At 40.4% G+C, this 144,179-nt stretch overlaps 1 protein-coding gene across 6 annotated transcripts; it reads left to right on the top strand.

Moving 5' to 3' along the window:
* Positions 1 to 43,174: 43,174 nt before the first annotated feature.
* On the top strand, positions 43,175 to 136,783 carry LOC126100634 (uncharacterized). Of its 6 annotated transcripts, XR_007522192.1 has the most exons (12): positions 43,175 to 43,845; positions 68,999 to 70,628; positions 70,734 to 70,899; positions 72,366 to 72,590; positions 77,132 to 77,237; positions 83,597 to 83,713; positions 100,292 to 102,107; positions 114,470 to 114,647; positions 120,292 to 120,443; positions 125,017 to 125,111; positions 131,480 to 131,635; positions 136,542 to 136,783. XR_007522192.1 is itself a non-coding variant. In XM_049911262.1 (11 exons), the coding sequence occupies exons 1-10, from the start codon at positions 43,457 to 43,459 to the stop codon at positions 125,089 to 125,091; spliced, it is 4,818 nt and encodes a 1,605-aa protein (XP_049767219.1). In that variant the 5' UTR covers positions 43,175 to 43,456; the 3' UTR covers positions 125,092 to 125,111; positions 136,542 to 136,783. The 6 variants fall into 6 exon arrangements, 4 of the variants coding, with proteins under 4 accessions (XP_049767219.1, XP_049767218.1, XP_049767221.1 ...); XM_049911262.1 differs by lacking the exon at positions 131,480 to 131,635 and having other exon boundaries at positions 114,506 to 114,647; XM_049911261.1 differs by lacking the exon at positions 131,480 to 131,635.
* Positions 136,784 to 144,179: the final 7,396 nt, after the last annotated feature.

Below are 144,179 nucleotides of genomic sequence, written 5' to 3'. Positions count from 1 at the left end.
CTTGGTTTTCGATAACTGTGCGCAAGGTGAGTACCAAACAAGCTCTCAGATCAACACAAAGTGAACAGAGTCACGTCTTAATAGGAATTTCTTAGGCGTTTTGATATGGCAGGTGACTCTTGTGACTGGTGATCAAATTTGGATGACTCACTACAATCCAGAAACGAGACAACAGTCAATGCAATGGCAAAATCCCTCCTTACTGTCACTGAAAATATTAAAAACCATTGTTTTATCCTGAAAACTCATTGCCTCTGCCTTTTGGGACAGTACAGGGATTCTTCTAACTAAATTTTTGCTCTACAGTTAACGCTATTTAGAACTGTGAAACCCTAAAAAAATCTGTGGAGAGTGATGTAGAATGAAATAAGGGGAATGTTAATATAAGCAGTATGCTTGCTGCACAAAATGCACATCTCCACATGGCCAACACCACATTCCTTTGGTTGAGAGAATTTCAACTGCCTTACTCACAATGCTGAGCTGGAAACTTCAAATTTTCATCGTTTCACCACTCTGAAGTTTTTTAAGGGGAAAAATGGTTTTCTAATGACAGTGAGGTCCAGAATATTGGCAAACAAAGCAGCAGCAGGAGACCTTTTCAAAGAAGGTATCAAGACGCTCATCCCTTCGCTCACAAACAGCACTGAAAATTAAGGCAACTATGTTGCAAAATTTTTACTAACTGGGATCATTTAGTTTAAGGATATGCCTAATATAAACCCGTACTCATCTGACCAGAAGGTCTGTGCTTCCTGTGCTTCCACTTCACTAATTCCCACTACACCCAACTTCAACTTACGTATTTCCCATGTAGTCTTTGCCTATAGATCCAAATGGAGCATTGTAGGCGCCCCAGACGAGCGGTGACCTCTCCAGTTGTCAGGATGCTAGGAAATGACTGTGGACATGTCAGAAATGCCAAAGAAACATTATTAATTCATAACACCTTTATTCCTGTCAAGTACAATGTGGCCCGCGTAACACAGGCTGGCTGAGCTTGGTGATATCAACGACCTTCCCCGACTCCTCGCTGACTCGTAGCGATGACTCCAGCTCTGGGCCGCACCAGTCTTGGTAGCGCAGCACCGCATGCTGTGACGTAGTGGAGGAATGCCCTTACTTCGTACTTTGGCCACACGTGGCAGGTGGCGCCTGGCTGGCCGGCCAGCTCGGCGGAGGACAGGAGGCTCCGGGCTGGAGTCCCAGCGCCGTCAGCACGAGAGGCGTTCTCGTGGTGTGGAGTGTACTCTATACCACCCTGTCTTCTTCCCTGCTCCTCCTGGTGGCTCGTCCGCGGTGGATGGGCGGAACGGGCTGCAGTCCCCCAGTGTCGTCAGCTCACCCGGTTGTGATGGTGGATGCACAGGGCCTAGGCCCCGCACGATCTCGACGACGGTTCATTGATGTGGTCAGCATTGGCGGCGAGTGAGTCTGCCACAATGTCTGCTAATCCTGGTTTGATGATTGACAGTGGCAACAGAGAGGACCAGAGCTGGTACTGTCCCCTTATGTCTGCTGCTGGGTGGGCCACCCTTACTGCAACATCTCCTTAATAAAGATTAACATGTTGATCCGTGAGATGAGCGCTATGCAGCGACCCAGTACAAATCTAACTGTAAGTCTAACTACGAGTGCCTTGTTGCTATCAAAGCTGGTGTATTTAAAGGAAGCACGAGCGGCGTCCTGATGTCATGCTCGTTTGTAATGACCGCATTCGTTTCACTTATACCGCTGATTCATCTGTCGTACTCGCCCCTTAGGTGTTCTTGTGACAGAGTTACGTGTTGTTATGACAGACTTACATGAAGTTGTGAAATGCAGTACAGCTGACGCTATACCTCTGTCTTACACTCTACAAAAGTCTCCGTCTAACACAAACCCGCATACTAAACAATTCTCTCCCGCCTGTTCTGTGTAACCAGGCCTCTGCCCCCAGCGATACAACACACTCCGACACATGTGCAATCTTACCTCTTGGCTAACCTACTGCCTCTGGCTCTCGGCATAGGCAATGAAACTTTGACAATATTCCACATTTCCAACTCTTTACTATTCCGCGACACTACTGCACTATTTCACCCAAGTAAATGCCATCAATTTTAAGTCATACAGCACAGCTGCATACTCTCAAGAGAAATAATGACTGTAATTTCTCCCTTAACTGTTTACAGTACCAACATAGAAAGATCATGTTGATTAAATGTTACACAGCCATATAAGTCAACTACCCAGACTATTGCCCCAACAACCACCGATTCTCAGCCATTCTCTTGATCTATTCTTTAGATCTACCAATAAAATTTAAAAAGGACGACTGATAGCTGAAATCCATTATTTACAAGTCAATATAACAGCTGCTGAGTGCAACAGCCTTCTGAATAGAAGGTAACCTGATGATTTTCAGCATGTTTCATATCCTATATTTAGTAATATTACAGTTAAAATCAGTTGTAGTGGTGCAGCTCAAGTCATCTGTATTAACAAGGCGAATATTAAACTCATATGATTTTGCTATTGTCCAGCTGAGTCTCCATGACTTTTCATGCAACCTTATGTTTATTGTGGGAGTTTCTGAAGAAATAATCTTTAGCCTTACATATGACAAATGTAAATTCTTTGTTGTTAGTTATTCAGTTAGTTGCATGATCCATGGATCATTTGCACAATAAATCGTAAAAATGTGAACTGAATCATTTTACATTCACACCACAAATTAATTTGAAAATGAGACTACCTGCTGACTATTTACAGTTCCTTTCTCATTTTTTATTTCCTTTTTTAAAAAGGTTTCTCCTTGACAACTCCTTCTTTTCCATAGATTAATTTCTATTATTTTAATTTTGCAAGGCAGTGGAGAATTACTAACTCACACATGTAAATATTCTTAGAAAATTACACCAATGTGGGTTATTCTTTCCTACACAATACGTTTTACGCATTAGACTAGGCATAATCTGTATCACTTCAGGCAAGAGGGGAGTGGTGGGGGGTGGGGGGTGGAGGTTTACCTTCACAGTCTCAGAAGTTATTGAATTTAGCATATGTTAAAATTCAGAAGTAAGTAAGAAACACGTATTTTTTTGTTTCCTCCAAAAAAATTCCTGCCCCAAGATACAGGCCTCAAAAGATGACATTGCAAACACCATTTTGAAGATGTGAATTTTGGAAAATTTTTAAAATGCTTTATTTCTGTAACAGTTCTAGATATTTTGTTAGATTCTTTTTATTTGAAAGATAATTGCTTTATGATTAAAATGGTATACTCCATTTGGACATATCAGTCAAAGTTCTTTTACTGTCACCTTTTGAATTTTTTTTATAATTTACAGACAAATTTTTTTTACACAAATGCCTATCCAGAAAAGTTAGATTTTTTTCTGTTGATTAGTACCATGCAGTACTATATTCTCTGTAAAGGAGAGCTTCCACTTTTAAGTTGGACAGGTTTTATTTTTAAAAAAATGATTATTTTTAACTTTCAAGGGTAATGTATGTCTTCACTGAAGTTGTTTCTCGCTAATTTCTTTGTTACAATGTTTATTTCTATTGTCTTTGTTGCAGTTATTTCTTATCACTTTCTTTGTTGCAGTTATTTGTTTTCACTTTCATTGTTGCAGATATTTCTTACACTTTGTTGTCATTTCTTGTCAGTCTCTTTGTCACAGTTGTTCATTGCATGTACCTGTATTGTAGTTGTTCAGTGCTAATTTTTTTACTGAAGAGGCTTCTAAGAAATCTGACACCAGTCAGTGTGTTTTGTGAAAAGGACTGTTTGAAATGTCTTCTGACTGGGGCCACACGAGAGCAAAGTGTGCTGACTATTTACATACCCATAAAAGAGTGATATATAAGACAAACAAACAAACAAAAAACAAAAAAAAGAAACAGAATTTGTTCAGGTTGAAAATAAGTGTTCCCATTTGAAGACACTGTATCAAAGTGAAGATGCTTCCAGTGACAACTATTTGTGTTCTACATGTTTTGACAGAATAACAACAATGATGGTATATGAACAAGGTGAAGCCACCCACAGTGCTCTATTAGTGCCATTACCCTGTGTTAGCCCAAAGCACACAAATAAGAAAATCAGAAATTTTAGACAAGAAAATATAGAAATGTTTGTCAATAAAATCAGCCTCAACTCATGGCTGTTTGCTGCTAAGTCCTCAATAAATGAAACTTTCAGTAACTTTCTGGAGGCCTTCTTGATGGTGTTCAATGAATGCTTTCCTTTTATAACTATAAAAACTGACACACCTAAGAAGGGTTCATGGATAACAAGGGGTATTCCGATTTCAAGCACAAAGAAAAGAGAACTTCATATGGAGGTGAAAGTCAATCAACACCCAGAATTCTTAAATTATGTAAGGCACTATAAGAAAATCTTTGATAAAGTCGTCAGACAAGCCAAAAAATTGATGAATAATAATTACATTTCAAACACTAAACATAAGTCTAAAGCATTGTGGTCCTTTGTAAAGAATGAAATAGATATCAAAAAAGGCAAACAATGGAAACTTGATCTGGCGGTTGAAGGTGAGACTGTTCAGGACCCTACACAAATCTGTGAATTGTTTTAACAGTCACTTCATAAATCCGTGTAAAACTAATGAACTTTCACCGCCAAATATGTACCCTGCTTCCAGTCATAAAGACCTGGAAGAATTTAAATTCTGTAGGCTTGGATGAAGTTCCTATAAAAATAATAAAGGCAGTCACCCACAGTATGTTCTCCGTCCCTTATAATGAATCAATCTTTCAGGGAAGGATGTTTTCCTGATAGACTGAAGTATGCTGAAATATGACCCATTTACAAAAGAGGCAGACACGATGAAGTGAGTAATTATGGACCATTCTCATTGTTATCAATATTTTCCAAAATATTTGAAAGAGCTGCACGTAACCAGATAGTTAACTATAACAATCTGCATAATATTATCCAGAACAATCAGCATGATTTCCAAAGAAGACACTGCACTGTGCAAGCCATTAATAAACTTATTACAAAAATTAGTAGCAGTCTAGACAAAAATATGAATGTATCAGGCATCTTTTGTGACCTAAGTAAAGCCTTTGTCTTTCTAGGTGGTGTTGCTATGACACAGATCACAAACTACTATCTTGCAAAGCTACAAGCATATGGTTTTAGTAAAAATTCGCTGAGACAGATGTCATATTACCTATTAAACAGGAAACAAAGAACAGTAATAGAAGAAACTGGTAAGAGATTCTTCTCAAGTTGGAAAAGGACAGAACAAGGTGTGCCACAAGGATCTATCCTTGGGCCAATATTGTTCTTGTATTATATAAATGACCTGCTGACTAACAATATTCAGACAATATTCTTTATGCGGATGACTCTACAGCAATAGTCTGTTGCAAGAAAAGTGAAAATTTAATTAGTCATCTTCAGTAGTCTTTGGCTGAAATTGAGGCCTGGGTGAGAAATAATGGTCTGGAATTAAATCTAACAAAGACACAAATCATTCACCTTAGCACAAAACCAGCTGTACAGGATATACTAGAAATACCATATGAGGACAATCACCTAGCCATCACAAACTGTACCAAATTTCTAGGTATAATTCTGAACAAGAATTTATCATGGACAGGCCCTATATAAGCCATGTGTCACCATCTAAATAGTCTAATATTTGCAATGAATGTTATAAGCAGTGTAATAGAAACACCAGTCAAAAAAGTTGTATAGCATACATATTTTGTATCTGAGATTAGATCTAGTATAGTTTTCTCTGGTAAACAAACTTACAAAAAGTCTTTAGGCTACAGAAAAAAAAATCATTAGAGCCATGGCAGGTGCAGAAAAAAGACAATTGTGCAGACCTCTGTTCAAGGGTCTTGACCTTATGACTGTTCCTGGCCTCTATATCTATGCGACAATTAAGTTTACTAAACAAAATCCACAGCTTTTTGAGGATAACCTGTTTAAACATGATTACGAAACAAGAAACAACTATCAGTATAAGTTACCAACACATAGGGTAAAACTGCTGGAGAAGACACCTTACTATATGGATATGAGGCTGGGAAATAAAGTCTGTTTAAAATTTAAAAATTATGAACCAGACGAATTTGGACATCATTTAAAAAATACCTAGCAAGTAAGTATTATTACAGTGTAGAAGAATTTATGACTGACTGTCACAAATAACTGTGCCTGATGTAACTACATTTTATTCTGTCATGCTAAAAAAATATTTGATGTAAATACTTATTCTTAATTTTACTTTATTTTCAACATTATTATTTTAAATTATTTTGTGGTACTTAAAATTACAAAATACCTGTAATTATTCTGTATACTTACAATTAGAAGTAGCATTAAACTGACGAGTCACCTAGGTCCCAATCATCTGATTGTATATAACGTGTTATATGACAATAAAGCTCCTATTCTTTGCTGTTCTGGTACAGATGATGCAGATTTTTCAACAATAGAGGAAGAATTAAATACAGAGATACATGTTAGTCCTGTTAAGAAACCGTGGTCAGTGAAGTCGAGTCACAAGCTCTATGCATCAAGAAAGTGCAGAGCAATTACTAAAGCTATGGATGAATACACTATAGCAAAACTGACCACACTCTTCAAAGTAGAAATTCCATCTTCAGAAGAAAATGAACCAAAGCACTCTTGCACCTCTTGCCAGGAATTTTTCACAAATATCAATTCAGCTGTTAAATATTGTGCATCCTACAGTGAAAAGGTGCAAGCTTTAAATATTATTCCAGAGACATTTTCAAAGAAAACAATTTTGAACCACATTCCATCAGTATCAAAGTACATGCTAGACAAATCAAGCAATGTGAGGTCTGTAAAAGGAGTCTTTGGAAGACCAGATACCTATTATGGTCATCCTCAAGTTCAAATAGCGCAGTCTTTTTATCTGGAAGATAAATGGGCCTGTTCTCACCAGAGTGCCAGCAAAAAAGTCACTATAAATGTAACAGTTGAAGGCAAAAAAGTGGTGAAAGTGAAGAGGTACATGACTTGCAGTAATAAGGAAACTTTTTCAATTTATAAGAGCAACTATACAACTTCACATAGTGGAAGATCAAAATTTTATGCACTACAACCAATGTGGGTAGTTTCACACCCATCTAGAGATGTCTTTTTATGTGTGTACTGCACGAATTTTGGACTTTGTGTGGTACCTTTGAAGAACTTACTGGAGCATGTGACATATGACACCTTGGTTGGGTGTGTGAAGTCCTTAGTAATCTGTGACATACAGCTAGAGACTTGTTTGTTTGAAGAATGTGGTGACATCCCTGGAAAGGGAGGACCTGTCTTTACAGACACTTGGCCTAGAATACATAGTAGATAACTCTGCAGAAATTATATATGCGAGATGGAAGGAAAATAAACTAATTAAGAGTTGCCTTAGGAAGATATAGCAGATAACTCTGCAGAAATTACATATGCAACATGGGAGGAAAATAAACTAATCAAGTTTCATTGATGAACTAGGTAAATGGTCAGTGAAAGCAGTACTACATCAGCAGTTGAAGAAATTGCAACAACACACTACAGAAGTGAAAGGGTGTGTACAGGAGGAAGAACTATGTTTAGTGCTTCAATGTGATTTTGCTGAGAACTGGTCTGTAATTCTCCCACTAGAAGTAGATGGGTATCATTGGAGTAATGACCAGGTTTCAATTTTTACAGGAGTGATATATTTCCAAAACAAGAACACAAGTTTTGCAGTTATAAGTGATGACACAGGACATAACTCAGCACATGCTTTGCTAGCAATGTGCAAAATTCTTCAACTGCAGACAGAAGCAGAGATATCATTATTTCCGATGGTGCTCCAGGTCATTTTCAAAATCGTTACATGCTGTTTCAACTCCATAAGTTGTTTGTGCCAACTAACTGGGTATACAGTGCAACTGATCACAGGAAGGGACCTTGTGATGGTTTAGGAGGCCTGCTGAAGCACAAAACATAAACTTTCCAGGCCAAATACAGCTACAATTCAGAATGCTGAGGATTTTACAAGAGTCGTGAAATCTTACACATCCACAGCCCTCATTCTTTTAGCCAAAAAGGAAATCAAAGAATTCCGTGAGCAGAAAAAAAGAAAAATGGTCCAAACAAACTACTCCTGTGAAAGGAATTAAGAAGACACAGTTTTGGACCCAAAGTGATGGGCGAACTCATATTGCTTGCACTTTAAAGAGCAAGAAATTTTGTTCATTCGGCCAACACCTCAGAAACAGCAGGATAATATTCAAATTCACAACCTTAGAAAGAGGATGTTTGTGGCATGCGTGTATGACTGTAACTGGTGGATTGCAGAGATTTTAGACACCAGTTATGAGTTAAATGAAATAGTAGTGAACTTGATGCTACCACATGGACCAGCTGCTGGATATACACTCCTGAAAATGGAAAAAAGAACACATTGACACCGGTGTGTCAGACCCACCATACTTGCTCCGGACACTGTGAGAGGGCTGTACAAGCAATGATCACACGCACGGCACAGCGGACACACCAGGAACCGCGGTGTTGGCCGTCGAATGGTGCTAGCTGCGCAGCATTTGTGCACCGCCGCCGTCAGTGTCAGCCAGTTTGCCGTGGCATACGGAGCTCCATCGCAGTCTTTAACACTGGTAGCATGCCGCGACAGCGTGGACGTGAACCGTATGTGCAGTTGACGGACTTTGAGCGAGGGCGTATAGTGGGCATGCGGGAGGCCGGGTGGACGTACCGCCGAATTGCTCAACACGTGGGGCGTGAGGTCTCCACAGAACATCGATGTTGTCGCCAGTGGTCGGCGGAAGGTGCACATGCCCGTCGACCTGGAACCGGACCGCAGCGACGCACGGATGCACGCCAAGACCGTAGGATCCTACGCAGTGCCGTAGGGGACCGCACCGCCACTTCCCAGCAAATTAGGGACACTGTTGCTCCTGGGGTATCGGCGAGGACCATTCGCAACCGTCTCCATGAAGCTGGGCTACGGTCCCGCACACTGTTAGGCCGTCTTCCGCTCACGCCCCAACATCGTGCAGCCCGCCTCCAGTGGTGTCGCGACAGGCGTGAATGGAGGGACGAATGGAGACGTGTCGTCTTCAGCAATGAGAGTCGCTTCTGCCTTGGTGCCAATGATGGTCGTATGTGTGTTTGGCGCCGTGCAGGTGAGCGCCACAATCAGGACTGCATACGACCAAGGCACACTGGGCCAACACCCGGCATCATGGTGTGGGGAGCGATCTCCTACACTGGCCGTACACCACTGGTGATCGTCAAGGGGACACTGAATAGTGCACGGTACATCCAAACCGTCATCGAACCCATCGTTCTACCATTCCTAGACCAGCAAGGGAACTTGCTGTTCCAACAGGACAATGCACGTCCGCACGTATCCCGTGCCACCCAATGTGCTCTAGAAGATGTAAGTCAACTACCCTGGCCAGCAAGATCTCCGGATCTGTCCCCCATTGAGCATGTTTGGGACTGGATGAAGCGTCGTCTCACGCGGTCTGCACGTCCAGCACGAACGCTGGTCCAACTGAGGCGCCAGGTGGAAATGGCATGGCAAGCCGTTCCACAGGACTACATTCAGCATCTCTACGATCGTCTCCATGGGAGAATAGCAGTCTGCATTGCTGCGAAAGGTGGATATACACTGTACTAGTGCCGACATTGTGCATGCTCTGTTGCCTGTGTCTATGTGCCTGTGGTTCTGTCAGTGTGATCATATGATGTATCTGACCCCAGGAATGTGTCAATAAAGTTTCCCCTTCCTGGGACAATGAATTCATGGTGTTCTTATTTCAATTTCCAGGAGTGTAGGTTTCCAGCTGAAGGACAGGAACAACACCATCAGTGCTCACTTCCTGTTCACAATGTTTTGAAGATTGTAAGTGCTCCAGTTCCTATTGGTTCAACAGGAAGACATCACTCTATATCAAAGAAAGATACTGAAGCAGTGGAACACATTCTTAGTTCACTGACTGTCTAATTTCAGTACAAAACAAAGTGCATAGATGTTGTATAAATTGAAACCTTTAAGTCTTTGGACCTCTCATATACATTTTGGAACCATTTAAAATGCTTGAAAAATAAGTATTTTACTCGTCTTTCAGAACTAAAATTATGTTAAATAAGGCTAGGTTTTGATTTTTATGAGGCTGTTATGTGATAATAAAACAGGTCTTATGTATGGCAAAAATTTCAGTTGTTTATAAAACCTGTTCAACCTTAAAGTGGAATCTCTCCTTTTCAGGGAATGTAGAACTATACGGTACTAATCAACAGAAAAAAAAAATCAAAATTTTATGGATTGGCATTTTAAATTTTTTTTTCATAAATTATTAAAAAAAAGTTCAGAATGCTATAGTAAAAGAACTTAGATATATAAGTCCAAATGGAGGATTTTATGGTGATCATAAAGGAATAATCTTTAAATTACAAAGAAACCAACAAAATATCTAGAACAGTTCCAGAGATACAGCATTTTAAAATTTTTTCCAAAATACGTATCTTCAAAATGGTATCCGCAGTGTCATCTTTGGAGGGCTGTTATCTCGGAGCAGAAATTTTTTTTGGAGAAAACAAAAAAAATGTTCGTTCCTTACTCAGTCCTTCATTTTAACATATGCTAAATTCAATAACATCTGATATTCTGAAGGTAAGATCTTTTCTTAACCTGCCTGAATTGATATGGACTATGCCAATAACAGAAATTCTTCTAAGGAAAGTAAGGAGTTATCAATGTGAAACTTCCCAAATGTGTTTTCAAATTTTACTTAGCTGTCTATCAGAGATTTTATATCACTGGGTAAATGATTTTCTTTTAACTGCATGGGCTATCAGTCAGGATAATTTATCAGGATTTGTGTGTGTGTGTGTGTGTGTGTGTTTGTGTGTGTGTGTGTGTGTGTAACAAATAATGGTTTTAAATTTTTCTAGAGAAAGTAAAACAAACCACTGAAATTGCATGGATCTTGAATAACATACTTTTGGCCTAACTGAAATTTTAAGTGATTAAACTTATAAAAGAAACATTTCAATCAAGAGTATGTTTAAAAAAATGAGTACCAGGCAAACATCCTCCAGTCCTCTCATTTGGGCCACTGTAATGATGTCAGAGGTCTGAGAGATGCATAAGTTACATGGAATCATCATGTTCTGTGGTATTTAATTAAGTGATTCCACTGAAGTAGACCATACAACAGAATGGTATATTAACAAGCTATGTATCTTGACAGGATCACATTTTCTCCTCTCCCAAAAGATGTCAGTTTAAGTTCCCTAAAAAAGCAAATTGTTTAAAGTTATGGAAACTTCTGATTTGTGAAGTATTCTGCAAGGTCAGCATGTGTCTTACTTACAAACTTTTCAAAAATAAAATAAAATTTATCTTTGTGAAGTTAAAATCACAAAAATGAAATACAAATGATGTACATAGCATCTGATTTCCTAAAGAGTAGTTTGTAAAATTTGCTTTTATACATATCTGTTAACTGTCATTTCTATGCCATCTCAGTTTTTCCATCGCTAGTTGCAAAGAATGACGACTTGCCAATGTTATTCAAATTACCTTGATGAAGACATAGGTAAAACATAGAGGTAAAGTCTCCAGCACAAGCCCCTAACCATACTACCGCTGCGGCTGCAGGTAAAGTGCCGTCCTATCCAACGCAATGCTATGAGGAGAATTGGCCGGACCCTCACCCCAGCTATCCTTTTCCTTGTTTTGACAGCAGACTAAGAGGATCTGGGGCTGTCCTGGATGGACTGGAATAAGGAAAAATCTCTGTATCCGGAATCCAACTCAGGACCTCAAGGACTGGAGACTGATGCTCTACTTACTAGTCCACCTGGGCCTTCATGAAGATAATGGTTTGTAAAATTAACTTTACTTTTTATTGGCTGCAAACTAAATTTATTTATTTGTTTGCCTGCACAGCAATCATTAACTTGGGTCTTTTTTAACATTTGGTTGTATTTCCTCGATGAAATTAGTCACAGTTTCTTGCATCCTGTGGATCATGCAGACATTGTCTTTCATTCCATTGGATGTAACAAAGATGTTTAATTAATCCTTCACCATTAGTATTTTTATATTAATTATAGCATGATATACAGGCAAGAGTCTGATGTCAAATGGTATCACTGAGCTTCATCCTGCATGGTTAAAGAATGATTTCCACTAAAGCGCATTGATAATGTTGCAATGTTTACAACAGATGATTCTTCAAGTGCCTAATAATATCTTGATTGAGACTTGGCAATGCAAGAATGTGGAACAAGTTTTTCCAATCAAGATGAAAGACCCTCAATAAAGTCAGGGATGTTAGTAGTGTATGAGATCGTATGTGTTACTTTCTGACAATTGAAATCTATTGATGAATATCAGTAGTTCCACCTGCAGTGCAGGTTTCAATTTCTTTTTTTCTCAGGGAACACAGTAGCATTCCTTTGGGAATGTAGAAATTGCATCGCTGTAACATGCGTGCAGAGGTCAGGTTTGCACATGCAATTATTTTTGTGAGAACTTTATAGTTTTCTTTAAATGCCGGTGTGTTTGCGAGAAAAAATATGTTCTGTCGAGTAGTGCAGATACATACTGACGGTATTATTAATATCTGCTAAAACACACCATATGGAGCAAAGTGAACCTACTTTAATTCCTTGATATTCACTTTGAAATTTTAAGTAAACTGCCTAAAATCAATTATTTTTATCTACATTCTTTTAGCTTGTGCTTTCAACATATTTTATAGCTAGTAAAACTCCAGACTGTTCATTACTTTGGTAAAAATTTGTCATTAAATGAATTAATTCAAGTTTCATACTCTCTCTTCTTTTTAGGCTTGATTTTATTAGGAAAGTTTTTTCTTTGAATTAATTCTGTGCTTGCCATGCTGAGTATTCAGAAACTTTGAAAGGTAGTCAGCAACTAAATTTGTATCAACTTTGTGGTGTGGTGTAAATTGTTCCTTGTGTTATCACCTGTCAAGTTGATATCCCATTACAATATGTAGCTTGCAGATATTCAGATACGTGGTACTTTGGGATAGGCCTAATCACTGAATTAAATACAACAGAAAATGTTGTTACCATATAATCTCATTTATACATTCTTCAGGACCTTAGTCATTTGTTTACTTGTGTTGAATGTCCTATAACACCATCTGGAAGAATTTACCAGTTTTCGGAGGTGTGTATTTCCTCTATTCAGAAAAAAATGCTACTGTTATAAATTGCATCTATTGTATTTAATGCTGTTTAAAAATTGAATTAACTAGAGCTTTTCATATACTGCTGGTTGAGCATGTTTCTTTTATATGTTATCATTTAAAGTTTCATTTATGTCAATGGTCTGTTATCCAGGAACCTTGCAATTCAATGGTTTCTTACAGGTTCTCATGACAAAATTTAAAATTATTATCTGGTACTAAGACAACAAAAGACCAAAAAACATTAATTTTATTTGTCCAAGTGACAGCCCATGTTTTAAGGTTTATTTTGGAAAAAAAGCTACAGATTATTCTTTCTCTTAAAGTGACATTCAATGTAATGTAGAACCATGTTCTTTGCAAAATAAAACGTAAAAATATAACTATAAGTTTTTCCTATTTTGGTGGTTTTACTCGAGGATATAAAGTATTTTTTCTGTGGCCCTTAAACTATAGAATATGCCACCTAGCTATGGATGAGAGAGAAAAAAATTTAAGTCATTTTGAAAATATTTGCAAGTGTAGTTTTGTGCCATCAAAATTTAAAAAACAACAAAAGTTCTATTCTATGATCTGTCACAAAATGAAAACAAAGTGACAAATGCTAAAATCCGAAATGGTTCCTTACTCCCATAGGGAGAACAAATAAGCAAAGTTTCATCCAAATCTGAGATTGTGGGTGAGATGACCTGCACGATTTGATGTGAACTGACAGCAGAATTATGCAAAAAACAAACAGAAACTTATGATAATAACCCACATTTCATCAATGGATAACAGATAGCATAATAACTAACAAGAGAAACAAATTTTTTCAAGCATTCCAAGTTTCAAGGATGTACCCAGTAACGGCTAGAGGAGTGCAGTTCCCGCCCACCATCTTTCTCCAGAACAATGGAAATATGCTCTTCATAAACTGAATCCAAATCCTGCCATGCCACACAGACAAACATATTAACTTGGTATGAGCCAAGATAGCCATTTATGGCTAATGATCATTACGAAGTGTAACAGTAGCAGTTTGTCATAAAACCTCAAAACTATGTCACCATTCACTGTCATTCTCCTTACAATTGAAAAGGTCAGATTGCTCAGAGTAAGAGTCCACTAGTGTAGCTTCAGTCTCTAATGATTTTTCTTATGATAATCAACAATTTAAAAAATACTAAAACTGTAAATATAGAAAAGCCGTCGACTGGCAGTGAAGTATTATGGCATGTAAAAATTCATATAAACTATACTCACTTAGCTAAACACATTGGAAGTTGAGGTCCATATTATAAATTAGTAGTGTTACTGTGATTGGTGGTTAATAAACAGTTTTTAAATTATTCTGAGTTTTATTTAGTAAGAAATTATGATTCACTTTCTTCTCCATTCAACTTTCCCAACGAATCTCCCAATGTCAGATCCCATGTACACACCTGCCTAGATGTCTTTTAACTATATATTCAAGAGATGTATTGGAAATACAGGTAACTGACAATCCAAATAAATACATTCTGAAAATAATACCAATTTATGTGTAAAAGACATTCGAGATATGAAGAAAGAAAAGGCCACTGGAGGTAATGGTGTTTCAATGGAAAGGGTTAAACTTGAAAAATTGTTCAAAGAATGTTTGTGAAAGAATTCAGTACTCAAAAAGAGCCACATTCCACAATGTATTATGTTCACTAAAGCAATTAATCAGGAAGAGAAGTGTGCTGGCTTTATAAATGGATATGAGAACAACAGACCATGTGAAAATTATGAAAGAAGTCAAGGAGTGAAGCAATGAATTTGAATTACCAGTACTATCAGTATTAAGATTCAAAGGTTTTGAGAAAGCTTATGAAATTCATACTAACAGCCCTTGAGAAATAGGGCATTTATTCAAAATGTGTTAGTATAGTAAATACGTCAATGCTAAAGCTTCCATGGGACATCATCAGAATGGAGGGCGATTCTGTGTGTCAGGAGTGGAGCCCATATTTTGAAAACTTATTCTTAGCAGTCTTAAACAACGTTTCTAGATTCTTAAACTGGGAAAATGAAGACAAAACATGTGTTAATGGGATACACCTGACCACCTTCATTTTTCCAGAATGAGAATTTCACTCTGCAGCAGAGTGTGCGCTGATATGAAACTTCCTGGCAGATTAAAACTGTGTGCCCGACAGAGACTCAAACTCGGGACCTTTGCCTTTCGTGGGCAAGTGCTCTACCATCTGAGCTACCGAAGCACGACTCACGCCCGGTACTCACAGCTTTACTTCTGCCAGTATCTCGTCTCCTACCTTCCAAACTTTACAGAAGCTCTCCTGCGAACCTTGCAGAACTAGCACTCCTGAAAGCAAGGATATAGCGGAGACATGGCTTAGCCACAGCCTGGGGGATGTTTCCAGAATGAGATTTTCACTCTGCAGCGGAGTGTGCGCTGATATGAAACTTCCTGGCAGATTAAAACTGTGTGCCCGGCCGAGACTCGAACTCGGGACCTTTGCCTTTTGCGGGCAAGTGCTCTACCATCTGAGCTACCGAAGCACGACTCACGCCCGGTACTCACAGTTTTACTTCTGCCAGTATCTCGTCTCCTACCTTCCAAACTTTACAGAAGCTCTCCTGCGAACCTTGCAGAACTAGCACTCCTGAAAGAAAGGATATAGCGGAGACATGGCTTAGCCACAGCCTGGGGGATGTTTCCAGAATGAGATTTTCATTCTGCAGCGGAGTGTGCACTGATACGAAACTTCCTGGCGGATTAAAACTGTGTGCCCGACCGAGACTCGAACTCGGGACCTTTGCCTTTCGCGGGCAAGTGCTCTACCATCTGAGCTACCGAAGCACGACTCACACCCGGTACTCACAGCTTTACTTCTGCCAGTATCTCGTCTCCTACCTTCCAAACTATACAGAAGCCATGTCTCCGCTACATCCTTTCTTTCAGGAGTGCTATTTCTGCAAGGTTCGCAGGAGAGCTTCTGTACAGTTTGGAAGGTAGGAGACGAGATACTGGCAGAAGTAAAGCTGTGAATACCGGGCGTGAGTCATGCTTCTGTAGCTCAGATGGTAGAGCACTTGCCCGGGAAAGGCAAATGTCCCGAGTTCGAGTCTCGGTCGGGCACACAGTTTTAATCTGCCAGGAAGTTTCACCTTCATTTTGCTAATGACGTTGTACTGTGGGTCTCTACGGCAGATAAACTTCAGCAAGGAATATACGAACTTGCATGTTCGAAAATAGGCCTGAAAGTCAGTTATAACAAGACTAACATAATCTACAAGTACTGTTACAGAGCCACTTAATGAGTTTTTATATTTAGGTCAGTTAAAGATAATGGACTGGATGGACAACAAAAGAAAGGCCTAAGCATAAAGAGTAAAAATGGTGTGGTATTATTTGGATAATGTAATAGTGTTTTCAAAACTAGACTTCCAATCTGATAAAATAAATATAAACATAGTATATTACCACGATTTTGACCTGTTACATTGACACACAGGTTAATGTAAAAACCATTCAACAACTGTTTTCGTCAATATGCATTAGAGAGATATTCATTGGGCATTACTAATAGATAAAAACAATTGTCAGGGAACAGACTGGGGTACAAGGGGAAATTTTGACAATAATGGAAATGAAATGCATTTAACCAGGCAAACGCACTGGTCGCTGCACGCTAAATATTTGACATTAACATGAGGAACCTTTTAATCATTTGTTGTCCAAATCATTAAAAGGTTTGACATTGGCATGAAGGAGCAATATGACTGCATATTTCTTAAGAACATAACGCGTGGAAAAGTCCAGAAGCGCGGATATCGGATGACTAATGATTAATGTTTTCTCCGCTTTACTTTGTCCCTTATGATCCAAAAACATGTTTCTTTTTGCGTTTCTCAATTCATCGGCCTTACATCTCGGACATTATTAATGTGAAGTGCCAACGCGCGAAACGGATACTTCTGTGTCACTTTTGGACGAACGAGCACCCAGTAGTCGAGCAAGTTGGTACGGTATATATGTGCAACTTTTAATAACACATTATTAGTAGGGCCTAAAGACCCATCCAGCCCACTTCAACCTCATGCCTAAAAGTGACAGTTGTTGTCCGCCATCAATATCGTTAATTGAACACGTCATAATTTGCCAATGAGAAATGTTACGTCGCATGGTCGATCTGCTAAGGAACGAAATCGTTTCACATTGAAGAAATTTGAAATGTAGTCATGCAAAGTTACTTACGCCATGGTGTGAGGTAAGATAGCTGGCAAGTCTTCGACAGTTTAAAGTAAATTGTAAAATTAAACTAAATGTTTGTTTTTCCCGTTGTTACGGTGACAGTCGAATAAATGAAAGCCGATAACGTTCAGAAAATACAACACAATTCGAATAGGGTACGGTACCCTTGTTTGATGTAAGACACGACCTTACTTTGATGCCATATGCGTCAGAAGCCTCAAATTCCGTTCATACGAAAAATAAGGGCTTTTAGCAGGCTTTTATAACCTTTAAACGGCGCCAATGCTGCTAGAGATCGGCATTGTCTCCGAGTACAGCATTTATGAATGGCTAGGCTTTTTACTGGTACGAGGTACGTATATCACAATACTAATTCTATCCGCTCCTTTTACTATGCTTTTTTTAAATTCATAGATCGTCAGTAAATAAGCAAAACCATGATACAATTTACGCTAGTCTGAAATATGTACGAATACGTACTTGTCTCTTCATCTGCGTAACTATTTATGTCTCCAGAACGACAGGTCGTATGTCAAATGGTCAATTTTTAGTTTTTCGAGCAATTTCACTTGCACTGTCCTTGTTCAAAATGAAAAGCCGTCACCACAAACCAAGGAGCTCTACCTACGCTCCGACAATGCTATCGTTACAATACACAACAATGATACGCTTAAGTAACAATATCAACGTGTAGGTTAAACCCTGTAGAGGGTTCTTCCACTCATTAGGGTTCTTCTCATGCCACTCTAGAGATGGGTCGAACTCATTCATTCCCGTGAACTACTTCATTCATTTAACTCTTTGCCGTGAAGCGTTCAAATGAAGTAGTTCATTCATGAAATACGGAAGCCTGGCGAATTTGCCCTGTTCGCCGCTTAGCCGCGGCTACGCTCTCTTCGCCTCGCCCGTACAATAAAGCTTTGCAATACTTCATAATTTTACCAACAGATGGCCGAACTATGCAGTAACGTGCACGCAACGTTTTACACGGCGTCTGAGTTAACTTAAAATAAAGCATTGTCGAAGGGGGCAAAGGAAAGATAAACAGAGAAGTCTGTCACATGTAAAGAAAGTATTACATTTAATTTTGCTCGACATTTTCTCATGAAGCGCCCAAAAAAAGTCTTTATCTGCCAAGTGAAACCTTATTTGTTGTATTCATGGACTAAAAACTAGGGCTACCAACGAAGTGCAGTCCAATTTTATGTTCCTTTTAAAGTTTAATCCAAAATAGAATGAGTATATTTACCACTGCCACAAAGTCTATATACCTACGTTAAGTAATTATTCAGAAGTTTTTCTGTAGATTTTATTTTTGTTGAGAATAATTCAAAACGTAAACTGTCACCTGTAGTCACTCTTACGATTTCAGGTAAAATCCCTCTTTATTTTATTCGGAAAGCAGTTTTTGTGTCTGTTCACCCTTATACAATGGCTAGCAACCCGCGATCGCGTAAAAGTAGGGAAATTTGGGGTTTCTTCGCCGATTTAGGTGATGTGAAAGCAAAGTGCAACTGTTGTTCTAAGTGTATTTTATATAAAGGAGGAAATACGTTTAATCTAGCCCGTCATGTTCGAGTGCTGCATCCATCAGTGTCATTGTCAGTCACGCGCTTAGCGCCCCCTGCTCCTGCATCTTCCGATATTTCTTGGACAAATAACCCGCACAATCCGGAACCAACATAAGAAATTGCCAGAAGCGAGCAGCAGGCGGTGCCAGAAAACAACAGTATCACTTCATTACCAGACAACAGACATAAATATCACGGAATCATTACCTATGTATTTTTCGAAACCTCATCGAACAAAAGAAATCAGGAGACAGATTTCGCACTTCTGGAAACTGTTGTAAAGCATTATTTGCCCTTCATCATAGTGGAAAGCAAACATTTCCAAAGTTTTGTAGGCAAACTGAATGGTGCTTACAGAAGGCCAGCTCGGAAGACCATTTCCAATACACTGCTACAACAACAATACACCATGAAAGAAATTGTGAGAGTCAAAATTAATTCTGCGGAAGCGGTTGTGCTGACAATGGATGGGTGGACCTCAACCTCAAATGAGAGTTATTTGTCGGTGACAGCACACTACGTTAAAGCCTGGAGCAGGCGTCTTCCCTCCTAGAGTGCTTTAAATACGACGAAAGGCACACGTCAGAAAAACCATGGAGGTAAGAAAACCTCCATGAGAAAAATTCTCCGAAGAACTGTGACGTGTCACAAGGGAATGGGGCATTCAAGAAAAAGTCGTGTGTGTTGTTAGCGACAATGCTGCTAATATTGTGGCAGCTATAACACCTACAGCCTGGAAACACATCCCCTGCTTTGCACACACACTCAATTTAATCGTTCAGAATGGGCTTCCGCACATTCAACCCATTCTGAGTAAAGCAAAAAAAAATAGTTGATTTTTTTAAAAGAAGTTCGCAGGCCTGCACGAAACTGAAAAAGATGCAGGAACAGTTAAAAGAGCCAGTTCTGACACTAAAACAGGACACTTACAAGATGGAATTCAACCTATGATATGCTGCGAAGAATAATCGAGGTTAAGAATTCCCTAATGACAGTTATCACTCTGAATTATCCAGATCTTCCAAATCTGACTGCAGAGGACATTTCAAGTGTAACACAAGCCTGTGACCTCGTTGAAAGTTTTCAAAGACTGCACTGAGGAAATGTCAAGTGAAACTGTTGTCACTGCTTCTAAAGTTATAATCCCTAGTCGCTCGTTGAAAAAATGGTGTTGCATGTTTGTTAATAACACTGAAATTCATGTACACGTGCAACAGATGGCCGAAAAGTTAGCTGAAGACCTAAAACGACGATTTCGAAATATAGAGGAAAATTCCATTTTCTCAGAAGCAGCTTCATTGGATCCCCAATTCAAATTACATGGTTTTTCTGATAAAAATGCTGCTGAGAAGGTGAAATTAAACCTCATCAGGCACTGTAGAAATTTTTGACGAACAAATTCACTGCTACTGCAACAATCTCAGTTCCAAACACTGAATCTACTTCTAGTCTCTGGCTCGAATTTGATGAAGTGCTTTCCAGGCTGCAGAGTAATCCACACCCGAGAGTTGCTGCAATAGTGGAAGTGGACAAATATTTACTAGAGCCCCTGCTACAGGGACAAGGCAGTCCACTTCAGTGGTGGTCTGAACGGCTGTCAGGTATACCCCTCGCTCTTTGAACTTGCAAAAATACGACTTTGTTTTGTTGCAACCCCCAAGCTGTTCGAAAGAGTGTTCTCGAAGGCAGGACATCTTATAACTGACAGAAGAAATCACCTGACAGGAAAAAAGTGGAACAAATCATGTTTGTAAACGGAAATCTCTGAACATTCGCCAAATCCGTTGATGTTTATTCATAAATATATATGTATTTTTTTTATTTAATTGGGACAATCCTCAAATTGACATTTAGTGTAATTATTTCAATAACGTGTACGAGATAAACATTCCTACATGAACGATTATCTTTCAAGAGTGGATTCCACGCATGCTTCAGTTACAGACTCAGAAGGTAATCATTTTATTTTCATGTTGGCTGTGCGTGCTTGCACAGCCAGCCTCTTCGTTTGTATCTCTAATATTCATTTGTCTGCAAGCGCTGCCAATGGTAGGCTAACCGTAGACGCGAAGTATAACTGCACAAATAGTCACGGGTAATGATGTCAACACTGCAGGAAGCAGCTAACGTTGCCTTCCTCTCGCCCCTCACCGCCCAGTCACACCTAAACCTATCGTTCCCCACAAACACCGCGCGATTCGTCGACAGGCAGTAGAGGGAGGACTGAAGTGAATGGAGAATGAGTGACGTAGTGCCGATGTAGTGGGAGAGGGAGAGGGGAAGGGAGTGAGTGAACTAGAAAAAAGTGTGGAGTGAGCTATCTGTGAAGAAGAGTTTGAAGTACCAGTTCATTGAAACTGAGTGGTTAGTTCACACTTGAACAACTCATTCACGAGCTCCCCATCACTATGCCACTCGCATATGGAGCATGGGAAGAATAACTACCCAAATGCCTCTGCACACGTTGTAATTTTGTCTTAGCAGACGCTATAGGAGCAAGCTATAGGAATATGCCTAGATTGCTTACTTTGTACAGGTCTTTGAGATACACTCATGTCCAGAAAAAACGTAAAACCTTGCACGACTAGAGATAAGACATTCACATTTACAGAATATATACATTAGCATGTTCCACTGAAATGATTTGCATTTCAGTCACCTCAGTTCAGCATGTGCCCTGTTGCCTAGTAGGCACAGTGTCCACTATGAGCCCTGGTAAGTTGTTCCATGTATGATGGAATCGACAGGTATGAGGTGCGAATGGCGTTATGTGTTATAGCCACCCATTCTGCATTCACCTGCTTCCAAAGTACATCCAAGACCACCTACAATACATGGTGGTCTTGGTTCATCGGTGATGGCTGGCATTGGGTCAGGTCACAGCACTGCACCTGTCATTTCACCATATCCCACATATTTTCGATTGGTGACATGTCTGGTGATCTCAAGGGGGCAGCGCAAAAGGCTAACATCCTGTGACACCAATAAGGAACATGTTCATACAGCAACATGTAGTTGTGCATTGCCTTGCTGAAAAATGGCATCTAGGGTGTTGTGCAGAAAGGATATGGCTATGGGTCACAAGATGTCATTCATGTAGGTCACACTGGTCACTGTGTCATGGAAATGCGCCAACTGTGATCTGTGGTTGTAGTCAATAGCACTCTTCACCATAAGGCCTTGAGATGGTGCTGTATGTCTTATGCAAATGCAGTCACTGTGGCGCAACTCTCAATGTCTGTGGCGAACCAAAATGCGGCCGTCATTTTCAAACAAACAGAGCCTGGATTCGCCTGAAAACAATCTCTGATGCCAATACTGTCCCTTGTGATGTTGCGTACACCATTGCCATCGAACATGTTTCTGCATATTCATCGAAGGTACGGTATGCGGACAAGTGGACAATGTGCATGTAACCCATGCTATAATAAAAGGTGACAGACTGTTGCCACTGATAGTGTGCGATGTGTTCCACTGTTTCGCTAGAATCGAGGAGCATGCAGATCTGTTCTGCATTGCCATTAGAATCAAGTGTCGATCTTTTTGGGGAGGGGGAAGGGTGCAATCTCAGGCTTCTCATTGTGTACTACAGCCTTCTATGAATCATTCTGCACACACCTGTTGCAATGTCTAAACACTTCATCCCAGATGAGCAGCAATTTCCCAGATGGATGCATCACCTTCTCTCATGTCAATAATGCTCCCTCTTTCAGACTCACTGATTTGACGATACAGTTCACACATACGACTGCGACGATTCCTGCACATCTGCTCAAGTCGCACTGATCCATTACCTTTGATTTACAGCAACAACAAGAGCAGCGATGTCGATGTTGACATTGAAATTGAGGCCCAACTTGGTTCATTTGCTAATCTTTCCGCAGAACATACTAATGTACATGTCTTGGAAGTATGAACGTCCTCTTTCTAATCATGCAAGGTGTTCTGGTTTTTCTGAACATGAGTGTAAGCAGGCCTACGCTTTCGTGCAACAGTTATCTGTCTTCAAGTGCCTGCCAGTTCAACTTTTTTATTAGATTTGTGGCGTTCACTGCCATTTTTTGTTATCACTCAGTATCCTCTGTTAGTCAGTTTTGGTATCGATGCCAAACATTTCTGATCCGTCACACTAGTGACGGATGAGAAATCTCCTTCTTAAACTGGTTGCATTTACCCAATATCCCCACCACCCCACCCCAATGAACTGATGTCTCCCATCTCCATTGCATATGACTGAACCTATGTAATCACTCCATTTCATATGCTCACAAATTCTTACACATAGGTCTAAGTATTAGATGTCATGGCAAGTGGCAACGAAACGAAAACTACCAAAGTAGTACCAGATCCAGTGAAATACGAACTGTGATTGTTTTGACTTTAATTATTGCAAGATAACAGTTTTCAGTGGTGTGTCGTGCTGTTTGTGGCGAAATAACGATTTAATAAACTTTTGGATATGTTCGCTTGCTGTATGTTTTAGAGTGTTCTGTGTGTTGAAATTGTTTAGTAAATTTCGTGCTTTAGTTGTCAGCTGACACTTCTTATTGTTTCTAGTGAAACATTTCAGTAAAATTTTCATTCAGTGTTTTAACTTCGTTGAGTGTTCCAGTAACCACTTGAATTTTTTGGTTTTAGCTAATAATTTTGTGAAGTTTTGTTGGTATTGGTATTAGTGGTGGTGTAGTAGTATTAATACAAGTAGTTGCTTTCTTAGTAGACAGAGAATTACGAGAACGCTATTGTTACTTCTATAAATAGTTCCACTGGTGTAACTAATCTTAAGTAACATAGACATATAGTTCTTTTCAGTAACTGTAAACTTTTGCCATGAGTGAGAAGTGTGGGCTCTGTGACAAGTTTGTGAGTAGTGGGCTACAGTGTGGGCTTTATTCAAAGTATTTTTATTAGGGGGAATGCAGTGGGGAAGCCAGTGGGCATTCTAGCGAGATCCACTCCTGGGAATGCAGAATCTATAGTAGAAATAAGAATAAGAGGAAGAGGAACAGGAGCGTAAGATCTCTGCTCTTCAGGTGCAGCTACAACGTGCAAATGAGGAACTAGGAGAGCTGAGGAGGGTGAGGGGTGGTGGGGAATGGGAACTGGTAGCTGGCAAGAGGGCAGATAGAACGAGGTATTTGGACAGTTACACTTTGCGTATATGCAATAGATTTGACCAACTGTCAGAGTTGACTGGAGAGGAGCCTCTTGTAGCTGTAGATGAAGGGAACATGCAGCAGTCCCCAGCAGATAGGAGGCCTAGGTCAGTTGCAAAGTCTAACAGAAAGAACAAGTTTCTGCTGCAAATTCCCATGGTGAAGGTGTCGGCCAGCAGTTACAGGAAGTGTTGGGGAGTGAGTACCAGGTCACCAGCATTGTGAAGCCTAGTGCAGGGTTCGCTCAGGTGACTGACAGAATAAGGGAGTTATGTAGGAATTTTACGAAGGGGGATCAGGTAGTGACAGTGAGTGGAGGAGGGAACAGTCCTGATATGGACAGGGAATATGATGTAGGTGGTGACCTGGTAAAGGTAGCTACTCAAACTGGTGACACTAATGTGCATTCCATGCAACTTTTTCAGCATCATAATCAGCCTCATCTTAATGCAGCTGTTAGGCGTGTTAATATGAGGCTGGAGAGAGCGCTGATGGCAGAGGCCATGGTTCACATTTCAGTGGTGCCCTTTGGGTCTATCAGTAGATTGGGTTCACTAGGCATGGCCTGCACCTCAATATGTATGGGAAGGGGAGGCTGGCAAAGCTTGTAGTGGGTGGTAGTGGGATTACTCATGGAAAAATTCCTGTAGTAGTTGTTAGAGCTGAACTTTTTTAGACTGAAGTCAGCTGATAGGTACACCTGCTTAAAGGAAGTCCCTCTAACTAAGGGCTCACCTTCAGAGGCCATCATATTTCAAGTAGAGAAGGAATTAGTATATTTCATCAAAATATAAGAGGTATTAGAAAAAAAGTTAGTGAACTGCTTATAGATGTTGACTCAGAGATTATTGGTATAACAGAGCACCACTTAAATAATTTGACAATTCAGAGGCTCCCTTTTCAGGATACAGATTAGTTGACTGTTTTTCAAGGAGTTCCTTATGGGGTGGGGGAGTAGCTATGTACATAAAAAACGGTATTCCATTTGAGTCCATAGACGTATCAGGGCATTGCACTGAACAGATATTTCAATGTTGTGCAGGGGCAGTTGAATTTAGTGAAATTAAACTTCTAATTGTTGTTCTTTACAGATCTTGTAACTTTGACTTCAGAGCATTTTTGCTCAAACTAGAGAGGGTTCTTCATTCACTTTGTAGGAAGTACCAGAAATTAGTTATATGTGGTGACTTCAATATAAATTTTGTATAGCATAGTGCAAGAATGCTGATGTTGGTAGATATCCTAAATTCATATGACCTGATGCAGACTGTGTTTTTTTCAGCTAGGGGGCAGGGGAACAGTAGCACAGCAATAGACAATATTTTTATTCATTCTTCATTACTAGATGGGCATTCTGTTAGTAAAAGGGTCTCAAACAAATGTCACATATACTTACAAATTATATAGGAAAGTTAATCCAACAGCAATATAGAACGTTTTATACCTTGTCAAGGAACAAGAGTGGCTGGACGTTTATAGTGGCGATAACATAGATGATAAATATAAAGCTCTCCTTAACACATTTCTCATGCTCTTTGACAGTTGCTTTCTGTTAGAACGTTCTAAATGGGGTACTAGCAGTAATAGGCAGCCTTGGTGGCTGACTAGTTGGATAAGGATATCATGTAAAACAAAGCAGGAATCATATTAAAATGTTAGAAGTAGTCACAATCAAGCTACAGTATCCCATTACAAACGGTATTGTGGGATGCTTAAAATGTTATTACGAAGGCAATGAGTATGTGGTATGCAAATAGAATAGCTAACTCACAGGATAAAATTAAAATCATATGTTCAATTGTGAAGGAAGTCAGCAGCACAAGGTCGATTATATAAAGACAGTCTGTAGTAAAAATATTTCTGTTACTGATAAATCAGATATATGTGCAGTATTTAACAATCATTTTTTGAGTATTGCTGGTGCATTAAATAAAAATTTAGTTTCTACAGGGAATGATGTGACTTTCTTGGGAAATGCCTTTCTGAGATTCATGTCTGAAATACTCGTCTGTGATACAGACAAGGGGGAGATTGACTCAATAATTAAAATCACTGAAGACTAAGGACTCTCATGGATATGATGGAGTGCCTAGAGAATATTAAAGTACTGTGCTGCACAAGTTAGCTCTGTATTTAGCCATATTTGTAATTTTGTACTCAGCACTAAAGCCTCTTTATAAAAAAGGGAGAAAGAGATAATGTAGACAATTTTAGACCTATTTCTTTGCCATCAGTGGTTGCTAAAATTATCGAAAGGAATAACTGATCATTTGATAACACACGATTTGATATCAAATGTACAGTTCGGGTTTAGAAGTCGTTTAACAACTGAAAATGCTAAATTCTCTTTTCTCTGTGAGGTACTGGATGAGTTTAACAAAAGGTTTCGATCACTAGGCATATTTTTCATTTAACTAAGGCATTTGATTGTGTTGATTACAAAATATTGTTCCAGAAGTTGGACCATTATGGAATACAAGGAGTAGCTCGCAATTGGTTCACCTGTTATTTTAGCAACAGACAGAAAAAGGTCATTATTCACAATGGTGAGAATGGCTGTGATGTGTGGTCTGAGTGGGGTACAGTCAAGTGGAGGGTGCCCCAGGGATCAGTGTTGGGGCCAGTCCTGTTCCTTATTTATATAAATGATATGCCCTCCAGTATTACAGGTGACTCTAAAACATTTCTGTTTGCTGATGACACTAGTCTGGTAAGAAGGGATGTTGTGCGCAACATTGGCTCGGTTTCAAATAGTCAGTTCATGGTTTGTAGAAAATAAACTAAGACTAAAGCACAGTAAAACTCAGTTTTTACAGTTTGTGACACACAATTCAACAAAACCTGACGTTTTAATTTCACAGAATGGGCATATGATTAGCTCATATTTCTAGGTGTTCAGCTAGATAGTAAACTGTCATGGAAACCCCACATTCAGGATCTTGTTCAAAGACTTAATGCTGCCATTTTTGCTATTCGAACAGTATGAGAAGTGAGTGATCATTCGACACGAAAATTAGTCTACTTTGCTTACTTTCGTTCGCTTATGTCATATGGTATCATATTTTGGGGGATCTTTTCCCATTCTAAAAGGATATTTTTGGCTCAGAAGTGGGCAGTTCAGGCAATAAGTGGTGTAAGTTCATGAACCTATTGTCGACTCCTGTTTATGAGTCTGGGTATTTCGACATTGGCCTCTCAATATATATATATTCCTTACTAGTATTTCTTGTTAACAATATTAGCCCATTCCTAAGAATCAGCAGCTTTCACTCAGTTAATACTCGGCAGAAATCAAACCTGCATTTGGATCGGACTTCCTTAACTCTTGTGCAGAAAGGAGTGCAGTGTACTGCTGCATCCATTTTCAATAAGCTACCACTCGAATTCAAACATCTTAACAGTAATCTACGCGCTTTCAAATCGAAACTGAAGAGTCTCCTCGTGGGTCACTCCTTCTATTCTGTCAAGGATTACGTTAAAAAATTTAAGCTGATTCTTGTTGTATTGTTGATTGCTATTACTTAAACTTATGGACTGACTTTTTTCGGATTCATGGACATTTTATTTTTATCTGTAATCACTTCCATGACCTTGCAGAATTGCTCCTCAATTTGGTCCTACGGAACTTGATGTGTAAATAAATAAATAAAATATGCAACATCTAGTAAACTATATAACTTATAAATTTTAGAGTGCAGCAATCAGTTGTCCTTTTTTAGATTATATCACGCAAATCCAGATTTCGGCTAGTAGCTAGCCATTCTCAATGCACTATTTTCTATTCTCATTGCAAGTAAGTCCCTGTTGTATGGGCGTCAGTCAGAGTTCTTTGCATACTACTTAACAGTCGCTGAGTGCATCCACTTTCTGAATTGTAGATAACGTGATCTAGTAAAATGTTTTCCCTATACGTCCAAAGACCGTTGATCAATTTGTAAAGGCGAGTTTTCATACTGATTTGTTATTATATAAATGATATTAAAACACAATGTGAAGAGACAGAACAAATTACATGACATAACACGTTAGTAACATTTTGTATGTTACAGACAGTGTATGTGTATTATTATTACATAAATAACATTTTGTAGATGCCATACACATACATTGTCCCAGTATGTACAAACAGTTGTCATTATGGAAGGGATAAGAGCAACATTGTAGGTTTCCTTTCTCTAGAGATAGAGACACATATAGAACAATTCAGAGAAGAAGCTGAATAATTTCCAAGAGATCCATGGCCTCTGAAAAACGTTTTAAAGAGGACATTAATAACAATTAGTACTTGTCAGGCAAAGGAGCAGAAGTGCCCAAGAACAGTTCCAAGAATTTTTTCTGATCCCCTACATTATTTAATAAAAACCAACAAGAAACAGGGTCTAAAAAAATCATAAAGAAAGAATACAGTAACGACATCAAGATTTTCGTAAGAGAAAAAGGTGGCTTGAAAAAAGTTATAAAAGCTTTATAGACATGTGTGAAAATTAGATTTTAGGAAATGAGGAGCTAAACTATACTGTAAGAAACGATGCATTATGTTTTTACAGGTTATTAGTGGAAGGAATTACATTAAAGTCAAACAACTGTAAATATTGACTATCGTAAAATTATTTCTTCCTTACACAGTTCAGCTGAAAATAAGCCATATAAACCTTCATTCAAATAATCCCATACCTTATTCTTATATTTTTACCTGTTACTTTTTCTGATGAAGAAAGTGAGGCGATAAGTAACCATAAAATGAAGTATATACCAGTTTCAAACAAAGCCATACAAATCATTATCCTACCGCAAAAAGTTTAAAACGCTGAAAATGTGTTTACATTATGCATATTTTCTTGTATTCCATATTTTTTTAGATTTTTCTTTGACCAGTTGCTTTTTGATATACGAGTACCTGGAATGAATCTATCAAAATAGCTCATCACAAGAATGTTCTTTGTCAAACCAGACATCTTACTGTTCACACTGAGGAAACATACTGAAATTTCACTGACTTAAGTGATAGTATAATAACATTACATATTACTTTGTGTGTTTTATGTCTAATACATGATGGTATTAGAGCAAGCAATTGGAAACTCCAGGTTGCTGATCGCAATTTGACATCTTTTAGATTTGTTGCCAGGGAAAAATTGTTTTTAACATGTTATGTTTGTGCATATAATATATTGCGTGCTAAATAAGTTTTACAGCTGCACAATGTTTAGTTTATATACATCATAATTTTATTCATTTTTTAAAATTCTGTTCTTACACATTTGAATGGGAACAGTATTACTGATTCGTAATATGCACATATGTTACTCAAAGTGTTGAATTTATGTATGAGCGTATGTCACGCTCTGTCATATACAGAACTAGATTTTTTGCATTGTGCACTGTGTTCAGTTACCGTTTTTCATAATTTTCAACACTTGTTAAATTTACGTTTGAAGATATTTAAATGGGAAGTTATCATTGATTTGCTCTTGTGTACACGTCTTAAATGCGCAGCTGGATGTGTTAGAGAGTTGTTTTTAATGCACAACGAGACGCCCATATATGCCCAGCCATCTGGTTGTCAGCTACGCGGTATTGTCGCACAAGCAACTTGCAAGCAATTTCAACCAGTATAATGAGAAGTTCTGCTACAGAAAATGAACTGCTAACTTCAGCATCTGTTGCAGTTGATATACAATCCCCATGAATATTTGCAAAAAAAGGAATGGGTATTGTAATTTATTAAACTTGTTTTCACACTTGTTTGGAGCTGCGAATAACTTCACAGAATATATTACATTTTTTACTAGCGCCAAGTAGGTAGTGTTAACCTTGCTAGTATGCTAAAACAATTAGTGTTTCGTTTATTAGTTTTCAATTTTTATTTCATTCGTTTTTCCTATAGTTTAACTTCAAGTAATTACATTACACAATTTGCTCTGGAATGGCGGCGTGTTTCTAGAAATGTTGTCAATAGTAACACTGCTAATTACCATAACTCTTGTTACAAAATGTAAGATGAAGATTTAGACAAGATGAAATGAGAAGGGATTTGAGTGTATATGAGTGTATAGGTGTGATAAATTTCTTTGAATATTTGAATTAAAATATTCACTTATGATACTATTATGGAACATCATTGTGTTCAGAAGTTAAAAACTTTGATAATACATGTAATCCGTAAACGAAATCCATCAAATGGAGCACAGCAGGAATGGCTCATTTATAAGTGCCAGAGGAGCCCGGCCCCTCCAAACCTGATATAACTTTATTCTACATATTTTTCATTATTATATTAAATACTTAGAGTATGATTAGAGTATAACAAGAGTTTGGTGTACTATTGTTGACAGACATTGCAGATATGCACGATTTTATTCTGAGCTGCCAGTTGTGAGGCGAGGTCTTCCTGCTACTCCTCCATCAATCCCTCCTCAGTCCATCCTTCCCCTCCTTTCCCACACCATTCAGATGAGGACTAGTGCCCAGTGGCCCCTACTCTCTCCACACATCCAGCTCTGTAGACTTCTCTCATAGTGACATGACCAAGACATTTCCCTTTCTCCATGTCGCCCCTTGCCGTAGTGATACTTGGGGCCATTTCGACTGGGCCCAGGGGACAGACCAGCTCACAAAACCCCCCTTCTTACCTGCTATCTCTGTTATTTTGTCACTCTTCCATCTATCCACACCTGTACACACTATATGGGGCCAACCAGCTTGGGGCTGTAGTCCATATTTTCACCTATATCACCTTTTTCTATATCAGTAGGAAATGTTGCAAACAGAAAAAATGGTTATATCTAACTAATGGTTCGCATTCTAGAGCTGTGTAGTTGAAACTCAAATATGCATACAGTAATTTTAAAATTAATAAAGCAAATTGTTAGCTAAAAAAATCCCTTTAAGTAGGTTTCTTAATGTCTCACTTGATGGAAAGAAGGTTCCGCAAAACGTCGTGGTTAACAGTGAGTGAAGAGAAACAGAAGTTATTTCGTTTATATTGTGTGTTATTTCCTGGTGAAGGATTTCTTACAATGGTCAGCTCTGAGGATCTAAAGAATTTCAGTAATCAAATTAAAACATATGAGGAAAGTCGACTACACATATAAATGTTAGCAAATACGAAATGTTTGGTTCCATTAATATTGCTGCTCAGAATGATTCAGTATATAAAATGTCAGTCCACATACTCAATAAATTAATTACAAAGAATATACACATGTTCAACAGCATAGTAGACTGCTTAATTTTTTGTGGAACGCATGAGTTAGCATTAAGTGTTCTGTGTACAGAGTATCAGACGAACACTTAAACAGCTGTGTACACCCAACTGTAACTATAAGTGGCACAATTCACAAAATGAACTTTTAGATGGTATGTCTCAAAGTTTATATTGAAGAACTGATTAAAGTTATTACTGCTGCCACTTTTGTTTCTGTGCAGTCAGATGAAACAACAGAGAGGCACAAAACTCAGCTTGTCATTATACTGTGGTACATTAAGGTGAAGAAAGCTGTTGAAACATTCCTTTCCTCTGGTATGAATGACAAAAACAAATGTTAAATAACAACAGTTCAGAACAACTCTGTTCTAATGTTCATTAACTTTATATCTGGGCTCCATTGACAAAAATGAGCATGAAACACCGTGCACAGTGTGTTGTGACTGTTGGTATGAATCTCCAGTCAGTTCTGCTTACGCAGCACAAGCTTCAAAATGCTAATCACTGCAAAAATCAGAGGGCGTTTTTTGTTTTACATCTGAATATAAATCGCAGCTCTGGCCTCCACTTCACTTTTCAGGGTATTTTATGGTCTGCTAAAGTAAAATCTTCCTCAACACAGACAAACCAAAACAAAACAAAACTGTACAACCACATTTAATATATAGAAAAAAGTTGCAGCCAATTGCCACACATCGCTGCTAATCTGCCAGGCAGTCATATTACATGCATGAATTGCATGCAATCCATTAGACTGCTTTCTGTGTGATAAGCGACCAGTCGATATATGAAGTGAGTGCTCAACCTTTGAGAAGGATTGCTGCAAGCTGTCACTCGTGTGTGGAGTCCTTAGAAGTAGTTGCATTTTGAGACTGTCCTGTTATTTTGTTTGTAATATAATGCAAGTGTAAAAGTAATATTATACTGATATTCTCCAGGTTTAATTTTGCAGTTTTTTCCTAGCAGTGATCAGTCAATTCTCTACAACATGGAAATGTCGTTGTTAAAAATTGTAGTTCACAAGTCATGTATAAAATTTTTACAGATATTCAGTGTGCTAGACGAATTTTGTAAATGTCACATATGTGGCATATACATATATATGACTTTGACAAAAGTGTCTTCTGCAAGGTCATCAGATGAACATATGTGGAGATGTAGACAGGAGAACATATGGTGAACTACAGAAGAGGTAGCTGATTCAAAATGTTGAAGCTGAGTTAGCAAATCATAGTTATGCTCACCTATTGTTTTTGTTATGAATATTCTGTTCCATTTGGCAGTAAAACGCAACATACAATTTAATGATTATGTGTGTACTTATATGACTGATAGGTATTGGTGGGCTATAAACTATGGTGTTGGGAGGGGTAAGACAAGATATTCTGTACTGCAGGGGCATGACCATTGTTGGTGGGATAGCTTTTCCAACAAGTTTTTTGGATTTCAACCTTTCATGAAAATATTTGAGATCGCAGTTTGTTAGTTTAGTGTGGGTGGATTTTCTGTTTTTCAGTCTTTCCTTTTCAGCTTTTGTTTTATCTTTTCTTTTATCCACTTGATATGGTGGGGTTTTTGGTAGTTTTTTTGGTTACTTTGGCGGGTATGTTATCGCTAGATTGAGAATGGGAGGATTTCCATTGGTTTTGCTGGCTTCTATTGGAGGGAGAGGTTGCATTGCTTGGTTCAGAGTGTTGGTTGCAGCTATTATGGAAACAGGGGAGGGACTTGTTTTGAGCATAGAATTTAGTTTTTCCATTAATGTGTTTCATCATTTCATTTGTTATATATTGTGTTAATATTTGAATCGTTTTCATTCTCATTATATTTTCTGTGATTTTTCTGTTCCTGTTGGCAGCCTTGACCATTCACTCCTTTGGAATTACATGTCTTGTAGGTTGTTGTAATGTGTATATATATATATATATATATATATATACACTCCTGGAAATTGAAATAAGAACACCGTGAATTCATTGTCCCAGGAAGGGGAAACTTTATTGACACATTCCTGGGGTCAGATACATCACATGATCACACTGACAGAACCACAGGCACATAGACACAGGCAACAGAGCATGCACAATGTCGGCACTAGTACAGTGTATATCCACCTTTCGCAGCAATGCAGGCTGCTATTCTCTCATGGAGACGATCGTAGAGATGCTGGATGTAGTCCTGTGGAACGGCTTGCCATGCCATTTCCACCTGGCGCCTCAGTTGGACCAGCGTTCGCGCTGGACGTGCAGACCTCGTGAGACGACGCTTCATCCAGTCCCAAACACGCTCAATGGGGGACAGATCCGGAGATCTTGCTGGCCAGGGTAGTTGACTTACACCTTCTAGAGCACGTTGGGTGGCATGGGATACATGCGGACGTGGATTGTCCTGTTGGAACAGCAAGTTCCCTTGCCGGTCTAGGAATGGTAGAACGATGGGTTCGATGACGGTTTGGATGTACCGTGCACTATTCAGTGTCCCCTCGACGATCACCAGTGGTGTACAGCCAGTGTAGGAGATCGCTCCCCACACCATGATGCCGGGTGTTGGCCCTGTGTGCCTTGGTCGTATGCAGTCCTGATTGTGGCGCTCACCTGCACGGCGCCAAACATGCATACGACCATCATTGGCACCAAGGCAGAAGCGACTCTCATCGCTGAAGACGACACGTCTCCATTCGTCCCTCCATTCACGCCTGTCGCGACACCACTGGAGGCGGGCTGCACGATGTTGGGGCGTGAGTGGAAGACGGCCTAACGGTGTGCGGGACCGTAGCCCAGCTTCATAGAGACGGTTGTGAATGGTCCTCGCCGATACCCCAGGAGCAACAGTGTCCCTAATTTGCTGGGAAGTGGCGGTGCGGTCCCCTACGGCACTGCGTAGGATCCTACGGTCTTGGCGTGCATTCGTGCGTTTCTGCGCTCCGGTCCCAGGTCGACGGGCACGTGCACCTTCCGCCGACCACTGGCGACAACATCGATGTACTGTGGAGACCTCACGCCCCACGTGTTGAGCAATTCGGCGGTACGTCCACCCGGCCTCCCACATGCCCACTATACGCCCTCGCTCAAAGTCCGTCAGCTGCACATACGGTTCACGTCCAAGCTGTCACGGCATGCTACCAGTGTTAAAGACTGCGATGGAGCTCCGTATGCCACGGCAAACTGGCTGACACTGACGGCGGCGGTGCACAAATGCTGCGCAGCTAGCGCCATTCGACGGCCAACACCGCGGTTCCTGGTGTGTCCGCTGTGCCGTGCATGTGATCATTGCTTGTACAGCCCTCTCGCAGTGTCCGGAGCAAGTATGGTGGGTCTGACACACCGGTGTCAATGTGTTCTTTTTTCCATTTCCAGGAGTGTATTTGCAGTATGTGTGAACTGTTTTCTTTTGTGATACCTACTTATGGTGTTGAACTTCTTTCTATTGCAGAAAATAAAAAACCTTGCAATCGACAACCTGAACTTGTAACAATAACAACGCTGTACTATGGTACATATAAATAATATTATTTTTCTTCTGATTTTCGATAAATTAGTGTAATCAATGTTCTGATTTCATTTCTTTTTTGTTTCATGCCATTATGTTAAGGAAACTGTAAACAATTTTCAATGTGAATATTAATGTTTATGTCAAATTTCAAGCAATATTGTAATAGAATTGAAGTGTAACAAATGTTGAGACTGTTGTAAGATGTTAAAGTTGTAATTGTGCGTCTGGTTCATACGTAGGCAATGTGTTAGAATATGTAGAATGTAAAACCTCGGGTGAATACCCTGTCTGTAAGGGAGCGGTAAAAGATGGTAGACTGGCGAGCACGGGAAAATGCACACGGGCGCTGCACAGCATAACGGGCTCAGCAGTCATAGTCAGAGTTGGGCATTGGTCTGAGCAACACGTTTTGGATCGAGGAGGCTCTCCTGGAAGATGTAGTTTCATTGAGCCTCGGATATGCCGTTCCGATGCCTATACAGCATGGCAAAATTCTATAGGCACTAAATGGAAAAGTATTTCGACGCTAAGAAGAAGTAAAGTGCCGATACATCAAGAGCCATAGCTGTGGTTGTATGTGTGCTCTGTGCCTCGCCATCTCGCCGCCTGCCAACCGCCACATCGATACAAACAGGTTGAAACTTTTAGTACTGTATTCGTATGGACCAGTGTTACTTTTGTTCCATACTGTTCAATAACAACTTAAATTTTACCAGAACTGTCCTATCATTTAATTATCCTCACAACTAACCTAGACAGGGTCCTTTCCAAATGTTGTGCAATCCGAGTGTCCCGAAATGAAGAATTAAAGTTTGTGTTAATAATAATTACCTGCAGACCTAGCTATGTTAGAATGATGTTTAAGGAACTGTCTTGTTAATGAACTAGTTAAAGAATAACAAAGGTCTGACAAAGTTGGAAGATAATTTTGATATTGATTTAGTAATGAAGTTTAATTATTTCAAGACAGATATAATGGTATTTAAATGAGCAGGAAATAAGATGAAAAGAGTAGTAACTCATATATTGGAAATCTTGAGCACATAATGATTTCAGTAATCAAATTTTTTAATACAGTGATCATAACAGTTTCAGAGTTCCCCCCCCCCCCCTTTTTTTATTCATTTGAATTCTGAAGTGTTCTAAACTGATTTGACCAGCAAAGTTAGTCAATATAAAAACCAAAATTTATCAGTGTTTTATCTTTATCAAAATTGACATTGTGTGTGTGATTCGAAAGTGCTATTTCTAGGGTAACCTATGCCCGATTTTAATCAGATCAATAGACAGTACGAAGTTTTGGTAGTAAACATTATAGTGTAGTGTTATGTAATTATGGTTTATCCATATCAGTAGAGAAAGTGAAATTATCAGTTCAATAGATTTTCTGGTTCTAAAATTTACCATATTATGCAGTGTTACTACGTGTTGTTTTGCACGAACGTACATCAACTTGTACAGGGAAGAAACTTAGTTAATGCCTAATTAGGCTGGCGACCATATTGTTAACAAATTGGTAGCATCTGCTATGTTGCTTTTTGTCTGTCCCGACATGTAGTTGCATTTCGGACTTGCTTGACGTATCATTGATATTACAGAGTAGGTGTAAGTCTGATTTGTCTACATTCAGGTACACGCGGTCAATATCTATACGAAAATCCTTGCTCATAAGGTGAAGCCCGTTAACTTACCATAGTACAGGCTTCAATGAGTATCGTGTGCCCAACGCCAGCATTGCAAGTGGTTCCCGGTGACAGGACATCCAGTTGTTGTCGGTCACAAATTAACGTGAATACCGAACAGTGGATGTTCAGTGGCATGAATTGCAAAAATATTTAGTAAAGTAAATAGTAGTGAACGTCAAGTACGGTGGAGAGGTGTAATTTGCATTCAATATGGACAGGAACGTAGACACAGTAGATGTGCCAAGTGTAATGGAAAGTGTGGCTGGCAATAACAGGAGTTTACGCGGCCAGATAACAGATGGCGTTAGCGGAAGACAATTGGTGTACATACAATATCACGAACATGTTAACGAACAGATTGAAATGTCGAGATTGCCTCGAACACAGCGAGGAATAAAACAGGAAGTAGAGAATGACTTTGTAGATGATAGTGGATACGTGAACAGATCCACTGACATGTTTGATTCTCCACAGATAAAGAAAGAATCGAAAGAAATTTTTGAGGTAGGATCGGAACGCACCGATACGGTAGAACGAAACAGTGTGAAAATTTTAAGCATGAACGACTTATTTGAACGATTAACCAAACAAATTGCAGGACAGAATGACCAGCTTAAAACACAGTTGACGAGCTCAAAACACAGAATGATCAGCTTAAAACACTCGTTGATCAGCAACTCAAAACACAAAGCAATCAGCTCAAAACACAGAATGATCAGCTTAAAACACACGTTGGTCAGCTTAAAGCACAGGTCGAAGAACAAGGAATTAAAATTAGTAAACAAATAGAACAGGTAGAACAAAAAGTGGGTAATTTAAGTTCTGTGGTAAATACTATGAAGTTTGAAATTGACATCATTAACAGTAGGTTTGATGTTAAAATTCTCAACATCCAAGAGAAAGTAGAGCCTCTAGCTGAAACAAAAGTAGACGAAAAAGTTTCCGGTCTTAAAACTGAGATCGTAAACGAATGTCAACACGGAATCTCACAGTTGAAAAAGGCAGTTTCAGACACTGAAAGAGATTTAGGCGAGAAAGTTACCGGATGTGTACAAAAGTGTGAACAAAATACATCGAAAATTCAAGGCAAAATTTTCGATCTCGAGAGTAAAATCAAAGATAGGCCTGGTGTTGTCTATAATGGCACACCACTTACGAAGCTGTTGGAAGGTGAGGAACGCTTCGATCCCGCCAAGAAACATAATGGATGGCATCCGTTAGATTTCATCAAAAATTGCGAGAGGATGTTTCCTGAACACTTGTCTGGTCAGGAGAAGATAAACGTAATAATTAGCGCCTTAGCAGGTGACGCTAAGCGCTGGGGAATTAACTTGAATACCGAACTAATGACGTTCGAAGAGTTTAAACAAAAATTTACGGAAGAATATTGGTCCGAACAAAAACAGGATCATTTGTGGCGCGAGTTTATCATGGCCAAACTTCATGATAACAGGGGCAGTAATTCTTTGAAAGATTTCTGCGAATATTGGTACAGAAAGTTGACGCATTTAAGAGGAAGAAGGTCCGATTCAGAAATCATATGGGAGCTATATAAAAAGCTTCCAGAAGATTCGAAGAGATACGTGGGAAGCAATCATCGCAGCTTCCAAGCGTTTCTCGAAAGGGTCGAAGACTAAGAACACTGGCGCGAAAGTCGTGCCAATTATCAGAATGTTAGTAACAGAAATAATCGTAATAATGACGAGAGAAATGACGGCGATGGGTTTCGCGTCAATATGATACAGAGAAGTAGAGACAGAGGAAGAGAAAGAGGGAGTTATCTAGGTCGCGGTAGAGGGTACACCGCGCAAAATAATAACGACGCGGGAAATTGATTTCCGCGAACGTTGCGGGCCAAACGGAAGCGGAGAGTATATACCGGCCCCGATTTAAGAAATGTTACCGGACTGACAGTAAAGTTATGAGACAGGTTAGAGACAGGCGTGGAATGACGCAACGTGTTGTTGCGGAACAAGCGGCAGGTGCGAGTGCAGATGAGTCATCTTTGCCGCGCAGAGCGATACATGTGAACAGGCGAGTGGAGCAACGGAGGGCAACAGCCCAGCCTAGCAGAACAGCTGTTCAGAGAGAAGCCACTAGCAAGGCGGCAGCATTAGGTACGAACATTGCCATAAGAGCTGGTGAATACATTACGTGTGGTAATTCCGTGGCGAAGGAAATAGTAGATGAAACAGTGGATACACAGAGAGGTGCGGTTAGCAGTGTTAGCAATAAAGCAAATGGCGAGAATGAATTAGCAGAAGTAAGTGATTGGCGTGTGCAGATCAACGATCTGTACAAGGGCCTCAAGCAATGTGAGTGGGAGGATTTTAAGAAGGAGTATGAGGCAAGGAGGTTAATTAGTGAAAAAGGAGAGAGTAGGGACGTCGATAAGGTGATGTGGCCCGATTAAAGAAGAGAGAGTAAATAGCGCCACGCAAAGTACGCGTGCTGCCGATAGGACGAAGGTTAAAGATAGAAAGGAATTGGAGGATGAAATCCTAAGCATTGACGAGGAAGTAACTTCTGTTAACGATCCGTCAACAGTACAAGCTGCTACCGAAAGGCACCGTGGGGAAGGGGTAGGTAATTACCTAAAAGTAATTGAAGTCCACGAGGATTACACTAAATATGATGTAACAGTGGATGTGAGTAAAGCTGATAATGAGGCCGTTTTGTCAAAAGAGAATACTGAGTTAAAATCAAAGCCTAACGAAAATGCAGAGGGAGAACTTAGTGCCTGTCTCAGAAAAGTTTTTATGTTAGAACCTGAAAGTGATCCAGAATGGTCGGATTCTGACGATAGTTCAGATGACGAATATTTCGGTACTAGTAAAAATAATGGTAATACAGCTAATTGCGATATTGTACCTACTGATGATGAAATTTCAAAACAAGACCCAGATGTTGAAATTGAACACAGAAAGAAAGAGCCACCTGACGACTCATTGTCTATTTTACAAAGAGTTCAAGTGATTAATGACTTTGAGCTCCGGGAATCATTGAAACCGCCAGATATAGGTGATGTGCAGGTCAAAAGCATATCTTGGGACGATGTTATCGTCGACCTGGATTTGCTTAGGGAAGAACACAACTATGAAAGGCATTTGACGGTTAAACAAACTATAATACCAGTTGAAATTTATAATGTGAAATTGCAAGTACTTCTTGATACTGGATCTCCGATAAGTGCAATCTCCCAGTCGTTTTTCGAACACATTTGTGATAAGCCTGGACTAGTAATTATGTCAGTGACAGGTGTAAAAATTGTTGGTGCTACTGGCAAGACTAGCAAGCCGGTAAAGAACCAGATTTTGGTTGAATTCAGTATAAAAGGACAAAAGTTTGAACACGATTTTTTGGTTGTGCCAGACTTGAGTACTGAAATGATTCTGGGTATAGATTGGTTAGATAAAGAAAAGGTTATTATTGATTGTAGCCAGGAAGTGATCAAAATTAATAATGCATCTATGAATTTGGAATTAAAATTTGAGGAAAATGGGAAGGTGTTTGATTCAGAAATTGATTCTTTATTGTTGAAGATCGACCAAGGGAATGATGGTTTGACAAACATGTATGAAATATACCATGTCCAGAGGTTAATAGATGAGAGTGACAAGCAGGGGCATGATTTAAAAGAAATTGTGGAAAATTTGAAGGAGATATCTCCTGATCAGAAAACAGAATTGCTTGATATTTTAGAAAGTAATAGCACCGTATTTTCGGACAAACCTGGCCTAGTTAAGAACTTTGAATACCAGATTGAGACAATAGAGCATAAACTTTTCTTTGTAAGACCGTTTTCGGTACCCATATCAAGGAGGCAGGCTGTTCAAGTGGAAATAGATAAAATGATAGAATGGGGTGTAATCGAACGGAGTAGCAGCGAATATAATAGTCCCCTTATCATCGTGAATAAAAGGGATGGGGGAGTAAGAGTAGTCATTGATGCCAGGACTTTAAACAAATTTGTAAAGAAGGAAATAGACAGACCTGAAAATCTGGACGAAATGCTCCAAAAATTTTATAATGTGACGTATTTAACCAGTCTGGACATGACCGCCGGATACTGGCAAATCCCATTGAGCAAAGAATCCCGTAAATATACCGCTTTTCTATTCATCGGCTCCAGGGGATTTGTTCCTAGGGCTTCCTTTCAATGCTTCGTACAATTCTTCTGTAGTGATAAGAGCTTCCATTTCTGCGTTTTCTGAATCCGTCACAGTCGGGTCAACGCAGTTTAAAAAGGCCTCACACTTGGCATTGTCGCCAGTGTCCCCTTCAGCATACAGACTCGTGAGAGAATCATGGTCAAACTTTCTGATGCCCTGCTGGTGGATAATTTGGATTCCATCACCATTTCGGAGAGAACTTACGTGCCGCCGGCGTCCTCTTTTGAATTCGGCCTGATTGTGGAAAAGTACAGCTTTTTCATTCTCAATGCTGCTGTTGTCTCTCGATCTTATTTTAACTCCCTCTATTTGCTGGCTTTTCAGAGCGATTATTTTGGCCTTTTATTCTCATGGTGTGATGTGATACATTGGCGGTATCTGCGTATAGTTCGCTGAGGCATTGGAAGTAGAATTCCACTGTGTGTCTTTCCCACTTTTTCTTTTCAAAAGTGTAGCGTTTGAATGAAGTTCGTATTTTAGGTTTTTCATGTGTTACCCACCATTCCATTTTAGTTCTGTAGCGCAGTATATTCCTTAAGCACATTTGCCAACCTTGAGTGAACTCGTGCTCAAGTCCAGTGTCCATCAGGTGTGAGATATTGAATTTCCCCTAAATGTCCTTTGCCTGGGCATATTAATCGTAGCCCCAACTGCCAAGTGGTCAGAAAAACTCACTGGAGAAGTTTCAACGCTGAGAACATTATTTTTTAGGCGATGAGAGGCGTAGATGTCCTACTCATCAAATGGCTAGTAATATAAGTGAACCCTGGGTTCGCTCTTGATTGACTTTGCCAGGTGTCGATAAGGTGCAGCATGTTCACAAAGTCTCCCAGTTCCAGGCATATGTTAGGATTGGGCGTTTGGTCGGGGGCGGAAGGAACACAGTTAACGTCACCAGCAAGGATAATGTTCTCGTTCGCGGGAGTGATTAACTCAACTGTACTTTCCTGAAAGAAGATAGAGCGATCCAGTCTGGCTTGCCAACCGGACGTAGCGTAAATATTAATAAGCTGAGCTGTGCCTGTTTCGACAGAAATTCCTCTTCCACTTGCTAACTTTTTAACCCCTCTAGGAATAATCCCGTCCTTGAATAACGTGGCAGAGACGCTTTCAGGCCCTCTGTTGAGGATAGCATTGTATCCTGTGATATATTCCGCTCTGTCCGTACACACTTCTTGCAACATGACTACATCTATATCGAAAGCGTATATAAAAACACGTAGGCATTCAATTTTTGTCAAACTAGTGATTCTGTTAATGTTAACTGTAGCTATACTATACGATTGTAGACCAGTGCTACTACACATTTCTGTCAGATTCACATTTGTGTGTTAATAGAAGTTATCTTCCTTGTCTGCATCAGTTCCACAGAGCTTCAACGGATCGCGTCCGCCACCATGTGTTGCCAGTGGATTACACTCCTCCGTACCCTCATGCCAAGTTGAATTGCCCTGTGGTGTTGCAGACACGTACATACTGTTAGGAGCGAGACTGCCAGTGCGGCGATCACTATGTTCTGTGCCAAAAGTTGCGGTTTCGCTGCTTTGCGATGTGTTTTCGAAACGTTTCTCCAGAGACGGTAGATTCAGAGTCTGCTGCTTGCGATGGGGTATCTCGTTAGTTTTTTATTGCCTCGGTGTTGAATGTTTTGGTAAAGGGTTTTAACGTTATTTTTCTTTATTGGAAATCTGCTCATATTCTCTGACAGTCCTCAGCCTTCATTGGTTTCGTTTCTGTTTATCCACCTTTTTTGTTTGATGTTGCTGAGTGTAGATTATTTGTACTTCGACATATTTCACTTTCTTCTAAAGATGGTGTGCGAGCGCCTGATGGTTTATTTACCTCATTTAATGCGGCAAACACTGGTTCTGGCGTTGAAATGATATGATCGTCCTGTTGATTTACAGCGCGATCTTTCTAATGCTACAGTTACTTCTGCACCAGTATAGCGATGTGCAGTATTCGAATCAGTCGAGCTGGAAGCTTCATTATTCCTCGTATTTGTCCAAAGTTGACAACATCTGTTTTATAATGAGAATGAAAACGGTGTTTTTTGACTGACACTTTCTACGTCACATTGAAACCTCTCATTGGCAGTTTTCATTTGACCTGTCTTCAGCTTCCTGTCAGAAAAACAAGGCTAAAAATGTCTATTGAATCAAAGGGCTACGCAGTAACTTAAATGACTGAAAATGCAACTATGTGTGATATTCTTAAGGTATTGCTGTTTAAGGCCTATATAGGTATTGCTATATGCATATATTTCCCATCCGGTAACTAAACAATAACCACTCATGCTACTTGTCCAGCGGATTTCACAAAACTGTGAAATGTTAGTTAAAATTCATAACTTTTTTGTGCTTTTTAACTGAAAGGTATCGACTAATGATGGTTATGTAGACACTATCTTAGATGTTATGAGGTTTGGCCAATCGACGCGATTGTTTCCACTTTTCGAATTTATGTTGACAACAGACACTTTGCGTGTGTTTTTAAGAGGCAAGGAAAGTGATGTTCCGTTTATTTTTGTAGTTGAAACATTTAATATAATTTTAGTGTCGTATGATGTTAGTCTGAGGGTACCACAGACGTATTAATCTATGGGAAGAAGAAAAATTATTATGTCTAGGCAAAATGTCGAATGTTTTATGGTGGTGATTCAGGGTCTGACGTGACGTTTGTGTAGAAATTAATCTACCTGATGCGGTAATTTATTAAAATCAATAATACAGAATGTCCCACTTACCAGAGAGACGTTATAAAAGCAAAAATTCCGGTAGAGGAAGACGAAATTCAAATGCACTGTCAGGTTCTTCTAGCAGTTATGAGAAAGAGTCTTCGGAGAACGATGGCCCTGTCACTGTATCAATCCATTCTGGACATAGATCAAGTGACAAAGGAACAATAACTGATACAAAAGGTGAAACGACAGGAAGTAAATTCAGCAGTTATTTCCCTGTTACTAGTGGAGAGCCAGTGAAAGAGGTTCTAGGGTCACAAGATACGCAAGAAGTTTTTTTGACGAGTTCAGATGGTGGCGTCGGTAGAGTACCGTCACCGTCGTCAGCATCGAGCGTTGCTTCTGCTCGACGCCTAGAATGGGATAGCGGCGCTGATGTTGGGTAAGTGACCAGTTGCTGTTATTTACGTAGGCTACTTGTATTATGTTGTGTAAAGCGCTGTAAACCAGATCTGCGATAATGAGCCCACCATTAAAGGGTATTAGACACTGAAATGCTTTTGGTAATACCGGTCACGATTTAGTGTTTCCCGTAGATGGTTGTTAGGTAGAGACAATATTTTTCTAAATGCATCGGAAAACTTATATGTTACCATGACGTACAAATTTTCATATGGAATTAATAGGGAGACACTCACCAGGAATTACTTTTTCCAAATTCATTAAATAACCTGCTTTTCTCATGTCCCAGTGACTTTGAAAAGTAAGTGCTGTTTTGCGACTTTTGCAACTTGGGTGCCATAGATTGATTATAAAGAAATTGATCACACGCACATGAGCAGTAGTTTAGGATGGACTGCATGACCATTTAGCAAGCAGTGTCTCTTGTGAACTCAGTGCATTTTTCCGACTGAAGTTTGCCACCTGTTGTACTTGTGCTGTGTAATGATTCCATTTTATATTGACAAGGATTGTTGTATACAGGTATTTTTCAGTTGATTAATTACAGTAGTGCTTATTCACACTGAAATCACTGGATATCATGTTGATTCGTTTTATGATGTACATATGCTATACATTTCTGTACATTTAAAGCAAGTTGTCTGTCTTTTATCTCATTGAAACCTTATCAGGATATTTGTCATTCTTTTTTCAGATAGGCTAGTAGTTTTTTTAGATAACTGGAACATATGTAAAATGTCACAGGTTGCTATTAATATTGTCTACTAAGTCATTACTACATAATATGAATACAAGTGTCTCAGCACACTTTCTTGCCCCCCCCCCCCATAAGTCATTTCTTCATTTGTTAATGAGTCATAATGCAAGATAATTTGCTGCCTCCTCCCAACCAAGAAATCCTCAGTTCCATCACAAATTTTGATTGGTACCCCATATAATTATACTTTCATTAATAAACACTGATGTGGCAGTGAGTCAAATGCTGTTTGATAGTAAAGGAATACTGCATCCATTTGATTGTCTTGGTACCAGGCTTTCATGACTATCTGTGAGAAAAGCTCAAGTAGGGTTTCACATGAACTGTTTTTTCAGAATGCATCCTGCTTCTATTCACAATAGCTCATTACACCTGAGCTTAGCATATGTTTTAAGTTACAACAGATAGATGTTGATGACATTAAGACAGTAGTTTTGAGGATAACTTCTACTACACATGTAGTAGACAGGTGTGTGCTTTGGTGACTTTGCGTTTTAGTGCTTTGGTCATACTGGTGTTATGTTGTTGTTGATGATGATGAGGTCCCATACTCCGAGGAGGGTAGGGGACAATTCGGGAGACCCGCACCATCGTACTAGGCAAGGTCCTAGTGGAAATGATTTGCCATTGCCTTCCTCCAACCATAATGGGGATGATGATGCAGATGACAAAACAACACCCAGTCATCTCGAGGCAGGAAAAAGCCCTGACCCCGCCGGGAATCGAATCCGGAACCCTGTGTGCTGGAAGTGAGAACGCTACCGCAAGACCATGAGCTTATGTTGTGTCTGTAGCTGAATTATTTGTATTTATTGTTAATTAGTGTATCTTTATCAGAGTGCTTATTACTGCTGGAGAAACAAGTAGCTTTCCTTAACTTCTAGTGTGTTGAAACTGCGTGGACAAGATTTACATGTGTGTGACTATTAGAATTCAAGTCCTCGGGTCACTGTAAGTGTCCGATTCCAACCGTCTGCTTTGTCACATGACGTAAGGGTGTTGTGTACGGTGTCGTGGCGCAGAGTTTGAGTTGGTTGTGTTTGTAGGTGTCGTCTCGTGTCTGTTGGTGATAAGTAACTTTTTTGAGACTGTTTGTTGTAATTTTCTGTGTATTTATTGTGTATTGAATGTCTTTTAATTTATGTAGGAATGTTTGACTTTTGAATTTTTGAGATGATGTGGTTTTGGTTTTCTTTTGGGTCAATCCATACCAAGTGGTCCAAGAAAAAAATAATTTGTTGCTTGACCATCTCGGAAAAATTTTATATTTGCTGGGTGAATCCCCCAATGTTAAGTAGTCACAAAACTATTTTTTTAAAGAGTTTATTATTTCGAAATGGCGGCCATATATGTTCCTGGCCACATGCGTTTTTCCGTATTTGCAGGCATCTACATTTTTTACAATTATTCATTAGTGGATTGTCCTAAGCCTTTCAGATAAAATGCGTTTAGTTCAACACACTCTGTGTTACAAATAAACATAATTATCACTTAGCTGAATGTATTCTTTAATATAAGTTTAATAGTTCAAAGTTATCAGCCACAAATTAAAAAAACTCAATTTTTGAACAGTAGTTTTCCAAAGAAAGATTAATTTCTCAGCTTTAATATTTTTTCTGCTATTACACTGTATAGTATAGTTACTTTTTATAGAGTATCAATGGTGAGCAGCTTACATTTAAAAAAATACACTAGGCTATTTAAAAAAAATGGATTTTTTTAAAAAAAAAATTCATTTTTGTGGCCTGCAATATCTTAGTTGGGGACCAGATAAAAATCTGAAAATTTGACAGTTAATAGACCTTTATGATATCAAACTTAAATATAAATTTCAACTTTGAGATTCAATTGGAAGTTATGGAAAAAAATTACAAACACAAGTCAAAACCACGTTGTTTAACATCTGTTGTATTTAGGCTTATGGAATAAAGTATATCAGTTACAGTATATAATTTAATCATATCAATGATTACTTACTTTGTTAATTGAAAATAATCCTACTAATTACATTATATTGCTCTCATGTTATTGGTTTTTAGTGCATCGCTCATTGAACATTTGAGAAATTTGTTCACTCAATTTGGGTGTTAGATTATAAGTTCGCCCGGTCACAGTTGTAAATTCCATGGGAGACAGCTTCCTCAGTACATTTTTAAGTGGCATCCAAACTTTATCTTTCTCAAATTTTTTAAAGGATGTACTTGGTCCTGGAGGGTGATAAAATACAACATGTAAATATTGGTTTTGACAGTCAATATTATCAACTTTGCCAACCCACCACTGTTCATCGTAAACACAAGCCACTATGTCTTTATCTTGAAGAACCAGTTGTACAAGTTTTCCGCACTGATGAAGTTCACTATCAGGTGAAGTTGATGTGATCTTACACTTCAGTAAGTTGTGTGAATGGAGTACAAAACATTGAAAAGATTGAGTGCCTTTCATCTTCTGGTAAGTGTTGTACCTTTCCTTCAAGACACTGTCATGGACTTACTGTATTTTCTCACATTGTATAAAAACATAGGTAAATCCTTTGGTATGTTTCTACATCAAGCCCAAAATCTTCTTTATGAAAGGAGATGTTAATAAATTTTATTTTGTTTTTATATTGACTTGCTGCTTCATCCGAAAAGTAAATCAGTTTATGGAAGGGTGGTGCTGTTTAATGTAGTTTGTTAATTTTAGTTGAAAAATGTGCACTGCTGTAGTGTTGTGTTCATGGTAGTGTTGTGTTCATGGTAAAAGCTGTGACTCATTAGTTTATCTTCATCTTTATAATAGAATTTGAATGGATGAACTGTAGCCTGTTTGTTTACCCAGTGGTGCCCTTGTACTTACCTTGAACAACAAAGGAATAATTTTCTGAAAAGTCAGCAAGAACTAAGCATTCATCAGCTGCCAAAGTTTGCTTTTTGTCTTTCAAAAATTTACTTTGAGCTTTTGCAATAAAATGATGCATTTTCAGATTTTCAGGGTTACTCACCAACACTTCAAAAAACGGTTCTCGTGATTTTATGACTGTTGCCTTTTCAGTTCTGTCATCTACATCTACATACAAGTCCACAATCCACCATACGGTACGTGGCAGAGGGTACCTCATACCACAACTAGCATCTTCTCTTCCTGTTCCACTCCCAAACAGAATGAGGGAAAAATGACTGCCTATATGCCTCTGTATGAGCCCTAATCTCTCTTATCTTATCTTTTTGGTCTTTCCATGAAATATAAGTTGGCAGCAGTAAAATTGTAGTGCAGTCAGCCTCAAATGCTGGTTCTCTGAATTTCCTCAGTAGCGACTCACGAAAAGAATGCCTCCGTTCCTCTAGACACTCCCACTCCAGTTCCTGAAGCATTTCCGTAACACTCGCATGATGATCAAACCTACCAGTAACAAATCTAGCAGCCCCCCTCTGAATTGCTTCTATGTCCTCCCTCAATCCGATCTGATAGGGATCCCAAACGCTCGAGCAGTACTCAAGAATAGGTCGTATTAGTGTTTTATAAGGGGTCTCCTTTACAGATGAACCACATCTTCCCAAGTTTCTACCAATGAACCGAAGACAACTATCCGCCTTCCCCACAACTGCCATTACATGCTTGTCCCACTTCATATCGTTCTGCAATGTTATGCCCAAATATTTAATCGACGTGACAGTGTCAAGCGCTACACTACTAATGGAGTATTCAAACATTACGGGATTCTTTTTCCTATTCATCTGCATTAATTTACATTTATCTATATTTAGAGTTAGCTGCCATTCTTTACACCAATCACAAATCCTGTCCAAGTCATCTTGTATCCTCCGACAGTCACTCAACGATGACGCCTTCCCGTACACCACAGCATCATCAGCAAACAGCCGCACATCCAAAAGATCATTTGTTGTTGTTGTTGTTGTTGTTGTGGTCTTCAGTCCTGAGACTGGTTTGATGCAGCTCTCCATGCTACCCTATCCTGTGCAAGCTTCTTCATCTCCCAGTACCTACTGCAACCTACATCCTTCAGAATCTGCTTAGTGTATTCATCTCTTGGTCTCCCCCTACGATTTTTACCCTCCACGCTGCCCTCCAATACTAAATTGGCGATCCCTTGATGCCTCAGAACATGTCCTACCAACCGATCCCTTCTTCTGGTCAAGTTGTGCCACAAACTTCTCTTCTCCCCAATCCTATTCAATACTTCCTCATTAGTTATGTGATCTACCCATCTAATCTTCAGCATTCTTCTGTAGCACCACATTTCAAAAGCTTCTATTCTCTTCTTGTCCAAACTATTTACCGTCCATGTTTCACTTCCATACATGGCTACACTCCATACAAATACTTTCAGAAATGACTTCCTGACACTTAAATCTATACTCGATGTTAACAAATTTCTCTTCTTCAGAAACGCTTTCCTTGCCATTGCCCGTCTACATTTTATATCCTCTCTACTTCGACCATCGTCAGTTATTTTGCTCCCCAAATAGCAAAACTCCTTTACTACTTTAAGTGTCTCATTTCCTAATCTAATTCCCTCAGCATCACCCGACTTAATTTTGCTACATTCCATTATCCTCGTTTTGCTTTTATTGATGTTCATCTTATATCCTCCCTTCAAGATACCATCCATTCCATTCAACTGCTCTTCCAAGTCCTTTGCTGTCTCTGACAGAATTACAATGTCATCGGCAAACCTCAAAGTTTTTATTTCTTCTCCATGGATTTTAATATCTACTCCAAAATTATCTTTTGTTTCCTTTACTGCTTGCTCAGTATACAGATTGAATAACATCGGGGAGAGGCTACAACCCTGTCTTACTCCCTTCCCCACCGCTGCTTCCCTTTCATGTCCCTCGACTCTTATAACAGCCATCTGGTTTCTGTACAAATTGTAAATAGCCTTTCGCTCCCTGTATTTTACCCCTGCCACCTTTAGAATTTGAAAGAGAGTATTCCAGTCAGCATTGTCAAAAGCTTTCTCTAAGTCTACAAATGCTAGAAACGTAGGTTTGCCTTTCCTTAATCTTTCTTCTAAGATAAGTCTTAAGGTCAGTATTGCCTCATGTGTTCCAGTATTTCTACGGAATCCAAACTGATCTTCCCCGAGGTTGGCTTCTACTAGTTTTTCCATTCGTCTGTAAAGAATTCGTGTTAGTATTTTGCAGCTGTGGCTTATTAACCTGATTGTTCAGTAATTTTCACATCTGTCAACACCTGCTTTCTTTGGGATTGGAATGATTATATTCTTCTTGAAGTCTGAGGGTATTTCGCCTGTCTCATACATCTTGCTCACCAGATGGTAGAGTTTTGTCAGGACTGGCTCTCCCAAGGCCGTTAGTAGTTCCAATGGAATGTTGTCTACTCCGGGGGCCTTGTTTCGACTCAGGTCTTTCAGTGCTCTGTCAAACTCTTCACGCAGTATCGTATCTCCCATTTCATCTTCATCTACATCCTCTTCCATTTCCATAATATTGTCCTCAAGTACATCACCCTTGTATAGACCCTCTATATACTCCTTCCACCTTTCTGCTTTCCCTTCTTTGCTTAGAACTGGGTTTCCATCTGAGCTCTTGATGTTCATACAAGTGGTTCTCTTATCTCCAAAGGTCTCTTTAATTTTCCTGTAGGCAGTATCTATCTTACCCCTAGTGAGATAAGCCTCTACATCCTTACATTTGTCCTCTAGCCATCCCTGCTTAGCCATTTTGCACTTCCTGTCGATCTCATTTTTGAGACGTTTGTATTCCTTTTTGCCTGCTTCATTTACTGCATTTTTATATTTTCCCCTTTCATCAATTAAATTCAATATTTCTTCTGTTACCCAAGGATTTCTACTAGCCCTCATCTTTTTACTTACTTGATCCTCTGCTGCCTTCAGTACTTCATCCCTCAAAGCTACCCATTTCTCTTCTACTGTATTTCTTTCCCCCATTCCTGTCAATTGTTCCCTTATGCTCTCCCTGAAACTCTGTACAGCCTCTGGTTCTTTCAGTTTATCCAGGTCCCATCTCCTTAAATTCCCACCTTTTTGCAGTTTCTTCAGTTTTAATCTACAGGTCATAACCAATAGATTGCGGTCAGAGTCTACATCTGCCCCTGGAAATGTCTTACAATTTAAAACCTGGTTCCTAAATCTCTGTCTTACCATTATATAATCTATCTGATACCTTTTAGTATCTCCAGGGTTCTTCCATGTATACAACCTTCTATCATGATTCTTAAACCAAGTGTTAGCTATGATTAAGTTGTGCTCTGTGCAGAATTCTACCAGGCGGCTTCCTCTTTCATTTCTTAGCCCCAATCCATATTCACCTACTACGTTTCCTTCTCTCCCTTTTCCTACACTCGCATTCCAGTCACCCATGACTATTAAATTTTTGTCTCCCTTCACAATCTGAATAATTTCTTTTATTTCATCATACATTTCTTCAATTTCTTCGTCATCTGCAGAGCTAGTTGGCATATAAACTTGTACTACTGTAGTAGGTGTGGGCTTCGTATCTATCTTGGCCACAATAATGCGTTCACTATGCTGTTTGTAGTAGCTTACCCACATTTCTATTTTCCTATTCATTATTAAACCTACTCCTGCATTACCCCTATTTGACTTTGTGTTTATAACCCTGTAGTCACCTGACCAGAAGTCTTGTTCCTCCTGCCACCGACTTTCACTAATTCCCACTATATCTAACTTTAATCTATCCATTCCCCTTTTTAAATTTTCTAACCTACCTGCCCGATTAAGGGATCTGACATTCCACGCTCCGATCATTAGAACGCCAGTTTTCTTTCTCCTGATAACGACATCCTCTTGAGTAGTCCCCGCCCGTAGATCCGAATGGGGGACTATTTTACCTCCGGAATATTTTACCCAAGAGGACGCCATCATCATTTAATCATACAGTAAAGCTGCATGCCCTCGGGAAAAATTGCGGCCGTAGTTTCCCCTTGCTTTCAGCCGTTCGCAGTACCAGCACAGTAAGGCCGTTTTGGTTATTGTTACAAGGCCAGATCAGTCAATCATCCAGACTGTTGCCCTTGCAACTACTGAAAAGGCTGCTGCCCCTCTTCAGGAACCACACGTTTGTCTGGCCTCTCAACAGATACCCCTCCGTTGTGGTTGTACCTACGGTACGGCTATCTGTATCGCTGAGGCACGCAAGCCTCCCCACCAGCGGCAAGGTCCATGGTTCATCATTTATGTAGATAGGAAACAACAGCGGACCTACCACACTTCCTTGGGGCACTCCAGATGATACCCTCACCTCCGATGAACACTCACCATCGAGGACACCGTATTGGGGTCTATTACTTAAGAAGTCTTCGAGCCACTCACATATTTGGGAACCAATCCCATATGCTCGTACCTTAGTTAGGAGTCTGCAGTAGGGCACCGAGTCAAACGCTTTCCGGAAGTCAAGGAATATGGCATCTGCCTGATACCCTTCATCCTTCTGTTTTGTGTTACCCATTGTTTGTATTTTATATTGTCAGGCATCAAGTCATCTCCTTCGGATTCTTCAAACATGTCAAGTTAGTCTTTTTTTGCCTGGACAATCTTCACATTTTCACTTGATTATACAATTGTAACTCAATATTGCATACCATAATTTCCAAAAGGTCTTTATAGTCAACTCTAAGATTAGCCCCACCTATCATCAACTTTACGTTCTGATGATACAAACAAACACAAACATTATGGGTGCCAGATGCCCCTGCAACAATTCACCATCTTGGTCTTAACTCGCAAAACTTTGATCTTCCAATTTTAATGTCAGAATTTTCTTTTTTAAATTCAGTGAATAGGCCTAGTTCATTTAAATTACACAATATTAACCTTTTTTGTCTTTGAATCTTATAACCATTTTCTTTCAAAGAAACACAGTGTTTTTTGCCAGACATCAAATGGCTGTTAATGTCATCATCATAATACGTGATAAATTTATTGATTGTGTTTTCATCTACCAAATTAGATGCACTTTTATTTATTTATGCATTTATTTTACCTGGCAAGATTAGGGCCTTCAGGCCCTCTCTTACACCTAACCAGGCATACTCAGATTCAACAAATTTCAGTTTCTACAGAACATTAAGGAAGTATAACATGTTATACAGTATTAATGTTAAAGAAAAAAAATAGAGATTATAAAAGTAGTACAATGATAATTATAACAATCAAAAAATAGTTATAACAATCAATAATAATAATAATAATAATAATAATAATAATAATAATGAGTATGTATATGAAAGTAAACATATTTTTCTTTTATGATTGTCAGTCCTATTGCTAGTTGGGAATTTTCTCGTTATATTCTTGCAGCTTGTGAGTAATTCCCATCAAGCAGAGACATAAGACGATAGAATGGGGTGAAAGAGATGTAGAAGAGGTAGATAGGTTAGAGGAAGAGAAGTAGAATGGTAAAATTCGAAGCTATGATGGAGAGGAGAAAGAAAAAGATGAGAGGGGCACAACAATGGTGGCTATACCGTCCCTAATATGTAAGTCTTGAGTTCCCTCTTGGATGTTGAGTGGTTCTGGATAAGACGCAGATCACAGGGGAGCGCGTTCCATAGTTGATGGCTGAGATGGAGAATGACACGGAGAAAGATTTTGTGTAATGTAAAGGTACAGCCAAGATGCTAGACGTATCCGATCTGGTATTGCGGTTGTGGAATGATGATAGGTGTTTAATGTGAGAAGATAAGTTTTGGGGGCACCAGTGGCTAAGAAATCGATGAAGTAAGCACATCGTGTGGAGATCGCATGCCTTATGTGGGCATATCCAACCTAGCTGGGAGTATGAAGGACTGATATGATCATACAACTGTATATTGCATACGTATCTAACACAAGCACTTTTCTTTTGTAATGCTGGTAAAAATCCCTGTTCTTTTACTAATTGCTTTGTTAACTTAACAAGATGATCTGACACATTAAATTCATCACTAACTTTTGCTCGACTCCAAGAATTCAGCAGTCAACTGATAGTCATAATTTTATCCTCTTCATTTGAAATAATACATTTAGTTTTTCTATCAAATCATCATATTCATTTGGTGAAGTTTTAGAACGTCCATGTGTTTTAGTACAAATTGTATTTTGAAATGAAACTTCCAAATTCTTTTTGAATGTAGCTGCCACTTTCTCAATGTTTGTATTCAAGGCACTTAGTCTTTTATCTTATTTTTCTAATTTTACTAGCAGGTGATATACCGAGGATTTCATAAGCTGTATGTACTTATTTAATGGTTGCTGATAAGTCACAAAATTCTGTATCTGAGGTTTCACTATCCTTTCTCTTGTGAATTACAAATATCTTAGAATAACATGTTGGACACAGTGATTTTACTGGTATGAGGTTGACAAAAGGGCTTTCATTTTTAGAATAATGATCAAGTGTTATTTCTTGCAGACCTTTTTTTACATGTTTCTTATGTTTCTCAAAAGGGTCCATGCAAGACTGACCAAAAAGGTGATGAAATTTTTTTAAGTATTTAATTTTATGGTATTGCATGTTGATATGACCTCTGGGCTGACTTGTAAGTAAAACAACACTTTTTTTTCTTCGCTGTAATCTTTGATTAAAATAATGTCTTTAGGATACACTCCATACACACTTTTATGACATGCTTCATTAATAATAACACCAACAGAACACTGAGACACCATTTTTCAACTGCACGCTTCAAGAACTTCTAGCTAAATAAGTGTGAGTAGACAATTGTTGGTGTAAGGTGGAAGACAACAATCAGACTTGCATAGGATTGCAGATGCAAGACAACAATCAGACTTGCATAGGATTGCAGATGCAAGACAACAATCAGACTTGCATAGGATTGCAGATGCAATTATTAGCCTGCTGAAACAATTTTGACAGCATTGTTTTGACAAATAATCATTAGCTAGTGTAATGTGGTGTGTTATATTATGCAATTGGTATACTTTATTTGATTAGCCTACCAGATATCGCAGATGTTAAAAAACGTATTTTTGACTCGTGTTTGTAATCTTTTTTCCATAACTTCCAATTGAATCTCAAAGCTGAAATTTATACTGAAGTTTGATATCATAAAGTTCTATTAATTGTGAAATTTTCAGGTTTTTATCTGGTCCCCCAACAAAGATATTGCAGGCCACAAAATGGAAAAATTAAAAAAAAAATCAATTTTTAAAATAGTGTATCTTTTAAAGTGTAAGCTGCTCACCATTGATACTCTATAAAAAGTAACTATACTATACAGTGTAATAGCAGAAAAAATATTAAAGCTGAGAAAGTAACCTTTCTTTCGAAAACTACTGTTCAAAAACTGAGGTTTTTTAATTTGTGGCTGATAACTTTGAACTATTAAAAATATATTAAAGAATACGTTCAGCTAAGTGATAATGATGTTAATTTGTAGCCCAGAGTGTGTTGAACTAAATGCATTTCATCTGAAAGGCTTAGGACAATCCACTACTGAATAATTGTAAAAAATGTAGATGCTTGCAAATAAGAAAAAACGCATGTAGCCGGAACAAATATGGCCGCCATTTCAAAATAATAAACAATAAATATTTTTGTAACTACTAAACATTGGGGAATTCACCCAGCAAATATAAAACTTTTCTGAGGTGGTCAAGCAACCAGTGCTGGACTACTTGGTACGGATTGCCCCCTTTTTCGTAGTTGTAGGTGTTGGTTTTTTCATATCAGTAGTTTTTATTGACCTATAAAGGTCAAGGAAAATGACCTATTCCAATTTTCGTAGATTTATATGTAGGTATTGGTGTTTTGGTATCGTCAGCAGTGGTCAAGGGAAATGTCTGATTCCAATTTCCGTAGTTTTTGCTGTAGGTGTTGGTGTTTTGGTATAGTCAGCTGAAGTTGACCTATATAGGTCAAGGGAAGTGTCTGATTCCTACAGATTTTGTAATTATTTTTTGTTCATCTTTTTGTGTGTTTTGGGATCATGGTGGTTTTTCCCCCCCCTTTTATATTTAGCTTGTCCCCACCCAAAAAAAAAACCAATTTTCCACGGTTGTCCTGTTAGTTTGATTGTATTTTAGGAGGAAGATATTATTGTCTTATTTATACATATCTTTGTGTTTGTTGCCGTGTGTATGTAGTGACATCATAGGTGCCATATTGGAGACGCTTAGAGTTGCCATTTCTGCCATATTGATGACGTCATGCATCAAAGCAGACGGGTGGAATCAGACACTTCCGTAATCCCAAGTCCTCCAATTCTTTTCTTCAGTTGGAACTTTTCCGCATGAGTTGTGTGGTTTTGACGTGGCCTCAAAGAACACAAAGTTGATACATATCTTAGACATTACAAGAAAAACAGTTCACTTGCACTACCATTGGGATGCTTTGAGATATGCTGTTTTCCAAACAAGAAACCAGACTTACTGAGTAAGGCTGTCACTACTTATTTATTTAGCTGAACATCTTTATCACATTTGTAACATGTTAGGACATGTAGGCCTACCTCACATAACTTACTGTAATAAAACAAAATATTTTAAAGAAACATGGAACAGTGAAATATCAGAATGAAAGTAACACAGAATAATAGACAAACATTACAACAGATTCCTCAATTTTCACCTCTTGTTAATGTTCAAGGAACGAGAAGATATTGGATGCGGTCTATTAACTGACACACCCATAAATACGAGGGTTGGATCTTAAATAGTGGCAACTATTTATTCACAACCAATACAAAAGAGTTATATGTTTGCACCTGTTACTGTCCTTCAAAGTAGTCACCTGCGTTGTGTAGAAACCGTTGCCAGCGACGTGGAAGGTGTAGTATACCATTAGCAGAGCCTGTTCTGTTGATGGTGTGAATGGAGCGGTCTACTGCTTGTTGAATCTCTGGAACAGTTCTGAAGCAAATGCCACAAAGTGGTTCCTTCATCTTCGGAATCAAAATCAGTCATAAGGACTTAAGTCTGAGGAGTATGGTGGATGGTACAGTACTACCCAGTCCCATCAGCCGAACAGAGCAGCCACAGCTTGCGCTGTATGCGCCCACGCATCGTCTTGCAGAATGGTTGGTGGGTTGCACAGAAAGTGTCGTTGCTTCTTTCGCAAAGCTGGTCGCAGGTGATGCTCCTAAAACAAATCGTATGGCATCAAGCACTGTCCACTAATGCAGTAACAGCAGTTCTTCTTCAGAAATGGTGGGCCGACCTGCCCGATGCATGTGTGCCACAGTTTGCCAACTTTCGTTACAGGCTTTTACCCAATGTGTGACTGTTCTGTACGGCAATGCCGATTCCCGGCAAGCCTCTTGAAGACCTTGACGACACTGTCATGCTGTATGACCTCTGGCACATTCAATCTTGATCCAACTCTATTGTTCCTGTGTCGAAAACATAGTGTCACCATTACGTTAGACCACTCACTCACAAGTGACTGTGTTTCCCTCGATTGTGGGCATGCCGGTGATGTGGGACGGGCAAGTCCATTTGCTCAGAGGTAAGGTAGGTATGTCAACAACGTGTGCTATCAGCGACAGTAGTATATTCCATTGCATAGTGCCTCCACAGCGGTGTTGCCATTATTTAAATTCCAACCTACGTATTTATGGAAATTGATAGTAAAGAAAGTATAACATCTGAAGCACCTATTTAACACAAGGGATGATTTAATCAGATAATATGCCAAGTGTACACTGTGTATGAGTGTAATTGCAAGATAAGACTCCCATGGACAGATACTAAATGAGGTGGTGCAATGTTTAGCTCACTGGGCTTATGTTCAGGAGGAGTACGGCATGAAGTGCTGTCTAACCAATCAGCTTTGATTTTCTGTGATTTCTTTAAATTGATTAAGCTGAATGTCAGGATGCTTCCTTTAAAAAGGATGCAGCCAATTACATCTCATATTCTTGTTTTAAGATACCTTGTAGTCTGCCTGTCATGGCCTCATCATTGACAAGAGGTTAGTTGAATTGTGATCCTTCTCCTTTCCCATCCTGTTCACTCGAACAACAGGCAAGCAGACCGAAAGTACACCCCCCCCCCTCCCTTTTTTTTTTTTACTAGTTGGACGCAGTCTGCCACAAATTTCTCTCTTGTGTCAACTTCTTCATCACACAGTAGCATGTGTACCATACATACTCAATTATTTACCAGTGAAAATAATCAATTTTGTGAAAATGTAAGTAACTGGATAGGTAAAACAATCTACTCATCAAGCGGCAACAGGCCCCTTACAGGGACTGAGACTTCAGTTCACAGAACTTCATATGCATCCCAACCTTTTACCTTCTTCTTAAGATCCACAAACCCAGTCACCCTGTCCATCCCATGGTTGCTGGCTTCAAAGCACCCACCTAACATACACTCCTGGAAATTGAAATAAGAACACCGTGAATTCATTGTCCCAGGAAGGGGAAATTTTATTGACACATTTCTGGGGTCAGATACATCACATGATCACACTGACAGAACCACAGGCACATAGACACAGGCAACAGAGCATGCACAATGTCGGCACTAGTACAGCGTATATCCACCTTTCTCAGCAATGCAGGCTGCTATTCTCCCATGGAGACGATCGTAGAGATGCTGGATGTAGTCCTGTGGAACGGCTTGCCATGCCATTTCCACCTGGCGCCTCAGTTGGACCAGCGTTCGTGCTGGATGTGCAGACCACGTGAGACGATGCTTCATCCAGTCCCAAACATGCTCAATGGGGGACAGATCCGGAGATCTTGCTGGCCAGGGTAGTTGACTTACACCTTCTAGAGCACGTTGGGTGGCACGGGATACATGCGGACGTGCATTGTCCTGTTGGAACAGCAAGGTCCCTTGCCGGTCTAGGAATGGTAGAACGATGGGTTCGATGACGGTTTGGATGTACCGTGCACTATTCAGTGTCCCCTCGACGATCACCAGTGGTGTACAGCCAGTGTAGGAGATCGCTCCCCACACCATGATGCCGGGTGTTGGCCCTGTGTGCCTCGGTCGTATGCAGTCCTGATTGTGGCGCTCACCTGCACGGCGCCAAACACGCATACGACCATCATTGGCACCAAGGCAGAAGCGACTCTCATCGCTGAAGACGACATGTCTCCATTCGTCCCTCCATTCACGCCTGTCGTGACACCACTGGAGGCGGGCTGCACGATGTTGGGGCGTGAGCGGAAGACGGCCTAACGGTGTGCGGGACCGTAGCCCAGCTTCATAGAGACGGTTGCGAATGGTCCTCGCCGATACCCCAGGAGCAACAGTGTCCCTAATTTGCTGGGAAGTGGCGGTGCGGTCCCCTACGGCACTGCGTAGGATCCTACGGTCTTGGCGTGCATCCGTGCGTCGCTGCGGTCCGGTTCCAGGTCGACGGGCATGTGCACCTTCCGCCGACCACTGGCGACAACATCGATGTACTGTGGAGACCTCACGCCCCACGTGTTGAGCAATTCGGCGGTACGTCCACCCGGCCTCCTGCATGCCCACTATACGCCCTCGCTCAAAGTCCGTCAACTGCACATACGGTTCACGTCCACGCTGTCGTGGCATGCTACCAGTGTTAAAGACTGCGATGGAGTTTCGTATGCCACGGCAAACTGGCTGACACTGACGGCGGCGGTGCACAAATGCTGCACAGCTAGCGCCATTCGACGGCCAACACCGCGGTTCCTGGTGTGTCCGCTGTGCCGTGCGTGTGATCATTGCTTGTACAGCCCTCTCGCAGTGTCTGGAGCAAGTATGGTGGGTCTGACACACCGGTGTCAATGTGTTCTTTTTTCCATTTCCAGGAGTGTATATCTGCCTTAGTTGATCAACACCTGCAACCCACAGTACAAAGATGTCCCTCTTGTATTAAAGACACCAGCCATTGCCCAGATCATCTGAAATCTGTGCACGTATCACTCCCACCTCACACTTTGCTTGTCACCATTGATGCCACCTCCCTCTATACCAACATCCCCTAAGTACGTGATCTGACTGCTGCTGAACATTTCCTTTGACAATGCCCATCTGATTCCAAACCTACAATATCCTTCCTGTTGCCCTTAACCATCCTTATACTTATAAACAACTACTTCACTTTTGAGGGGCAAACATACCAATAGATCAGGAATGCAGCAATGAGAATCGGAATGGCTCCTTCCTATGCCAACCATTTCATGGGTTTGTTGGAGAGGGCTTTCCTGGGATCCATAAGCCTTTAGGCCCTAGTTTGGTTTATATACATTGATGACATCTTTACCATGCATGGACTGTTGGTGAGGCTGACCTGTTAAAATTCCTGAAATCTCTAAATATTCTTCCAATTAAATTTCACACGCACTTTATTCTGAATCACTGCCACTTTCCTTAACATTGGTCTCATCCTCACCATAGGTCAGCTACACACTTATGTTCACATTAAATCTACTGACAAAGAACAATACATCCATTTTGACAGTTGCTATACTTTCCATTTCAAACATTCCTTCCCATACCCCAGTCTTATCCTTCAAGGCAAAGATACTTGTTAAGGTGCAGATTGTTTACAGCAATACACACCATTCTCACCTCCGCCTTCACTGGATGTAGGTACCCCGCCAGCTTAGTTCAAAAGCAAATTTCACGAGTCATCTCATACAACCCATGTACTACTGATTCATCCATAAAGCAGCTTTGGAGTACATCAGTTGTCACTTAGTATTATCCTGGTCTTGAATGTATTAATCAGCTACTTCGACAAGGCTGTAACTTTCTGAAATCATGTCCTCTGTTATGTAAAAACTATTTGGTCTCTCTGTTAAGATGAATAGGCATAGGCAGAGAGTGTATACTGCCAACACACGATATCCTGTTGTAGAGCACAGTTGTGACCTCTTGTGGTTGTTTCACCACACATGCCATCTGGATTATTCCCCTCTCGGAACTCCTCTGGTGGGAAATGATGCTGTGTCCTTGGTTCTTGCCACCCACCTGGCTTAATTTACATTAATTTCTTTGGTATCAACATTTCTTCACAGTAACTAGGCCTGTTCCTTTCTTCACTCCCTTTTGGTTTTCTGCAGATTTCTTTTCGTGACCTATTTTTCGCCATCCCCCTCCCACCTCTATCACATATGATGCAATTAGCTTTTCACTCTTATTAACTCATGCACAGTGTTCTAGCAGTAATCTCTGTCTTGTATATTACCCTATCTTCCACCTTTAAACTCTTAGGTTTTCAAATCTCATCTGGTGCAGTTCCCAACAACCAGTCTTTCCTTCTCATCCCCTCTGGTAAGACTTCTTGACCCAGGGTTCTGGGTGGCTTTTACAAACTGTACTACTTTTCTTAAACCTCACCAGTCCTTTTCCTTCACCCTTCCTCCTTCCCCTTCAACACGTCTGCCAGAAGCAGCAGTCACTGCCTCCAGAAGCTAGCAACCTTTTATTTACGTGTTCTCCTGCTGTCGCTTGGTGAGTAGAATTTTTTACCTATTCTATTATTTATAGTCAGTTATTTGTTAGATGTAGGCCCTATTCCAGTTGTCTTACCTTCCACGTTTTACCTGTCTCAGCTCCTACTAGTAACATGGATGTTATTTTCTGATCTTTATGTGTGTTGTATCATCCTGTTTCTTCTTCTTCTCTGTGTTTTCCATATGTTCCTTTCTTTGTCAGTTCTGCAGAGAACCTCCTAATTCTTTATATTCCATGTAGTTTTCAGTATACTTCTCTAGCACCATAGCTCAGACTTGTTTTTCTCTTCTTTCCTGTTTTCTCACAGTTTGTGATTCACTAACTGTACAATGCTGTTCTCCAGATGTACATTCTCAGGAGTTTTTTTCCTCAGATTAAGGTGGAGCTTTGATACTAGCAGACTTCTCTTTGCCAAGAGTGCTCTCATTGCCTGTGCTAATCTGCTTTTTAGGTCCCTTCTGCTTCATCCGTCATATTATTTTACTTCCAATGTAAGAGAATTCTTTAACTTCATGGTCCCATATTTTGATGATAAGTTGATTGCTGTCATTTCTGCTACTTTTAATATCATTCACCTTTTTTTTTGTTTGCTCTAAATCTCTATTGTTTACTCATTACACTGTTCATTCCACTCAATGTGTAGGCCTACCGTAATTCTTCTTCACTTTCCCTGTGGATAGCAGTGTCACCAACAGATCTGTTTTTTTTTTTTTTTCAATGTATAGATTGGACAGTAGGACAAAAGACTAACCAGAGCACTGCAGTCTTAGTCTACCATTCATATTTTTCCACCTTTATTCTGGCACATCTTGTGTATTATCCATCTTTCCCTAGATCTTACTCTTATTTATCAGAATTTGAAACTTCTTGCCCCATGTAGCATTGTTGGATGCTCTTTCCAAGCCGACAAATCCTGTTAATGTGGGTCTTAAGTTTTTTTAAGTCTTCCTTTCATTATCAATCTCATTGCCAGAAGTGCCTCTCTTGTGCCTTTACCTTTCCTGAAGCCAGACTTTTCATCATTTAACAGATCCTTAGCTCTGTTTCCCATTCAGCAGCTTGAATGCACGAGCTGTTAAACTGATTGTGCGATAATTCTTGCATTTATCTGCCCTTGGTTTCTTCAGGATTGTGTGAATGTGTAGTCTGTGGATGATATTTTTTCAGTCTGATGGCATGTCTCCAGACTAATAGTCTACACAACAACTAGAACAGTCACTTGATTGCCATTTCCCCCAATGATTTCAGAAATTCCAAAGAAATGTCATCCATCTCTTTTGCCTTACATGATCACAAGTCTTCCAAAGCTCTATTACACTCTGACTTTAACCCTGGATCCCATATGTCTTCCATATCAGCTTTCATTCCTTCAAGTGTCACATCATCAGACAAGTGCTCCTCCTCATAGTGACCTCCAGTGTAGTCTTTCCTGCACTATGCTCCCACCCAGCTGCACTTAACAGTGAAGTTACCATTACACTCTTAATGTTGACACCCATGCTTTTAATTTTACTGAAAGTCTTTTTGACTCTTGTAAGCTGACTCAGCCCATCAGACAGACATTTCTTTTTTGATCTCTTCACATTTTTCCTGGAGCCCTGTTGCCTTAGGTACTGATGTTTGAATGTTGCTGACTACTATTTAATTTGTTTGAATGATTTACATCCACATTAAAGATTGAAAAGGACCTAAAATATTACATTACATTACATGACATTTATCATTTTCCATGGATCCCTTGCAGAGGAGTCTCTGGAATGTGGAAAGAGTCAAAGATTTTTTTAGCCAGATACATAGATATTGTACAATTCTAATGCAGACAGAGTTATGAGCTATAATCCTTGTGAAGATATTCATCGATGGAGTGGAAGGAGTTGGCCAACAGGAAGTTCTTTAATTCACTCTGAAACCAATCTTTATCACTTACATGACCTTTGATATCCTCTAATAAGTTATTGAATATATGGGTACCCATGTATTTGACTCGGATTTGTGCTAATGTTAAGCTTTTATAGTCCTTATACAGATGTTTCTGGTTCTGGTAATATAATCATGTTTTGCACTATTTTGTGTAAAAAGAGAAATGTTGGAAATGACAAAGGGCATCAATGAGTATATGTACTGAGAAGTAGTAGTTAGAGTACCAAGTTTCTTAAAGAGGTCTCTGCATGATTTAGGACTGACACCAGATCTAATTCTAATGACTCGTTTCTGAATTTTGAAAATATTCTCTTTGTGAGAGGAGTTTCACCAAAAGATGATTCCATAACTCAATAGTGAATGGAGTAGGTCGAATAAACTAACTTCTTCATTTTTAAATCACCTGTTTCTGCTATCATGCGTACTGCAAATGTAGCTGAACTAAGGCGTTTCATTAAGTCTAGAGTGTGAGTTTTCCAATTTAGGTTGTGGTCAATTTGTAGTCCTAAAAATTTGACACTGTCTACAGCTTTAATTTCATCGTTTGAATACATTATACTTAAAGGGTCAGGTATTCTTTGTGAGGTACTAAACTGTATGTACTGGGTATTGTCAAAATTCAGTGACACTCCCATTGATACTTACAAATATTTCATTAGCTGATTGCTCACTGAGATCACGGGTACTGTTTTTTATACCAATACTTGTATCATCTGCAAATAAGACAAAATTTGCATTTTGTGACACTGCATATGGACAGTCATTAATATATAAAAGGAACACCAAGGGACCTAAAATAGAGCCCTGGGGCACCCCTTGTCTGATGGTTTCGTATTTTGAATGACTATTGCTATGTGGTAAGCCTGTTACAGACAACACACTGTTTTCTATTAAAAAGATAAGATGAGAACCATGAGCCTGCTACTCCTGTTATCCCATAATATTTTAACTTCTGTATAAGGATATCATGCTTAACACAATCAAAAGCTTTAGCCAGATCACAGAATATTCCAAGTAATAACTTTTGATTTATTGATTATAGTATATCACCTGTAAAAGTGAATACAGCTTGATCAGTTGACAATCCAAACTGATTGTGAATGAGAATATTTTTTCTGTACTAAGTGTTTATAAAGTCTATTGTACATAACGCATTCAGACACTTTTGAAAGTATTGCCAATAATGAAATGGGATGGAAGTTTTCCACTGATGATTTGTCACCTTTTTTTGTGTAATGGTTTGACGATAGCATGTTTAAGCTTATCTGGAAAAGTACCACTGTGGAGTGATTCATTACATAAGTAACTCAGTATGTCACAAAGTTCTGAGGAGCAACATTTAATTATGGTAGTGCTGATTTATTCATAACTACTGGAACATTTGTTTGTTGTTGTTTTTTTAATCATCTAGCTACAAAATAGCAGGTCAGCAACTGGAAGCAGTTAATACCATAAATTATCTGGGAGTACGCATTAGGAGTGATTTAAATTGGAATGATCATATAATGTTGATCGTCGGTAAAGCAGATGCCAGACTGAGATTCATTGGAAGAATCCTAAGGAAATGCAATCCGAAACCAAAGGAAGTAGGTTACAGTACGCTTGTTCTCCCACTGCTTGAATACTGCTCAGCAGTGTGGGATCAGTACCAGATAGGGTTGATAGAAGATATAGAGAAGATCCAACAGAGAGCAGCGCGCTTCGTTACAGGATCATTTAGTAATCGTGAAAGCGTTACGGAGATGACAGATAAACTCCAGTGGAAGACTCTGCAGGAGAGACGCTCAGTAGCTCGGTACGGGCTTTTGTCAAAGTTTCGAGAACATACCTTCACCGAAGAGTCGAGCAGTATATTGCTCCCTCCTACGTATATCTCACAAAGAGACCATGAGATTAAAATCAGAGAGATTAGAGCCCACACAGAGGCATACCGACAATCCTTCTTTCCACGAACAATACGAGACTGGAATAGAAGAGAGAACCGATAGAGGTATTCAAGGTACCCTCCGCCACACACCGTCAGGTGGCTTGCGGAGTATGGATGTAGATGTAGATGTAAGAGAGCTAATAACATTGGAAATCTCTTTCGTTGAGGTAGGATATAGTTGAATTTTGCCAAACTTCTGCGGAAATGCATTTTTTAAATATTTTAAGCTGTCTTCTGAAGAACTGTGCAAACCTAAGTTGTCTGCTACTGAAAGGAAAAAGTTGTTGAAAGTGTCTGCAATTTTGGAGGTATCTCTAAATCAACTCATTATTTACATTTAACATAATTTCCTCATTTGTGTGATCAGTTTTTCCTGTCTCAATTTTTACTATGTTCCATATAGTTTTTATCTTGTTATTAGAGGCATTTATTTTTTCTTGAAAATAAAAATATTTGAGGTTCTCATTGCTTTGTTTAGAATTTTACAATATAATTTGTAATGTGATTTGGCTCTGTATTCATCTTTCCCCTTGACATTAAGTACAGTCTTCTTTTTGTTTTGCAAGATACTTTTATTCCATTTGTAGTCCAAGGTTTTGAAACTTTTAATCTATTTGCTTTGATTCCTTTCTTAGGGCAGCAGTTTTCAGTGTGACCTGTGACCATATTAGAGAAACAGTTATATTTTTCATTTATCCCAGGTGAATTGTATACATCTTTCCAGTTTGTATTCCTCAAACAGTTTTTTATACCTTCAATTCCTGTTTCATTTATTATTCGTATAGTTTCCCACTTTCTGTTATTAGTTAAATCAGACCCCACTATATTAAATGTAAGCAACTGGGCATCATGATCTGAAAGACTATTAAATATTGGATTTACACTATGATTTGCTGGTGTGGTAGTATCTATGAAAATGAAAATGTTATAAAAAACCTGGTTGGGAACTGTACTAAGGGAATGAGATTATAAGAAGTGGTAAGAGACTTTGGTAAGGATCATGAGTAACAATCCTCAAAAAACTTTAAATTAAAATCTCCACTTAGTATGAGTTCATTATTTTTAGAACTTAAGAAATTCAGTACTGCATCAAGCTGTTTAGAGAATAGCTGGAAATTACAAGTTGGAGCCCTGTATATTGTGACTATAATTATTTTTCTTTTGTGTGTTTCTACTTGTGTGGCACGTGCTTCAAAATGCTGATCACTACAGTAGTTAAGAATGTCAGTGTTTATATAATTGTGACCCTTTCTAATGTAAGTGGCAACTCCTCCTTTCTCCATCTCCTTTCTCCATCTCTTTTCTACAATAATTTGAAGCTAAGCTATACCCTTCCATATTAAGCATTTCAATTTCACTACTTAAATGATGTTCAGAAATACAAATAATATCAACAGGATTTGTAGACTGTAGCTCATCTAAACAGATCTGAAATTCATTAGGCCTACTTTTGTTTTTTAAACCTCTGATATTTTGATGTAGTAAATTTACCGTTACTTTTTCTTGTCTTCACAAGTATTATACTTAACATTTTCAGATACATCCTGTTTCAGTATTTTTAGAGTGAATGTAGAGTGTTAAAATTAAAGAACAAGAATGTAATTTATATTGTGACTTGTTACAAATTTAGGACATCCTATTGATAATGTACACTTTAGGTCACAAGTATCCTCAAACTATTAAGAGTATGGGTCTGTGTTTTACCACAGAAAATGCATAGTAGTTTGGCATTCAGATGACACAGTTACAGAGTTCTAAAAAATACCTGTACCTTGTAGAATATTGTATTATATTGAAAAAAGGCGCATGACTCAATGTTACGTGACTCATGTTACTTGCCACTTATTGTTGGAAAAACTTTTTCCTGCGAGCAGAGAAATGAAAATATGACATTATTTACCAAATAAGACAAACTTAACAGTAACATTTCATATTTTAAACACTACAAAAAATTATAAGAATGTGACATCTGGGAAAATAAACTGTAAATTCAATTAAAAGTCAGAGAACTGAAAATACCATTTTGCATTGATGACATCAGGTGGATTAATTTTCTTTACAATTTTGTCGCGTGTACAGAATTCCAATACATATTGCAGACCATTTCCAGTATCGACCAGCACCCTTCATTGCACTGATTGGGTAAGAATTTCCAAAAATTGCATGTACTTTTTGAGTGTAGAATTTATCATCATATCCTACTTTGTACCATTCTCCAATTTCCACACTTTCTATAGATTCTTCAGTATGATGATCTGCAACAGGGAAGTTCTATATGTGTGTACTAATCCTTTCTTGTAGTAAAAGCAGTGGCTGCTTTTTAAGTTTGGTAGTGTTGATGCTAAAGAAAATATTGGAACCAGATTAAGTTTCAAATTGATTCCTTGAATTTCATCAGTAGGCATATGACAAATCTGCATAATTGTGGTAGGCCTACTTGCAGCTGCCTGAGGAAAAGTTGATGCATCACCTACAATGAACTTTCACTTTTTTACTGCATTCCACACTTGGCATTTCACAACTGCACCTATTCCATCTATGGCTCCCTTACTGTGAGATTGTAGCAATAAAGTTCCAATAGATTTCCATTTTGTGGAACGATTGAAGTTGAGGTACAACAGCAGTAATATATTAGTTTTTAAATCGTGATGCAGGTCCATCTGATTAGATTGAAACTACCTTTTTATTTTCAGGTGTAGTTGACAGTACCTTGGTGATTTATGCAGTCAGTGTCTCCTCTTTGAGATAGTTGTAAGCTGCTGAATTTACTTTCCATATTTATGAAATTGTCCGGAAAATTGTGATCATAATACATCATGAAGAATCCAAATGCTGATTTGCAGAAAGTAAGGGAACTGGTGTCGTAAAGTTACTGTCCTCCACAAGACATTAAAACAAGATCTGTCTTCATAAAGGTACACCTTCAGACAATGGAAAAACCAGGATGAAATTTAGCAATAGTATGAAAAGGAGAGTTGCTACTCATCATATAGTCTAGATGCCAAGCTGCAGATAGGCACAACAAAAAGACTGTCACAAAATAAGCTTTTCGCCAACAGACACACACACACTCATGCAAATGCAACTCACACTCACATGACCACAGTCTCTGGCTGCTGAAGCCAGACTCTAGCTTCAGAGTCTGGCTTCAGCTGCCAGAGATGGTGGTGTGTGGTCTATTTTGTGGCAGAGGCCTTGTTGGTCAAAAGCTTATTTTGTGACAGTCTTTCTGTTGTGCCTATCTGCGACTCACCATCTCTGCTATATGGTGAGCAGCAACTAACCTTTTCATAATAAAGATACTCCTTCATAAATCTAACACTTCAAGTTCTTTTGAATGTATACCTGTGTTACAGAAATGCCACACCAGTGTGCCAGGGCTGTAGCAACTCTGTAATCCTGCGTTGACAACTCTGGCAGACGCTCTGTGTGGAACTGAGGTTGCCTTTACATGTAGAAGGGAAAATGATGTAGGACGTTGAAACTCTGAAGTATTTATAATGTAACAATGCTGTAACTATTCTCCCTCACAAGAAAGCGGACAGACAAGATGAAAAAGCTGTAGATCTATCAGCATCCTCCCTGCAGTCTTCAAGATATATGCTAAAATTAACACCAACCACATAAACATTTTTAAAAGCAGAAAAAATCTTTCAGAAATCAATGTTGGTTCGGCTTTGTCTCTACAATTTTCTGCCATTCATTAAGAAATAGAAGACCACCATCACACCTTACTTCCATCTTCTGGTGAAATTATCTATTTAACATGGTGATAAGTATGTCAATTGGTTACAGATGACTCATTCTGGGAATGTGTTAGACTGTGTCAAATTCTAGGGCTTGTTACTGTTTACCTGCAATATGTTCCAAAAGGTCTTTGTGAATTACAAATTGAAGTTCTTGGCAAGAATTTTCTTAGTTCAGTGTAGGTATGGTATTTGTTACATGTATTTTTAAATTGATATTTTAATGACTGAATAATGAATAGTTACAATGAAAGTATTGTTTTATTCTGTGTGCAAAGAATATAATTTTATGCAAGTTAAATCTACTATTTATTGTTTCCAGTTTTCATCTAACATTGTCTGCTAGACTTACCTCTCCAACAGTTTTCTGTTTAAGGTGATATTGAATTGTTACAGGTACAACATACATTATACAGATGATACCAGGAATGATGAGAAGCGCCTGAGCACAATTGAAAGGCTGGCCCTTGCACAAGGCCATTTAGCAGTGTTTCCAGAGAGGTCTGAGCCAGAAGGGAAATCTGGACCCACTGCAGTAATAAATACCACAACACCAGGGACAAGTGTTAAATCTACTGCATCAAGAACTGCTGCTGCACACTCTACACCAATTGACACATCACAGATTAGAAGTGCTACTCTGTGTACAACTAAAAGTGAAAATGATATTACACCAATTATGCGACTTAATAATAAAGTGCTTCTGCAGAATGTAAACCAAAGCTGTAGTCCTTCTGATGCATCAATTGGAGAAAACAAAAGTGAAGGAAGGAAAACGGAAATGTCAGAAGTCAAGGAGACAGTACAAACAACCCCAGAAAAGGAGGACAATAGACGTGCTGAGAACTGTAATCTGGAAAGGACAGGAAGCTGCTCATTGGTAGATTTAAGACCAAATCAGTTGTCAGATGAAAAAGTAAGTCCTAACCTCCATAGAAGCCAGAGTGACCTAAATCTCTTGCTGAAACCTTCAGATTGCAATACACAGAAACCAGAGGTACAACTTGGAATTCATAATCCTCATGCCAACAATCTAGCTATGGCTGCAGTCCACTCAGCTTCATCATCTTCTATAGCAACAGTTGTGAATAACAGACCACCACAAAGAAAACCTGGCAGTTTAAAAAATCTAGGAAAAGTATCAGTGTTCGTTCAGACAGATCACAATGCATCTCACAGTGGTAGCTCGTCTCAGGTTAGTGATACCCCTGTAAGCAGTAGGAGTTGTAAAGAAAGAGTAATGGCCTCCAACAATGTTGACAGAGTCTTGATTGGTGCAGAAAGTATTGAATTTGTGAAAGGAAGGAAGTATGTTGCTGACAAGACTGTTAACGATTTTGGAATACAAACTGAGGTATCTAGCAGCAGTGTTCAAGTGCAAAAGGAGGGGAGAAAGTATGAAGATGATAAATGCAGTCACTGTCCAGGTAGAACTTGCAAAGGAGCTCACAAGAAAGTTCGTGGAGAACGGAGGCCGGATACAGACACTCTTGTAAAAGAACGAGACAGAAATCCATGCCTCGGTGATGTAATTCAAACTATACAGTCACAAACTTCAAGGTGTGCCACAAATGGATCAGAACAATCACATGAAACAACAGTGAATGCTTCTAATATCAATCAAGCAATTTCTTCGGGAATGACAGTTGAGGTGAGTGGAGCAATTGACAGTGCCAACAGCTTTGAATATGTGCCAGGAGAAATTTATCAAAGGCATATAAACAACAGAGCTGATACTGTCAAAAATTTTAGCCCAGGAGAGGAGAGACCACATTCTGCTCCATCTGACGTGACATCAGCATGTACAAAATCTGATGTCACTGATAGTGGTGAAGTACAGGCATCTGGTGCTAGTACACTAGCTCGTGATTTGGAAAAGAGTGTACAGATGTTGCAAAAACTGGTGGAAAATCACAAATCAGATGCTGCACTGCGGAAGAAGCTAGTACGATCCGTTGTAGACAAGCTTGTTAGCAGCAATTATGATGATGATCAAGATGATGATCGTGAGAGACCAAGTAAGCAGGTGAGTGGATAAAAATTAATTTGTACATTAGTTTAATGATCAGTTTCTTTTGAAACCTTTATGTAAATGTAATTAGCTATAATGTGGCTTCTCTGGTATTTTCAGGAGGTGTTGAGACAGAAAAGTGATACGATTTACATGGGAAATGTGCAGGAACAATTCCAGAGGTCATCTCGAAGTGTGGGTGTTGGTTGCTCGAGCAAGTCCTTGTCATCATCAAATCAGTCAACACAGTCACAGACACCTAGTACAAGTAGATGCGTTGGGCAAGGTTGGTACAGTGCACATTCAATTTGAGTTACAGACTGTGGTTGTTCTTCAGAAGGGTATGGATGACTAGCACTTTAGTAATAGTAAATATTTCACTTTGTGAAATTTTAAGTTTAATTGTATCAGTGGAATTATTTTGTCCAGGTAATGAGGATAGTAGGAATGGATGAAATAAGTGAGAGAGGAGAAGTCAGGTGAGAGTGCTTAGTGTGAAGAAAGGGCAGGGAAAAAGAGATTTGAATATGTTTCTACTGAGAAGGTTTCTTTGAACTGGTTAGAAAATTTGGAATTGTTATCTCTCTGCTTTATGCAGCATTTAATTTGACATGTGTACCATGACTTATAACTGCCCCAAATAGTTGCCTTCCCGTCTTTTTCTTTTGTTTTACTTGCCTTCCTCGTGACCTGTCTGACTTCGGTACTAAGCAGTCTAATGCATATAACTGAAATATTCATATTACAGATAAATGTCACACATTAAAAATATGAAAAAAATTGGACACAGTGTGGGTATTTAATTATAAATCACATTATGTGACAACATGTGGTCTGCATCTCACAACATTCTACAGTTTCAGTACTTAAAAGCAACTACAAAATTTAAAACATACCTCTTTTTACAACTTATTTCATTCAAGTTTTCTGTATTTTCTTCCATTCTCTTTCCATCCCATCCCTATCCTGTGCTTGGGAAGCTAAAAGGTTGTGTACAGTGCTCAAAATAAAATTTCTACCTGATTTGTGGATAATACCTGTTATATTTTTTCTGTATACATTTTCGAAGGTAAGTGCTTTTTAGGCATAGTAAGAAAATGACGGCAGTTTTGATGATATAATCGGAAATTACTGATGTGTATGTTGTTATATTGTAGCTCTTTTGGTTGTGAACTAAGTACCATATTTTAAAATGCAGTGTGGCATTTCAGCAAAATTTCTCATTTGTGATGCTCAAGAACCATCTGCAGTTGTTGAGGATTTTTTTCCATGAGGTTAAAACTTGACTTTCAGAACTGTGAGATACATTAAATGTACTGTGAATTTTTGACACAATTTGCTATTCACAGGCTGTGTTCATAATTGTTTGAATGTCATCATCTATATCTACATACATACCCCACAAACCACGTTATAGTACATGGCAGATAATATTTTGTATCACTGCTATTATAGTCATTATCTCTCCTGCTCCACTTGCAAATAGAGTGAGGGAAAATGATTGCTTGTATGCCTTTGTATAAGCCTTCTGTTTCATTATTTTGTCCTTTAGGTGCTTACATAAGGTGGACATTTGACACAGTAGAATTGTTGTGCAGTCTGTTGGAAAAGCTGGTTTTCTAAACCAGAACTTCTCCGAAAGTTTAGCCATTTTCAAATAATGCTTTCTAAAAATAGAGAAACCATTTAAAATATGTTTTTAAAATTTAATTTAACCTTCTACTATCTTTTATTGATTTTGTACACTTTTAGGACGTTCCTCTCTGAAGAAAGTGCACCCAATGGTGTCCCTCTCCACCACAAGTGGCAGTGTGTCGTTACCTGTTCCTGCGGATAGTTGCACTGATGCAACACCTGGTGATGAGTATTACAGTTCCTCTCTTACAAATTCTTCAGCGAGTAACAGGAACCGGATGCACTGGAGACAGATGAAAACAGTATCAGAACAAGAATTTGACAAGCAGCATTCAAAGTCCGGTATCAGCAAATCTACAATTTATGATTTATTAATAACTTCATTAAGAATTGTGATCATTCTAACGAAGAGCAGCTCTCTCTCTCTCTCTCTCTCTCTCTCTCTCTCTCTCTCTGCAATTACATTTATAAGGAACTTGGCAGTATGGACCCACTTATCAGTGGGATGCATGCACTGATTTGGTTGTGAAACATAGGGCAAGTGTATCCATACCTGAGGCAAACTGGGTCACAGTTGTTATAACTGGCCCTTGATATCGTAGATACTGAAAGTGGGACAGTTGATGTCTCAGTTGGTCCCACACATGTTTTATCACTAACAGATCTAGAGATCTTGTTGGCCATGGGAGTAGAACAACATGCTGACAGTCCCTAGAGACATGGACCCTGTGTAGATGAACACTGACCTCTTGAAAAATGGCACCTCGATACTATCGCATATGAGGAAGCACATGGGGATGTAGGATATCCGTGACATATCATTGTGCCATGAGAGTTCCCTCAATCACTACCAGCTGTGATCTGAAGCCATACCCAAGGGCTCCCATGATGCCAGGAGTAAGACCCCTGTACTCTCCAGAACGTCGGATAAGCGTTCTATGCTGTCCAGTCACAGCACCTCTCCAAACACTTTTGTGTTGCCTACACATGGGATGGTAGTTTCCTAGTCCAATTGCTACTAATCTCTGGCCTGTGGTGTGGGGCTACACAGAATGTTGCAGGGAATCCATTACTTGTTCTCAGAGGGCAGGCACAGATGTGAAGGGGCTACAACATGCTTGGTGCACAATACAGCAGTCCTCCCTTATGATGGTCGAGTGGAACCCTGACAAGTATGCCTGTTCTCACAGTCCAACATTGTACCACTGTCATGTTCAGGTGCCCCACAAATCTGGCTATTGCACTATCCGACCAGCTGGACAAATGAAGACCCACAGTAGATTCCTTTCAGACTCTGTCAGTTGCAAATAACCCTGTCTCAAACAAATACAAGGCACCTCCATGTCCTTCACAACAGTGATCGCTCAACATCTCATGCTATTATTTTCATTTATATACTCTACTAGGCCTAGTAACAGCTCTAAACACGAACAACATTAATGAGATTTGGTGGTCATTCTACTTGTCGTACAGAATGACAAGCCTATCATTTATGCATCCGTCGATTGTGTGTACGTGTACGAATTTTAGTGTCTACGAGGGCATGCGAAAGTGTGCACGTGTGTGTGTGTGTGTGTGTGTGTGAAATAATTGCTGAGTTTTCCGGTGGCTTCTGTAATTATCTGCTCTCAGATTCCATAATTATTCTTTAAAAAGTTACAGTACATAGATCTCAGCATATTTATTTGTTTTTACCACCAAGGGAACAAGATCACATGATATTAAAAGTGTGACTTTATTACTGCTGAAAGATGAACTTTGATTTAATGTGGCTTCCTTATGTAGTTTTCTCATAGTTGCAATAAATTAGTTGAGTGTTAGGGTGGTTACTTTATAATTTTTTGCTTCATGATCTAAACTAACACAGTGACCTTCATTTGCTGATGGTGTTCTCTAGGAGACAGACAACCATTAGATTAATAGGAAAATTAAGTATCTCGAAAATTAAGATTGATAGACAAGTTTATTATGAAAACTGTAAGAATTATATGCAAGAATTATACAGAAGTTTAGAAATAGTTCGAAAAGCTGTTAACAAGTGGTGCTGTAATCACAATACGTAATGCCTATAAATAGCGTATCACATCTCAGAGTGATTAGTTCCGCTGTTGAAATGTAAAAGGAGGATAGCGTACCATTGACATTGAACAACAAGTTTTTCCGGTTTAAGGACACAATGCAAAAGTCATTTGCCAGCTCTTTGCCAAAATCCAGCAGACAGGCAGCATGTCTGATCTAGCACAGAATGTTGGCCCCAAGCAAACTGTAGTTACTCCTGAAAATGTTAACACAGTTTCTGGGATTATTCAGAAAAATCTGTGGAAAGAATTGAACTTAGGAGCTACCAACAGTGTCTCTTGAATGACCTTTCAGTGAATGTTGCTGTGGAGGCCCACACACAGCACCTGGTTCATGCACCTGTGCCGACTGCTGTTCATTGGTGATGAAGACTGGAATTTGCATGCCAGTACAACAACTGGATGTCCACTGAGTGGGAACAGGTAGCCTTTTCGGTTGAATTACGTTCGTGCTTTATCAGACAGATAGCATGTACATGCAGTTAGTTTTTCCTTGATACAGTGGCATTTACCAACTGGAGAATGCAACATGCCACCAGCTCACAGTGTAGGCGTATGGTTCGGAGAGCACCAGGATGAGTTTACCGTACTCTCCTGGCCTCCAAACTCACTGAATTTAAACACAATCGAGAATCTGTGAGGCCACCTTGATTGGGCTGTTCGCATCATGGCTTCTCAGCTTATAAATCTAGTGCAGCCGGCTATGGCACTGGAGTGACCATGGCTCCACATCCCTGTTGATACCTTCCAGATCCTCATTGACACTTTTTCTGCACATCTCGCAGTGGTTTGTGCAGCAAAAGGTAGTTATTCAGGCATTTGAAAGATAGTGACATTAATGTGTCTGGACAGTGTATAAGGTTAACAGAAAATCACTTGATTCACATTTTTATGGATGTTTTGCTGATTGACTGCAATTCATTGCAAATGCCCTGCTCATGATTTATGTCTTAAAAGAATACAAATGTTATTAGAAATTTTTTACTGAATTTTGCAGTTTTCCCAGTTTTACATCATTTTCACCAAAAACAAATTGAGTGCCGCCAGGTGGCATTTTCAATAATTTCCAGGTCAAGACAGGCTGTAAATGTGTGAAGTGCCCATTATACAGAGAAAGTGTGTCATAAAATTTCATTGGTGAAAAACTGGTGATGAAAAACATAATTTGATGACCTCAGAACCCTTGCGATGAACCCAGAACCATTGCCACATGTTCACTATATTAGTTAAAACTGCATTTATGCCTCAGACTGGGTATTACATACACATTTTGTGTGCATAGGAATGGTAACTTTGACCCTCTGGATCTTTGTAATGGATCGCGATATCGAAAAGAGTTTCAAGGTTCTCATAAAACATCATCTTAAGAACAAATGGTAAATATTTCAACGATCTGCCACCAATAAAAATTATAGAAGTGAGCATCTGTACAAGTGGTATTTTTTGTACCCCAAAAAAACTTTTTTTGGACGGGGTGGGGGGGGGGGGGGGGTGGGGTGGGGGTCTCAGGAACGGAATGTAGAAACTGTCTAAGGTCACCACAGACCACAAGTAATGCAAAAGAACCAACTGATTTGCTCAGTTTGCCTGGGTTGGAGGAACTGTCTAATGTTTAAATTTTGACCCTGTTCTGTAGGATATCTACAATATGCATATTCTTTAGATAGGTATACAAATGCTTGCTAGGTCAAGGGCTGTTCAAAACACTTAACCCCTTATCTCTCTGGTCAGTGTGACTCCCTGAAAACTTGACATTTTGCATGCAGGTTTTTTTAATGTATTGTTATCATGCTCTCTTGTGCATGAACTGATGAGGTATGATAGTGAATATGTTAAGACACTGGCCTCAGATTCGAAGAATGGAGGTTCATGTTCTGTCTGGCCAATCTCAGTAAAATTTTCCATGATGTTCCTAAATTATTTCAGTCAAATTTTGGAATGGTTCCTTGCAGCTAGGTCAGGGCCAACTACCTGTAAAACATATCTGTATATATTTGTGTATCTGCATCCATGTCTTTTATCCTCATGTTAAGTTGGCAGATTGTATATTGTTGGAAAAATGATCCCTGAATGAATGAATGAATGAATGAATGAATGAATAGACTAGACTAGACTAGAATAAAGAGTCCAATCCATTCTATTCATTAAGGGATAATTTTTACAGTGATTAGGGAAAAGGAAAAGGTAAAGTAATTATTGATGCAGACATTCAAAAACATATGAATGTGTATCACAAGTGGTTGACCCTGACCTGTTTGAAGGAACTATCTTGGAGTTTTCCTGAAATTGTTTAGGAATATCAGAGTAAATCTAAAACAGGGTGGCTGGACAGGGTGTGAACCTCCATCCTTTCAAATTTGAAACAAGTGTTTTAACAAATGCACTGAAGTAACTATTTCAGCTTATACCTATTGTCAATACTCTTTTGTTTATACATACATGGAAAAACCTAGTTTAGCAAATAATTGTGCACTGTGCTTTGGGTCCCACAACACTGATCAGCACACACACAATACACACAAACATGCACACCTGCAAATTCTTTTAGGGTTATCGTGTTGCCCCACCTTTGAAGATATATAAATGTTTATCATAACAAAATTTGTAGAATACTATTTAAAAATGTTTTATGGTCATACATTTGTGTTCATAAGTTTAATGTAATGTCTGGTGTAAGTCTAGTCAGTTGTTATTAGATTTAATTTAAATTATTGGTATTGATTTGCTAATCAGATTGACTCTTGCTTGATAGCTTGATTTTATGTTACTTGCATATCTCTGTCATGTTATATTAATATTTTACAGATGAATCTGCTTTGAAATCACAGCTACTCAAATTTTGTGAAACAGAACGAGGGAATCAACTGTCATGGATTCAGTTTGAAATCGAACATCTCTCTAATTTGAAACAGTTGAGTATGTTAGTCCTCTGTGATAGTATGACATTCACAGGTTATATCATTTTTCTATTGTCTGGTGATAATGTCAAGGCTTCTTTCTGTTTCAAACATTGACTCATTCATTGAAGTTCTAAATTTCTGGCATTATGAAAAGAATGGATTGCTGGTCACCTTAAAACCGGATATGCTGAGTCTCAAGTAGGCACAACAAAAAGACTGTCAAACAAGTAAGCTTTCGGCCACAATGGCATCCATTGGAACTAGACTATACACACACACACACACACACACACACACACACACACACACACACACGTGACCACAGTCCAACATTCTGTGTGTGTGTGTGTGTGTGTGTGTGTGTGTGTGTGTTGGTGTTGTCTAATTCCACTGAAGGCCTTTCAGGTGCTGTGCTCATCCAGGATCAGCATTCTCATTCTTAGTGTACAGTTTTATCCTTAGCAGTGGTAATAGTGACAGTATCAATATTCTGTATTTGAAGATTCGCTAGTGTGTTCCATCCTTACTTAATACCTGCAGACAGGCATTTACACTAAAGTGAACAGAAGAGAGCCCAGGTAACCGAATGACGGACATGTTGATTTCAATGTCTGTGAAACTAATGTCCCATATTTGGTGGTTTTTGTATTTATACTTGCATATTAGAAAAATACACACATCAAAAAAAGTTTTGCATCACCTCGGTTCCGAGATTCCAGAACCTGTACAGGAAATTGGAATAGAGATCAACATAAATGTCATTTCCGCCCGTTTTATTGGTAATGAAAACCACACATTCCATGTTCTACCACCATACATCAAGACATTCAGAGGTGGTGGTCCAGATTGCTGTACAGACCGATACCTCTAATACCTAGTAGCACGTCCTCTTGCATTGATGCATGCCTGTATTCTTTGTAGCATACTATCCACAAGTTCATCAAGGCACTGTGGGTCCAGATTGTCCCATTCCTCAATGGCGATTTGATGTAGATTCCTCAGAGTGATTGGTGGGTCACGTTGTCAATAAACAGGGCTTTTCTATTCTCCCAGGTATGTTTGATAGGGTTCATGTCTGGAGAACATGCTGGCTACTCTAGTCGAGCGATGTCATTGTACTGAAGGAAGTCATCCGCAAGATGTGCACGATGGGAGCATGAATTGTCTTCCATGAAGATGAATGCCTCGTCAATATGCTGCCGATATGGTTGCACTATCGATCGGAGGATGGCATTGACGTATCACACAGCTGTTACGGCCCCTTCCATGACCAGCAGCAGCATACATTGGCCCCACATAATGCCACCCCAAAACAACAGGGATCCTCCACCTTTTTGCACTTGCTGGACAATATGTCTAAGGCATTCAGCCTGACCAGGTTGCCTCTAAACTCGTCTCCGACGATAGTCTGGTTGAAGGCAAATGCGACACTCATTGGTGAAGAGAACGTGATGCCAATCCTGAGCAGTCCATTCGGCATGTTGTTCGGCCCATCTGTACCGCGCTGCATGGTGGTGTGGTCGCAAAGATGGACCTCGCAATGGACGTCAGGAGTGAAGTTGAGCATCGTGCAACATATTGTGCACAGTGTGTGTTGTAACATGACATCCTATCTCTACACAAAAAGCATTATTCAACATAGTGGTGTTGCTGTCAGGTTTCATCCGAGCCATAATTCATAGGTAGCAGTCATCTACTGCAGTAGTAGCCCTTGGGTGGCCTGAGTGAGGCATGCCATCGACAGTTCCTGTCTCTATGTATCTCCTCCGTGTCTGAACAACATCGCTTTGGTTCACTCTGAGACGCCTGTACACTTCCCTTGTTGAGGGCCCTTCCTGGCACAAAGTAACAATGGGAACATGAACGAATCGTGGTATTGACTGTCTAGACAACTACTGACAACACAAGCCGTGTACCTCCTTCCTGGTGGATTGACTGGAACTGATCGGCAGATGGATCCCCTCCGTCTAATGGGCGCTGCTTATGCATGGTTGTCTACATCTCTGGGCGGGTTTAGTGAGTTCTCTGAACAGTCAAAGGGACTGTGTGTGTGATACAATATCCACAGTCAATGTCTATCTTCAGGAGTTCTGGGAACTGTGTTGATGCAAAACATTTTTTTGATGTGTGTACATAGTTTTAAAGATACACTACATTAACTAGCTCTCCAAAATGAATCATTTGTAGTGTGTCTTGTTCTGCTAATGTCTCAGGAAGTGTGTGTAAGTGTGAAATGTGTGTAGGTGAAAATCAATTGCAGTTCCAGCTTTCTTTAGCACTAGTTCAAAGTGTTGTGCATATAGTCCATTAAATTTTGGGCATGCAGCTGCACAAATAAAATTTCTTCCACTGATATTTCAGCTGCATAGCGTCTGGCCATCCTTAGAGTGAGTCGCAAGACTGACAACAAGGTGCCATGTGTGGCGTTATATGTTCCACTGAGGCGGTTCTGTGCATATGTGTCACAGACACAGGCCAGTGGCAAAGAGATACGCTTACTCATGCACCACCTGTGGTGAAGGTCTACAGACATTCGATTCGCTTATCGATGTATGTTCAGCGGTGGTGAAACCGTGATGACTTCTGTGCAGTTTAATTACCCCAAGAACCAGATTCCATGCTTTGTCTAAATTAAAAACGTTATCTCTATTTATTAAATTATTAGCTAATCTAATCTTCCTTGAAGGCAGGATCCCAAAAGGAAGAGGTGGATGTTAAAATCTTCATATCACTGTAGTTCATGGGAATGCCCTGTATCAATACAATGTTAGCTGCATTGGATCATATAAGGCCATGCTTGGCACCTTGTTGTCAGCCTGTCGACTCAGTCTGTGGGTGGCCAGATGATATGCGACTGAAATATCAGTGGAAGAAATTTTATTTGCGCAGCATCATGCCCGAAATTTAATGAACTATTCATTACGCTGTGAGTAGTTGTTGCACACATTTAGGTTAACATATTTTACTGGCTTTTCATTACAAATGAGGAGCATCAACACTGTGGTTAATTTTTACATTAGTGATTGTTTCACATATTATTAGCTACTATCTATCAGATACCCTGATGTCTGCAGTGACATAAATGAAGCACTTCAAGGATTTTATTAAAGTACATATAAGGGATACAATATCAATGAAATATGTTCAATTGAATGTGAAATATACATACAACCTGTTACGTAGGATACTTGATAAAATTTGATGTATAGTGTGTTATAAACACATTTTACAGTGTTCATAGTTCACAGCACAAACACCAGATGTCAGAAACATGTTGTACAGAGGTGACACAAGATAGTGCGCTTAGAGTGTCTCAATTGTTAAACAAAGTGGTAGTTATGCCACAACATAATATATTGTATGGTATGCAAAATTTTTGAGTGTTGTAGAGACAAAGTGAGCTTTCAGATGTTGTTACTACATTAGATGTGTCCCATCACACTGAGACAACAAACACTGGTAGCAGTTACTTCTGTAAAATATCTGGGAGTATGCGTGCGGAACGATTTAAAGTGGAATGATCATATAAAATTAATTGTTGGTAAGGCGGGTACCAGGTTGAGATTCATTGGGAGAGTCCTTAGAAAATGTAGTCCATCAACAAAGGAGGTGGCTTACAAAACACTCGTTCGACCTATACTTGAGTATTGCTCATCAGTGTGGGATCCGTACCAGATCGGGTTGACGGAGGAGATAGAGAAGATTCAAAGAAGAGCGGCGCGTTTCGTCACAGGGTTATTTGGTAACCGTGATAGCGTTACGGAGATGTTTAACAAACTCAAGTGGCGGACTCTGCAAGAGAGGCGCTCTGCTTCGCGGTGTAGCTTGCTCGCCAGGTTTCGAGAGGGTGCGTTTCTGGATGAGGTATCGAATATATTGCTTCCCCCTACTTATACCTCCCGAGGAGATCACGAATGTAAAATTAGAGAGATTAGAGCGCGCACAGAGGCTTTCAGACAGTCGTTCTTCCCGCGAACCATACGCGACTGGAACAGGAAAGGGAGGTAATGACAGTGGCACGTAAAGTGCCCTCCGCCACACACCGTTGGGTGGCTTGCGGAGTATAAATGTAGATGTAGATGTAGATGTAGATGAGACATTAAGGCAGCATGATAGAAACATGGAGAAAGATAATCGACAAGCCATGACTCAGAGTCAGTAAAAGTCACTCTGCTGCTTATCAGCAGAGCTGAATACATGATTCACAGTGTGTTGGAGGATCATTAGATGGTACTTTAACATGTCTCATTACCATATTCAGTGTATGCAAGCACTGACATGGGTGAATTACAGATCTCAACTCCAGTTTGTTATGATGATATGTGAGTGGCAGAAAGCGAACAACTAGTGATTAAATTGCTGAATGTTCTTGAACAAAGTCACATTTCAAGTGAGCGGCAGAGTCAACATGTATAACTACATCATTTGGGGAACTGAAAAGTCACAAATCTCATACAAGCTCTTAAGAGCCAGCCCTAAAATGACTGTGTGGTGCTCAGTGACTCACTACAGAGTCTTTGTCCCATTGTTTTTTGTGGAGAAAGCCGTTCACGCAGTCAATTCACTTGAAATAATTGAGTAGTTATATAATCCCCCAACTACAGGAAGGTGGGAGACTGGGCATCATTAACCTCCTAACAGTCCTGACCCAATGCCTACAGATTGTTTTGTATGGGGCTACTTCAAGGCAGCAGTGTACTCACATAAACTACAGAATCTAGCCAATCTGCAAATGCAGATTACGATGGCCTTTCTGTCAGTCACTCCAGAAATACTGCGCCCCATGTGGTGCAACATGAATGCTAGGTAGGATATGTGCCACATCCGCAGTGGCAGATATGGAGAGTGCTAATGTGCTGCGACACAAACTTCAGACACAAACTCCAGACTCTCCTACACATGTATGTACCATTAACAAGCCATAAATTTAAATAATTTCTTGTATATAGTGTTTTAATTGTCTGACATCTCGAACAGATCACCATGTACAACTCATTATTTTTGTCTTCAGTAATGATTGTTCATATTTGAGAATGTCAGTGCCACTTTGCAGCACTATAATAATTACATCTTTTGGGTTTACTGCAGATTTTGGACAGGAAATTCCACTATGTAAACAACTGAAACATGATTACTTGAAATTGTCATTGTGCACCTCTCATGCAATGCAAAGTTGCATTCAAAACACGACACTTCTTTCATTACACAGTTTTGAAATTTTTTATGCGATGCTCTGTTTATCCTATTCTTTCTTGGGATATTGTATCACTGCACTGCAGCACGGGCGTGGATTTACTAGGTGTTTTCCTGAACATCACAGCAGAAACCTCTGAATTTCATTGACATGTTTTTTACCAGATCCACCATACAACCCAAAGCTTGTTTCATCAGATTTTCATCTCATTTGCTGGAGCAAGATTTTCAGAATGTAATCATTTGCAGAAAATTGAAACACTGAATTGTGCTCTGGGCAAAACCTTGAGGGAGCAGGAGAACACTTTTTATGTAATGTGTGGTGTGCAGTGAAAAACACTATGCAGAATGACAATGATAATTTTAAGGGTTAATTCATTCAGATTAAATGTTATCAATAAAAATATGTGTAGATTTAGTGTCGTTTTCATATAAAATAGTAGATTAAAAATAGGCGACATTAAATTCTGTGTCTAGTACTCTATCAAGAACTTCTATTACACTTACAATATTAAACATAACAAAGAGCATACTAAAGTCTCAGTATGTATGATTACTTTTAAGAAACCAAATGATTTACTGGAAAAAAAGTCATTAAAAACATGAAGGCCTTGATTCCAATGACGGACCAATACACATCCTTGAACATTAGGTAAGGTTCACGTTTTGCATGTTACACATCTACATACGAGTTCATTGAGGAACATTGCATCGTACTTCGGAACAACACAGGCACTGCCGTATCATATTTATTTACCGACACCGAGCAAATGACTTCCAAACAAAATGATGCCCCTGTACTGGAATATACATAATGGATGTACAGGTGCATTTTGTAGACACATGGTTGAGAACATCTGGAAGTTTAGATGTGGCTGTGAAACAGACTTGGACAGCATATTGGTAAGGTGACCGCTCACAATAAGTGGGAAATCTGGGTTTGAGTCCCATTTTGGCACAAATTTTCGTTGTTGTCTTTCCATGACAGAACTGATGGTTGTCCATGTTCGTTACGGTGAATAAATTTCATGCATTTGTGATGTACATTTAGAATGACTATACATTTCATTGATTCCTGATATATACCATACTTGACTTTAAACAAAGTGAGAAAATTATGTTGAACATTTTTTACAGCGTATTTCATTATTTCACAATACCAAAATGTATTTTATAGGTTTTTAATGGGCCAGAAGAGTTTAACAAGAAGTCTGGAAAGTCTGTATGAAAATAGGCAGAAATTACCAACAAGGCAGTTTACCAAATGTGCTTCTGCTACCCAAACATCATTCAGGTGAGTTTATTCTTCCAGAATTTTTTTAGTGCATGTCATTATCATCGTCATCTGAAGTATGATATTACCACAGGATGTTTCAAAGTGGACTGTAAATATTTTAGGTGGTGGTAATATTGACAATATAAAATTTCTGATTTTGTATGTACGTATGTCCCATTTTTTTGAAAATACTGTTGTTCGAAATCATCTCAGATAGTTCTGAAACAGCCACATAAATCTAAAATACAATTAAAATTTGCACCTCTGTTGTTTGAATCAAAAAAGACTGCAGTTTCAAGCTGGCTGACTGTTATAAGACAAGTACTGAAAACTGTATTACACATCTTCACCCATCTCAGTATCCTGGCATTATATTTGTTTAGGAGGTATGTAATGGCAATGTGCTTGTAGAATATTGTTGACCAATTCATAGCCACAGAATTTCAGATTTGTAATTGCACTGTCATGTTGTCATCAACATTCGCAACTGATAGAATGAAAATCCTCAATAAGAACATTGGATGTCAGCATATATCAGTTTCAGATAGACAAGTATGATTGAACATTATGTCAGCATATCTCATATCCATGACAATATTATGGAAAGGATAGATTAGTACTCACCATACAGCAGAAATGCTGAGTCGCAGATAGGCACAAGAAAAAGACTTTCAAACAACACCTTGGACTACCACTATCCACCACCTCTACAACAACCTTCAAAACTCCCCCACACCCCCTCATAGCTAACAAACCCTGCCTTGCAGACCACTACATTTACCCCACCCTCAAAAACTACTTTCTACCATCATACAGAATCCAGAACCTAAATAGCTTCGAAACACAGTCATGAACTTTTCCTCCATAAACCTTAGCCCCACAGAAGTAAGAGTCCTTTCCAAAGGCCTCACCTGTTGCCCCGCACTAAAATTCACTCATGCAGGACTTGTTAAAGACCTTCTCTCCTTCTCTTAGTCCCCATAGTGGAAACACTTCTTTGCCACAATTCCTACCAATCAGACTCAACCAAAGTCCAATGTTAAACCCTGCCTGACTCAGTTTAATCGTCACTCTCACTGCCCCCAAATCACCCCCTGTTAGCTTTCCAGAATTTCTTAACCTCAAACCTAGCCTCACCATCATTCCACAAATCCCTCAACATGCAAGCTAACCTTACATCCATAGAAAGAACTGCAATCTACCACCAAAATATTGAATGCAACCTTAAAATCCCACCCGCTGTGATAGGCTCCACCACTGTTATTTTGAACCACAAAGATTACCTTGCCAAAGAACTGTACCATCTGTCAGATTCATCCACCTACAAACCCTGCCACAGTGACCCCATCCAGAAATGCAGCAGGATCTCCAGTCTCTCCTCAACTCCTTAGGCTCATCCCAGAACTTCTCTCTAGAGTCCATCTCTCACCTCACCCCTACCACTCTCCACACACCTACCTTGTACATGCTTCCCAAAGTTCATAAACCCAACCATCCAGGCTGCTCTACTGAGGCTGGTTACTAGGCTACCAATGAGAGAACCTCTGCTCTTGTAGACAAACATCTTCAGCCTATTACCTGCAACCCACACTCCTATATAGAAGATACCAACCATTTCCTCCATCGACTCTCTACAGTTCCTGTTTCCTTAACACATGGTGCCCTGCTCTTCGCTATTAATGGCACCTCTATTTGCACTGACACCCCTAATACCCATGACCTTGCTCCTACTGACCACTACCTTTCCCAACACCTGGCAGATTCCAAATCTACAGCTGCTTCCTAGTGGCCATGATCAACTATATCTTAACCCTGTCACTTCTCCTTTGAAGGCATCACCTACAAATGAATCCGAGGTATGGCAGTGGATATCTGCATAACACCATTTTATGCCAACCAACTCATGGGCCATCTAGAGGAAAACCAATTCATGGGCCATCTAGAGGAATCCTCCCTAACTACCGAGAACCATAAAGCCCAACCTGATTCAAATTCATTGATAAGATCTTTGTGATATGGACTGATGGTTAAGACACCCTATCCACATTCCTCCAGAATGTCAGCACCTTCTCCTCCCTCTTCAACCCAACAAGCTACCTTCCTCAATGCGGACCTCCACCTCAAAGACAGCTACATCAGTACCTCATCCATGTCAGTCCTACCAACAACCAGCAATACCCCCACTTCAACAGCTGCCACCCATTCCATACCCAGAAGTCCATTTCATACAGCCCAGGCTCACTTGACTGTCACATCTGTAGGTACGAGCAGTCCTTCCAGAAGAACACCAAGGGTCTCACTGAAGCTTTCACAGATGGTAATTACCCTCTGAACCTTGTACAGAAAAAAAATCTCCCGTGTGTTCTCTCTCCAGTCATCCCCCCCCCTCCCCCCACCTGCCAAAGTGCCACCGTCCGGCCACAGAGGAGCATTCCTGTCGTGAATCAGTACCACCCAGGACTGGAGCAACTGAATTATATTTTCTGCCAGGGTTTCGACTACCTCTCGTCGTGCCCTGAAATGAGGGCTGTCCTACCTATTATCCTTCCCATCCTCCCTCCCACAGTGGTATTGTGCCGCCCCTGAATCTACACAATATTCTCATCCATACCTACACAACCCGTGGTCCTAGCCCTTTGCCTCATGACTCATATCTCTCTAATGGACGTAGACACAAGACCTGTCTGATACATCCTCCCCCCTCCCCCCCCCCCCCTCCAACCTCCAGTCAAGTCACAAGTATCATCTGTCCCCTCAGAGGCAGGGCCACCTATGAAACTAGTCATGTGATCTGCAACTAAGTTGCAACCACTGTGCTGTGTTTTACATGGGCATGACGGCCAACAAGCTGTGTGTCCATATGAATGGCCACCGACAAACTATGACCAGGAAACAGCTGGAAACGCATTTGCTGAATGCGCTGCCCAACATGATATTCTCCATTTTAATGATTGCTTCATATCCTGTGCCATTTGGATCCTTCCTACCAACACCAGCTTTTCTGAACTGCAAAAGTGGAAACTCTCCCTGCAGTATATCCTACATTCCTGTAACCCTCCTGCCTCAGCCGTAGTTAACCATCCTCCTACACCCACTTATCCTCTTCCTTGTTCACACTCTGGCACTCCTCCTCCTCCCCCCACCTGATATAACCTGGAATTAAAAATAATATGAATGCAGTGTAAGTTAAAATGTTAATTCACTTAATTCTGGTGTTTACTGTTGTTGCTTTGGTCATCAACCAAAGGTCGGTGTGAGGAAGCTTTCCATTACTATCACTTTTCACCTGTACTCACCATTTCAGCATAGCTGCTGCATCCCACATCATTGAGTAGCTGCTTTTTGTACTCATTATCTAGGCCTGCCACTGTGATTTTTTCATCCATTATGACTCGTTGTAATATATACCCAACCATCCTCTGTTGTTATTTGATTATTTTCTTTATTAGACATTTTATCTTGTTGATTCATTGGGAGATAATCTTCATTTTTTACTTGATCAGTCCATCTGTTTTCCAAAAGTTTCATGTAACATAACATTCCAAATGCCTCGTACAAGTATAATTTAATTTCAGCCTTCCACAGTATCCATGTTTCACAGCCATGCTTTCAACATAACTTTTCATGAATCTGTTTCTAGTCTCAAAGTTATATTTTGGATAATAGTAGCTGTTTTGTTTTAGAGAAAACCTTTTTGCTTTGTACAATCCTACCAGCTTGTCTTCTTTCGTAATCTATTCTGTTTCTGGAATAGCAGAATTCGTTTACTTTTTCGAGAGTCTCTTGTTAACATTTGACGTTTTATTATCTAGCATATTCACCTGCTGTGCTGCACACATTTTTACCTTAATTTACTGATAATTTAATTAGTTTATGGGTATTTGTTCCTTCAGAGCTCATGTGCAAAGCTTTTTGAAATTCAGAAAAGTGAATTGTATCTCCACAATCATCTGAATGGATGTACTGTGTTGTCATTTTCAATTTAACTAATTTCTCCTGGGCAAATACAGTGTTTGGATGTTTCTGCGCGTATTGTTTCTATCTTGAAGTCTTTTTCGTGCATTTGTTACGCAATATTCTTTTTCATCTCTGACCACTGTGCTCCTTAAAGTGATTATTTATTAGTCTGTGTGAAACATCTGTGTTACCGTGTTTCAATTTTGTATCTATCCTTGTCATCTTCTCTTCATTAATTCTGATGTAGCTTTTATGTATTCCTGAAAATATGTATTCTGAGTGGCTGTTATTTTTGCTGTTAACTTTCCACATTTCTAAATTTCCAGGATTTGGTATTATTTCACACCTTGTTTGTCAAGAAAGAGGGAAAATTGAATCATGTAGTTTCTTTATTAATGCCACAATATCATCTCTTATCTGTGACTGCTACTTTTCCATTTCTTTCAATACAAGTACTTTTCATGCTACAATTACAACATGTACTTTAACCCTATTTCATTGCTTTTTCATTCCAGTAACTCCTTGAAGAGATAGGAGATATCCCGTATAAGAAACAAAATTTAAAAGATCTGTGGAGGATTTAAAGATCAAATAAGGTAGAAAGGATAGATAATACTTCACTGGAATTTCTAAAGTCATTGGGGGAAATGGCAACAAAATGACTATTCATGTTGGTGTGTAGAATATATGAGACTGATGATGATGTACCATTGGACTTTTGGAAAAATATCATCCATACTGTTCGAAACATAGCAAGAGCTGACAAATGCGAGAATTATCACACAATCGGCTTAATAGCTTATGCATCCATGTTGCTGGCAGGAATAATGTACAGAGGAATGACAAAGAAAACTGAGGATCTGTTAGATGTCAATCAGCTTGGCTTTAGGAGAGGTAAAGGCACTAGAGCAGTTCTGACATTGTGATTGATAACGGAAGAAAAATCTAGACACATTCACTGGTTTTGTTGACCTGGAAAAAGCATTTGGCAATGTAAAATGGTGTAAGATATTCAAAATTCAGAGAAAAATAGGATTAAGTTGTAGGGAAAGATAGGTAATATACAGTATGCCCAAGAACCAAGAGGAAACAGTAAGACTGGAAGACAAAGAATTAGGTGCTCAGATTAAAAAGGGTACAAGGCAGTGATGTAGTCTTTTGTGCCTACTGTTCAGTCTATACAGCGAAAGAACCACGAGGAAAATAAAAGAGAGGTTCAAGAGTGGGATTAAAATTCAGGATGAAAGGATTTCAATGATAAGATTTGCTGCTGACATTGCTATCCTCAGTGAAAGTGAAGAAGAATTACAGGATGTGTTGAGAAGAATGAACAGTCTAATGAGTACAAAATATGAATTGTGAGTAAACTGAAGAAAGACGAAAGTAATGTGAAGTGGTACAAATGAGAACAGTGAGAAACTTGACATCAGAATTGGGGATCATGAAATGGACGAAGTTAAGCAATTCTGTTAGCTAGTCAGCAAAATAGCTGATGACAGATGGTGTTAGGAGGACATAAAAAGCATACTAATGCTGGTAAAAAGGGCATTCGTGGCCAAGAGAAGTCTGCTAGCCTTAATTTGCCATTTGGAGTCCAGCATTGTATGGTAGTGAGAAATGGAGTGTGGCAAAACTGGAACAGAAGAGGACTGAAGCCTGTGGGATGTGATGCTACAGAAGAAAATTGCAATTCAGGGGGACTGGTAGGTAAGGAACAAGGAGGTTCTCTGCAGAATTGGCAAGGAAAGAAGCTTATGGAAAACACTGATCGGACATTTGTAAAGACATCAGAAAATCTTGCGTGGTGCTAGAGGGAGCTGTAAGGGTAAAAACAGTAGAGGAAGACAGAGATTGGAATACATCCAGCAAATTGAGGACGTAGGTTGCAGTTGCCACTCTGAGGTGAAACGATTGGCACAGGAGAGCAATTTGTGGCGGTCTGCATCAAACCAGTCTGAGGACTGATGACTCAGAAGTGTCATCACCTGGATAAATCTTGCAGTCCTTAACCTGATTCTTGAATCTGTGTTTTATTGAAATGTAGTCACTCTGATATCCACTATATCTTTCTCGACAGTGCGGATCATCAAAAAGTGTGTTTGCTATGAGTATCTTTAGTCCAGCACAGAATTCCGTTAACCTTTCCACCACCCATTGTGCTTGTCAATACTGTGATTAAATTCTCATCCCCTTTGACCTATTTTACAAGTTCTTTAACATTATCAAACACTTCAATTTCACAGTCCTCCATTCTGTGGTTGAAATTTATACCTGTGTGATTATAATGTCAGTTCAGTATCCATTCAATTTGGTCATTAGTATTCTGTTTGCAGCACACAACCCTTTGCTCTGTTTCCAGTTTCCATTGCACTATTATTCCTGCTCTACCTTTATCGACCCAGTATGATTAACCCTCGAGTGGGCGCGCTGTGTATAAAGTATGCCACTCACAAAAACTATTATTTTCTACCATTCCATTGTTGTTTTACAACTGTGAGCCCATACCTATTTCTTCGTTACTGTTTCAGCGAATAAAGTGATGTGTTCTCCAACTGAGCAGCAGTAATATAAAATAAACAGCAAGCTAGGCGAGAAAAAAATTTACGATCCATGTGAGAAAATGAACCATTACCTGAGCTACCTGCACAGTCACACACTGAGGCGGTTATCTACAAGATAGTTAGTAATTAGATAAGCAATTGGCCAGCCGGAGTGGCCAAGCGGTTCTAGGCGCTATAGTCTGGAACCGCGCGATCGCTACGGGTGCACGTTCGAATCTTGCCTTGGGCATGGATGTGTGTGATGTCCTTAGGTTAGTTAGGTTTAAGTAATTCTAAGTTCTAGGGGACTGATGACCTCAGCAGTTAAGTCCCATAGTGCTCAGAGCCATTAGATAAGCAGTTGGCAGGAATCTGATGCATCTGTACGGTTAAATGCTTCCAGTGAGTCATTGGCGCGGGGAGGGGAGGGGGGGGGGGGGTAGCACTTGTACATGGCAACAGAGTGATATAATGAAAGTTTGTTTTATTAGTGTTTAGTTAAACAGGGATCTAGATCATATAATGTAAGTTTATCATTGTTTAATTAAAGTGAGACTAAACTCTGCTTTTTCTCATACATGTTTCCTTTGGTAACATAAAAGACGGGTATTATTTACATGTGTTCAAAGTACGCTGCATGCCCGCTTGTTTCATGAAAAACGATGTGCCCATTTGAGGGTTAATAAATAATCCTGTGTCTTCCACCCTCCAACCCTCACTCCACCTATACTGCCTAACATCCCCACCCCCCAAATCCTTTGCCCTACATGCATACACCCCTGACACACACACCATGTTGGTCTCTACAACTCTATCTGCATCTTTACCATTTCCATCTCTAGATTTTGTAGGTCCCCAAACTGACTTAGCATTCTAACATTTGAAGTGCCCACCCTAATTAGCATTCTCTTTTTGTATAATAGTTCTGAGTTTTCCCAACCGAAAGACCTGAAGGAGATACATTGTATGTAGAGCTTCTGGTCATTGGAATATAGAAATGATTTAGGGACACATTGTAAAATTAAGGTTGTCCTTTGTTACTCACTTTTAAGTTGTGTACTTTTCCTGATCTTTCCTGTACATAGTATCTTTCAACATTTGAATTCACACCACAATAAAATTAAGTTTACAGTGGTGGGTAGGAGATGTCAACAACTATTTAGACTTTACGATTGATGTTAGTAAGCCATGCCATTTATTTAAGATATACAAGGAAGTAACTAATACAGACATAGTAATACCTACCTGTTCCTAGAATAGAAAAAAAAAGATAAAAACACCACTCAGGCTTCTACTCCATGATACACTACATGCTATCTATACCACGAGCCATACCAGATTTTGTAAATGAATTAAAAATAAGTAAAGAAGTAGCATGCAACAATGCCTCCAGTGTTACCCTAACTGACAACACACTCAGTAGAAAGAACAGACAGAGGGTAACAGCACTTCTGTATCCTTCTCAGAAGCCACTAAACTACACTGATAAGAAATAGGCCTCCAGAAAGATGATGTAACTTACCAAACGAAAGCTTTGGTATGTTGATAGACACACACACACACACACACACACACACACACACACACACACACAAAATATACAGGCCTTTACATATGTCTGCCTGTGTCTCTATATGTGCGGATGGATATGTGTGTGTGTGCGAGTGTATACCTGTCCTTTTTTTCCCCCCTAAGGTAAGTCTTTCTGCTCCTGGGATTGGAATGACTCCTTACCCTCTCCCTTAAAACCCATATCCTTTCGTCTTTCCCTCTCCTTCCCTCTTTCCTGGTGAAGCAGCCTTCCTGATGAAGCAACCTTGGGTTGTGAAAGCTTGAAATTTGTGTATGTGTTGGTGTTTTTTATTGTCTCTATCAACATACCAACGCTTTCGTTTGGTAAATGGTAAAGTTACAGCATCTTTGTTTTTAGATATATTTTTCCCGCGTGGAATATTTCCCTATATTATATATAGGATTTATGTCAATAGGATTTTTTATGATATCAAATATGACCAAAAGACAGAAAATTGGCATTATTTGAAATTTTGGCTGTTAATAAACACCAATCAAAGAATGTGGACCTGGTCCTTAATGACAAAACAAAATTTCATTAAACACTCTTACTACAGTAGCAGCCGTCAGTTAGTATTTTCTCACCATTAGGTAATGTGTTTGTTGTAACTATTACACAGCCACATTCCATAGACTCATTTCCCCCCTCTACTCCGCCTCCCCTCCATTTCGATCTATCATATTCACCACTTTTTCCATATAACGTAGTAGTTCGTTACATTTACATTTGAGTATAGATAAAATTTGTGTGTTCAGAGCTTCTTTGTTAATTACGTTATGCTTGTGTTTTTGTATCGATACACCAGGTGTAGAAGTGTGAAACTGGAACTTCCTAGCAGATTAAAACTGTGCCGGACCGAGACTCCAGCTCGGGAGCTTTGCCTTTCACAGGCAAGTGCTCTACCATCTGAGCTACCCAAGCACGACTCATGTCCCATCCTCACAGCTGCAATTCTGCCAGTACCTCATCCCCTACCCTCCAAACTTTGCAGAAGTTCTGCGAACCTTGCAGAACTAGCAACCCTGGAAGGAAGGATATTGTGGAGACATGGCTTAGCCACAGCCTGGGGAATGTTTCCAGAATGAGATTTTCACTCTGCAGCGGAGTGTGTGCTGATATGAAACTTCCTGGCAGATTAAAACTGTGTGCCGGAATGAGACTCGAACTTGGGACCTTTGCCTTTTGCGGGCAAGTGCTCTGGAATTTCCTTATGGATTCTGCTAGCCATCAGTGTAAGGCCCAGGAGACCACATCTGCAGCACCATCTGCTTCCTTTAATGGCTGACAGTGGACAGAAGTTCCAAACAACGGTATCTGTTTCAAACCCGTAAACATGTTGGGTTTTGTGCCTACAAATTATAATTTGCAGACAGCACTGGTTTTCTGTTATTATTTGAGGGAAACTGCTGCAGAATCACATCGAATGCTTGTCGAAGCTTTCGGTGAATGTGCTCTTGGGAAAACACAGTGTTTCAAGTGGTTCAAAAAAATTCAAAATTGGTGACTTTGACGTGAGAAACAACAAGCTTGGCAAACCACCAAAAAAGTTCTAAGACAAGGATGAAGGTTATACTCAGACTCGACGGGAAGTCGTGGTACAATTGAATGTCATGTAGAAAGCTGTTTCTTTTCAGTTGAAAGCTATGGGAAAGGTGCAGAAAGTAGGAAAATCAGTTCTGCATGAAGTGAATGAAAGACAGCAAGCAAATTGGAAGACTACTTAAGAAATGCTGCTCGCCAGATACAAAAGAAAGTCGTTTCTCCATCAGATAGTGACAGGTGATGAAAAATGGATATATTTTGAGAATCCTAAGCGTCATAAACCATGGGCGAATCCAGGCAAACCATCAACATCCACTGCAAGACAAAATTGCTTTGGAAAGAAGACAGTGCACTGTGTTTGGTGAGATTACAAGGGTGTGATCTATTATGAGCTGCTAAAACCTGGTGAAACCGTTAACACTGATTGCTACCAACAGCAAATGATCGATTTAAATAGAGCATTACATGAAAAATGACCAGAATATGGAAAAAAGCAACACAGAGTCATCTTGCTCCATGGTAACGCCCCATCACACACAGCAGAACGGGTCACGGAAACAACTGAGGCATTATTTTATGCTTTTTCAAAGTTTTTACAGGTATTTGGGCAAAAGGAAATGACCATTAAACAAATAACTCACTTCATGGCCATCATGACTACACTCCTGCACTGCTTCCAATGAAAGAATGCCTCAGCATGTGTCTGTTCTCCTCCAAACATATGCTACATGCTCCACCAAAATTACAGAAAGTAGTTGCCCACCAAATACAGTAAATATACAATTTTCACATAGTCTTTCGCTCTAAGATTAATCACAACTGATAAATTTAGTATTTCTTAATGAAATACAATTATTTTGTTCTACTGATAGTGGAAAGTTCTCCATAATGTGCGGTGTTTGAATAAGTCACAGTCATAATGTCTAATTGTTCAGAACTCCTGAGACAACTGGTGTGTACAACTAACATGTCTGGGATCTTAAGAGTCTCTGGTAGAAGTTAATGTTGTTGTGGGTGCTCAGTTTTGCTATACTTTTGTAATCACAAGAAATTCTTTATGAGAATGAGTTGGCACATATGGGTTATCTGATAACATATTCTACTGTGTACAATATGAGTATACACCACAGAGACGACAGTATTTGTTATTTTTAGCAACTTTTCAGTAACCTCCACTCAAATCGTAAAATTGGATTTGGAGAGATGCTGTCTAGTGTTGTGTGTGTTCTGTTGTCAACTTTGATTTGAATTAACTGAAATTAACTCACCTCTGATATCTCTTACATCCTCATCCCCGTCTGTTTCCTTAGAAACTGTTTTTAATTTTTTTCTGTCCAATAATTTTGATAATGATGACGAGCCCTTTCTTCAGCTCACTCTTCTTGTATGGATATATTAATTTCTGCAAAGTGTTTGTCTGTTCCTCTCCTTCGCTTCTTCTCCCCTACTTTTTTGTTCTGCTACTGTCACAGTCTGAATTTCCTGAATGTTTCACGTGACACTCAATCCCCATGTGGCGCTTGATGTGAAAAGTTAGCTGTATTGTTGACATAGGAATGACGTGCAAGAATGCAAATGATCTGATGGGAAGCCAACGTATGGGACGTCTATAAATGAAAAACATGGTGGGTCCAAAGAATCACTATCAGAATAGATGAGAGATGCCTGTAAAGAAATGGGAAAGGTAATGGGCATAATGGTCAGAGAAAGAATACACATTCACAAGAAGGAAAACTATGATACCTACATTGCATTTCTGAACATTTAGAAAGCCTTCTACTGTTCTTCGAGAGGGTGTAAGACTTTTTGTTATAACGTCAAGTTTAACAAATATATTTCAAGGACAACACAATACATGTAAGTCACAGATCAAGTAAACAAAGTAAGACGGGTGTACACTGTAACAGTCAAATCAGTCTGAGTCTAGCGGCCGCTGGCTGGCTGGCCGCTTAGGTGGCGCTGCTGCTGCATGGCTGGCAGACAGTGCTGCACGTAGAGGACACAGGTAACTGCGCGGTGACACTTTGAAAGATCGATGACTCACAACACCGTACGGACGGAAGTGTCTCCCGATGATAAAGGGTCGAAATGACAGGAGACGTGGGGGCCGCATCTGCTGGGGCCCCGTGCACCAATCTGCCCGTTGCGGCAAGTCCGGTTGTTATAACTGGAGACATGGGCAATGTGTTCGCGTCCGTAGGAGAAGGAGGCGAGTAGAGTTGTTCCGACAGATGGTGGTCATCTGGTTCCTGCATGGGCACGTCTCCTGTTGGCTTCAGTTTTTGTGCTGGCACCGAGATGATGGTGAGAGGACTGCGTTGTGAGTAATGAGAGATTCCAGGATCCCGAGCGTCAGGTAGAGCCGAAGGTGGTGTAGCGGCATCCGGAACAGGCGTTGCCGGCACACGAGCCTGAAGCTGGTTCGAATGACGCACTGCAACACCCGTGTCCGTCTGGATTTCATACAGGCGTCGGCCACGGTGTCGTAAGATGCGGCTAGGACTCCATTTTGGCCGCCTGCCGTTCCCCGTACCCATACAAAGTCGCCGGCGGTGAACCGGCCAAGCGAAGGCACCTGCGGCCGTGAGGTGGAAGGCTGTTGAAGATGAAGCAGCGTGCAGGGCTGTCGGCTGTGTAAGAGCTCAGCTGGGCTGTGGTCACCCATGCAGGTGAAACGGTAAGAAGCCAGAAATTGGAGAAGCGCATTATCAGCAGCAGAAGAAGTCAGGAGTTTCCTCATCTGAGCCTTAAATGTGCAGACCAGACGTTCAGCCTCACCGTTTGACTGTGGATGGAACGGAGGGGCTGTGACATTCATGACGCCGTGACGGGCACAAAAATCCACAAAATCGGAAGAGGCCAATTGTGGACCATTATCAGTAACAAGAGTAGAGGGAAGGCCTTCCAAAGAGAAAATGCGAGCTAGAGCATTTGTGATTGCCGCGGTGGTAGGCGATGTGCAACGGACAATTAAAGGAAAGTTAGAGTAGGCGTCAAAGAGAAGCCAATAAGTAACTAAAAAAGGTCCCGTGAAGTCAGCATGAATACGCTCCCAGGGCTTCTCAGGTGAAGGCCACGGTGACAAAGATGACTTCAGGGCGGCGGCCTGTGACGCACAAGGGCCACAGGCAGCGACCATGTGTGTGATTTCAGTCGATGCTGGGCCAGTACACATGATGGCGCGCCAGAGATTTTGTGCGAGAGACACTCCACTGCCCTTGGTGAAGGAGGCGCAAGACCGAAGCACGCAAACACGCAGGTACCACAACATGCAGCGAAGCATTGTTGGTGGAAAGGAGGATAACACCATCCCTGGCCGTGATGCGGTAACGCAAAGTGTAGTAGTTCCGCAATGGATCAGAAGTCTTAGCGGATGGACGATCTGGCCAACCCTTCTGAATACAGCATAAAACCTGGGAGAAGGTAGGATCAGAACCCGTAGCAGCTGCCAGCCGGTTCCCGGTGATGGGGAACACGTCCACAACCCGCTGCTCATCAATATCCAGGTGGAAACACAGAAGTTCATCCCTATCGAATGCCAGATCGGGACCCATGGGAAGGCGAGATAGTGCATCAGCATTTGCATGTTGAGCCCTTGGCCGGAAATGAATCTTATAATTGAAACGAGACAAGTAAAGAGCCCAATGCTGGAGGCGGTGTTCCACCTTGTCAGGGAAGTGACGTTGATGGATGAAACAAGGAAACAAGTGGTTTGTGATCCGTAACAAGATGAAATTTGGATCTATAGAGAAAAACACCAAACTTATGAAGAGCATAAATAATGGCCAAAGCTTCTTTTTCAATTTGAGAATACTTTCGTTGGGCATCTGTGAGCATTTTGGAGACATAAGCAATGGGTTGTTCAGAACCGTTGGAAAAACAGTGCGCAAGGACTGCACCAACCCCGTATTGAGAGGTGGGCATGGCAAGAACAAGATGTTGGCCAGGTCGATATAGAGCCAGGCACGGGGCCTGTTTCAGCATAGTCTTCAATTTCTGGAAAGCCGCATTGCATGACGCGGACCAGCGAAAAGGCATGTTTTTATGCAACAGGCGATGCAACTGCTGAGCCACTGAAACAGCAGATGGTAAAAACCTGTGATAGTATGCCTGCAGTTCCTTAACAGATGTAGGGCAAGGAAGGGCATCGATTGCAGCGACAGTTTGTTGAAGCGAGCGAATACCATCCCGAGAGAGTTGAAACCCCAAGTATGTGATAGATGCCTGAAAAAATTTTGACTTCTGAAGATTACACTTAAGACCGGCAGTCTGTAAGACATGAAAAAGTGTGCGGAGATTCTGAAGATGTTCTTTAGTGGTTGAGCCAGTGACAACAATGTCGTCCATGTAATTTATACACCCAGGGACAGTGAGCAATAATTGTTCCAAGAATCGCTGAAAGAGAGTAGGGGCGCTGGCAACCCTGAATGGCAATCGTTGGTATTGATAGAGGCCGAAAGCCGTGTTAAGGACCAGAAACTGCCGGGAAGCAGCATCAATAGGAAGTTGATGATAAGCTTCTGACAGGTCAAGTTTAGAAAAATACTGGCCTCTAGCAAGTTTAGTGATCAATTCTTCAGGTCGAGGCATAGGGTAAGTGTCGATGAGGCATTGAGCATTTACAGTGGCTTTGAAGTCACCACAGAGACGAATATCACCATTGGGCTTAGCAACGACAACAGGAGAGGACCACTCACTGGAAGTGACAGGAAGCGAGGCCCCTGAAGCAGTGAGACGATCCAGCTCCCGTTTGACCCGATCATGAAGGGCCACAGGAATGGGTCGAGCGCGAAAAAACTTAGGCTGAGCAGTGGGTTTGAGCTTGATATGAGCTTCAAAGTCATTTGTACGGCCTAACCAAGGAGAAAATGTCGTCGACAAGGAATCCAATTGAGCATAAGGAATAGCATCAGAGACAATATTGACAGAGTCATCTATGGAGAACCCAAAAATGTGAAAGACATCGAAACCAAAAAGATTCTCCGTGTTACTATGGTCGACCACAAATATGGGAACAGTGCGAACGACAGATTTGAAAGATACCTCAGCATCAAATTGTCCCAAGAGAGAAATCTTCTGTTTATTGTAAGTCCGTAATTGCCTAGTGACAGGTGACAGGATTGGAGAACCCAACTGAAGATACGTCTGAGAATTGATGATAGTGGCAGCAGAATCCACCTGCATGCGAACATCCCATCCAAGTATTTGGACAGTGAGGAATAACTTCCCTGAAAGGGAAGAAGTACAATTTACACATGACACAGAAGCAGAATTAGCATCATGTGCATGAACATCAGGTCTGCAGTTGGATTTGCAAACAGATGACACATGACCCTTCTTTTTGCATTTGTAACACACGGCCCAACGTTGGGGACAATCCTCTCGTGAATGTTTCGTAAAACACCCTGCACATGAAGGAAGTTGCCGTGGGGGTTTGCTGCAGTTTCTTAGAGGTTTGTTTACGGTTAGGCCGAGGCTGCGCTTGGGAGCGTACTGCGGCCATGTCGGCCGGCGGGGACACGCCGCATGCTTCAACAACAGCGCACAGAGGTTGTATGTCCCCGACGTCAATCCCTGCCTCTATTTGCGCTCCAGCGGCGCGAGAAATTTCAAAAGACTTAGTGATGGATAGGACTTCATCTAGAGTCGGATTTGCCAACTGAAGGGCACGTTGCATAACTTCTTTGTCGGGCGCCGATCAGGTAATAGCATCCCGTACCATAGAATCAGCGTAGGATTCTTTGTGAACTTCAGTAACAAATTGACACTTTCTACTGAGGCCGTGAAGTTCAGCAGCCCAAGCGCGATAGGATTGATTCGGTTGTTTTTGGCAACAATAAAAGACTACACGAGAGGCGTATGCTTTTGAAAATATACAGACAGAAGTGAGCACATTTCAGCAAAGGACAAAGACGCAGGATCTTTCAAAGGAGCCAATTGCTACAACAACCGATACATTTGAGGTGAAATCCACGATAGGAACAGAGACTTACATATTTGGTTGTCCACGACATGAAATGCCAAGAAGTGCTGTCGAAGACATTTTTCGTAATCAGACCAGTCTTCCGCCGTCTCGTCGTAAGGAGGAAAAGGAGGGAGCGACAACAACGAGCGACGCCCCGCATTGGATGCCGCGACGAAATCACGAATCACATTTGTGAGAAGCGTTGGCTGTTCAATGAGACCTTGCTATAATTGCTCTAAAGTAGCCATGGAAACCTTTGGGTCAACGATGAAAAAGAAAAATTCACTACCTCGTTGCCAATTGTTATAACCTCAAGTTTAACAAATATATTTCAAGGACGACACAATACATGTAAGTCACAGATCAAGAAAACAAAGTAAGACGGGCGTACACTTTAACAGTCAAATCAGAACTGAGTCAGAGTCTAGCGGCCGCTGGCTGGCTGGCCGCTTAGGCGGCGCTGCTGCTGCATGGCTGGCAGACAGCGCCGCATGTAGAGGACGCGCGTAACTGCACGGCGGCTCTTTAAAAGATCGGCGAGTCACAACACTTTTATAATACCTAGAAGAATGTGAATTAAGTACAGATGTACTGAGTAATACAGATGTCAAGTGGCAGTAATTTCAAAGTGAAAAATTGTGAAAAACAGGGAAATGTTTAGTTACCTTTTAATAGTTTCAAACTTAGTGATTTATTTTTGTTTTCCAGATTATTACTAGTATAACCACAATTCATGCCTGTAATGAACACAGGCTTTTTACACTTTTTCAGTTAATATCTACTTACCATATTACCAAATAAATTTAATTGGTATGCTCTGTGGTAAAATAATACAAGGAATACTTTTAAGAATTTATGCATAAGTTTTTGTGGATATGTGTTTTTAATGCTGTTGATATGGCTTGGGAATAGGTAAGCATTATCATTATCTTTAAGACTTTGAGTCTCACATTCTTTCAGTTATGACCACACTTGGAACCTTTTTATGAAATAGCACTAACTAAAACACACTGTTTCAGGCCTGGTGATCATGAAGCTCCTTCTCGCAGTTCATCACAAGACATAACTGGCGCTGAAAATGCAGACAAACCAAAATGTTATGTACATAGTAAAAATGTACCAAACAAAATAGCTCGGGAGAAGCTGAATGGAGGTGGTTTCTCTAAACCAGTGTCAGTAAATCAAGATGTAAGAACTTATTCCGAACAGAGAGGTGCAGGTATTTTAGCAGAGAAGAAGCACATGCGTACAAAGCATGTGGATCTAGTAATTGATATGAAGTTGAAATCTGGAGATAGAACACTGGTTTCAAGAACAGAGAAACTTGAGTTACCAGGTTCTTGTAGTGGTGATTATGTTTCTCTGGAAACTCCTCCTCAGAAAACTCCAGTTACAGATGAAAGTGGAAGTGTGGAAAGAGGAAGAATAAATGTGTTTGTTCAAACACAGAAACAGGCAAAAACAGCAAACCAAATGCACGATCTTTCCTCAGATTTTAAGAATTTAAACCATAAAGAAAATATACAGTTTGTGGAGAGCAATAGGCAACAAAACAGAGTTGAGAGAGCTCCAATGTGCTGCTGTGAATGCAAAAGGGAGTTGGATCTTATAGCAAAAGCTGTGAAATCAGCAAAGGAAAACCATTTTTCAAAACACAAAACGGCAGCAGAGTCAGGTACTTCAAAGAAGGAGTGTACACAGTGTGAGAATTCATATAGAAATTACAAAGTGGAGAAAGGAAGAGTTATCAATAAAGAAGGCAGTAGTCTGAGTACTGTTGGCTCTTCATCACCAGTAATTTCAGATAACTCTTCTCACGCTGTTTTTTATCAGGGTGTTGGGCAGTTGGGGATGGTCTCAGGAGGCACTGATACTGCTGATAATTTATCTTTAGCTTCAGCCAAACCTGTTTTGTCTGCTTCAAGAAGTACTAATGTGAGGAGAAAGCACTTAAATATGAACGGCAGTAAAAAGCCTATGAAAATAGACAAAGGAGAACAAGTAAATGGGCACAGTTTGGGAGCTCCTGCTACATCTGATATCTCTGTGCAGGTTACCTCTGATAGTATACTCAGTGGTTACAAAAATTCTGCAGGAAACAGAAGTGGTGGTTCAGGTGATCATGTTGTGAAATGTGATAATGAAACCAGTGAAAGTAAGCGAATAAAGAATGCTCACTGTGATAGAGAGAAGAAACTGGATGATTGCCAAATGCCAGTAGAAATTACTGCTTTTGGACAGAAAAGGCAAACGTGCCCTTGTTGTAAAAAAAGTGTCTCAGAGGAAAGTGTGTATGCATTATCACAACAGTTCCTTGTGAATGCTAGTCAACAAAAAGCATGCCCTTGCTGCTATGTCCTACAGAAATATTCCCAAAAATCTGAAAGGGAAATAGAATCTCAAGAAACAGTTCATTTAGTTTCTGAAGATGTGCATTCAAACAATTCAAATCAGAATAATTCTGACAAAACAGATGAAATAAACAATAACACACAGAAAGAAAATGAAGACCATTTTGACATTAATGCAGTTTCAAACTCTCCAGATGGAGACTGTAAGCCACTTGCTTACATTTTGGCGTTTGAACCTGCAACTCCAAATGCTGCAAAAAGAGAAGAAGAAATGAGAAGAAAGTCATTGGAGGTAATAAAAGTTAAAGTTCCTTCGCTGCGACCACCCAAGAAAGGAGAAATTACAACTACAGGAAACCATTGGGGCAATATCCAGAAAGGAAAAGAAGGTAGCAATCCAATTAATGATGAAAAATTAGGTCATGCTGCTAGATTTAGGGATAGGGGAACAACAGAGCAGAAAATCTATAAGACAACAATTCAGGTAGTGTATGTATGAAGTATTTCTAAAATAAGTTAGTGTAAAGGGCCTGTTATATGGTATGTTTCAGAATTTTCTGTTAATTTTGAAGCTAATCTACTGTCTTCCAAGAACTCAACAATTGTGGTGTTGCTGACACTAACATTTGGGGCACACATTAATTATGAACTCTCACTATAACATACCCTTGTTTTCTGTGAGCTGGAGGAATAAAGAAAGGGGGGAGGAGGCAGAAAGATGCAGAGGATAGAACTAAGAGAAATTCTAAATTTATCTGCGTGTATACCACTTAAAATATAGCTACTGTGTGGTATGACATTGTCCCCATACTGAAATAAACCTAAGAGGGCAATCCAAAAAAGTGTCTCCCATTTTATGGGCATGTGGAGAAACTGTTAATAAGATTGTTAGCCACACTGTTTTTAAGTGGCACTGTTCCTGCTTCCAAATAAGCATTTGTGCCCTTTACTCAGATTCTCTGTCTTGGCGTGGCAGCTATTCAAAATGGAACTTCTGTTGAACTCTACTGCAAGTGCAAAGTTCACACAGATATTTAATTTTTGAATGCAAAAGGCACTAAACCAGTTGAAATTCTTTTCCATCTGATGGAAGCATATGGATGCTCATGCATGGATGTCAAAAATGTTCATAAGTGGTGTAGAGAGTTTACAGCTGGTCAGACTGAAACTCACAATGCGGAAAGAGCAGTAGGCCATCAGTTCTGATGATACTGTCATGAAGGTTGAGTAAACCATGCACAGAAATCAGAGGATCACTCTGAATGCTCTCTGCATTTTGATTCATGAAATTTCCTGAAGCACAATCCACAGGATTTTAAAGGAAAAGTTGCAATATTGGAAGGCGTGTGCAAGACGGCTATTGCATATGTGTACAGAAGACTACAAAGGGCAGTGAGTTGATTCTTCCCATGGAATTTCTTCTCCACTTTGCACATGAAAAGGACAACTTTTTGGACCTGATTGTCATGTGTGACGAAGCCTGAGCGTTCCACTTTACATCTGACACAAAACAACAGTCATGCAAGTGGCGGCATCTCTTTTCGCCCAAGCCACAAAAATTCAAACAAGCACAGTCTGCTGATAAAGTCCTAACGACTGTATTTTTGGAGCACAAGGGGTTACTGCTGGTCGACATTCTGCTTGCTGGGACAGCAACAAGCACTGACAAGTACCGTGAAACACTGAAATAACTTGGAAGAGCAATTCAGAACCAGAGAAGAGGAACATCGAGCAAGGGCATAAGCATTCTCCTAAATGATGCATGCCCATGTCACCCATCAAACCGATGATTTCCTGTAAAACTCTGGTTGGAATGTCATCACCCACGAACCATACAGTCCAGACTTGTACCAAGCAACTGCCACTTATTCCTTTAGTTGGAGGAACATTTGTCTCAATGACAGTTGTGCTGTCACAACACGGTAAAAGATTAGGTTCAACATTTTCTGAAGGACGTGGTGATGAGCTCTTATGACATGGGTATTGTAAAACTGCCACTGTGTCTACAGAAATGCATTGACCAAAATGGTGATTATGTAGAAAATTCTCTTTAAAATGATGTAACTATTGTTTCCCCAATACTATGGTTTCTATATTTAAAAATATAGGGGATTTACTTTTGTGATTGCCCTTGTAGTTTGTTTACTGCTAGTCTGTAATATTTGCTCTGCATGCAGTCTAAGTGTAATGAATTCTTTTGCAATATTTTGGGCAGTGATCTTGATTCCAGTGCACAACTAACAAAAGACATAATCCTTGTTCATGAGATAATTACTCTTTCATGATTTGTAGTGTTACAATTAGGTTATACTGACTTAATATAACTACAAATATCTGTTTGTATAGAAGCTTTCCTGTAAAATGCTAAAATTATTTTTGGGGATGAACTAATGCCACCATTCAATGTACGAATACTGACTACGCTGAAAAGCGATATTTTGATTTTAGAGGCAGTAGAACACAATTTGAAGCAACAAACATGAAATTTCAGTGTAGAAAAAACTTTTAAAACAATAATTTCAGGGGAACTGTGTTACTAACTGTCAAATAAATGGTTACTGTTATTATAGTAGTATGAATGTTATAATAATGTTATTTATGAACAACTTTATTTTGCAGAATTAAAATGGCAAATTTGCAGGTGATGTTACAGTTTTTTCTCTTTCAGGTCCAGAACTGTTTTAAATCTCTAAGTATTGACTTCTGGAGGTTTTTGTGTTGCTTTACTTATAACCATTTTGGTTGTAGCAGAATATAAAGAAATATGTAGCAGGCAGCCCAAATCTGTTTTTAAATGTGAAATCCACAATTACTGAGGGCTTTCCAGCTTCCTTCATGCTTTCCAACAAGAGTTGAATATGCTCTTGCATGCATGTTTCATATTCTCTTCAACATTTTTATCTGTTATTGGCCACAAGACAAATTCTTTTTGCATTCATTGCCGTTATTATCATTTAACAATTATCAACAAAATACATAAATTCATTTCAAAATCATATTCTCCACTCTAAAAATAGTCTGTATCATGGCATAAGCCATACCTTGTGTATTGCAAGCAGTATCTCTGCCTTGAGCAAGTAAAGTTTAACAGTTCCTTTAATTTGTTTGAGGTACAGGCCGTAAGGCCTTGATCCACACTAAATGTTACTCAATAAACATTCACAATTTATGGATTAGTCTCATAATGTTTGTTGTGGCATACATTATGGATACAAGGAAAGGATTCATTTATTTAATAGAAGTGCAGTATTTAGGATTGGATAGTTCTTTGGGAAGTCCAGGAAGGAATTTAGTTATTTATACACAGATGAATTGCTTCACACCAGACACGAAATGTACTGGACAGCAGAATGGTTCATGAAAAAGACAATTTCTTGCTCAACTTTCAGAAAATACTTTCTTACTCACCTTTAAAAACACGTTGTTGTTGTTGTTGTTGTTGTTGTTGCCTTCAGTCCTGAGACTGGTTTGATGCAGCTGTCCATGCTACTCTATCCTGTGCAAGCTTCTTCATCTCCCAGTACTTACTGCAACCTACATTGTTATAACGTCAAGTTTAACACATATATTTCACAACGACACAACACATATGAGTCACAGAGTGAGTTGACAAGCAAGACATGTGTACACGTTAGCATTTGAATGAGCACCGAGTCCCAGTCTAGCGGCCGCTGCTCGGCTGGCCGCTTAGGTGGCGCAGCTGCTGCATGGCTGGCAGACAGCGCCGCACGTATTGGACGTGCGTAATTACGCGGCGGCGCTTTGAATGATCGGCGAGCCACAACATATATCCTTCTGAATCTGCTTAGTGTATTCATCTCTTGGTCTCCCTCTACGATTTTTACCCTCCACGCTGCCCTCCAGTGCTAAATTTGTGATCCCTTGATGCCTCAGAACATGTCCTACCATCCGGTCCCTTCTTCTTGTCAAGTTGTGCCACAAATTCCTCTTCTCCCCAATCCTATTCAATACCTCCTCATTAGTTATGTGATCTACCCATCTAATCTTCAGCATTCTTCTGTAGCACCACATTTCAAAAGCTTCTATTCTCTTCTTGTCCAAACTGTTTATCTTCCATGTTTCACATCCATACATGGCTACACTCCATACAAATACTTTCAGAAACGACTTCCTGACACATCTATACTCGATGTTAACAAATTTCTCTTCTTCAAAAACGCTTTCCTTGCCATTGCCAGTCTACATTTTATATCCTCTCTACTTCGACCATCATCAGTTATTTTGCTCCCCAAATAGCAAAATTCCTTTACTACTTTAAGTGTCTCATTTCCTACTCTAATTCCCTCAGCATCACCCAACTTAATTCGACTACATTCCATTATCCTCGTTTTGCTTTTGTTGATGTTCATCTTATATCCTCCTTTCAAGACACTGTCCATTCCATTCAACTGCTCTTCCAAGTCCTTTGCTGTCTCTGACAGTATTACAATGTCATCGGCGAACCTCTATGTTTTTATTTCTTCTCCATGGACTTTAATACCTACTCCGAATTTTTCTTTTGTTTCCTTTACTGCTTGCTCAATATACAGATTGAATAACATCGGGGACAGGCTACAACCCCCCAGGGGCTCAGCATTCATTTGCTGGGTACGGGCTTGGCGACCCCGGGGTCCTGAGCTGGGGACTGGTCAGCGCCGCCAGTCTCCTGTCACCGTAACCCCCGGACATGCTTCAGCGACCACCGTATGGCGCGGCGGTGGAATGTTGTGTGCTGCGGGGAATGGTAATCTTGGCTTGACCGCCTGGATTGCGAGGAAGGCCAACCTCTATAAAAACCCCTCAATCTTCCGGTGTGCTCCGCGCCTATGAGATGCATGGCTGTTGAGGTGGAACAGTCGCAAGCGGGCAACCTCTGGGGCACCTGCCACACCCCAGTTGTATAAGGCTTACTCAGGCACACGGGGCTCTGTCTGAGCGGACCTTTAGTTCCCTAGCTGCTCGTGGGACCGCAATGGACCCTTCGACCTCTACATTTCCCCCTACCAGTGGCTTGGGTGGGCCACTGGTAGGAAAACACACCCGATCGAAGAAGCGTCTTCGTGCTGCGAGTCCTCCAGCGCCTAATGTTGATCGAGATTTATCAGACTGTCGTAACAGAGCACATGCTGATAATCAGAATGTGTTTTTGATTATTAAACGGAAGGAGGGTAGCTTTGAGAGGGTTTCTCCCTTTTACATCCACAAGGGTCTTGAGGGAATTGCAGGAACACTTAAATCTGTGAAGCGACTTTGCAATGGGACTCTGTTAGTTGAGACATCTAGTTCCCGTCAAGTCACTTCTCTTCGGAAAGCAACCTGTCTCGGTGAGTACGCTATCGAGACCGAGCTCCACTCCACTCTGAACTACAGTAAGGGTGTTGTGACATGTAGGGACTTGGTGGATATCCCCACAGACGAGTTAAAATCTGAATGGGCTGATGAAGGTATTGTTGACGTGCAGCATATTATGAAACGAGTCGATGGGAACCTAATCAAATCCGACTCGTTTATTCTCACGTTCAGTTGCCCACGACTCCCAGAGCATGTTAACGCGGGGTTCTTACGTTTGCCAGTAAGGCCATATTTCCCCAACCCAATGCACTGTTTTCAATGTCAGCGCTTTGGGCATACTACGTTGGGGAGCAATGGGATAGCCACTTGTGGTAAATGTGGTCAGCCTGCCCATGAAGGAGCCGATTGTTCATTGCCTGTGAAGTGCGTGAATTGCTCTGGGAGTCACCCTGTCTGGAGCCGGGTCTGCCCCATCTATCTCGAAGAACGGAAGATACAGGAGATTAAAACATCTAAGCGCATCCCCAATGGTGAGGCCAAGAAGCTCTTCATGGCCATGCAACCTCCTGTGTTTACAACATCTTTCACTTCCGCTCTGAAGAAACCGGTACCAATGGCCACTGTTGCTACGCAAACAGAGGTTGCTAGTGTTAGCACTAATACCTGCGTTTGCCAGTGCACTTGTGCTGCTGCGGTTGTTTTGCAACCTGCGGCTCTCCCTGCAACGTCGGACAAGGCTGTGGTTGCTGACATTGGGGTACTTCCTGCCTCTCCCCCTATGGCGCCTTCTGCCCCGGCGAGTAAAGCTCCTCCTGTAGACAAGGCTCTGCATTCTAAGCCCTCCAAGACAAAGACGCTGAAGGTGAAGGTTTTGCCACCTGAGGAGACTAGTCAGGGTCGGTCCGATGACGAGGCCATCGTACTGTCTGACATCCCCCGTGGGTCGTCATCGGAGCTGATGGACATTGATGTCGACCGGGGGCGATCTTCTCGCCCCAGGAATAAATCTCCGGCGAGTATGGGCTCTCCTCCGAAGCACAGAGGAAGGGTGAAAGTTCAGCCACCCTAATCACTGGCCCCCATATTACAGTGGAACCTGAATGGGTTCAGGACGCATGTGGCCGAATTACAACTCCTTGTACGAGAGTGCCCTTTGTGCTTATGTCTCCAAGAGACACATTTTCGGGCCACTGATGCTCCTTCTTTACGGGGCTATACCGTATATCGGAAAGATGATCTGACGGGGCAAAGGGCAAAGGATGGTGTTGCGGTTTTTGTCCGTGACATGCACGCCTCATCTGAGCTCCCTCTCGTTAGACTTGCAAGCAGTTGCAGTTGACCTTCATGTGGGTCGGAGGCTCACAGTCTGTTCAGTCTACTTACCACCTCAGGATGTGATAGACTCTGAGGCTCTCACAGACCTTATTAGCCAACTCCCCCGCCCATTTCTTCTGCTGGGGGACTTCAATGCTCATAATGTCTTATGGGGCTCTCCGACTACTTGCCCCAGGGGTCGCATTCTGGAAAGCCTCATGATGTCTGAAGAACTGTGCATCCTCAACTCTGGTGCTCCCACTCATTTCTGTATTGCTTCCGGGTCGTCATCGGCTATTGACCTTTCCTTTTGCTCTCCAGCACTCGCGGATTCTGCTCTGTGGGCGGTTGTTGCTGACCTCCATTCTAGTGACCACTTCCCCCTTTGGATTCACCTCCTGGATGAGGCTGTGGCATTATCAGTGCCGCCTCGGTGGCACCTCTGCAGAGCTGACTGGACACTTTTCAGCCAACTGGCTGTTTTGGAACACCGTGCCAGCGTCCACGAATGGGTAGACCATGTTACAGCCGTGATCTCCCATGCTGCTGAATTGTCCATTCCACGGTCACCCGGTAATCCCAAGAGGTGTCCGTCCCCTGGTGGACCACTGAGTGCCGCTCCGCCATCCGAGCCCGCCGTGCAGCTCTGCGCCGCTTCAAGTGCCGTCCCTCAGCTGACAATCTTGCGGCCTTTTGTGTGGCAAGGGCCAAAGCGCGGCGAGTGATTAAAGAGAGCAAACGACGGTCATGGCAATCGTTCTTGAACTCCATCTCCCGTTCCACTAATTCTACGAAAGTATGGGAAGCCATCAGGAGGATTTCCGGCAAACTCGGCCAGCTCCCTGTCACGGCATTGCTGCATCAGGGAAGTCTCCTCACAGCGCCGAGAGACATTGCCCAGACACTGGCCATGCATTTTGCGGAATCTACCGCTACTGTGAACTGTGATCCAGATTTCTGCCGCTACCGCACTGCCATCGAGAGGGGTCACTTGGACTTCCAGTCTCCAAATTCTGAACCCTACAACTGCCCCTTCACAATGTGGGAACTGGATTCGGCGCTGTCTGTGGCTCATGATACAGCGCCTGGCCATGATCAAATCCGGTACAGCATGCTGCAGCACTTGTTACTGCCTTCCAAGGAAGTTCTCCTGAATTTTTTTAATATGATATGGTTATCCGGCACATACCCTGACTCGTGGAGGGAGGCGGTTTTGATTCCTCTCCTCAAACCGGGAAGGACCGAACGCATCCCAGCAGTTATCGAAGTATTGCTTTGACGAGCTGTGTCGGGAAGACGTTGGAACGCATGGTCAACCGTTGCCTGGTTTGGCTGCTCGAGACCAGGCAGCTCCTTAGCCCCTCTCAGTGTGGCTTTCGGCGATATCGTTCCACTATCGACAACTTGACCCTGCTTGAGGCGGCCATCCAGCAGGCCTTCCTACGTAACCAGCATTGTCTTGGTGTCTTCTTTGACATTCATAAGGCGTAGGACACTACTTGGCGCCGCAATATCCTCAATCAACTCCATGAGTGGGGCTTTCGTGGCCGTCTCCCCATCTTCATTCGGTCCTTTCTTTCCCACCGCCTCTTTCGTTATAGGGTTGGTAATGTGCTATCTGATTTGTATATGCAGGAGAATGGTGTTCCTCAGGGAAGCGTTTTAAGTGTCACCCTCTTTGCCGTCGCCATTAACAGTATCACGTCCACTATCCAGAGTCCTGTCCAATGCTCCTTGTTTGTGGACGATTTTGCTGTTTTCTGTTCTTCCTCCAATCTTGTCACTGCTAGTCGGCAGTTGCAGCTTACGATACAGTGATTAGAGGCATGGACTGCGACGACGGGTTTTACCTTTTCTGCAGACAAATGTGTGTGTGTTCATTTTAATCGTTCTCGACGTCTTTTTACCTCCCCTGAATTGCGTCTGAGGGACACCATTCTTCCTTTTAGCGACACTGTGCGGTTCCTGGGCCTCACTTTTGATTCAAAGTTGTCGTGGTTGCCTCACCTTAAAGACCTCAAGGTGCGGGCCCTGAAGGCACTGAATATTTTGAAGTGAAGTGTCTGAGCCATCGGTCCTGGGGAGCAGATCGGGCGCATCGCGTATTGACTATGGTTGCACCGTGTATGGGTCAGCAAGGCCTTCGTATCTGAAGATTCTTGATGCAGTACACCATGAGGGTATCAGGCTGGCCACTGGTGCCTTCCGTACCAGTCCCATGCCCAGCCTGTGTGCTGAGGCAGGGGAACCGCCGCTCGCCATCCGGCGGAAACTCCTCATGGTGCGACGGGTGTGTCAATTCCTTGCCTGTCCTACCTCCCCTGCGTACCTTACCATTGCCCGACCGCCTATGGAACGTCTCTTTTCCAGTCGTCCCAGGGCAACGAGACCATTTGGGATTCGTGCCAAGCATTTGCTTGAGTCCCTTGGTGTGGAGCGTGTGGCCCCCCAACGACACGGTTTTACTCGCCTGCCTCCCTGGTTGCTCCAGAGGCCCAGCGTCCTTTTAGACTTGTCGGAGTACCGGAGGAGTTGCACTCCTGCGTTTGTTTTTATCTCCTTATTTTATGATATTTTAAACCAGCATCCCGGCCATGTACCAGTATTTACGGATGGCTCTAAACTGGGGGACTCTGTTGGTTGTGCTGTTGTTTTCCCCGATCGAGTTGTCAAGTTACGGCTTCCTGCGGCGTTTACCATCTTTGATGCCGAATTGTTTGCGATCTTGCGGGCATTGGAGCAGATGAGGTGTGTTCCCAGTCTTAAGTTCCTCATCTGTTCTGACTCCCTGAGTGCCCTTCAGACCATGCAACACTTGTACCCAGCGGATACGGTCGTCCAGAACATCCATGATGCCCTCCTCCACCTGCAACGGCAGGGGAAGGAGTCCTTCTGCTGGGTGCCGGGGCACGTTGGTATTAGGGGAAACGAACTGGCGGATGTGGCTGCCAAAGATGCACGTTCCCTCCCTCACGTTGTTGAATGTGCCGTCCCCCTCCATGCTGTTACCTCCCTCCTGCGTTTTCGCGTTATGCGTCAGTGGGAAGAGGAGTGGCTGGAGTCGGTGACAATAAGCTGCGTCTGGTCAAGGCTACCACGCGGCCATGGCATACGTCCTACCAGTCGTGCAGGTGGGATGAGGTTCTCCTCACTCGCCTCCGCATCGGGCACAGTCCCTTAACGCATGGTTTTTTACTCCGGCGGGAGGACCCCCCAATCTGCAGTTCTTGTGGCGTCCAGATTACTGTCCGCCACATTTTACTTGACTGTCTTTTATTCTCTGACCAGAGGGCGGTGGTTTCCTTGCCACCGGATTTGCCCTCTATTTTACAAGATGACGCAACGACTGTAGTTAAGGTCTTACGGTTTTGTGTCCTGTCCAATTTGTTGCCTCGGATTTTAGGGAGAGGGTTTTAATGTGCTGCTGGGTGACTGGCTCACCCAGGTTTTAGGTAAGAGGTCAGCCAGTCACGATTGCCTCCTTGTTTCCCTTCAGTTTCTGTTCTCTTTTCCTTGTGTTTCCTTTCCTTTTTAGTGTCTCCCTTCTCCTCTCGTTTTGCCTCTGTGTGTGAGGATTTGGAACTGTGTCAGGTCTGTGTGTTTTAGCCGTTCTCCTTGTTCGCTGTTTGTGTTAGTCCCTTCACTGCATGTGTTCCTGTTTTTATGCGTTTGGGCGCTGATGACCACGCTGTTTAGCGCCCGTAAACTTCAAACACACACACACAGGCTACAACCCTGTCTCACTCCCTTCCCAACCGCTGCTTCCCTTTCATGCCCCTCGACTCTTATAACTGCCATCTGGTTTCTGTACAAATTGTAAATAGCCTTTCACTCCCTGTATTTTACCCCTGCCACCTTTAGAATTTGAAAGAGAGTATTCCAGTCAACATTGTCAAAAGCTTTCTCTAAGTCTACAAATGCCAGAAATGTAGGTTTGCTCTTCCTTAATCTATTTTTTAAGATAAGTCGTAGGGTCAGTATTGCCTCCCGTGTTCCAACATTTCTACGGAATCCAAACTGATCTTCGCTGTCAGCTTCTACCAGTTTTTCCATTCGTCTGTAAAGAATATGCATTAGTATTTTGCAGCTGTGACTTATTAAACTGATGGTTCGGTAATATTCGCATCTGTCAACACTTGCTGTCTTTGGGATTGGAATTATTATATTCTTCTTGAAGTCTGAGGGTATTTCGCCTGTCTCATACATCTTGCTCACCAGATGGTAGAGTTTTATCAGGACTGGCTCTCCCAATGCCGTCAGTAGTTCCAATGGAATGTTGTCTACTCCCAGGGCCTTGTTTCGACTCAGGTCGTTCAGCGCTCTGTCAAACTCTTTACGCAGTATCATATCTCCCATTTCATCTTCATCTATGGCCTCTTCCATTTCCATAATATTGTCCTCAAGTACATCGTCCTTGTATAGACCCTCTATATACTCCTTCCACCTTTCTGCTTTCCCTTCTTTTTGCTTAGAACTGGGTTTCCATCTGAGCTCTTGATATTCATACAAGTGGCTCTCTGTTCTCCAAAGGTCTCTTTAATTTTCCTTTAGGCAGTATCTATCTTACCCCTAGTGAGATAAGCCTCTACATCCTTACATTTGTCCTCTAGCCATCCCTGCTTAGCCATTTTGCACTTCCTGTCGATCTCATTTTTGAGACGTTTGTATTCCTTTTTGCCTGCTTCATTTACTGCATTTTTATATTTTCTCCTTTCATCAATTAAATTCAATATTTCTTCTGTTACCCAAGGATTTCTACTAGCCCTCGTCTTTACCTACTTGATCCTCTGCTGCCTTCACTATTTCATCCCTCAAAGCTACCCATTCTTCTTCTACTGTATTTCTTTCCCCCATTCCTGTCAATTGTTCCCTTATGCTCTCCCTGAAACTCTGTACAATCTCTGGTTCTTTCAATTTATCCAGGTCCCATCTCCTTAAATTCCCACCTTTTTGCAGTTTCTTCAGTTTTAATCTACAGTTCATAACCAATAGATTGTGGTCAGAGTCCACATCTGCCCCTGGAAATGTCTTACAATTTAAAACCTGGTTCCCAAATCTCTGTCTTACCATTATATAATCTATCTGATACCTTCTAGTATCTCCAGGATTCTTCCATGTATACAACCTTCTTTTATGATTCTTGAACCAAGTGTTAGCTAAGATTAAGTTATGCTCTGTGCAAAATTCTACCAGGCGGCTTCCTCTTTCATTTCTCTCCCCCAATCCATATTCGCCCACTATGTTTCCTTCTCTCCCTTTTCCTACTCTCGAATTCCAGTCACCCATGACTATTAAATTTTTGTCTCCCTTCACTACCTGAATAATTTCTTTTATCTCATCATACATTTCATCTATTTCTTCATCATCTGCAGAGGTAGTTGGCATATAAACTTTTACTACTGTAGTAGGCATGGGCTTCGTATCAATCTTGGCCACAATAATACGTTCACTATGCTGTTTGTAGTAGCTTACCCGCACCCCTATTTTTTTATTCATTATTAAACCTACTCCTGCATTACCCCTATTTGATTTTGTATTTATAACCCTGTATTCACCTGACCAAAAGTCTTATTCCTCCTGCCACCGAACTTCACTAATTCCCACTATATCTAACTTCAACCTATCCATTTTCCTTTTTAAATTTTCTAACCTACCTGACCGATTAAGGGATCTGACATTCCACGCTCCGATCCGTAGAACGCCAGTTTTCTTTCTCCTGATAACTACGTCCTCTTGAGTAGTCCCCGCCCGGAGATCCGAATGGGGGACTATTTTACCTCTGGAATATTTTACCCAAGAGGACGCCATCATCATTTAACCATACAGTAAAGCTGCATGCCCTCGGGAAAAATTATGGCTGTAGTTTCCCCTTGGTTTCAGCTGTTCGCTAAAAACATGTATGTTAAGGAAATACTTCATCAAAAACTTAAGCATGTTATCATCTATTGTTGTGTGACTGTTAGCTACTCGACACTAGTTCTGTTTTAGTTCTGTGTATTGAGTGATGATCTGTGCTCATAGGCACAATTAGGATTAAATGAAGATAGAAATTTTGTGTTGTTGCCAGAGGACAGCAGACATAAGCTTCTTTCTAGCGGAAAATACGTGAATTGAAATAGCAGTGTTTGTTTTTCTAGTTGCATATGGTTTTGTTTGAAAAGTCACCATATGGTAAAATATTGCAGAACATTACAGTCTGCTTGAAGACACACTTCTTACTGTATAATGTCTTATGTGTAGGAGTTACTACGGTCTCGCCGTCCTGATTATGTGCAGAATGCAGAAGAGAGGCGACACTGTGTTGCAGAGATGACACGCCTTCGTGAGCAGCGGTTGCAAGAGTGTCGTAATTTGCTAGCTGCAGGCTTAGCCCCTCCACCACCACCACCTCCATCATCTGTGGCATCAGAGGTTCTTGGTAAGGCAGCTGCATATGCTTTAGTATCTCTGGCAAATTAAGCTATGTGATCTAAACTCAAATTTTTATATTATCATAACATATTGATCCATGCCAGAATACAGTCATTATAAGTATAATTAAATTGAATATCTTTCCATACTTAATTTTGCTGTTATTCATACATTTTGGTGTTAGTGATTCTGAGATAGTTTAGTGCAGAAATCTTGTGGATTAACATACGTAAGGTGCAAATTTAATTTTTAAGTTAGCACAGTGAGCCTGAAATATTGAGCAACTGATTTGCTAGAGAACAATGTGAATTAAGATAGACTGCTACTCATCACATAGAAGAGGCATCAAATAGCAAACAGGCACACTTAAAAGTTGGGTGCTAGATAGTAAAGCTAGGCTGCTGGATATTAAAGCTATCAGACAAAGTACACACACACACACACACACACACACACACACACACACGAGGCACATGTGCATCTGGAGATGACAGTTGTAATGTGTGTGTGTGTGTGTGTGTGTGTGTGTGTGTGTGTGAAACCAAATCATAAGTTGTCATTCTGTTAACTGTTATATTCAGGAGACACATCACTTGTAAAATCAGAAGCATTTGTCACTCGTCAGTAGCCAGAAATCAACTTCGCTGTGGAAGATTGATTTCCGGAAATGTTATCAGATAAGGGTATATAATAATGTTCTCTGAAAATTTGGAAATAATTATATGTCATAGACTTACACATATATACTGTTCAGTGTCTATTGAAGGATGCTTCTGTACCTTTATCATATTTCTTACTTCATGTCCCATTTGGTCCATGGGAAGAATGACTGCTGGTATGTTGTTGTTAAGTCAGAATGCATCATCTTCTCCTATGTATGTAGCATAAGAGTCGCAGGAAGAATATCAGTACACACTCCTCATGGATCATGTACACTCAACATCGGAGTAAACTATTCTGTTTTGCAGAACACTTCTTTTGTAGTCCACCATGATGGAAAATAAACTTGTTCTTGAATCTTCGTCTCTCGATTAATCCAACTTCGGAAAGCCCCCTTACTAACCAACATTACTTGAGAATTGCTTGGCCAAGAGTTTTCAAACTAATGTACCCCACTGAGAGAACCACATCTTTCTCGGATTTCTTGCACACGTTCCTTGTTCCCAGATTTATGAGGGCAGGATAAAAAGCTCTCACTTTGGTAATGAAAGACTATGCTTCTTGGTACAAAAGTTCATTCATTGTTTTTGTGTCCCCTTTTGGACCAGTGCACTTTCTTTAACATTTCTCCATGGAATAGATAATATTACAGAAATGTGATTCTGTTAGATCTGAAAAACTGGCATCTGTGGCTGCCATACTCTTGTGTCTGTTTTCGTTTGTTTTGTACAGACAACTTGTTTTGTATTTACCAGTTATTGTTTTACTCTTTGCAAGGTAATCTATGATATATTGCACAATATGCAGTACATAGGGTGACAAGACTGAAAAACGCCAAGTCAAAGTTGTATAAAATAATGGAAGTGAATCTTTGCCTTTAACTGAGAAAAGTAAAAGAAAAATACTGTTGACTGAAATGAAATTTTTAAGGAAAGTTCAGTGATGTGCCCTCAGAGATCAAATACAAAACAATATGATAAAAGAACATTGATAAAAGAAAAAAAAATCGGAGCAAGGATGCATAAAATGGGAACAGCATATCAATAGTTTGTAATTGTAATTAATCTGAAAAAAAAAGAAAGGTATGAAGTGAATTATTGAGCAATATCACACGTAATCGACTTTTCTATGAAAAAGTCGGAAGTGCTCGGCAGAACATATATTCAGCCAGATAACCCACGAAATGTTTGGTTCACAGCAATGAAATTTATAATCGTGCATGTCAGAAATATTCATCTGCTGCAATTTATGCTGTGCACTTCAGATCCCACCTTGGGAAGAAACAGCAAAAAATTTTTGATGACCAGTATTATATGTAAAAGCTTAGCTTGTAGCTACACTGTGTGTATACTAACTTAAACCATTAGCTTTTCCTAGTTGTGTTTTTGCACTACTTAACAGTGATGATGTTTTTGGCTGTCTACTTCATGTGTCCTATGCTCTGAATGTGGGCTGTCATTGGATGGTGAGATCATGTGACATAGGCTATGATTGGCTGACAAAATTGCGTCATACAGTGCAATCTCAATTTCAGTGCTTCAGAAGTTACCATGTTGTATTTGGTGGAACTTGTATTCATACTTTTGTAATACGGATATAGGCAGTGTATATGTTGCCATACATCGAAAATGTTTCCAAATTGTATTGTTTTCTATTGAGTTTCATTTCCTAAAGTGCTGGGAAGTTCTATGCCGGTGCATAAAACCTTTACCATTCAAAGGATTCATAGGTTTTACGGCTGTGAGGGAATGTATATTGTTACTTAACACAGAAAAAATGTATCACCTGATACAATGCTGCCTGACATTTGAAGCAGCAATTGTGAAGAAATGACCAAGGCACTAACATATGTCGCCCTTCTTTATTTTAATATCAGGTAGTACACAATCATCTGAATTCAAGAAACAGTTTATTAAGATCATTATTGACACATACTAAAACACGTCAGCAAGCAAACCCAAAAGTAGCAAGCTAGGACTCAGAAAATTAATTAGTGGCTGGTGCTGGACAAGAGACTTCCTTTCACACATATAGGGGCGTGGTTAACTTCTGAGAGTTAATGGTTTATTTCCACATATTACAACACATTAACACTCACATGTATAGGTACGTCAGATTCAGTAACGCATGAAGAATGGAATACTAAACTAAGTTGAAAGTCTAACACAACACACAGAATTGTACAAGTCACAGAATATTTATGCACACTGCCACTATGCTTGCCATCATGGAGTGAGGCTCTACAGAGTATTGGGCAACTTGGAAGACCTGGAGCGTAGGCTGTTAAGGCTATGCTCCAATGGCACCAGAGGCAGAGTCAGTCTTGAGAAGTGGGACATTTATGTGGTGTTCACAGTGTGTGAGTGAGTGTGAAGAAGAGTAGAACACAGACCATCTGCTACAGTACAATTTGTGCCCTGTCACATGCATAGTGGAGGACATGGTCACCAGAAGCATTTGAAGTGGCCACATTTTGGTCAGAAAGTTTAGTTTAATAATGTGAGGTGTTTGTTTTCTTGATATCCACTTGTACACTTTTTAATCTGTTTTGTAAATGTGTTTTGATGTAATAAATAAATAAATATTTATTTAGTTCATTCTGTGGTTCCTCTTCCTCAATCACAGCGTGAACAAGAAGATGAGAAGTACTGAGATATATGCTAGCAACAGGAAATCAGCTTAAATCGTTCAGTGGAAGAAATGTGATATTTACATGGTTCTACGTAGATTATGCAAGATAACATCACAACTTGCTCCATTTCTAGAAACAGATTATTGTTGGTCATTGGCATGATCCAAGCAACTGGAAAAAGTTGCAAGTCATTCAAGTTTTCAGAGTTAATGGACTGAAGAACATAATGTAATAGCCTGTATAGTTAAAGTCAATCTGTTGCAGGATCATGGAACATGTTGTATACTTGTGTGTTATGGCCTTCTTGGAGGGTGAAAATATACTTCGTAGGAATGAAAATAGTGTAATGGGTTATACTTTCCGGCTGCTGATAACCATACAGTTGAGTGCCTCACAAACCAAATATCATCATCATCATCATCAGTTGTACTTTCAGAAGGTGTGGGGGAGTGATTGTCCGCAGGAGGTGGTTGGAGATGCAGACTATGTATGCAACTAGTCTTTTTTGAAAAACTCTTTATTAACAACCATACACAAACATGGAACACACTGCAGCAGGCAGCGTGCAGGGATGAGTCAGGTGGTAGCCAGGGATAGGCAGGTAGGCAGGCCCAGCAGGGCTATGTGGGTGATGGTCATGGAACTGCAGGCTGTAGAGTGGCTGCGGGTGGCAGACGGCATAGAGGTGACTGGAACTCGGTGTGCAGTTCCGACCATTGAGGCAGCAGCAGCTGGCTGGTGGCCCAGGCTCAGGCAGTAAGAGGGTGATTGCTGCTTCACGATCTGCGGACAGCAAATATAGCTGTGTCAAAAGTACTGTGATGACTGGATCAGTCTGTATGTCATAGCATGGCCCAGCTGTGCTGATAGCGAAGGGCTGAACCTGGGAGTTTAAATACCATTGCCCCGTTCTGAGTCTGCAGATGAGCCATGTTTCTATGTTACTTGGAAACATGTGGAGTGGAGTCTGGTGACAGGTCCCAGCTTTTGTCATACAGCAGTCGGTCAAATGCAGAAGCTTCCTGAATGCTGTCCACTCCCAGGTCATTGGCATGCAGGAGCATTCAGAAGTGGTGGTGTTTGCTGAATTGCTGTATCATCATGGGTGTTGTCCAGCTGGCAAGATGTGGCTGTGGCCTGGTTACAGTGCTGATCTGCTTTCCATGCTACTAAAGTTCTGTGCAGCTGCAATGGATTACACAAACGGCTATCTTTTGAAACTCAGCTTGCTCTATATGTTCACAAGATCTACAAGGTACTAGATCATAAGTAGCTCCTAGGTCAATGCTTTATTCATTAATTTATGGAGGACATTCAGTACAGTTTTTTACCGACACCAAGTGAACAAAATACACATATTTGACTGTGTTTGTGATTTATTAGATTTAGGACTTACTAACAAACAGAACTATGTTTCAAGGATATGGGCATGATAATTGTAAAATATGAAAGTAGCATTTGGTGCACTTCAAAGGAGTCTTCTAGGATCATAAGTGTTCACACTGTATGTAAATGGTCAACATTGTAAACTTGTTGAGGTTATGCTATTGTATACATAAAAGTCCCAATGCCAGGAAATTGCAAGATCTACAGAGGATAAGCATTTGCTGCAGGAACTGGCAGTTGACCATCAAAATTAAACAAAAGTAACATATTGCTCATAAATACAAACACATCTTTCATTATATGATTGGCATTCAGTCACTAAAAGCAGCCACAGCCATAAAAAATGTACAAGTGTGTGTCAAAAGTGATTTAATTGAAACTACCATATAAGACTAGTTATAGCAAAGGAAAATGCCACACTAAGAATTATTGATAAAATTCTAAGGAAATGTAATTCGTCCACAAAGCAGATAGCTTAAAAAATTCTCAGCTGATCAATTTGAGTATTGGTTGATAGTCTGGAGCCCTTACCAGGTAAGATTAATAGAAGAGATATAGAATATTCAAGAGTGGGCACATTCTTGACTGATTCATTCAATAAACACATTAACACTAAAGAGATGCTCATCCAGTTCCAAATTCCAGTTGAACATGTTGCAAAAGAAGTATATCATAGAGAGTTCTGCTGTTGAAATTACGAGAATGCACATTCTGGACGGAGAAGCAACATAATGGGAAAATCACAGAAATTAGAGTCCAAGCAAAGGGTTATGATATTCTTCCTGCACCTTGTTCACAGAATATGGATGATAATGACAGTGACACATAAAGTACCCTCCACCTCACACTGTAAGATGGCTTGGCAGTTAAATGTGTGTTTGTTTAAATTGTTATTTGACTGTTTCAAAATTTATTCTTGACATTTTTGTGATTCATGAATGTGCACTAATTGATTTTTTTTCCCTCTCAATAGTTAATCGACGTCGAGTGTTCACCCAGAAACAGATGAAAAGTTTGACGAAGCGACACTATCGTCTTTTACCAGAGACACAAAACAAAAATTCAGAACGAAAGCGTAAGCAAGATTTCCGCACCAATAGACTTATGGCTGAAATATTTGCCAGGGTTAGTATGGAAGTTGCTTCTTATTCAAGCTTGTAGGTTTCAGACATGAATATGGCATCTTTAACAGCCAGAGTCCCATTCAATAAAACTCTTCTGGGTGAGACCCTGTCATGATCTGCATGTCATCTACTATTCCAGGCATTCATTATCAGGGTGAACTTGCTACTGTTGGCATTATCACTTCATGGTGCAGTCACATGTCCAAAGAATTTTATCAGCATGTTTCAATACTTGCCCAAAGTGTACTTACACAAGTGTTATTCACACGGTTAATTGTTTTTGCATAATTTTGGTGGAAGATGTAGACAAACTGTTTTACAGAAGCTTAGAAACACGCTGCGTGATTATTACTATGCTGGGACCAATGCATGTCCTGCTGTCTGAAGAAGATTGAATAAATGCTTGTATAGGGCTAACTGTAACTAAAAGTATGTCTGTAATAACCAGACATAACTAGCCTGCTAAGGGGCTGAAAATCACTAATGACCAATAACTTGGGGATGCAGAAGGTTATGGAAAATGTATTAATCCTCTAACCAAGGGTGATTTTCCAGTATTTCCGTAAAAAATTGTGGGGCATTTTTATTCAATAGTTAGAGTAGTTGTAAGAATAAAATTAAAGGAATGTAACAAGAAAACCAAAAAGTTAATTTATAGTTCATATTTAATTGATATTTAACATGCCGTGCGGTTTGAGGCGCCTTGTCAGGGATTGTGCAGCCCCTCCTGCCGGAGGTTCAAGTCCTTCCTCGGACGTGTGTGTGTGTGTGTGTGTGTGTGTGTGTGTGTGTGTGTGTGTGTGTGTGTGTTAGCGTTAGCATAAGTTAGTGTAAGTAGTGTGTAAGTCTAGGGACCAATGACCTCAGCAGTTTGGTTCCATAGGAATTCACACACATTTGACTTTTAACAAATAATGTGGGAAATGCGAAAATCATGTTCAATGTTATAAAAGTGAGAAGAAACTTAATAATAATTTTTGTGAGTGCTGTATATCTTCAAGCAAGGTTCCACAGACAAGCTCAAGAATATGGTTACTAATTTGCTGGAGAATGTATAAAACATGACTCCTGACATTTCAGATAGGAAAATAGTGACCTCTGATATTCTGGAGCAACAGAAAAAGATTTGATGAGAAAACAGCACCCTACAATGTTCCAGAGCAGCATAAAAGTATTCAGTGGGCAAATTGTGGTTTCCAGCGTGCAAACAGAGCAAAAATTACATCCGATGCAGTAACAAGGGGCCCACAAAATTGTCTAGAAAGAGTGGAATGTGCACATTTATATCACCTGTGCCTGGAGGGTTAAAGACAAAAAATGCATCCATAGAACGTGCAATCTTCTAAGATATTTTATGAAGTTGTCCTCTTTCATTGCAGAATATGTCAGAGGCAATTAGTCCTTCCTTTGAATCTCTAGATAGGATCTATCTAGACTTGTTTGAACCTTTAGATAGGATCTGTGTGGACTTGTTTGGATCTCTGGGTAGGAGTTGCTTAGTCTTCTTTAGTTCTCTAAACCATACCTGTGTAGAAGGGATTTATCAAGAGGAAGTTGAATAAAGCTATAGTTCTATGCATGAGCACCTGGAATATTATAATTTTGAATGTTGTGGAAAATCGGGGGAATTAGAAGAGAGAGGTGTCCCTGCACAAGTTAGATGTGGTACTGGTTAATAAAGTGAAAAGAAAATGGTGGTGTCTGGCTAGATGGTTTTAAGTCAATAAAGTCAATAATAGTGCCAGCGAAGGGTGTATCAGGTATTGCCTTTGTCACGAATAGAAATGAAGATATCAGTGTGCGTTGTATGAATAAATGATTTTTCTGGGTATTGAAACAAAGTAAATGGCCAAGGGATTGGGTGACATTAACTGCAGAACGTACCAAGATGAGGTGGTCAGATTCAAATCATAACCTGTTAGTGATGAACAGAAATGTGAACGTATGGAAGTGGAATATTGTAAACTCAGGACAGGATTATATAAAGTGAAAATTATGAGTGTCAGTGAGCAATGACCCAAGTAACTCCTGCGGGTTTTTCAACAGAAGAGGAGTTATGTAAAATGTGACCTATGAATGCAAATAATGGAGTTTATTCACAGTAAGAGATATATATATATGTATATACAAGATGCTACTAAGAAAAGTGCAAGCTATCAAAAGTCTATATTCCCAAACAAATTCCAGTCCAAGCCATGTCAGAGTTCTATCTATTACAAATAAGAGTCAACCAGAATAACACTGTAGCAAACATAACAACACTTGTGGCACGCACTCCACTGCTTGCATTAAGACATAGCGAAGAGAGTACCTTGCACTGGCTTATATGTTGGAGTGTGGCATGATTCTCTCAAGGGTACATCTGAGGACCAGCACCATCTGAGTACTGGTGCCACAGAGGTTGATAGTAATGTGCTGGCTTCTTGGTTTCCATGACAATTTCTGGTGGCACCACTACAGTAATAAAGAAGTAAATAATTATGAAAGAACAGACCATTACAAGTGCAGTGAAATAGAGGTGAAAATTCACAAGTACCACTAAAAGAACTCCAGCTTATCACTCACAGAAGGAAACATGATGCAACTGGAAGAAGCAAATGTGAACGCAAAAGAAAAAATGAAAATTCAACATCATAGGTTGTTCATAAATAAAGTAAATGGGAATTATAAAGAGGCTGATTCATAATTGATGAGAGAGACATTTTAAGAAACAGAGATGTTCATAAGAAAACTACTGCAACAGTGAAGTTTTGGAAAAGTAATATTAACCTATGGAATGCAGATGAGGAATATTTTTTGAGGACAGACACAAGGGCATATGGATGCGTATAGATGGCAAGAGGACATCAAAGGTATATATAATGGTGAAGTACTGTTCCAAAGTGTGGTGCAAGAGAGAGAGAGTTTGTTGTGGAAGCAACAGGTGGTCCTACAATGTCTTAAAATTCACAACACATTGAAATATTTGACATCAAGTGAGGCAGTTACAGAGTCAAAGATACTGTTGGCATCACTAAAATCTCTTGGTATCCTTATGCCCTGGTATCAGAAAGTTGTGAAACAGGAACACACAAAGAAAATGTAAAGGTGTGACCTTGTAGCTAGTAATTTACGGGGCACGGAGGGTTATAAAATCAGAATATTTTCGCAGAACTTGTTTACCTGCTGAAAAGCTGGGTCAGTGTTCTAAATCCTGATATGAGTGGGTGTGAAATACAGAAGTAATTATTTACAATAGAGGTAAAGATTGGTATACATGAAAGAAGTATTTTGTGAAAACTCCATATACAGGGCTATTACAAATGATTGAAGCAATTTCATAAATTCACTGTAGCTCCATTGATTGACATATGGTCACGACGCACTACAGATATGTAGAAAAACTCATAAAGTTTTGTTCGGCTGAAGCCGCACTTCAGGTTTCTGCCGTCAGAGTGCTCGAGAGCGCAGTGAGACAAAATGGCGACAGGAGCCGAGAAAGCGTATGTCGTGCTTGAAATGCACTCACATCAGTCAGTCATAACAGTGCAACGAAACTTCAGGACAAAGTTCAACAAAGATCCACCAACTGCTAACTCCATTCGGCGATGGTATGCGCAGTTTAAAGCTTCTGGATGCCTCTGTAAGGGGAAATCAACGGGTCGGCCTGCACTGAGCGAAGAAACGGTTGAACGCGTGTGGGCAAGTTTCACTCGTAGCCCGCGGAAAATTGGCTCATGCCAGAACTGGAGACCGACAGCGCCGACTTCATCTTTCAACAGGATGGTGCTCCACCGCACTTCCATCATGATGTTCGGCATTTCTTAAACAGGAGATTGGAAAACCGATGGATCGGTCGTGGTGGAGATCATGATCAGCAATTCATGTCATGGCCTTCATGCTCTCCCGACTTAACCCCATGCGATTTCTTTCTGTGGGGTTATGTGAAAGATTCAGTGTTTAAACCTCCTCTACCAAGAAACGTGCCAGAACTGCGAGCTCGCATCAACGGTGCTTTCAAACTCATTGTTGGGGACATGCTGCGCCGAGTGCGGGAGGAACTTGATTATCGGCTTGATGTCTGCCGAATCACTAAAGGGGCACATATCGAACATTTGTGAATGCCTAAAAAAACTTTTTGAGTTTTTGTATGTGTGTGCAAAGCATTGTGAAAATATCTCAAATAATAATGTTATTGTAGAGCTGTGAAATCGCTTCAATCATTTGTAATAACCCTGTGTAATGAAAGCATATGAAATAACAGTTTGTATATAAATGTTTTATTAGCTCCTGTCTTAAAATTGTTTTCAGCAGAACTGAAATCGTGTGATATTTGATACCTTTTGGTAACAAATTAAGTACATAAAATAAAAATACAGCATTTTAATTATGAAACATGGTCAACATTTACAGTAACTTGACCAAGTCAGCATACAGTTCATTTTCATGATATAAATAACCTTACGATCACTGGCGATACTGTATTCAGTCCAGGTTCTGTGGTGATTTTTGGAAGAGATTGTTTGCAGACATTTCACTTCAGTGTACCTCTTTAGTAACATACTATATTCAAATACATTTTTCTTTTTGTACAGAAACTTCAGAGGAGGGTCTTGAAAGGAGAAGTGAATTTATCAAACAGTGTCACTGTTATATCAAGCTCAGCCTGAAATTTTGCATCTCCTTTCAGGTAAGTATAAGGATGTGTACACAATTGTGTCATTTAGTGAACCATGAATGATTCAAATTCAGTGATGATAATTTTAGTATCTGGAATCCACATATAGTCGGTGAAGAAACAATACCGCGTAAGTAGCAAAATAAGAATTTTACACGAGAGACGAAAAACTGTCTAAAATGCCTAATACGTTTCACAGCGGCGCTAAATTTGCATCGTAGCACTACAAGGAAATATTGGATTAAATAAAAATGTGAAAAAAATATGCTTTAGAAAGCTTAATTACAGCACATACGCAGAATTGTCTCTGTATTTATGCCATGATCTGCTGCTTACGCGATATTTGTTTGTCAGTGTCCCGGCACGACTTGACACATTTATGATGGTATTTGGTGCTGGGAAAGCTAGTAAGAACACGTTTTGGAGCATTAATCATTTTTATTGAAAAATTTCATAGAAACATTTTAAATAAATATACTGTTTACATAGTTGTGATAATGTCTGCACATTTCTTCAAGAAAAATCCTAAACGTCACTCAAAGCAGCAACAGAGAATTGCACTGCACTGATACCTGTCACATAGTTACCTCCACAATAGTTTTCATTCATAAGAAATGTTGTCATAATTATGACAATCTTCAGGAAGAACAGATTTAAGTTGTTGTAAATGATCCCATTTGGATTTCTTGATTTTCAGTCTTTCCTTGTATAGTTTCGGGAAGCAAACATCTCCAAGAACTTTCCTTGGACACATCCTTAATTCTTCCCACACTTCGTTGAAAGAGCACTTGTAGTAAATAATACCATTTGGGCGGTACTGTAGCGCCCTCAGGTCGGTAACTGTAGGCTCATTTTTTACAGCTCTTCCAGGCCTAATTGAGTTGTACAGCCACAAACTTTTCTCTGCATAGTTGATAAAAAAGGAATGATCTAGGTAATGGACTTTGTATGGCTGTGGCTTTTTTCTCGCTTCTTTAGATATCATAGCGTATTGGCTAGGACATGTAACTTCACATCCTTTAAGCTTGCACTCAATTGAACTATGAAGTGAGTCATGTTTCATCTCAGTATGGCCTTTCTCCAAAAACTTTTGTGTAATCAATACTCCAGTATCAATTGATCAATTGCTAAACTTAAAACAGCATTTGATAATATCACATTTATGTTCTGATATGTGCAGCCGTCAGAATACAGAATGACTTGAATGGGATTTTCCTTAATCGTTCTGGATAGGGTGTCCACGATGCAAGAGGCAAAACATGATGCAACCAAATCACCTTGCGTTTCATCGAACCAGTAACATACTGCATCACGACTTTCTAAATTATACATTGTAAAGTTATGAACAGCCAACTTTGTTTTATAATAAACTGCACTTGCACTTAAAAATGGAGCTACTTTGACAGCCTGTAAGTCCACGGTGTACACTGAGCAGAGCTTCTGCTGGGCTTCTTTCTTGTCAGCATCTTTATGCATCCTTGCCTGCTCTTTCCGTTCTGTGTGTTGCTTCCACACGTCTTCACTCAAGTTACCAAGCCTGTAACTACAGCACAAGTCACATTGGTCTTTCTTGGGGCAAAATAAGCTAATATTACTATCTTCTAAAATAATGTTAAAGGTAGCCCGACTTAATGGTGAAACCTTCTCCGCATGACATTTTTCCACATAGAGTACATACAGCTGTTGTTTGGATTGTAGAGTAGGCTCAAGGTACAACTTAGAGGAGGATTTCCTGCAGTAATGCGACGGAAGTTTCGGAAGAGATTCCAGGAATTCTTTCATGAAGATTCTCTCATCTTTCTTCTTCGTCTGTTTGTTTAGAGGTCGTGACGATTCTGTATCAGGACTCATCCCACGTGTGGAATTACCCAGCCAATATCGGACTGTCCATTCTTTAGTCTCAAGAGCATTGAGAAACATCTTTTTGCAAACTTTGTTTCCCCAGCTCATTTTTCAAATTGTAAATGAGCGTCCCTTTTCTCCTGGATTCGCCAGTGTTCTTCCCTGGACTTTTGGTTGGAATTACCTCCGCAAGGTTGATAATGTACACCTTTCTCTGATCCCATGACATCATTTCCCAAAATGTGTTAAATACTGCCTGCCTATCATCAGCAGAAAACTGATGACACCTCCTTTGAAAGAATTTCTGGCACATCTTCGAAGTACATGTTGGACCTAATTTTTGTGCCTCTCTTGGAGTATCATCAGAGATTTTACCAATTTGACTTCTTTTGTATCCAATATACACCTGTCCACACAGTCTCAGAATTTTATTGGCATTTTTCTTCCAATCTTCAGGATGTGGCTTAGACTTCATTTTCCTGTCAATGCTTACGTCACCATAAAATTCTTGACCTTCACTGTCAGCATCATTATTGCTCCCGTGATCTTCCAATAATTTATCCAGAGTGTTTAGCAAACAATGAGCACCATTGCATAGCAATGAGTGCGAAGTACTGTTGTCTCTAGTGGAAACAGTGACTGTGGTTTCATTTTGAGCATTGTTGGATACAGCCACTGAAGTTTCTAGATGGAAAAATATTTATATATTAATTTAAGCAGACAAAGATGAAACTCAAATTCATGTATTTACGAGAATGACGCATCAGTAATATTATTAACAATAATCCCAAGAAAATTTACCTGCATCATTAGATGTTGCAGGAACAGTAACCAAAAACCCCATGTACAAAATTAATTCTTCTTCGGTAAATGTTAACTTCAGCGTTACAACTTTTCTCGCCTGTTGTTTGTTCTGCATTTATGGGAGATCCTACAAGAAAGTGGACAGTCTAGAAATCTTTGGCAGAAATGAATAAAGCACAGAACGAGTGAAGTGGGGGCGTTCTGACTTATATCACAATAAGTCACTTGCGGTGCTACTAACATTCAAAGTTGAATAATAAAACAATTTTCTTACCGCTGTCAGTCACTCTCAGGAACGATTCTCCGCTTTCATAAGCTGATTTCAGCTGGGAAACAATTTCTTCTTCAGTAAAAAGCTCATCTATATCGCTGTCCATTATCACGAATGAAGCTACAAGCATGGAACCACTTTCAAGCACTGTTAAATATGTAATAAGGCAGTAACAATGCGCTGTGGCTGTGCGTGCTTTTGTATTTACGCGGTATTGTTTACAGTATCCATAGTTTGTAGATACGCGGTATTTAATTCTCTACAGTTCCGTGGTATTGCCATCTATTTATTTGCTGTGTCACATACACGGTATTGTTTTAGATAATTTTTTCATGGTAAATAATTAAAAATTCATCATTATGGCGTTAAGAGCAGACTTGCGTACGGTCAACCACATCATCTGACTGAAAAACGAAAAATCAGCAATTTGTCAGTTACGCGGGTATTGTTTCTTCATCGACGATATGTTATTTAACTGCATAAATTAAAACTTTTTTATGTTGATTTCTGTCCGATTTTTACCTAATGACATATAGATCATAAATTTGGTTCTCCACACAGCTATAATATGAAATCTGTTCAAAAAATTCTGGAGCATTTGTAATTTTGCGCCAGTGGTGTGTTGGAGCAAAATGCGGATGACATCCCTGCATGCACCTGTGGTTAACGTGTAACTGCCGAAAGTTTCTTTGCTGCATGTGTGTTAGTTATTGTTCCATGGTGTATTGAGTAGAACGTTGTATCGCACGGTTTGCAAATTTCAAGATGTCAGAGTTAGAGGAGCAACGCATTTGCATTAAATTTTGCGTGAAACTCGAGGAAACCTTTACAGAGACACACCAAATGGTACAGGAAGCCTACAGTGATGAGTGCTTAAGCTGTACTCAGTGTTGCGGATGGTTTACACGGTTTAAAAATGGCTGGATGGAAGTTGAAAATGACTGTTGTTCAGGACACCCTACATGTCTACTGATGATGCTTATGTCAGGAACATCAACAAAATTGTGTGTGTGAATTGAAGACTAACTGACTGAGAGATTGCAGAAGAATGTAACATTTCAGTTGGATCGTCATGAAATCCAGACCCAGAATCTTTGAATGTATTGTGTTGCTGCCAAGTTCATCCCATGGCTCATGAGTTTAGACTAGAAAGACCTTCACCTCAAAATCTTTGAAGAGTTTTTGGATCATGCAAATGATGATGAGCTGCTCCTCAAGAGAATCATAATTGGCGATGAGATGTGGGTCTATGGCTATGATGTTGAGACCAAGGTTCAATCTTCACATAGGCTGGGGAAAGTTTCTATGAGAACAAAAAAAAAGCTCATCAGATCAGGTCACATGTCAAAGCCATGCTGATAGTTTTCTTTGATTTTGAAGGATTAGTTCATCATGAATTCTTACCACAGGGACAAACTGTTAATCGATGGTACTATCAGGATATGTTGCGATGCCTGTGAGAAAACATGGTAAGAAAATGGCCTGAAATGTGGTGAGACAATTCATGGCTCTTGCATCATGATAACACACCCGAAAATCCATCCCTGTTGGTGCACAACTATTGTACAAAAAATGGAATCACTGTGCTACCTCTTCCTCCGTACTCTCAAGACCTGGCCCCTGCAGATATTTTTTTATTTCTAAAATTGAAAACTCTGAAAATTTGCAATGATATACAAGATAAAAGAAAATTCACAGACATCACTTGATGCAATCCAGCAAGAGGCATACCAACACTGCTTCCGGAAGTGGAGATGATGACGGGAGCTGTATATCAATTGTGCAGGAGAGTATTTTGAGGGAGACCTTGTACAATAAATAAAAGGTAAGCATAGAAAAATTTGGTGGACAAAGTTCTGGAATTTTTTGGACAGACCTATTAAGAAACTGAACTTTTGCATAATTTTTTATTTGGATCACAGATGTTTAGCCCTTGATGTTTTCAGAAACTCCCTTCCTTTGGTCCAAACAGTATTTCCTTTCACTACTATGTCTGCTGCTGGCAAGCTATCTAAGTCTATACATTCTTCTTGTTCAAATGCAAGAGCATGCAGTAACCATATAATCTATGATGACAGAAAGACACGTTTTGTGTCAGAAAGCTTAATGACAGATAGATCTAACCTTGATTCTGAGATCTCACTAACATACAGTTGAACAAAGTGATGAATGTTAAACATTTCCAGAAGGAAGATCGGTTAACAATTTCATTCTGATTTTTAAAAATGTGGTTTTCTATTGAACTAGTTTTGGGAAAAAGTCGTATCCAAATGTGGCTCAGTCATGTTTCTCTGACAGATATTTACAATTTAATTTTTCTGGTATGTGGATGAGCTCAGTCCAAATGAAAGTACGTTATATGTTTTTAAGATGAGGTACAGTGTTACAGGAAAACATCTTTTCATTTCTCTTTGTTAAATTTCATACACTATGTGATCAAAAGTATCCAGACACCTGGCTGAAAGTGACTTAACAGTTTGTGATGCCTCCATTGGTTATGCTGGAATTTCTATATCGTGTTGGACCACCCTTAGCCTTGATAACAGCTTCCACTCTTGCAGGCATACATTCAGTCAGGTGCTGGAAGTTTCTTGGGGAATGGCAGCCCATTCTTCACAGAGTGCTGCACTACAGGGAAGTATCGATGTCGGTCCGTGAGGCCAGGCACAAAGTTGGTGTTCCAAAACATCCCAAAGTTGTTCTATAGGGTTCAGGTCAGGATTCTGCGCAGGCCAGTCCATTAAAGGGATGTTGTTATCGTATAACCAGTCCGCCACAGGCTGTGCATTATGAACAGGTGCTCGATCGTGTTGAAAGATACAATCGCCATCCCCAAATTGCTCTTCAAAAGTGGGAAGCAAGAAGGTGCTTAAAATATTAATGTAGGCCTGTGCTGTGATAGTGCCACACAAAACAACAAGGGTTGCAAGCCCCCTCCATGAAAAATATGACTACACTATAAAACCTCTGGCAGATGACGTTCATAGGGCATTCACCACACCCCTACCCTGCCATTGTGTACCGTGATTTGTGACTCCACATAACGTTTTTCCACTGTCCAATGTTTACACTCCTTACACAGAGCGAGGCATCATTTGGCATTTACCGGTGTGATGCATGGCTTATGAACAGCCGCTTGAGCACAAAATCCAAGTTTTCTCACCTCCTTTCTAACTGTCATAGTATTTGCAGTGGATCCTGATGCAGTTTGTAATTCCTGTGTGATGGTTTGGATAGATGTCTGTCTATTACACATTACGACCTTCTTCAACTGTTGGTGGTCTCTGTCAGTCAACAGGAGATCGCTGATATGATAGTAGATGGCAGCACAATGCATCTAATATGAAAAACGTATGTTGTTGGGGGTGTCCGGATACTTTTGATCATATAGTGTATGTCTGTTTGATAAACTGTTCCCAAAACAGTCTAATGTGATATTCTGTTTGTTGATTTATATTAACAGGGACAGTAAAATATGAAGAATATTCAGCACTTCAGTAGTGACTGAGTAGCATTGTCATGTGTCAGTAGCAGACCAACATACAGAATGGTACAGGCTGCCAATTGGTATGGAGCACATTGAGCAAGTGAGACTGGGCAAACAAAAATTTCTGATATGGTAATAGTATGACGACACTGGAACTGATTCATTAATGCCAAAGCTTATCAAAATCTATTGAGTATTATACAGTTAGGAATACATAAAATGTCTTTAAAGTAATATTGTATGATGCTGTATTAGCAGTGCCTTGATCAGTCTCTAATGCTGTCGATAACAACAGCAGCGGACATCAAAAGGTTGGTAAAAAATAATTGCTATTTGCTATGACTTTCTTCCTCCCCCCATGAACCATGTACCTTGCCGTTGGTGGGGAGGCTTGCGTGCCTCAATGATACAGATAGCCGTACCATAGGTGCAACCACAACGGAGGGGTATCTGTTGAGAGGCCAGACAAACGTGTGGTTCCTGAAGAGGGGCAGCAGCCTTTTCCGTAGTTGCAGGGGCAACAGTCTGGATGATTGACTGATCTGGCCTTGTAACATTAACCAAAATGGCCTTGCTTTTCTGGTACTGTGAACGGCTGAAAGCGAGGGGAAACTACGGCCATAATTTTTCCCGAGGACATGCAGCTTTACTGTGTGATTAAATGATGATGGCATCCTCTTGGGTAAAATATTCCGGATGAACATCAACAAAAGCAAAACGAGGAGAATGGATTGTAGTCGAATTAAGTCGGGTGATGCTGAGGGAATTAGATTAGGAAATGAGACACTTAAAGTAGTAAAGGAGTTTTGCTATTTGGGGAGCAAAATAACTGATGATGGTCGAAGTAGAGAGGATATAAAATGTAGACTGGCAGTGGCAAGGAAAGCGTTTCTGAAGAAGAGAAATTTGTTAACATCGAGTATAGATTTAAGTGTAAGGAAGTCATTTCTGAAAGTATTTGTATGGAGTGTAGCCATGTATGGAAGTGAAACATGGACGATAAATAGTTTGGACAAGAAGAGAATAGAAGCTTTTGAAATGTGGTGCTACAGAAGAATGCTGAAGATTAGATGGGTAGATCACATAACTAATGAGGAAGTATTGAATAGGATTGGGGAGAAGAGAAGTTTGTGGCACAACTTGGCCAGAAGAAGGGATTGGTTGGTAGGACATGTTCTGAGGCATCTAGGGATCACCAATTTAGTATTGGAGAGCAGCGTGGAGGGTAAAAATCGTAGAGGGAGACCAAGAGATGAATACACTAAGCAGATTCAGAAGGTTGTAGGTTGCAGTAGGTACTGGGAGATGAAGAAGCTTGCACAGGATAGAGTAGTGTGGAGAGCTGCATCAAACCAGTCTCATGACTGAAGACCACAACAACAATGACTTTCTTGATTGACTTGCCCTATCATATACGCTGACTTGTCACATGCCATCTGTCTGCTGCTACCATGGTATTTTGCTGCTGAGGTACTAGTTGTTCTTCATGTTATTTTTTAATGTGCAGTGTGAAAGCAGTTGTCACACTACACTAATTTGGGACAGTTTTGTTTTTGATAAGAAACAAACTGATGCTGCCTGCTGACACTGGGTATCATGTGGAACATGTGATGTGTACCGAGCGAGGTGGCACAGTGGTTGGCACACTGAACTCACATTTGGGAGGGCGAAGGTTCATGCCCAAGTCCTGCCATCCAGATTTAGGTTTTCTGTGATTCCCGTAAATTACTCCAGGCAAATGCCAGGATGATTCATCTGAAAGGGCATGGCTGATTTCCTACCCCACCCCTGACACAATCCGAGCTTGTGCTCCATCTCTAATGACGTCAATGTTGACGGGATGGCCAACCCAACCTCCCTTCCTTTTTCTTCCTTTGTTTGTAGTGACTTCGTATACAAACTGCAGAAACTAAATTTCAAATATCTGCTAAAACATCAGATTAATTCCTGATGAATCTTACGAAGGACATCCAGCATAAATTTTCTCCTTAAAAGAAAAATGCTATTGAGTGTTATGAAATTTATCTCATACAACTTGAAATGTCAAAGGAGTCACTTAATACTACAATAACCTGAATTTAAAAGAAAGTTTCACACAAGACGCACAAAAGTGAAAGAATTAAATACAGTCTATTGAGGTGGTTACGTTCTTGTGCAGTGGGATGACACTCCTTGTGAGAGATGGCCTTCAGTTGCACAGTTGTCTGGTAGGTGCCAAATTGGCCATGTTCATTCCAAACGATCTAGCACAGCAAGTTGTGTCCACCATTTTCTGGGATGCTATTGTGCTTATTATTAAAATATAAATTAATAATGAATGACTGCTATTTAAGCTTTCTGAAACAAAAAAGAAATCTTATTTCATGAGGTTCTTTGACAGTGGGAAAACTGAGGTATTTGAAGTACAGACTGTAATGTCTATCCTTTCCATAGGATTAAGGTTGTCTTACTTTTGTCTTATTTCTGCTCATTCCATTACATAACGAATGAAATGTTCTGAGGCTAGTTAAGAAGGGATGTCAGACTGTCCAGAACTGCATTTCGTTGATAGAATCTATTCACTGGAAGAGTAGTGGACAAAGTTAATTGAACTGAAACAGGGCTGTGTTGAAAAATAAGTGCATTTTCATCTAAAAACACAATCTTATGCTGCTAGACCAAGAATTTCTTACCTAGCCCCATGTAACTACTTTGGCAGAACTAGACCCTGCCTGCAAGGTGAGACTGCTATAGGAATGCACGGTGCAAGATTAGTTTCCAAGTTGGATGTTGAGTTGATTCGGTTCTTTTTTTTTCTTTTCTTTTTTGATGATGATGACGAGGTTATGGTGATCGTATTCTGCAAAGACTTTCGTTTGAGAACTCGCATCGGCTTGAACAGGCGTTGGGTGCTTTCGGCTTGAACTGGCGTTGAGTGCTTGTATATAATACATTAGTGACATTTGCTATTTCGCCTATGTCACCCAGTCTATGATAGATGTAGAGACTACCATACCCTGTTTTTCCTCTATTGTCTGCTCAATCATTGCAGTCCATCTTATTTCTCTCCAGCTCTTACACTACAACACAACATAAATACTTGTTGTCAACAAAGTAAAATACTCCGTTCCATTACATAAGTCAGACAGTTTCTCAAAATCCTTTTCTGTATCAGGAACCTGACTTTGGGATGACCTTCCTCAAAACATCAAAGAAATTGAATTTATTTCAAACTTCAAAAGACATCTAGTGGTTTGTCTTCCATCACAAGAGCTGTGTGTCCCATTTACTTCTCCGTACCTCACTCTCATTAACAATCCCTCCCCTTCCCCCCTCCCCACTTTCCCTCCCCTCCTATCCTCATCCCCACCAAAAAATGTCATCAGAGTCCTGTTATTCCTTTTGTTTCTGATAATACTAAGCACAACTCCAGACATTCTTAGGTAAGGAATATTATTGTTCTGCTTAATGTCCTTTATTATCTTTATTGTTATTATTAATGCAAGTGTTATTGGAGGCATGTTGGTATATGTTGATAGTGTTATTTCTGGTCTGATGGAAAGGAGGGCCTTAGGTGAAATAAAAATTTATAAATTAATTAAATTAAACCAAGGATGACTACTTGAAATACTAGTGCCACATTTCTAAAGATATAACTATTAAATATTATACATTCTTTTTAAATATATCTGTCTCCAAAGGAATATTTAGGTTCTTTTCAGTACTGTGAATATACTGATATAATGTGCTTCCAAGACCAGTGTGTGAAATTGAATTACATGTGGATTCTAGACTAACTTTGCATGCTGTTAGACTTTTGAGAGTTCATCTGTTTGCTAAAGGCCTTATAGGCAATTGCACTGTTTGGTTCTATAATTTTCATGCCCAGTACAGGAAAGAGACAATTACTTTCTGTAAACTGTATGTTTGAGGTTTGTGTGAGACTTAATTTGGGGAATGGGGAAACTGTGAATTGTATTCAGCTATACTGTCATAGTACAATGGAACTAAGAGTTTCTGTCAAGCATTGAGTTGAAAGCTCTGAAAGACAGCTTTGTTTAAAAGCTTTGAAATTTTCCATCTTTTCTACATGCCTGTCAACTATTAGTTATTTCTTCTATCTGATAAGTTGTGATCCATCCCACTGTAAATATTATTTTCCATCATGGAGTTTCATTTATCACGTATTACTAAAGTTCTGCATTCTTTCAGCAGCATGCAGCTGTGTAAATTTTAAATAGATTTGTGTAACTCTTGTAATATGAGAATTCAGTAATTATTGGGTACCATGAGAATCATCTGTGGAAAATGGATCTATGATATTATGATCACATCTGCATATATTGTTGCACAATATGCAGATGTAAACCATGCTGGCAACTGCAGGAGTTACAATGGCAGACTGAAGCTTGGATGGTTCAGATAGAACGACAGTATCTTGCAAGGCATGGATCTGAATTTTAATTCTGATTTGGCTTGCAGCATCACTCACTTTTTAATTGTATAATAGTGGTTGACATTTATGTGTTGGTGAGCAGATACCACAGATTTGAAACTAAATGTTTCAGTGAATGGCAGATCAATTTAACTTCATAGCAATAGGAGTAGACTACAGGGTGAACAAATTATCCTTACATATTGCTGACTGTACTTAAGAGAACGAGTGAGATAATGCAGTGATTAAGAGGCTGGGGTCTTATTCAGGAACGTAGTTCCAGTCTGTATCTAGAAATTATGATACACATTTTCTATCATTTCTGTAAATCACATTAGATGGAGGCTGGGGTCATTTCTTTTGTGAGGTCAAAACAGACCCTTAGTTCCATCTCTTATGACCATGATAGTTTCTCATCAGGACTACGTGTTGTGATTGCATTCCAACATGGAGTGCACAACATATGATTCTCTTTGACATGCATTTCTATTATTTCTATTATTAGTATGCATATAAAATTAACTAAACTACTTAGTTCATTTTTAATAGCTTCAGCATTAACAATAGTTGCGCAAAAATGAAGAAAAAGTGAAAAGTTTACATATTTTTTCCATCTTATTTCAGGACATACCTACCAACTTGTATGTTAACTGTCATTCTGGGCTTCCAACGTGGAAACAAATTAATGCTCAGCTAAGCTGTGTTCTGCTATAAAGAAGGCTATTTGTTTATGTTAGCTGGAAGGACGTCAACAAAAATGTTTTGTACAGCCATATTCATTTGTTATATCATCACTCATGATGACTTATGTTATTACATGACTCTACAATATTTTGTATGACTTTATGGATTAAAGATCATGTTACTGAAAGACATTTATTCCTTGCTTCTTCCATATCTTGTTTTTCCCCTGATGGCAGTTTGGATATGTGACAGGCTATATTTTTAAATTGTGGAAACCACCACCACTGAAATCAGTTTGTGAGCATGTATCACAGACTCTTGAAAAGCATTAGCTATGGTGTTGTTACATACTTTGCACCCAAACTCAGCCTCCAGATTGAGGTAAGTTATTACTTTATAGCAGGGTGGTGGTGGTGGATGGGGGAGGTGGTACTGCTCGCCGTGTCCGTGGTATTTTTGATAAAGCCACGCGCCCCTCCTTCCCCCGTTTGTTCTAAATGGTGGGCACCTCAGAGAGCTCAGCTTTCATTTGCTGGGTACAAGATTGGCAAAGCTAGTTTCAAGAGCTAGGGACTGGTGAGTGCCACTAGTCCTCTGTAACCATAAGCTTTGTGTATGCTTCAGTGACCACTGTGGTGGAATGTTATGTGAACACACAGAATCGGAGATCTTGCCTTAACTGACTGGGTCATGAGGATGGTAGAAACCTCTATAAAAATGCCTCAATCTTTAGGTGTGCTGCACAGTTGTGTGAGTCATGGCTTTGAGGTGCAACAGCCATTAGCAGGCAACCTCTGGAGAACCAGGCACACCTCAGTTGTATAAGGCTTATCCACGTGTGCAGGGGTCTGGGTGGTCTGTTATTTACCTAGCTGTTTGTGGGACTGAGATGGAATCCTCGGACTTCTTCTTTCAGACTCCCAGTGAAATGGGTGAACCATTGCTGTGTATCAACATCCAACCTAAGAAGAGGGCGCATGTCATTAGTCCTCCTGCCATGGGATGTAATTCAAATACTTATGTTTGTATGAACGGAACTCATACTGCTAGTCAAAATGTGTTTTAAATATCTAAAAGAAAAGAGGACAGTTTTGAGAAAGTTTCACCTTTCTACATACAAAAGAGTTCAGAGGGCATTGCAGCCACTTTAAAATTAATTATTAGCATTTTAAAATCTGTGAGTTGATTATGGAATGGGACCCTGTTGGTTGAAACTTATAGTTCACAACAAACAACAAACTTCCAGAAAGTTAAATTGTTCTGGGAATATGCAATCAGAAAAGGACCACACAATCCTTTGACCTACACAAAGGTGTTGTGTCATGCAGAAACATTTCTGATATGCCGAAGAGGAAATGACAGATGAAAAGGCTTATGAAGGTGTTGTGGATGCACAAAATATAATGAAAAGGGTAATGTTGAACTGGTCGAATTGGATTCTTTAATCCTTACATTCAGTAGTACAACACTTTCAGAGCATACAAGGCACACCTGTGTTTGTCAGAGCAGTTAGGAATATGCTGTTATTCTGAAGCCATAGCCCCCTCCCACCAACCCCTGGAAAATTAGAAAAGGCCATGGCTGTTGTTATTGGGGAACTTCTAGTACCTCAAAAGACAGGTTCAGGTAAACAGATCAGCACTGTTGCTACCAGTATCACTATCGCTGCCATCATTCCCACGAAGCACTTTATGGGAAACAAACCAGATGGGAAATGCTAACTACAGAAAAGACAGTTTGTAAGTCATCAAGACCATGTACACCTCATTCTATCTTCTGGTTCTAACACTCTGGTTCCAGAGATGGTGGAATACAGCGTCTGCCTTGACATCGCCCAGACAACAGTAGAGCGTTTCGTGATGACTACTGCCAGTGCCAACAAGGATCTGGCATTCCGCCACTGCTGTGCCACCGTGGAGAGGGGTGGTTTGAACTTCGGCCCAATGAATCCTTCAGCTGTTCTTTCTCCATTTGGGAGCTGGATTCGACACTGTCTGAGGTTCACGATACTTCATCTCATTGTTGCCAGACCTGATACATCATGCTGCAAAACTTGCAAACAGTGTCAGAGGACATCCTCCTACAACATTTTAATTCTGTATGGCAGACAGGATAATTTCCTAACTCATGCAGAGATGCAATTTTGATAGCTGTCCTTGAGCTATGAAAGGACTAAACATGTGCCAATAGTTACTGGAGTGTTGCCTTAATGGGCTAGGTGAGAAAGACCTTGTAGCAAACGATCAACCGTCATTTGGTTTGGATATTAGTGGCCAGGCAGTTCCTCAACCACTGTCAGTGTGGGTTTCAGAGATGTTGATCCACTGTCAAAATCCTGACCCTGTTAGATGCATCTATTCAGCACACTGTCGTACACAAACACCGTTGTACAGTGTAGTGTAATACGGGTTTCTATACGATAACATGTTACACTTTTATTCTGTTAGGCCAATGAAAGATGTTTGAACAGGTCAGAAAAATAGTCTTAGGTAACTATTAAATGTGAAACTTCCCATTGTATGCAGTCTTGTTTTATGGATGTGCTGGTGAAGTGTAAGTTACATCAGCTCCGGACGTTGCCAAGGCATGACAGCTAATAAACTCCTCCACCAGCTGTAGCAAAGAGTTTGTTCTGTGGGTGTCAGGGCTTGACAGTGCTTGGAGGCCAAGGAGCAAAGCAGCATATGCAAGAATGTAAACAATTAAAAAATAGTTGAAAGTTGTTTACATAAAAATGTCATTCATTGATTTAATGAACTTGACAGCTGATGTCATAGCAAGCCATATATATGTTGTCGTCTGTAATTGAGCTACGAAGTTAGATAGATCTGTATACATGCTATTGTAAGCAAACCTGTACAAGAATAATATTGTACATAAAATACAGAAGAGTTGACACTAAATCATGTGGATCATTTGGCAGCTTGAACAGATTAAAGCTCTCTTCTGGCATCCACACATTACAACAGATTGAAGAAGTCGAACAACACTGCTCCACGATGCTGCGTTGCAGGATCAGAAAACTGATTAAATGGAATAATGGCAACCAGAATTTATTTATAAAGTAAAGTGGGTGACAGACTGTTCATGAGGTGCAATGTTTTGTTAGTCCAGTGCTATGAAAGACCTCAATGAGGACATTCTTTGACACCAGTGAGGCATATGACACCACTTGTAGGCACATTATTGTACGACAGCTCTGTCAGTGGAGCTTTCGTGGCCATCTCTCTATCTACATTTAATCCTTCTTATGTACAAAATTCTTTAGATACAAATTTAGTGACATGCTGTCAGTTTTCAGCAAGAGAATGATGTTCCCCATGAAGTGTTTTAATTGTCACCCTCTGTAATAGATCTATTAATAGTATAACATCTGTGGTAAGGAGTCCTGTATAATGATCTAATGATCCTTATTTGTGGACAATTTAGGAGTTTTTTGTTCCTCCAGCACTGCCACAGCAACAAATTACAGTGAGGAGACTGGAGAAGTGATCTGCAGTGATGGGGGTTTCAATTTTCTACAGATAAGTGTGTGTCCATGTGTTAATTGTAATTGTTCATGTCATATTTTTATTTTAATTTACCTGGCTTGCATATGAGGGACCCCTTTCTAAATTTTAAAAACTCTGTAAGATTTCTGGGCCTCAGTTTTGATTCAAAACTGTCATGGCTCCACACCAAAGGACCTGAAGGCAAGGACACAGGGAATGCTTAATATCTTAAGGTGTGTTAACCACACATCTTGGGGAGCAGTTAGTGTGTGTCTGCTCCATTTTATAGGGCTTTTGCGTGATTGTGGCTACACTATTGCTGCACAACATATGGGTCAGTGAGACCTTCTTACCTGAAGATCATAGATGCTATCCACCATGAGGGACTCAGATTGATCACGGATGCTTGTAAGACTAGTCCCATCCACAGTCTTTGTGGTGAGGCTAGAGGACTGTTGCTCACAATCTGGGCAGCAATTAGTCACGGTGCATCAAGTGTATAAGCCCCTCACTTCTCCCAATTTACCAGCATACCATACTGTTGTTCATCCAGCTATGGAATACCTTTTCTCCAATTGTCCATGAGGTATAAGCCTGCTTTGGATCTGTGTGAAGTGAGTGCTGGAATCACTTGGTGTGGGTAAGTGTAGGCAGCAGGTAAAGTAGTCCGGATATGCAGAACATCCTTTTCCACTTTCAAAGGCTAGGGAAATGATGTCTTTCTGCTGTGTGCCAGGGCATATGGCTATTATGGGAAGTGAAACGGCTGCTGTAGTGGCCAAGGAGGCATGTCACTATTCTCATGTACTTCAGTGTGCCATCGGTCTGCATGCTATCACCCCACTGTTGAGGGACAGAGTTGCACGCTGATGGGAAGAAGAGTGGCTGGAAGTGAAAGAAAATAAGGTGCATCTGGTAAAGCCTACTTTTCGGCCGTGGAACTCATCCTTTCAACCATGCAGATGGGATGAGGTCCTTTTTAGAAGTCTTCGCATAAGACACGTCCCTCTGATGCAAGGCTGCCTGCTCCAGCAAAAGGACCTTCCAGTGTGTGGTGCTTTTGGTGTACATATCATAGTATGCCACACTTCAGTAGACTGTGTTTTATATTCATACCAGAGGGCAGTAGCTCATTTTGCGACAGCTTTGCCTTTTATTTTGACTGATGATCACACAGATGTGGTACGTATTTTAAGGTTTTATGAAATATCCGACTTGTTCCCTAAAATTTGAAGGAGATGTTTTTATTGTGTTATCGAGGTGTCAGTGATCAGCCAGTCACATTTCCATGTGTAATTATTTTAGCTTTCCTCCTTTAATTGCAGCCCTCAGGGGCTCAGGGTTTGATGTCTGAGTACGGGCTTGGTGACCCCAGGGTTCCTGAGCTCGGGACTGGTAAGCACCGCCAGTCTCCTGTCACCGTAAACTCTGGGCATGTTTCAGCAACCACTGTGCAGCATGGCGGTGGAACATTGTGTGTCTCAGGGAATGGGGATCTTGGCTTGACCGTCCGGCTCGCGAGGATGAAATAAACCTCTATAAAAAGAAACCCTCAAACGTAAGGTGTGCTTGTGTGCTGAGGAGATGGATGGCTGCTGAGGTGGAACAGTCATTAGCGGGCAACGTCTGGGGAACCTGCTGCACCTCAGTTGTATAAGGCCTACTCAGCCATGCAGGACTCTGTCTGAGTAGACCGTTACTTCCCTAGCTGCTTGTGGGACAGAAATGGATCCTCCGAAGTCTTCTTTTCCCCCTCGCAGTGGGCCGCTGGAAGGTTCCAATACCCAGTCTATCAACCAGGCTCGTGTGGTCAGTCCCCCTGACACCAGTACTTCTTTGACAAGTCCAGGCTCCAGTAACAGACTGCATTCTGGTCATCAGAATGTGTTTCTCACAGCGAAATGGAAGGAGGGTAGTTTTGAGAAGGTTTTACCCTTCTATATAAAAAAGGGTTTGGAGAGAATCTGTGGCTCCTTAAAATCGGTAAAGTGCTTGTGCATTGGGACCTTGCTAATGGAAACTTCCACTTCCCAGTAGGCAGCTAACCTTCAAACTGCTAAATGCCTCGGAGAATATGCCATAGACACTGAACTGTATAGCACCTTGAATTATAGCAAAGGTATTGTGACATGCAGAGATCTGGCTGACATTCCCAAGGAGTAACTGCAATGTGAGTGGGCTCTGGAAAGTATAGTTGATGTGCAACATATCATGAAGAGGGTTGATGGCACTCTTATCAAATCCGACTCCTTTATTCTGACTGTCAGTAGCATGAAAGTTCCTGAGCATTTAAAGGCTGGCTTCCTTCGCCTTAGTGTGAGGCCTTATTTCCCGACCCCAATGTGCTGTTTTAAATGCCAGCATTTTGGGCTTACCATCTTAGGGTGTAAAGGCAAAGTGACTTGGGGCAACTGGTAAGGCCGCTCATGAAGGAGTTGGTTGCTTGTCTCCAGCCAAATGTATCAATTGCTCTAGAAACCACCCTATTTGGAGTAGGGACTGCCGAATCTTTTTAGAGGAACACAAAGTCCAGGGAATAAAAATAGCCAAGTGTATCCCCTATGGTGAGGCCAAAAGGAGCTACTAGTCAATGCAGCCTCCCACATTTGCTACATCTTTTGTGTCAATGGTCCAGAAGCGGATGCCTCTACACAGATGGAGGTGGTGGCTGTTGGTACTAATACCTGCAGATGTCAGTGCACTTACAAGGCAACAAGTGTTTCAGAGCCTCTACTCGAACGACAGACAAAGGTACAACGGCCAACTTGGGCCAGCCCCTGGTGCCTCCATCAGCTGAGGCTGTTCAGAAGCCCAGCATGGCCGTTACAACTCCCATGTTGGCTCCACCAAAGCCCACTAAACTGCAGAAAGGTCCTATAAAGCAGCAGCAGAAGGTCAAAGCACGTGGTAAACCATCTAACCATGTTGATGTCATTTTGACTGATGCTTCATCTGACTCTTCCCCAGAGCTGATGGAGTATGACGTGCTTGGGGCAATCATCTCACCCGATGACTACCCCACCCCGTCGGAAAGACAGGATGAAGGTGCTACCCCTGTCATAGATGGCTCCCATACTTCAGTGGAACTTGCAGGGGTTCAGGATGCATGTGGAGGAACTTCCTCTACTATCTCAGGGTAGACCACTGTGTCTGTGTCTCCAGGAGACTTAGTTTCATCTATCATATGCCCCTGAACTACGAGGCTATACACTCCACAAAAAGGACGACCTGCGTGGAGAGAGAGCTAGAGGTGGTGTCGGTATTTTGTCAGGACGAACTCAGCTCCTCGCCTCTCTCACTTACAATGACTTTACAAGCTGTTGGTGTGTCGTGCATGTGTGTCATCCATTGACTATATGTCCCCTTTGCTTGCCCCCACATGATGCACTTGATGAAGAGGCCCTCACCGACTTTGTTACACAGCTTCCCCATCCATTCGTCATCAGTGGTGCTTTTAATGCCCACAATGTGCTTTGGGGCTCTGCAATTACCTGTCCCAGGGGTAGAGCAATTGAGAGGCGTCTCCTGTCATCCTGCGCATACTTGCTAAATGCGAGACAGAACAATCACTTCTGGACAGTGACTGGGTCATTCTCTGCCATTGATTTCTCACTTTCCTCTCCAGCTCTTGCCCACAGTGCTCAATGGGAAGTGGTTGACGACCTGCATGGAAGTGATTAGTTCCCGATCTGGATTCACCTACCAGATGGAATGGGCCCCGAAAGGTAACTGCCGCGATGGGTGCTCATTAGAGCCAACGGGACACTTTATAGCCAGTTGGCCCAGTTCAAACACTGTGAATGTCAAGACATGGGTGGATCATATTACCACAATGGTCCACCACGCCACTGCAGCATCCATTCCACAGTCCACGGGTCACCAGAAGAGGCACCCTGTCCCTTGGTGGAGTGCCGAATGCCACTCTGCAATCAGAACCAGGTCTCTGCGTAGATTCCAGTGTCGGCCAACTGCAGAGCATCTTGCGACCTTTCAGGTGCCGAGGGCAAAATGTTGCCGAATCATTCAAGAGAGCAAGAAGAGGTCGTGGCAACAGTTCCTGAACAACATTAATCATTCCACCAAAAGT

This window comes from Schistocerca cancellata, chromosome 9 (assembly GCF_023864275.1).
Source record: "Schistocerca cancellata isolate TAMUIC-IGC-003103 chromosome 9, iqSchCanc2.1, whole genome shotgun sequence".
Taxonomy (NCBI): Eukaryota; Metazoa; Arthropoda; class Insecta; order Orthoptera; family Acrididae; genus Schistocerca; species Schistocerca cancellata.
This window is presented reverse-complemented; position numbering and strand designations above follow the sequence as displayed.

Coding starts and splice junctions, on each gene's coding strand:
- LOC126100634 (XM_049911261.1), top strand. CDS start 43,457: ATGTCCCACTTACCAGAGAGACGTTATAAAAGCAAAAATTCCGGTAGA. Junction 83,714..100,291: donor GCTACCCAAACATCATTCAG/GTGAGTTTATTC, acceptor ACACTGTTTCAG/GCCTGGTGATCATGAAGCTC. Junction 120,444..125,016: donor TGGCTGAAATATTTGCCAGG/GTTAGTATGGAA, acceptor CTTTTTGTACAG/AAACTTCAGAGGAGGGTCTT.